At 43.9% G+C, this 108196-nt stretch overlaps 9 protein-coding genes across 18 annotated transcripts in view; 3 read left to right on the forward strand and 6 right to left on the reverse strand.

The window, feature by feature from the left end:
- Positions 1-20796, forward strand: part of LOC118790756 (pro-neuregulin-2, membrane-bound isoform-like) — a 94754-nt gene extending 73958 nt beyond the window's left edge. Inside the window, exons 5-11 of one of the 4 annotated variants that reach the window (XM_036547760.1) lie at positions 2645-2703; positions 8661-8684; positions 13267-13369; positions 13688-13805; positions 14595-14722; positions 16810-17034; positions 18582-20796. In XM_036547760.1, coding sequence (XP_036403653.1) covers positions 2645-2703; positions 8661-8684; positions 13267-13369; positions 13688-13805; positions 14595-14722; positions 16810-17034; positions 18582-19248 — 1324 coding nt within the window. In that variant the 3' untranslated portion in view covers positions 19249-20796. Of the gene's footprint in view, positions 1-2192; positions 2270-2644; positions 2704-8660; positions 8685-13266; positions 13370-13687; positions 13812-14594; positions 14723-16809; positions 17035-18581 lie in introns of all 4 variants that reach the window. The other 3 variants (XM_036547758.1, XM_036547759.1, XM_036547762.1) reach the window with 3 other exon arrangements.
- Positions 20797-32209: 11413 nt separating this feature from the next.
- LOC118790665 (ependymin-1-like) lies at positions 32210-38506 on the forward strand. Its single transcript, XM_036547657.1, has 5 exons — positions 32210-32215; positions 36055-36189; positions 37130-37331; positions 38087-38174; positions 38485-38506. The coding sequence occupies exons 1-5, from the start codon at positions 32210-32212 to the stop codon at positions 38504-38506; spliced, it is 453 nt and encodes a 150-aa protein (XP_036403550.1).
- Positions 38507-42170: 3664 nt separating this feature from the next.
- Positions 42171-44929, forward strand: LOC118790938 (ependymin-like). Its single transcript, XM_036548084.1, has 6 exons — positions 42171-42268; positions 42557-42591; positions 42765-42899; positions 43355-43541; positions 43639-43726; positions 44300-44929. The coding sequence occupies exons 1-6, from the start codon at positions 42202-42204 to the stop codon at positions 44409-44411; spliced, it is 624 nt and encodes a 207-aa protein (XP_036403977.1). The 5' UTR covers positions 42171-42201; the 3' UTR covers positions 44412-44929.
- A 568-nt stretch (positions 44930-45497) lies between these two features.
- Positions 45498-46981, reverse strand: cskmt (citrate synthase lysine methyltransferase). 2 transcript variants are annotated; one of them, XM_036548973.1, is made up of 2 exons: positions 46564-46981; positions 45498-46297 (listed from the first exon to the last, which is right to left on the reverse strand). In XM_036548973.1, exons 1-2 carry the CDS (start codon positions 46658-46660, stop codon positions 45624-45626), a joined length of 771 nt encoding a protein of 256 aa, XP_036404866.1. In that variant the 5' UTR covers positions 46661-46981; the 3' UTR covers positions 45498-45623. The 2 variants fall into 2 exon arrangements, with proteins under 2 accessions (XP_036404866.1, XP_036404865.1); XM_036548972.1 differs by having other exon boundaries at positions 45498-46300.
- A 502-nt stretch (positions 46982-47483) lies between these two features.
- otub1b (OTU deubiquitinase, ubiquitin aldehyde binding 1b) lies at positions 47484-54671 on the reverse strand. The gene is made up of 7 exons (XM_036548971.1): positions 54582-54671; positions 53258-53319; positions 50507-50605; positions 50042-50160; positions 49360-49444; positions 48270-48464; positions 47484-47878 (listed from the first exon to the last, which is right to left on the reverse strand). Exons 1-7 carry the CDS (start codon positions 54622-54624, stop codon positions 47681-47683), a joined length of 801 nt encoding a protein of 266 aa, XP_036404864.1. The 5' UTR covers positions 54625-54671; the 3' UTR covers positions 47484-47680.
- A 1445-nt stretch (positions 54672-56116) lies between these two features.
- On the reverse strand, positions 56117-69517 carry pygmb (phosphorylase, glycogen, muscle b). Its single transcript, XM_036548015.1, has 20 exons — positions 69142-69517; positions 65593-65694; positions 65228-65306; positions 64503-64606; positions 64049-64180; positions 63695-63806; positions 63054-63136; positions 62558-62701; positions 62049-62141; positions 61681-61827; positions 61143-61306; positions 60861-60975; positions 60489-60590; positions 60068-60215; positions 59652-59710; positions 59214-59355; positions 58801-59008; positions 58349-58483; positions 57732-57798; positions 56117-57410 (listed from the first exon to the last, which is right to left on the reverse strand). Exons 1-20 carry the CDS (start codon positions 69382-69384, stop codon positions 57261-57263), a joined length of 2529 nt encoding a protein of 842 aa, XP_036403908.1. The 5' UTR covers positions 69385-69517; the 3' UTR covers positions 56117-57260.
- Positions 69518-73117: 3600 nt separating this feature from the next.
- On the reverse strand, positions 73118-87152 carry sf1 (splicing factor 1). 2 transcript variants are annotated; one of them, XM_036547754.1, is made up of 12 exons: positions 86754-87152; positions 85813-85944; positions 83128-83203; positions 78993-79145; positions 78386-78475; positions 77495-77678; positions 77156-77271; positions 76595-76702; positions 75809-75989; positions 75213-75411; positions 74739-74903; positions 73118-74305 (listed from the first exon to the last, which is right to left on the reverse strand). In XM_036547754.1, exons 1-12 carry the CDS (start codon positions 86995-86997, stop codon positions 73977-73979), a joined length of 1977 nt encoding a protein of 658 aa, XP_036403647.1. In that variant the 5' UTR covers positions 86998-87152; the 3' UTR covers positions 73118-73976. The 2 variants fall into 2 exon arrangements, with proteins under 2 accessions (XP_036403647.1, XP_036403648.1); XM_036547755.1 differs by lacking the exon at positions 83128-83203 and having other exon boundaries at positions 86754-86909.
- A 6256-nt stretch (positions 87153-93408) lies between these two features.
- rbm4.1 (RNA binding motif protein 4.1) lies at positions 93409-98826 on the reverse strand. 4 transcript variants are annotated; one of them, XM_036549055.1, is made up of 4 exons: positions 98505-98826; positions 96702-97127; positions 94638-95515; positions 94274-94305 (listed from the first exon to the last, which is right to left on the reverse strand). In XM_036549055.1, exons 2-3 carry the CDS (start codon positions 97111-97113, stop codon positions 94659-94661), a joined length of 1269 nt encoding a protein of 422 aa, XP_036404948.1. In that variant the 5' UTR covers positions 97114-97127; positions 98505-98826; the 3' UTR covers positions 94274-94305; positions 94638-94658. The 4 variants fall into 4 exon arrangements, with proteins under 4 accessions (XP_036404949.1, XP_036404947.1, XP_036404950.1 ...); XM_036549056.1 differs by having other exon boundaries at positions 93409-95515; positions 96702-97122; XM_036549054.1 differs by having other exon boundaries at positions 93409-95515.
- A 1767-nt stretch (positions 98827-100593) lies between these two features.
- LOC118790976 (RNA-binding protein 4.1-like) lies at positions 100594-106547 on the reverse strand. Of its 2 annotated transcripts, none has more exons than XM_036548156.1 (4): positions 106441-106547; positions 103131-103570; positions 101824-102626; positions 100594-101527 (listed from the first exon to the last, which is right to left on the reverse strand). In XM_036548156.1, exons 2-3 carry the CDS (start codon positions 103540-103542, stop codon positions 101836-101838), a joined length of 1203 nt encoding a protein of 400 aa, XP_036404049.1. In that variant the 5' UTR covers positions 103543-103570; positions 106441-106547; the 3' UTR covers positions 100594-101527; positions 101824-101835. The 2 variants fall into 2 exon arrangements, with proteins under 2 accessions (XP_036404049.1, XP_036404048.1); XM_036548155.1 differs by lacking the exon at positions 106441-106547 and adding an exon at positions 104694-104770.
- Positions 106548-108196: the final 1649 nt, after the last annotated feature.

Here is a 108196-nt window from a genome sequence, read left to right on the forward strand (position 1 = left end):
TTCTGGTTTACGTCAATTTTATATGGCTTCACTTAATGCGATAATCCAAGCCAGGCTTATTCCATTTCGAGACACCTGTTTAAGATTAATATGATCCAGCTAACTCAGGCTTGGTTGCTTAATGGAGCTGAAATGTGCTTGCATGTCAAAACTTTAAAGACATAACAGATACACATCACTGACCGGTGACAAGGGTTTTAAAGGGGAAAGCGGCAATGGAAAGGGAGATTCTTGACCATTACAACCGGTCGACCACACATTTCAACAGGGGTGCACACGTTATTGTAACATGGCAGGAACTGCCTGGTGAAATATACAGTGCTGGTCAAACGTTTGGACACACCTGATTAAGAAAATGGGAAACATGCATTCAAAGACATTTTGATCTAGACTTAGACTTTGATCTGCTTAAATGCTTCAAATTCGTTTCTTAGACAAATTTATATTGTGAAGTTGATGCCTATGTCTGAATTTCTTTCCAAAAAAGTTTTAATTTTAAAAAGTATTTTTGGCTCTTTTGAAGAATCTAAAATATAAGATAGTTATGATTTGTTTATAACACTTTTGGTCACTGCATAATTATTATTTCATAGTTTTGATGTCTTTACTATTGTTCTAAAATGTGGAAAATAGTAAAAATAAAGACAGAAAAGTATGTCCAAACTTTTGACTGGTACTGTAGGAGACTTTAAATGTGAAAAATGTACTGTATATATGACTAATAATCACTAAGCATTTTATGAATTATGCACAGTACAGCAGTCAAAGGATTTTAAGTGTGGTGAATCTTGTCTTCACCATGGAAATGCAATATTTGCATGTCACAGTAATCTTGCCATTCATGCAACAAAATGGTACCTCTGTTCAAACATGCTCCTCAGACTGTATAATTGTGCTCTTTGAAAATTACATTGTGTGCTGATGGTTGTGGATACTTACGAAATTATCACAACAGAAAGATGGCTTGTCTAGGGTACAGCTGATGATGCACGCACATTACAATATTGTAGACATCCTGGATAATTGTTACATTGTCCTTTGATGTTAAATACAGTAAATATGGTGTATGAGTTTTTTTTTTTTCATCAATTACTTTTGTACACTGCACATTAAGTTACTGGCCCAGTTGGTTAGCAGGGTATTACAGAATTCAAAAAATATCCATCACATGACAGATTTATTTACAGTCGTAGTGTTATGTCTTTATACAAAGTGTGGAAGTTCTCCTCTCTCTGGTCCAACTTATCAAGAAAATGTCAGCTTTTTTCAGAACAGAGAATAGTAGATTTGATTGGTGGGGAAGAAGATGTAGGTTTTTGTGCTTTGCTGTGTTTACCTTACCTCAACCTGCTACCCCATCAGTTAACATGTGCATTGGGCACAATGACTTTGTCCCAAACATGCTTTGTGAAACAGAACAGCCAAGCTTCCCTCTTTCTGTTTACAAAAGTTAGCAGCTAGCTCTGTAGGCCTGGCTTCGTGAAGCTGCCCCCAGGACAGAATTCACTCAAACTGAACAGCGGGTTTTAGGATCTCCTTCTCTCAGGGACTGAAACCATAGGTTGCGTTGATGCTTTATGAATAACCATTGAAAGTCCTTTCACGCTGTTCAGTGTGGTTAAAGCTAATTGTGGGAGTAAGGTTACTCATTCAAGAGACAGGTCTGTGGTAAGTACAGATTGTCAAAGATGTTCCTAGTGTGAATGCAATGAAGTCAATTAGACTCAAGAGTTGGCACACTTTCATGAATCATTTTAGTGAAATCAGTGATTACCTTCAATTACATTGACTGGAGTCTTTAGCTGACACCTAACAGTAATATACAGAAAACAATTGTGAATATATAAATAACGATTTATCAAATACAGTATGAAATATGAACTACAAGCACTATTGTTCATGGGCCTTGCCGATAGATTTGTAAATTTATGTATAATTTTATGCATGTCTTGTAGAATATATTTCTAATATATGTCATTTCCAACATATTTTACACAGAAATACAGACAAAATGGTAAAACATACTGTCAGTAACTAATACATGTATGATTATGTGCATTATATTTTGACATGTATGTGTGACATGTGCTTGGGTCTCATGTATTAACATGTGTTTCTTTAGCGCCATGGGAGACCTGGAAGGTGTTGCTCAACTTCCTGTGTTGTGTCACTTCTTCCCTTTCCTCCCCCAGATGTCCAGCTGAGTTCTTCGGGCCACGGTGCCTTCAGACAGAGCCACTGCGGTTATACATGCCCAAACCGCATAAAAGTATGTTCACCTAACATGAGCCACCAGAAACCAGTGTCATTTTGCGGGGGTTGCCTCTGAGACCTGTTAGCTCCCTTAGGTCTGACCAAAGCCGACCGAAACGAGCTGTGATTGGCTGGTTGGCAGATGCACTGTGGTGATGTCACCAGTGGGATCCACTCTGCCTCTTTTGTCTGGGTTGTGCTCCGTTCTAATTCCATGTTTTTCTGCTCTCTCTCTCTCTCTCTCTCTCTCTCTCTCTCTCTCTCTCGTTCTCTCTCTCCCTCTTCTTTTTATCTCTTTCCCTTTCTTTTATGTTCACACGCTCTCTTTCTCTCTCTCTTTCTCTTTTCTCTCCCCTTCCTCTCTTTCTGTGGTTTTGTTTTCCTCCATCAGGTGTCCAAATAACTTTACTGGTGATCGCTGTCAAACCGACGTTATGGCCGGTTTCTACGGTATATTCATTTCTTCTTCTGTCTGTCTATCATTGGAGTTGCATGCTGGAGCTGAGATGTGGCATGCCTCCATGTCCACCTCTAATTGTTGCCCATCTGTCTGGTTGTCGACTCACTACTTATGCTACTTCGGCCCATAGACAAACCGCCCCCCCCACCCCCCCCCCCCCCAGAGAAATGAACCAGTATTTTAGATCTTCTTTCAAATTCAGATTTAAAGCCATGTAGAGTGTAAGCGTCGCTCTGCGCACGGCCATTAGAATAAACAGTGTCGGTTAAGCATGCTCTCCTGGTTCTCCTTGATGGAGATGTGTAACCGCATGTGTCCTTGCTGATAGACATGAATACTAATCCAGTGAAAGCAAAATCACGGGTGCGTCTGACAGGCTTCTTCCTTTGTGATGTCAGACATCAGTAAAAGGGCTAATTGATCACTCTGCCACAGTCAAATTGAACTGAAGTCTTCAACCTTGAATGGCAAGGGAATTATTAATGGAAATTTTTTCTTGCCAGTTAACAAATGACGCTGACTACAGATAATAATACTATTCCACAAACATTTTGATATAGTTTTATTCAAAACAAATATGTTTAGCGTGGACGAGTAGATACAAACATTTATAATTATAAATAATTATAAATCTAGTTAGAAGCCTAAATGTATGACTGACCGGGCCACATGTTCACAGGATAGCATGCAATATTTGGAGGTTTTTTGGTGCAGAGGCTGGATAGCAGTCCAGGAAAAAACCCTATCGGAGTAAAGAGTACCTTCTTTATGCAGTCCAACTCTTTCAACAGTTCTTTGTGCCAATGAGAAATCAAGCAAGAAAAATAGAATAAATAGCCTTGCTTTCAACACAGAGAGTAGGAAAGAGTGGCCCTAAGGTATAAGCATCACCTTATCTCAAGCTGCAGGTGAAATTCATTTATATGTACATTTAGTCATTTGGCAGATGCTCTTATTCTGAAGGATTTTGCGAAACTAAGGTACATAACAGCATATAACAAGGCCACTTGAATAACAGTACCAAAAAATAATGTGCTGAAACAATTATCTGTATATTCTTGTCTTTATGTACTTATAACTGTATGTAGTTATAAATGTATGCTTTCAAAATCATTTTTTTTTTGCATTTTTACAAATTAAATATGGTCTTTCTCAGAAGAAGCAGTAACTAATAATAATAATCTTGGTGATGTTAAAAAGTATGACAAAATTCAACATAATTTGTTTTAAAGTAATGGCAAACTTGTCCCTTAAAAACAGGAGAAAAAGGTGAAAGCACTGAAATAAAATCTTTGATTCTTAATCACCATCTTTAAAAAAAGCCAAATTTTGCATTACAGTACCTGAGTTGTTCAATGCTACATCAGGCCATGTAGGATGTTAGGATGTTCCGAGCATTATTATACCATATTAAAACTGATTTCACACAGCGCTAAGTACATCATAGCAGTAACATTGTGTGGTCAGCCATGCATGCCGGTTCTGAGCGACAGGATCCAGCATGCGCGCATAGCTGCGAGTGTGAAGTTAACCTCATTGCAAGCTTGAGGCATGGTGCATGACCCCGTAGCCTAGCGCCTCGATGCAGTGTGAAAGCGGCATTTGCGTCCATGGAAACCTACAGGAGATTGAATGATGAGGAACCCCCCCCCGAAGTCTCCACCCAGCATGGGGCCTAGGCATGACTAATCAAACTCAGAGAGTGTGAGTTCACAGTGTTCTCTACAGAGAATGGGGGTCCCTTGTTGTGTGTCATATCCCAGTAGATGCACACACCTGATGATCAAGATGCAGTAGCTGAATCACAGACATCTGCCTGCTCAGTGTTATTACAGCACTGATCAGTGGCCTGCTTATTTAACGAATCTGAGTCTCATCTGATGTGATACTGCACTGAGGCAGCCGGCCAATCAGTGACTTCAACACTGCAAAGCTGTTTGTCCAATTAGACGTTGTGATAATGAGAGGTTGCGTTCAACCAGTGAGTTTAACGGCGAACACCAGTCAAAAACCTAGACGTCTGTTGCATAGCCAGAGAGCAAATGTCATAGGTTTCCACACTGGTAAAACTGTAAATAGAAGCTCTATTAGGGAACTGATTTCTCTACAGCAAATCCCAGGTGGAGTTTCCAGCCTCTTGTCGCCTCTTATTCTCATGTGAGGTGTTTTATCAGGTGTCAGACCCGTGCGTGGATAGCCAGCTGGAGGATCCAGTGTCTGTCTTTTACTCTTTTTATTGAGAGGCGCTTGAGGGCAGAGGACATGAGGGCGCTCTCATAAATATCACACCTGTGTCCCATGCGAAGAGGTCTCAGGTTGACCCCGTTTCTCACTCCTGCTCTGACGTGCCATACCTCCCTCTAGAGGTGGACTGCACCACAATGCAGGGGGCGGCAGCGTAGCACAGTGGCTAAGGAGCAGGACCAAAAGGTTGCCGGTTCAATTCCCCGCTGGGGCACTGATGTTGTATCCTGGGGCATGATACTTAACCCCAAATTGCCTCAGTAAACATCCAGCTGTATAAATGGATAACATTGTAACTGGTGTAAGTCACTCTGGGTAAGAGCGTCTGCTAAAATGGCAATAATGTAATGTAAAGGGGGGGGCGGTGGTGCCCTTACGATTTTGTGGTACCAGACTCCTGGTGCTGAGCCTGAAGTAGGACCACTGGGCTGTTGTGTCCTTGACGGTTTCTCCGGCTCCTTAGAGTTGCACGCAGGCCCCCGGGGATCCCAGCTTATCCTGATTTCCGCAGCGAGCAGGGGCTTGATGGACGATTCCGCCCCCCGGACAGGATTCTGGTCCATCGCGGGGCCATTATCCCAGTCCATCTCGCTGACGCGGAGTGCCATATCGACGCACCGAAGCCTGGCCTGACAGGCCGGTTCGCCTCCGCGCACACGCTGAGCGCGTCTCCCCCGCTCCTCAGTACACAGGCAGACTGCGCCCCCTACAGGAGAGACTCATATGGTTCTTATCTGTGCCGAGGATCCCTCCTGTTCTCTACCCTCCGCTGCTGACGTAGTTAGAGGCATGTTTCTTCTCCAGAGCCAGGCCTGAGACCAGGCCCAGGAATGCTGCTGGTGCATCTCTCTGGGCCCTGACTTTGTTTCTCAGAGGCAGAAACCCCCCCTACCCTCCTTGCACACACACCCCCATACACACGCACACATAAACTCATACACACACAGACATACATAAATACATACATACACTCACATGAACACATACGCTCACACACACACCTAACACCGATGTACTAGCACATGCTCACACTGACACACACACAGAGACACACAGACACACGTGTATTCACACATGCCATGCTCACACACACACACACACACATGAATACACACATGGAGTCACACACACACACATATATATGCATATGCACGCACACACACACACACGCGCGCGCCTCTCCAGTTCCCTGATAGCTGCACCTGCGTGGCTGCAGCCCCCCCACAACCCCCGCCCCCTCCTCCCCCCCTTCACGCAAACTGCGCTGCGTGGCTGCAGTCCTCTCGGGGGACACAGTAAAAGCTGCATGTATGACGCAGACCTCTGCTGCACCGCTCCGCCCCTCCGTCAACCCAGCTGCCGGCAGCCGGCATGTTGTCATGACAACAGCGGGGATTTGCTGCATATCATGCTCGGCTCGGCTGTCAGGTGGGGGCTGTACCTGCGAGAGCGCCGGCCTAACTCGCTGCTACGCTAACCTCGCCGAGGAGGGCGCTGGAAGCTCTCGGAGCCCTGTATGTATATCAGCACGTATGTTCCCATCTGATACTTTGACACTGGCCTCTAGAGAGGGTTCTCTCTGACATAACTCTCTCTCACTGCAGCTTTGCTCTCAAGATGTCCAAACTCCTCCCTCTTTATTCATGTCAGCTTCTCATTGGTTGGTTGGATTTAGAATAACCGTTTCACCCCAGTACGGACATTGGCAAAAGCTCCACACAGTGAGAAATTGTAGATGTTTTCTGAAATCCCATAAGACCCTTTAACGGATAGGAAAGGAAATTATTATTATTATTATTATTATTAATCTCCATATAGAAATTAAATCAAATGTATTCATAGCCACTTGGCAGTGACATAAGTATGGGATGTTTGTCAACTTTAGGGGAAAAAGTTACTTCAAGTTCTTATTGCGTTCCACATTAAAAAGGTTTCTTTTCAATCCTGAGGAAGGTTGTTCCATGCACACGTCGAACATTAAGGAAAGTTCCCGAGGTAAACGGAAACTTTCTTGTTGTTGTCATTAGGTTCCCTCCATGCGCGCATCCATCAAAAACAGGGCGGTGACAGCATCGGGCTAACGACGCGCAAACACGATTGGATCTTGAGCTGAAACGGGTCCCCTCGGCGCTCTGTCTTAGCTGGGAATCCCCACGACAGCGGAGGGCGCCAGGCCCGAGAACGCGCTCTCAGATGCGCTCTGAAGCTGCGCCTTTCCGAAGCGTTTGAAGCGTTTAATCAAAGCATCGTGATTTCCCGCCACGTGACGACCACCAATCGCTACGGCGGCTGAGAGTCTGTCAGTGATGCATAGCTGCGTAGTGTCAGGGGAGGACACTTGCTGTCTGGCTGTCAGCGTCTTGCGTCCGGGTGTCTCAGCCTCACTTCATCCGTCTTCTGTTGATTTTTGTCTCAAACGCACACATCAGTGTATGATGACCCAGATATAAGCAGCAGCAAGGCGTTCAATCAAACCGCTACTGCGCTCTCCCCTCAACTTTCAGTAATGAATTACAGCAAGCGTTTCATTTGCTTTATTCTGAGTGTTTTTTCCATCAGTTTCACCAAACCACAAATCTCAAGATGATGTGCAAGAATAAAAAAAGAAATGTAATGCTTGCTAAAAATTCGTTATTAAACGTTAAGGAGAAAGTGTCATAGCCGTTAGATTGACTGCCTCGTAATGACTCTGTGGCTGTGTTACATCAAACACAGGAGATGTTACACCGTTACATCAAACAGGGTTTATGTGCACTCTCTAATTTGATTGTCACTGGTGAAATACAGTCAAATAAATATAACAAAAAGTCATTTTGAATAATAAAGTTTAAAACCATTAAAATTATTGTGAGAAGGCTTTTCTCGTTGTATGACATCAGCATGTCCTAAATGCAAAGCGCTGTAGGAAATATCCACAAAAAGTTACCCGTTAAACCAAAGAAAAAAAAAAACGCAACATAAAACCACCGGACAATAACTGATTAACCTAGGAGATGTTTACATGGCAAATCATCTAAGTAAGGTAAGCTATTTGAACCACATTTCTTTGTAAATAGATATTTTTGAAAACTTTTTCTCAGAACTATGCATAAATGTTCAGACTGTGTTGTTCAGTTTGCATATTTGAGGCATTAACACTGATTTTGTGCTCTCATTTTCCTCGTGGAATGTACCAGTAACCTGTGAAACCCCTCGGCCCAAAATTACAAAGCTCATGCACTTATACCATAAATAAATACAGATATGAATACACAGTTAAATAAATGCAAACAAAACTAACTGGTCTGTTAACCTATGTATGTGTATATTTAGTTCCAGCCCCCCATAATGTAATGCCATGGTTTTTTGTGTTTGACAATAACACAATGCTTTTTAATCTTTTTTCCTGCCCCCCCCCCCCCCCCCCCTAAAACTTTAACCCAGAAATCAGATCTAGTAGATACGTCAGTAAGTGGTGTGGCTGTCTTTGTTTTGCATGTCCCTGGTTGTCCGTCATCCTCTGTGCTGCTTGCCTGTGGAACACCGGGCTGCCTCTAAGCACATTGTCTCGTCTGATGCTGGTGCTGTCACTTGTCACTTCAATGTCTCAATGATCTCACGCTAGTCACGTGATTACACATATGTTTTTTGTATGTTGGAAGATCTCTTTCTGAAACTGTTTTCTTTTTTCTTTCTTTTTTTTGTCAACTTTCTGCATTGGCAGAGCGTCTTGGAATTGAATTTATGGGTATGGAACAATCATTCATTTCAATTAAAAAAAATAAAGTAATAATTAAAAGCATTACGAGCTGCATAAGATTTCCTTAAGTCACATCTTTCCGTTCTTTTGAGAGCTGATCTGAAACTGAAAAAAACAAAAAAAAAAATTGATGAATTTGTCAATCCCTCACTAACGCTGTTGACTTTAATAGGCTTTCCCCTCTAGCAGTGTAGCCCCCCTCCTTCAAACTTGACAAGCTGTCATATCTTAAGGCTTTTAGTGCAGCACTCATCTTTGCTTGTCCACAGAAGTGGGTGGGTGGGTGAGAAGGGTGGGTGAGTAGCGCGGGGGATGGGGGTGGGGGGGGGGGGTTGCAGTAAATTGGAGCAGAAGCAGAGACATGCCAGATTTGTGTACAAACACATTCTGCGACCCCCCCGGAGTGACTGTGTTTACACAAAGAGCCGTGTGAGTTTACGCCGAGAGGTCGGACTTGTTATCCTCCCAACCCCCGCTCTGTATCTGAGTCAACCCTTGTCCAAACTGTGCCAATGGATCACTGGGAAGAAAGAAAGAAAACACACACACACACACATACACACACACACACACAGCACCCTCCTTTGGTGGCCTCACACACCCTTCTTCTCCTTTTATTCCATTGGAGCAGTGGGCCGGTTCGGCGGGCTAGTTGGAGCAGGTTTCTGATCCCCCCCATTCCTCCGCCCACCTGCTGCACTGCCCTGCCCCTGGCCACAGCTCATCCGCCACTCAAACAAGCCTCCCCCAATCAGTGCATTTCAGCGTGGCATGTGCCCGGCAGGCCACTCCCACTGCTTATGAAACATTGCCATAGGCGTCAGATGCCGTTTAATCAGCACCCAGAATTTGTGGTCATGTTGTTCCCTCTCAGCTCGTAGCCCCTTTCACTCGCTGTCTGCACAATGTGTGTTTTAGAACATGCGAGGGAGGTCAAGGGAGGGCTATCTTGCCCATGCAGTGTGTGTGGTGTGTGTCCATGTGTGTGCGTTGGTGGGGAGAGTGTCGCTCTAATGTCACGCCATATATGTCTGCTAAGAGAGAGTGCATATGTGTGTGTGTGTGTGTGTGTGTGTGTATTTGGGAGAGAGGGGGGCTCTGCTGTGATTAAATTGAATTGACAAGGGGGTACTGGGTGAGATGTAATGGGGGATTCAGTGATATATTACCTCAGGGGAAGCAAAAAGAAAAAGAAAACAAGCAAATGAGTGCTGCTTACTTAAAAGCCCTATACCCTGTGCTTTCACAGGTCTTAAATATATAGTTTGCTTGAAGTTCTCGCCTCCTTTGCGCCCCCTACTGTTTCTCTCCTGTAATAAGCATGCGATGCCAGGCTTACAGTTGACTTCCTCCCCTCTGATCACCGCCACTGTCTCCCCCTTCCCATTCCCTCCATGGTTTGCTTTCGTCCTTCTCTTCTTTTTCCCCCATGTTCTGTTCGTTTCTCTCGTCCTTGTGGCTCACCCCGCACCCACAGGATGTTCTGTGACATTGCTGTGGTTCAAAAAAATTGGACGCAAAAACTGACACATTTGTGTTGTTTTTGATTTGTTGCCTTAGATTTAGCGTATCTTTAACGTATCTTTAACGGTCACTACTGTTATGATGCAGACATGTGAATTAGCTACATTGCACACAAATATCCGAATAGTACAATTAGAGCGAATATCATTGTTTTTTTTTATCCGAAATTTTGTTTTTTCCTGCCTTTTTCCCTTGAAATATTCTGGTGATGTTCTCTGGGCCTTGGCCATAGGCTTTTGATGATGAGGCCAATTGGAAGTCCTCACTTTGCAGTGACTCTGTAGGATCCAGACAGAACTACTGCTTTGTCCATTCAGTGAGAGTCACATGCTGGCACCGCCCCCATCAGACTCCTCCCTCACTGTGATCCACCCATTAAGCCAGCTGCAGTGAGGCCCCGCCCACTTTGCATATATTCATGAGCTCCACCCCCTTTTGGGCACTGCTCACAATTGGCACAACATCCTTCAGCCACTGCCCAGACAGCATTGCTCCTGTGTCATGTGACCATTTCCAAGGGAGAAAGGGTGAAACAAAATTTCCATTCATTTTACAACGGATTTTTGTTTTCCTCCTTATTTAACTTTTTGTTTTTAAATCGCACTTTACATGAATGCATTGAGAATTGTGACAAACCCCCCCTCCCCCCTGCCATTCACACAGTGGTACATTTTGCGCATGAATAGGACCGAGCCAACTGGGGACCTGACCCTGCGTTTTTATTTTACGGGCACCTCTGTGAAAACATCAACATCGCAGCTGGTGGCTGAGAACTCTCCGAGCCGTCAGTCCCGAGGCCCGGGAGGGTCGCGTCTGTCACTTCCCGGGGTCTCTGAATGGGTCTGGATCTTAATTAAAATGACTAATGTGGTATTAGTCATTTGGCCACAAAACCAACGGTGGCATTAAGTGCTTCTGGGCCTGTGCCAGCAAAGGACGGAGGTGTCCGTGGAATAAGAAACGCTCGTCTCAGGCCGTGGCGTCGGACTATTCATGGTTCTGAGGCTTCATCAGCTGTATACATTACTAGACTGACCCTTGCACTGCTGAGGAAAGGTTCATCTTCAGCCTAGCGCAGCTTGATCACTTTTTGAATAGATAACTTTATTTAAAAAAAAAAATAACAAGGCAGGTGAGGTGTACATGCATGCACATTCATGCTGTTGCATTTATCTGTTGAGGGTTCAAAGTCCCACAGATTGTGGATTTATTATTTTGGCCAGAGAAAAAACATTTGCAGTTAGATACAAGAGTGAGGAGTTAATAGCCTTTTATAGAATAATATCTCTATCTGTGACACAAATAGACAAGTGGATCCCCCATCTGTGTGGTGGAGGCATTTTTTTCAAACCTCAATCACATTGTCTGTGAGTGAGAAAAAGAGTAAATCTGTATTTTTCTTACCGCCTGTCTGCACTATATGTAATTAGAAGATTAATTGCACTAAGTTAACCAAAAACCAAGATTAAAAGCTGAGTAGAGACAAGATAAGGTCAGGCACAGTCAGTCAGTCCGACTCTCCAGTCAAAGCAACTTTTGTTTAAATTCAAACTTAATACTCTGTTTCTGATAGAATATTTGTAAATCAAGCTATTTAAAAGATATGCATATTTAAATGACAGAGCAAAATTATTGTCCTATAATGGACAGGACAATATCTGATAGAACAGTGGTCTCATTTTAGTTTGTGTCATATCTGTTACCATTGTTTTGAGGACTTGCCTATTCACAGCAGTGCAAAGGTTAAGGGAGACATGCTGTGGTCAGGAGGGAGGGGGGAGGGCAAGGTGGATGGCCCTGACCCCGGAAGCACACGCCACAGCCCCCCCCCCCCCCCCCCCCCCCCCCAGAACGCCGCGCAATACAAAGAGAGATGCAGTGGTGTCTAACAGGGAGGGGGGCTTAACGGCTACTGCAAACACTGTGGCATCTCAGAGTCACGAGACACCTTCAGATCAGATGCTGATAGGAGCCTCGCCGGTCCCCACTCCCACCTGTCGCACAGAACCAAGCCTCAGCGTGGCTGCTCATTGGCCGGTTTGTCAGTGGCTTGCCCCAGTTTGGGGCACAACACCCGCGCTTAAATGTCACATTTGCGTTTTGACGGGCTTAGTCTGAAAACCAGGCTCTGAAGATTGGTGTAGAGGAAGGAAACAGAACAGAAGGGGGCCTGTCCTATCTTCCTTGTGGTCTTTGTGCAGCCAAATCCAAATCTGAACCCCTCTCTGGAATTTGATCTTGTGTAATGTCCTCGCTCGCGTTTGGTGGGGGACTGAGGGAATGTTTCTGTGCGGAGGTGTGGAAGCCGGGAGTGTGCAGGTATAGAAAGCTATCAGATTGCATGTCAGATGGGGGGGTGGGGGCAGTGATCACAGTGCAGGATGGGAGGGGGGATTATGCAGGTATCACTGCACAGTTACTGCACATAGGCATCAGTATATGGCACTGAAAGGGGATGTAGTGCAGGTATCTCTGTTGGAACGGAGGAACTATAGTGTGGGTATCAGTAAGCGGGAACGGAAGGGGGTGGTTTATGTATCACTGTGTGAGATTCACGCAATGTAGGTATCTCTATGGGAATTGAAGGGGGATAGTGTAGGTATCACTGTGCCAGGGTGTAGGAGCTGTAGTACAGGTATCGCTATGTGGGGGTGGAGGAGCTAAGCAGTAGGTACCTTTATAATGGAAATATAGAAGTTATAAAGACGTTATAGAGGAGTTATAGAACAGGAATTCTATGTAGGAATGGAGACGCTATATTGCAGGTGACTATGGGGAATGCAGAAGCTACAGTGCAGGTATCACTGTGTGGGATTGGAGGGGCTATAGTGCAGGTATCACTGTGTGGGATTGGAGGGGCTGTAGTGCAGGTATCACTGTGTGGGATTGGAGGGGCTATAGTGCAGGTATCACTGTGTGGGATTGGAGGGGCTATAGAGCAGGTGTCACTGTGTGGGATTGGAGGGGCTATAGAGCAGGTGTCACTGCACAGGGGAGCATGCGAGGTGGGGACTGACACAGAGTCCTGGTGTGTTCCCGTTTGCAGAGGCCGAGGAGCTCTACAAGAAGAGAGTGCTGACAATCACTGGCATCTGTGTGGCTCTGCTGGTGGTGGGCATTGTGTGCGTGGTTGCCTACTGCAAGACCAAGTAAGTCCCCCGGGCGGGCCCAAGCCCGCCTGCCCCCCCACACCCCACAGTCCAGCACTGCAGCCTTCAGCCAAGGATCCGAGCCCTGCTCAGGCTGCTCAACTGCCTTGACTGTGCTTTATTGGCATACTGCAGAAAATGAAAGTGATGAAATACAGTATATAGATGTATGCCCTTACAGTAAACAGCACAAGGCTGGTTCTTGCAGACAGCTGGAAAAGGGGTCCTGGAGCATTTTATTAATAGAGGAATTCAGATTTGCTAGTGCCTCCTACCAAAATGTACAGAACAAGCCTGAACCGTGTGGCACCTTCACAGGAAACAGAGGAAGAAAATGCATAACCACCTCCGCCAGAACATGTGCGCCGACAACCCCAACCGCAACCTGGCCAACGGACCCAACCATCCAGGGCCGGGCCCGGAGGAGATCCCCATGGTAGATGTGAGTTTTTCATACAAGTGCATGAATGTATTTTTTCCCCGATTCTATCCCTTTTTTTAAACAGTGAGAGGTTGAAAGAGAGATGGGAAACAGACTGCTCAAGATCGACCCCTGATGTTTGCTCCAGGAGACACATACACTTCCCCCCCCCCCGCCCCCATATTGATGTTACTTCTCCCTGTGCAGTGCCATAATCCCATTTGTCCGGTCTCTGCTGGTGAAGCGCTGCCAGTCTGGATGTTTTCTATACAAGAGCGCTCTGGACACTGTCCAGCCCCATTCAAAACTCAGCCCCAATTAGCCAATGGCTCCAAGTCTGCATCTCATTAAACAGCGTTGAGTCCTGAAACTCTGCCGCAGCACCATGCCACAGTCGACCTCCGCCACATGCGTGAGAGTGTCAGATTCGCCTCCAAATCCACACCACCACCATCCATGCATAGCATGGCTCCACAGAGGAGGGATTCTTGTGTTGAATTTCATTGGATCCTTTCATGACGTCTCCTGAGGGAGGGGTGGACCCTGTCTGCTTGTGTTGTCTCGGTGTCACAATTTCCATAGTGGTTATGGAGCAGGGCTTGTAACCAAAATGTTGCCGGTTCGATTTCCCGCTGTGGCACTGCTGTTGTACCCTTGGGCAAGGTAACCCCCAACTGCCTCAGTAAATATCCAGCTGTATAAACGGATAACATGTAAAGACCTGTAACTGAAGTCGCACCAGATAAGAGCATCTCCTAAATGCCAATAATGTAATGTAATGTAATGTGGCTCTTGTCGTTGCAGTATATCTCGAAGAACGTCCCAGCCACTGAGCGAGTGATACGGCATGGGGCAGAGACCTCCTTCACCGGTAGCCGAGCGTCTTCCAGATCCCACCACTCATCAACGGCAACCCATTCTTCCAGTCACAGGTAACCCCACCCACCCCGCCCCCCGCCCCTCACACCCCTCCGTTCACTCCTCCCGCCCCTCCACTCACGGGACACTCCAGCCTACATGTCCAGTCACGTGAATCTCCACTGACACGTCCAGTCAAAGCTGACCACACCCTCTCATCAGTTATATCTCCTCCACAAAGTCATGTATCCCATGCCACTTGGCAGGCCCCTCCACAACTCCAGTCAAACTCCACCATTCATAGATAACTCCGCCCATTTAACAGGTCAAAGGTAACTCCACCTCAGTCTTGCCGCCGGCAGCAGGTGGCCATACCTACCAGTGTAGCCACACAACCTCAGGGGTGTTACCAGGATGTTCACAAAGACAGAGGCTGTGCAGGTCCCTTTCTCTGCTGCTGAAATCAACCAATTAATTATGATGCTGATGCAGGACAGACCCTGGATGTTTCCATAGCAACTTCGGGCAAGTTTAGAGTCATGATAAGGGTGGCAGAGTATGGTGCGTTTTGTCCTTTTGTTGTCTGCAGAGGAAAGCCTGCACCCATATTACCACCTACCTTGAACACGTACGTGAGTTGACAAACTCGCGTTTTTCAGTCAAGAACGATGCAGACGGTTCGCGCGAGCCTGGGACATTTGACACACAAGAGCTCTGTCCTGCAGAAGCTTGCAAGCAAAACAACAGAGTTTTCAAACTAAATTAACTAGCTGATGCACAGCTGCGATATGTGCTCCCGAATTTCATAAAGAGATCTGTAAAGGGGCGCACTGAGCGGTTTTTTTTTTGTCTCAAGTTCAAATGTAACTTCAAATGTAACTTTGTTCGGTTTTTGCCAACAAAGCACTGGACAAGCCCTTAATTAGGAGCATCTCCTCTTATATCCGTGGCTTTATGGAGAGGGAGGCTACACCTGCTGCTGTCATTCTGATGTCTTCTAATCAAAAAGCCCTCCATCTGCATTCAATTTTTACCGCCCCCCCCCCCCTCCCCCCCATACTCTGGCCTAAACTTTGGTTACGTGGGAGGAGATCTTGGCATGGAATATTACGGAGGCCGGCCACAAAACTTTGCATGACCCTGCACTGCAGAGCTGGAGGAAGGAGCAGTCCGTGCTTCCAAGCCCGAAACAGAGGAGGCTAAAAACGCAGCTTTTTGGCTGATGGGTTTCCTGGACGACTTGTTTTTGCATGATTAAGAAATGCATCAGATCAAATAAGGAAAAAAAAACAGTGCAAATCTTTTTTTCTTTTTTTTTTTTTTTTGCTTCTACTGTTGCTTTAAACTTCATAGTGTCTAATGTTGTAGTATTGATCTATGTCATGATCATGATTAGAATATAAAGATCAGTTTATGTAAATGCAAGATACCTTGACTGGGCATTTTACCAACATCACAATGACTTTATGTAACCAGATCTCACTGCAATTATAGTTGAATAGTTGAATGAGGAAAAACACAAAGGTAATATGACCACATTAGCTGAACATTAAAATAACGATGAACTGTGTATGACTGACCTTTATTTGAACTGAAACACTTCATCATGCGTGACAATCAAAAGCTGCTTCCAGAGTGTGAGCAGGTCAGCGTTAGGGCTTCACATCTCTTAGCCTCTCCTGTTTCTCGTTCTCGAGCCTTTGCTGGGAAGGAGTGACATCAGTGTCACGTGACCATGTCATGTGACCCCATCTGGACATCGTTACAGCTTGACTGTGCTGCAGCGCTTTTTGGATCCAGACTCAGAGAGGTCTCCCCTCTCCCCCAGAACACTAGGCAGACATGTGCTATTTACCAGTGGAGGACATTCATTCGTTTCACAGTGCTGCTATTATAAAACTGCAGAGATTTTTGTTTTGTTTTGTTTTTGTATGTGTATGTTATCTTGGTCTTGGTTACTATTTGCACCACAACCTCCCCTCCCCCTCCAAAGCTCCGGGGGGGGGGGTTACGTCGGGGCGTGTTTTGGAGGGGGACGGGACGTCTGTGGGGGCACGCGTCTGCGTCTGTCTGTGTGTGGAGGAGGAGGAGGCGGGGGGGGGGGGGGGGGGGGGCGGCGGGCATGAATGTCATGGCGCTCTTGCTTTCCCCCCCTGTGCAGACACGAGGACCGCACGTGGAGCTTGGACAGGACGGAGAGTGTGATTTCAGACTCCCACTCGGGCATGATGTCGTCCTCGGTGGGGACCAGTAAATGCAACAGTCCTGCGTGCATGGAGGCGCGAGCCAGGCGTGCGGCACACTGTGGCATTACTGAGCCCCACCACCCCACCATGCAGTACAGGGACTCCTTCGACTCGCTGGGGGACTCTCCGCACAGCGACAGGTGGGACGCCCCCGCGTCGGGCCGCTGTGGCACTGCGCCGCGTCGCCGGGTGTGCGCCTTAAAGACGCACGCTTCCCTCCCTCGGCCTCCCCCACCGGAGCCTGCCGGAGAGAGGGGTTCGAAAGGTTTAATAGCAAAAGAGGGGAGGCAAGTGCGGGGCAAGAGAGGAGGAGGGTCGAGGGCAACGTTCCCATGGGGCTGTGGGAGCGGGACTTCCTGATAGGCCGGTCGAGTCGAGAGCAGTCAGGCCTCTGGTGGACGGAAGGGCCGGCCAGCTGTAGTTACCATCAGGGAGGAAGCCTCTGTAGCCGTTAACGGGGGTGGGGTGGGGGTCGGAGGGGGGGGGGGGGGTGAGGGGGAGATTGCGTTCTGCGTTTGAGCAGCCGCGGATGTCAGGGTTTACTCCTGGTGGGACTCATTAAGTCAACAGGAACAGTTCAAGTGTGTCTCTTCTGAGCGTAACGAGCCCGACTCTGCATCCTCCGGGTGCGGTCGGGTTTCGCTTGCGCTTAGCTCCGAACTCCCAGGGCTAATTGAGCTGTTGTTCTCGTTAGATGTTCGGTTTCCTCCTTGTGCCCGCTGGTGGGAGGCCCGAGCAGGATCCAATTTCTGTGCGCAGAGGCGTCTGGATGTAGACGTGGCTGCAGACTCGGTCGGGACCTTGGTGATCACCAGGCCGTTGCCTCGGTCTATCACAATGAAAAGAAGCAGAGAGGTATTTCTATTCATTGGTTGCTGAGATGTCAGAGCTCAGTATTTTTTTGTGGAGTAGCAGTTAAAATTTGAGGGGTTAGGGAAAAAAGGTTAGACTTTTAGATGGCATACTTGCTGAAGAGCAGCCACACGGCAAAGTATCCAGTCTGAAACTAGCAACGTTGTGTAGGTTGTAGTGATACACAATGTAAGTGAGGAATCTGTTACAGGATAGAAGCATCCAGCATTTCTTATTTGTTAGTTAACGATTCTGAAAAGAAGCAAGGATTCTCTCTAGATTTATCTTTCTTTATTCTTGTTGTTTCAGATTTGCTATTGAACCTTTCGAATTCCATGTTTTTAATGCGCACACTCAAATTCCCGCAGTGCCATAGAACAGGTGGGGCAAAAGGGAGGGATCATGGGAACTCTGACACGAGCACACACACAGTCGGAGCACGGCAGGACACAGCAAGACACAAGCCAAAGCGGAGTCCAAGGGGAGGGGCAGAGATGGACTCCCGGCAGCGACCGTTCCCTCCCATAGTCACACACTCACACACACATACACACAACACAGCGCACCCACAGCACAAGGCCTGCCCACACACCTCACGATGTGCGCCTCAGAGAGACGCCCAGTCCCCGGCCGACTGAAGTCTGGGGCGATCAGCGTCATTCCCCGCAGGGGGTCTGGTGAGACTCAACTGTTGTTTCTTTTTTTGCGTGATTCCACCCCCCTTCCTCCCCTATCCCTCGTTTTCCTCTTCTTCCTCATCTTCCTCCCTCCTCCCCCCTGCTCCTCCTCCTCCCTCTCCTCTTCCTCCTCCTCTTCCTCCCTCCTCTGCCCGCAGGTATGTGTCGGCGCTGACGACCCCCGCCCGCCTCTCTCCCGTGGACTTCCATTACTCACTACCCCCGCAGGTGCCTACCTTCCAGATCACGTCTCCCAACGCCAGCCACGCCATGTCCCTGCCGCCCGCGGCCCACATGCCCTTCTACCTGGAGGACGACCAGCCGCTGCTCCGCCGCTACCAGGTGCCGCTGCAGGACATACAGCGGCAGGAGCCGTACCGCCAGCAGCAGCCGCTGCAGCACCGCACCTACCTGAACGACAGCACCGGCAGCCTCCCGTCCAGCCCCTACCGGCTGGCCGACGACGAGGAGTACGAGACCACGCAGGAGTACCTCTCCTCGCTGGAGCAACCAAAGAGAAGCGCGTCCGGCGGCGGGCGGCGCTGGCGGCGGTCCCGGCTCAACGGGCACGTGTCGCCGCGGGGCCAGGCGGCGCGGGACTACAGCTCCCAGAGCTGCCTGTCGGACAGCGATTCGGAGGGGGAGGAGCATGGGGAGAGCACGCCCTTTCTCAGTATGCAGAACATGAACGCGGAGCCTGCCACCATCTACAGGCCGGTGGACAGTCGGACTTACCAGCCGTCATCGGGCCGGCACGGGGCGCGCGGGAACACACAGACCAGACTGGCCCACTCGCGCTCCAAACCAGACAATGCACCCCTTTAAAAAAAACAACAAAAAACAACAAAACAAAAAAAAACCAACCTCCCGACAAACAATATGCTATAGACCTGCACCTATAAGAAATATTTTTATTTTATATAACAGACAGATATTCTAAACAAATGAAATATTTATTTTCATTTTAGCAAAAGTTGTCTACTAGCTAACAGCAAAGACTTTTTTATAGGGAATACTATTTATATGTAAACTTTGATTTACAGCATTAAAAAGAAAGATGTGCCAATTTTTTCACAACTTAAAAAAAATGAGAATAATATTGTGGTGCCTTTTGCTGTATGCCGATGCCAGAGGTCCAGTTGAGTTTTTTGTAGCCTTTCTTATATGGACTCCTCATTTTTATACACGTTTCTTCTTCCTTTTATTTTTTTTTTGTTGTTTGGGATCTCCCCCATTTGAACTGTGATATTACCCTCTCTTCATGCAATATAAACCACTTCTGCATAAGGTGTATGTTTACATAAATATGATTCTCAGACATGTTTAATGTTTTCTTTCTCTACAGGACACTGACAGATGCAAACGTGGGTCTGTCTCCTCCCTATGGAGAGAGCTCTTTATGCTGAGTCACGCCAACAAACCCATGCATTCTCTTTTTCATGTGCTACCTGTTCTTGCAAGTGGTCCCTGTAATTTTCAGAGGAGTGCAGGTGTGCAGTCAGCCTGGCACGTCTTGAAGGTACCCACACACAAACGAGTTCAGGGCGTTCGAACCAGAGGCTTCTGAGGACGGGGTGTGTGTGTGCGTGTGCGTGTGTGTGTGTGCTCGTGTGTGTGCATCCACACGTGTGTGTGTGTGTATCATAGTAGCTGTCAAGACTGGGTTTGTCACAAATGAGCTTTCCTGTGAGCGCTGGGGGGAAAGTATGAAGACTAGGTGTATAAGTGGTAAGAAAAAAAAAGCTCTGTTGCACTGTAACCCTGTTTCAGGAATAGTCAGGGGCCAGGGAGCTACCAGAGGGGACATATAATCCTGCCTGGGTCTGATTCTGGCCCGAGTGGACCACCTCCCCAAACCCACCCCCCCCAACCCAACCTCACCCTCCCCATCCCCCACCCCCTGTTCCTGCAGCTCCAGCTAAGGGCCGCATGGTGTCTCAGGACTTTCACATAATCGTTGGATCGAACCAGGAATGGCACGATTCCAGAGCACACTCTGCATCCCCCACCCTGACGCATACCTCTCCACACACTCACTCTTAGTTTCATCCCGCGTCGCCAGAGAGAACGCCAGAGAGAAAGCCAGAGAGACACGGAGGGCGAGACTGACACTAGCTGTGAAATACTAGAGAGGTTAAACAAACAAACAAAAAATGCCAAAATATGCAAAACATTGTGTGGTGTAGGAACTGTCCGATGACGTTGTTTTGTGTGAAGTGTGACGACCGTGATGGTTCAACATGTGAGGTCCCCTCACTGATGATTTGCATTGTGTTTTGAATGCTAGCCCTTTTCTTTTCAGACAAATCATCCCATGAACAGTCCAATAAACATTTATTATTATTATTATTATTATTATTATTATTATTATTATTATTGAAACAGTAAGGCAACTTTTTTCTGCATTTTTTCCATTTCATATTTGCATATTTTCTCCCTTATTTTGTTGATTAAAGCACCTGAGCTTCATTAACTGATGCATTTTAATGTATTGATATGTATTTGCCAGCCTGAGAGTGAAAAGGGATGGTCCATGTATGAGTGTATTTCAGGTGTCGACCAGATTGCTTTTTTCACTATTAATAATTTCCACGTTGACCAGTTTCCAGTGGTTATCAATTAAAAAGCATATAGAGATTAGCTGAATTAAACCATCCGTCCAATCACAAAAAAAAAGGAAAATAAAACTTCAAAGATGTTTGTTTCAGATCTATCAGAACTCTAGGACGAGCATATTTTGGCATTGCGGTTTTTTTATACAGTGCAGGTTAAGGAGATCTACGATAGCAACTACTCAAAAACACGTATCGTAACCTGTTTTCAATTCAGTCCGTTATAAAGACAGCTGTTGGTTTATTCAGAAGACTATTAAAGATTAAATTAAAACATATAGCTTTATCAAAGGCACAGTTTTATAAGTATATTAGGTAAAAAAAGAAACATTTTCTTTCACTGTTCAGAATCTGAATTCCTTTCTGTTGTTTGTTTGCTCAGGTTTTTTTTGTTTTCACCTAATTTTGTAAATGAGTCATTTGAATACTGAAAGTCAAAGGGAGTGCGCTTCTCTAGTTAGTTTAAATGTGAAATTGCCCCCATTAGAATTTCTTCCACTTTTGTCCAGCGGGTTTCTTTCTTCTGATTTTTTTTCCCTCCTTGCTTGAACTTTTGAGCACCTCCCTCCTGCATGTCCCTGAGGTCCAGATAGATGGGTGCATGGTAAAATCAAATGAAACGTATTCCACTTGGTGAAAGTGTTTTTAATTTAACATTCAGCAATAAATCCCTTTTTTTCATTTCCATACTTGGAATATGCTAGAAATTTTGCGAGTTTTGTCATAAATACTTGTAAAAAAAAAAATCAAACCACCTGTTCATATAAAAAATAAATCTTTATTCATACCATTTTAACATAATGTCGTCATCTCTGTAGATCTTTTCCCCCCCCAGAAATGCCCTCAAAGAATGTTGCGTGTCATGTGACTTCACAGAGTTGTGGTCATGTGACTGTTCTCTTGCAGACGCCTGCAGGTGTTGCTGTCACTCAAAGGAAGACCTTGAAGAAAGGAAAACGCTGCATCCAGGCTGTGGTGTGTCAAGATGTAAGGTGTGAATATTAACCTGTTGAAGGGGGAGGCCGCCCATGTTTACAGTACCCCATTCCATGTCTGTTTGTCTTGGTGGGTGGAACATTCCCTCACTGACTAGGAGAGTCATGCTTTGGATTGTGTTCAAAGTGCACCACCACTGGTTTCTCTCATGCCGGGTAGATCTGCAGGTAAAGTGGATTCCTGCTGCAAGGTGAGAGGAGAAGTGAGAAGGAGGTAGATGAGACAGAGAGAAGAGTGGGAGGGTGAGAGAGAGACAGAGAGAGAGCAGAAGAGAGGGAGAGCGAGAGAGGGGAAGGGAGTGAGAGAGAGAGACAGAGACAGAGAGAGAGAAAGTGATACACAGAGAGAGATGGAGAGAAGAGAGGGCAGAGTTTACTGGCCACAGTGCCAGCCCCAGGGCATTTGAGAGGTTAAAGCTGCTTAATGAAGGTTCAGGTACAAGGCAGATATGGATACCAGGTGATGCATTCCTGCAGGGCCTTTTTGAAAGATACTTTCCCACAACATCTTCAGTGCGCTCTCCTGCTGAGCAAACAGGTTTCACAATGTTGGAGGTATACAATAATAATTACTGAAATTTGCCCGGGATATGGACATCTCATCCATAAAACAGTGCACATATTGGGTAAATGCTAGGAATGAAACAGTTTCCCTATACCTGAAAGCTTTGCTGGAATCTGGTAGAAGCATGCTGAAATACATGCATGCCGTCAGAGGTCATTTGTACTTTTATCCACGAGTATAAGGGGATGATGGGAGTCTTTGGGAGAGTAATATGAGCAAAGTCTGCTATTAGTGTGCTATTCCCCAGCCTTTTTCACATGTGTTAGCCTCTGCAGTAGCCTGCGGTCAGATGCTGATGAGACACCCTCACGGCAGCAGTGTTGATTTTGCCTCAAGAAACATGGACAAAAGTATTCGGACGCCTGACCATTACATTGTAATGACATTGTATTCAAATACATATACTTAAATATGGAGTTGGTCCCCCTTTTGCAGCTATAACAGCTTCCACTCTTCTTGGAGGGCTTCTTGGAGTGTTTCTGTGGGATTTATGCCCATTCATTCTGAAGAGCATTTATGAGGTCAGGCACTGATGTTGGACGAGAAGGCCTGGCTCGCAATCTCCATTCCAGTTCATCCCAAAGGTGCACGATGGGGTTGAGGTCAGGGTTGTGCGGGCCAGTCAAGTTCTTCCACACCAAACTCATCAAACCATGTCTTTATAGTCCTTGCTTTGTGCACTGGGGCACAGTCATGTTGCAATATAAAAGGGCCTTCCCCAAACTGTTGCCACAAAGTTGGAAGCATAGCATTGTCCAAAATCTCGTGGTATGCTGAAGCATTAAGATTGCCCTTCACTGGAGATAAGGGACCTAGCCCAAACCCTGAAAAACAGGTGTGGCCAAATACTTTTGTCCATATAGTGTAACTGAAAGGGGCTACTTACCTGTAGAAGGATGAAAATTACTCTGAAATTGTTTAAATCCAACCTCTAGAACTGAGACATTAGATCAATTTGAACATTAGTTCAATTTTTTTGAAAGGCTGCCCTCAAAATATGATCTGTAGTATAGTGGAGTTTACAGCTTGATCAGGCTGTAGTCCAGTTTGACTAGGCTGTGGTCCTTCCTCTGGTTCAGTTATCTTCTGGGTGAAATTTTTGCGATAATCTGATGTATGGCTTATACAGACAAAGGAAGCACTGTGTCTCCACTGTTCATCTCTCTGTTTATATATTGTAAAAAAAAAACTTTGACTCTAAATGCTCTTCAAAATATTTCTGTATATTTCTAGGTCAGTGGAGGCCCACCAGCTTGAAATATTACCATTAACTTTTCCTGATTAAGAAGTTTGTCAATTTAAGAAAGAACAGCAAATGATTCCCACTTGGCTTAACTGCATCTAGAGTGGTCACATTACCAATCTTTTGCATCTGAAGAATTGTGATTATAACAAAAGAAACATGGCATTTTATGCTGATGAGAAGGTTGGAGATCGGAAGGGAAATGCTGATTTAAACATGAATGCGTATTCATTGCGAAAAACAATTAAAAAAAAACAATAATACCAGTTTTAAGGTAAGATTCTGAGCTTCATATGAGCCTTCTTTCACTGTTCCTACTTGGAAAAAGTGTCCATGGAGTGAAATGTAATAAAAACATCTCTTGCGTTTAGAAAACACTACAGAAAACAGGTCTTAGGGCCACTACTTAGAGTAAGATAACTTTAAACTGGGAAAAGTGCAATCTGGAAGTGGAGGACGGGTAAAAAGGAAAGAGAAATAACGAGCAGGAGGAGTGAGAGGTGCAGGGAGGTTCACAGGTGTCTTGCTGATCTGAGGCCTGGCCCACTGGTCACCTCATTTGACCTACGACCTAAAACCAGTGGGACAAGGAGGTCCAAAACAGATATGTCATGCAGCTCTCAAGTACCGACAAAACGGTGGGTCACGTGACCTTACATGCCCCACCCACCTGGTGTGAAGACGGCAGTAGTGTTAGTTCTGACAGAGGAAAGGGGCACACTGAGACTGTGATGAAGGACCTCGTGAATGACCTCCAAGTGAATGAGCTTTGAAAAGCAGCATCTGCTCTCCAAGCCTGGAACAGAGGAGTCACTGACATCTGCCAACTGGTCACGATATTTCTGTCTAAACAAAGTCTCTGTCAAAGGCAAATATTTATACAACTGTGTGAAAAATGTATTTCTATTCTTGTACATTTCGTACTTCCAAATGACCTGTATGCTGTTGTATTGTGTGTGTGTGTGTGTGAGTGTGAGAGAAAGATACAGAAAGATGGTGAGAGAGATTAGCTAGAATTGCTTGTGTGTGTGTGTGTGTGTGTATGTGTGGGTGTGTGCGTGTGTGTGTGAAAGAGAGAGAGAGAGAGAGAGAGAGAGAGAGAGGGAGACAGAGGTAAAGAGGTTAGCCACAGAGTAGTGTGTGTGGGGCAGTACAGCACATCAGTACAGCATGTGTGTGGGGTGGGGTGGGAGGGGCAGCATTATAATCAGAGAGAGACGGCAGTATGGTGTGTGTGGTGGTGGGTGGGGGTGGGGGTGTTTGGTGTCACCTGGACTCCATCATCCCTGACACGCTTCTTTCCCCTGGATAACCCTGATCGCTATCTGCTTCACGTTCTGCCTCGTTCTCTCTGGAGATCACACGCTCCAGTCTGAAACATGTGTTCTGCATTACTCTGTATGGATCATCTTATCAACCCGGAGTAAACCGATACATTCCGAGCACAGCTCAGAAAGAGGAGGACATTCTTACGACAATGTTCATACCCCGCTGTCTCCTCGTAACTCCGTGATGTACGGTTATGGAAATACAGCAATTTAACCCCCAATTAAATATCCACCGTATCGCTTCTGGCCGGAAGGCTCACCTGTGTTTCACTTTCAATGAATGCCCAGATAGGGAAAGAGACGAGCACATAGATCGATTGTACATGTATGCAAAGCCAAGGTGTTCCTACCCTGGTTATACAGTCCTTTACCAAACCTGATCCTGCATTAAAATGTCTTAAACATTTCAACACGTTAACTTCCGGGGTTTGTTGTCTAATCAGACACACGACAGCTGCTCTATCAGCCCGAAGTTTCAGGGGAAAAGAACTTCCTCAGTAATTGAAGTGTTGAGACCGATTTTTGCATTGTGCGGCTGCAGCTTCACCACAGCTGCTCCACGCTTATTAGCAAGGTCAAACACATTGTTAAGCGAGTCCTGGGGAATATTATTTTAAAAGCTGAGAAAGGGCCGTGCCCCTTGGCAAGTAGCATCCAGTTAAGATTACCACACTTGATGCTGACACCACAGGCATCAGCATCGAAAAAAACATAAACATCATAAATATAACATAAACATAAACGGTATGTATGGAAGAATCAATCATCTAAATATAAGCACAATGTTTTAATATAGTGCATATATTTTAAAGTGACATTTTTATGCTTTCATAGATACAGTTTTCTGTGTGTATGGAACATGTATCTGTGCCCATACAATGTTTATAGCAATGTTTTAGAGTTCCAGTATTTTTTAAACTAGAGGAATGTTTCTTTATACTTCACAGTATGTATGACACTATGAGTATATGACATTCCATAATGAAAGTGTTAGTTATATTATCTAGTATTTTAGTAAATTACAGTATATGTAACATGTATGCTGTGTGTTATAAGAGGTAAGATGTATTGTATAGGCTGTGCTTACTATCATTTCTTTTGGTCTTACAGCTTACATGTTACAACCCTTTTACTTCATAGTCTTAAATGTAAATCATTACATATACATACACTATTGTTTTATTTATTATGTATGTGTTTTAACAGTGATGAAAATCCTTGCCACAAATTGCTTTGCTACTTACATCATGGAAATGGTAGCAAATTAACCACTAAAAATGAACACAATGATCACTAGTGTCAAAACTATTACAAGGAAGAGGAAATGGAAAGGCAACTGAACAAAAAATGCTGAGACAATTATGGAATAATTGACTATTAAATTTCAGTTTCAATTCCATTCTCAGTTACAAAGAGAGTCTGTTTTCTGAAATGAATCCGACTTGCAGACTTGCCCATATGATATTAGGCGAGTCCGTTAGAAAATCAAAAACAGTTGCTTTGTTTCCACATGTACAGCCAAGTTTACCAGCTGTCAGCTTGGTTGTTCTGTATCTCCTGCTTTAGCTTTGCATTTGGTTGGTCAGTTTGAACTGAATGGGTGAATATTAGCAAAGACCATGACGCAGCCATGACTACCAGCCATCTACCTTACACAACATTTCAACTTCTCATTCTTATGTTACTCTCATTATCGTGTATTTTATTATTTATGAAAGTATCTAATATTAATCAGGGAATGAATGTGCCTGCCATTGGTTTCTGGCACAGAGAGTGATATTGCACTATAATCAGTGAGTCATATCTCTTAGAATGGAGTCAGTAGCTGAGTAGGAGGCACTGCTGAAGGCAGCACTTCAAGGTGCTTGCAGGTGATTCATACATTTGTTCGCAGACCTGGTCTCTCATGAATGCCCCCCACAAATGAGTGCTTTAAGTCTTCTGTTCATTAAAGCTTGGCTCATCCAGCGTAATCTCAGTTTCAGACGGGCGAGTGATGAGACTGCCGGAGTGTCCCTCACCTCTCCGCTAACGTAGCATAGAGCCTCTTCCCTGGTCCCATCTTAGGCCAAGTCGTTTCTCCCTGAGGCTGTCCTGACGCTTACAGTCTGTCTTCACTAAGGCTTTTCAGTTAGCCAGGGCAAGTTCGTTCACTATGCGTAAAGGAATATTGCTGCATGTATTGCCACAGACTAAGTTTAGAATGTTTACACAGTACCAAGGTCACAGTAATTACATGTAATCAATTTTGCAAAAGGAACTGCACTGAACAATTTCAAAAGAACTTTCTGAGAGATTCAAGTATCAGAGCCTAATACCCAAACATTTCTTATGGTCTAGCTTATGCATATGTGCATGTGCAAACAAGTATAAACACGTACAAGACGATGTATTCGCAGCACTGCACTGCACTAATTAGCTTTGCTGTGGTATACGACATGACTCGGCTCAGAGCTGCACCTCTGTAAATAGACACTAGAAGAAGCCTTCTCCTTGTATTGTGACTATTTATGGAGGTTCTAATATCCAGGTTATTACCACATTTCTGCTTCCTTTGATCGCCCTTCTGTGAATCCACCACATCATTAAAAAGCTTCATTTATATTCCATTGTGTGTGTGTGTGAGTGTGTATATATATATATATATATATATATATATATATATATATATAGACAGAGAGAGAGAGAGCTAACCACGTTTTGCATTTCTACAGTTTCAGAAAAGTTATGAACTTCTTTTTCTGAAGGGGAAAGTAGCTCTATGGAGTGTATATGTGATCCCTATCTTCAGACTTTGGCCGCGATACAATCCCTATCATGATACAAAGATGAACACAAACACGTTGGACCATGGAAACACAAATAATGGTCAAAAAGTTGTAAGCAGTGCAGTACTTGGAGCTTAACAGTGTGGGTGTTACCCTTTGATGTGAAGATATACCTCGACACTTCCTCTCAAAATCACAACCCACATTGTAATATCACAGTATCCTGATACACAATATCGTGATTGATTGTGGCACGCCTAAGGCGCAGAACTGGTCTTAACACCCCCCTCCCCCCACCCCGTGCCACTCCACACACCCCCTCCCCCCCGCCGTGTTCGAAATATAACAGAAACGTTCCCAGGAGATCCTCACACCAGCCTCTGAAGCGCTGTCAGCAGAGTACAATCGGTGCTGGCCTCGTTAATGAAGCCAGAGGTCAGAACCTCGTTTGTGAAGCTGGAGTCAGCTGTCACGGGTGCATGGCCAGTTCAGCATCACCGACAGATGCACCCCCCTTCTCTGCACCCCAGCTGCTCAGCTGTATCCCTCCATTTTAGTTCTCCATCCTGTGTTTGGAACTTCAGGGATACTGCACACTATCAAGCTTGTTCATAGGGGTTTTCCATACCTACAACTATATAGATAATATATATATATATATATATATGACAGAACTGCAAAAAAGAAAACTTTATATGTTTTTGGAGTTCTGTCAGGCTCAGTTAATGTATCATGATTTTGTCTTGCTGTTGATACATTCTAGCTGGCAAGTCTGATGTAGGGCTTCCTATGTCTTCTCTGACTTTTGTGTGAGCTGTTTTTGATAGATCTGATTTGGTAGATTTGAAAGATCAGCCTCATACCGTCAACTGGATCTGTTTCATGTTATTTCATATTTCCCAAAAAAAAAAAAAAAAAAAAACTCATGTCAGTGTTGTTCTCGGTGCTCTTGGTGTCGTGGGTTTTTGAGGACCATGGAACATTCATAGAACTGAACAAATGGATGCTGCCTAGCTCATTGTTTGGCCGTTGCTGGAGTCATTCCAGCTGCTCAAAAGCAAGAGCAGCTCTACGTTCTTCCACGACCTCAGCATGTTCGCTCGCTCACGCGTTCAGGAAGGGACGACTCTTCGTCCACAAGGTGACATCGTTATTCACAAACAAGGTAAGCCCTCAGCGAAACCAGCAAACACCACCTTGTGAATTGTCACCTGCTGCAGGACACAGACCGCGGGCACTCTCGTTCATCATGTTACCATGGTGACAGCTGGCTTGGGGGAAGATGCATGTAGAACATGTGACTGCAGCTCCGTAACACTCCCGGAGTTCCATGCGTGTGTCTCAGTCCTGCTCTGTCCCAGGTATGTGTCTCAGAGCTCTTATATTTCAGTTGTGTGTCCCAGTGCTATTATGTTCCAGGTGAGTGTCTGACTCTGTGCTTATGTTCCAGGTGTGTTTCTCGCCTCCTGTTGTGTTCCAGGTGCTGTTTCATTCCAGGTGACATCCCATTTTTGGTGTGTTACAGCTGTATTTAGCTATTTAGTGATTTGAATTAATAAGGTTACAGAATATCAAATATTTTGGTATGGCCATGTTTTTCAATTGCTAGTGTAAGAGCAAATTATTTTGCATGATCTTCTGTGTAAGTTCACCATAGTGTGCATTTTCAAATCCATTTCTGTGTGTCTGCACATCACATATGTACACTTTATATATTTAGCTATTTCAGAGATCAAAATGGGTACAAAACATCCTTCTGCATAGGTATATTTTGTACATTACACATGTAAGCATGTTTAATATATTTTCGGTCATTTTGAAAAAAAATCCACTGAATTTTATGCGTGTAAACAGCTTCTGAGGTTTAGTGTGATGCGGAGAAAAGAAAAGACACGATCTTGCAAGAGACGGGCTGCGATGGCTGAAACAGCGCCATCTGCAGGAATTAAGAGTTTCTCATCCTTACCACTCACTAAACTGTAAAATATTTTCCATTTAAAAATTTCACTGACACAAAAGAAAAGACCAACACCATGTCCAAATAATAATATCCAACAATGTATTTGGGTCTGATTAATTTATCATTATATTATGCAATCATAATGTATTTTATAAATTTACCTGTTCCTTTCCAGAAGTAGACAGCGCTCACCTGTTATAAATAAGTTTAGAATAGGCACTGCTGAAGGAACGCTGTTTTCTCGATGAACGCTCATTAGTAATTAATCAGGGTTGAGTAGTGTTTACTGTAGGACTGAATACCATAGAACAATTAAATAATTCTAGCAATGACACTGACATCACAAAGTGAATACTCAGACCATTAATAAATATTAATGCTCTACTAATGTTTTGTTTAATGGTGAATTAATGAAACCTTATTATGAAGTGCAATATTGTCACTCAGGACACCCAGCACAGGGTCTCCACTTGCCTCAAAACCCCATGCAAATATCTCAGTCCTAGACAGTTATGGAAAAAGGCAGTGAAATTGGACAAATGCCCCACTGCCCTTAAAAAAACTTTTCTCACTATCTCCCTAGCTTGATGTCATTCACCATCACATGTAGCATGTTCAGTGAGATGGCACTGAAAAAAACTCACTAGCTCCTCCTTTACCCATTACCAGATGTCAGGGTTGATGAGGGTTGACTGCCAGAAAACTGTAATTTCTTGGGATGAATATTTGGGTTGGCCATCTTGTGTTTTCCTGACCAGTTGCACTCTGGCATTGCCCTCTCAGGGTTCTCTGTTTCAGACCCCTTGTGACCAAACCTCCCTGAGATCACCACACAAGGTTTTGCTGCTTGTGAGAGGATGCAATCCAGTGGATTTGGGCAGGTGATCACTGATAATAGGCATAGCAACAACATAGCAAATAATGTAGCTACCATATCTACTTAAAACCAATTTGGCCACCATTAAATGAGGAACAATATTCATTCCTGATTGACATCAAATATCCAAAAACCCAGGATAGCCCTCAAAATGCATATAACACCAACAGCTGCGTACATGAGCAGTGTGAAGGTATTCATTCATTCACTGACTCGTGACCTCACTACCAAACTGCAACACTCAGATGTCCTCACTCAGCTGATTGGTTACCAATTCAGCTCAGATCTCCTCACTGTCAGCTGATTGGTTATCAATTCAACAGCTGGTACATGACTGCCCCCTGCTGTGCATTGATAGGAATTTAGCATAAAGTACACTTGTAAGGGGCCACGGAGCTCTATGCAGACAGTCGAGTGATTTGTAAATGTAGTGTGTTCAGGGCTGTTGATTCTTGCCTTGGCCTTCTCATGCATTCAGAGTTTTGGATCCTCATGTCTCACAGGTCCTTGGGGTTTTAGGGCGGTATGGGTGATCTGATTCTTGTGTCCTTGACACTGAAGACGAGTGTAGCAGGGTGTTAACATGCTGACAGAAGTATTGAAGGTGCACTTTAAAGCGTGTAGGAGAAACGCAGGCCCGGGCTGCTTAAATGAGCAGTTTGCTCCCGGGGAGGCCATAAATACCGGCCACCGGATGAGATTGTGTGGAGGAGGACGTTCTCAACGGGACTGCCGACTCTGCGCTACGCTGACCTCAGGCGAACGCGCCCCCCCCACCCTGCCGTGTGATCTCCAAATGGCTTGCGAATATCCTCCTGTCTTATTCTAATTGAGATTAACGACTCTATTGGTCAGATGCATCTGTGGAGATTTATGTTGTCTCTGCTTGCGGTTGTGGTCATTCCCTTGTGTCCATAAATTCTGCTTGAAATTCACAATCTCTCGGTAGGTTCCTTCTGTGGGACTGCCGCTTGGATCTGTGTGTGAAACACAGGGAAATATCTCGCAAAAAGTTAGTGTGTGACTGTGCGGCTGCTGTGATACTCAGCTGTGCAATGCTGCGGTACTCAGCTGTGCGATGCTGTGATAATCAGCTGTGCTGTGCTGTGCTGTCTGTGCTGTGCTGTGGTACTCAGCTGTGCTGTCTGTGCTGTGCTGTGGTACTCAGCTGTGCTGTGCTGTGCTGTGGTACTCAGCTGTGCTGTGCTGTGGTACTCAGTTGTGCTGTGCTGTGCTGTGATAATCAGCTGTGTTGTGTTGAGCTGTGCTGTGCTGTGGTACTCAGCTGTGCTGTGCTGTGGTACTCAGCTGTGCTGTGCTGTGGTACTCAACTGTGCTGTGCTGTGCTGTGGTACTCGCAGAGAACCACAGCACAGCACAGATAACAAACTTGAATGGAAAAGCAAGGAAGAAAAAACAAGACTGGCCTTTTTAGCCCATGGAGGTAAAATGCCATTATTGGGGAAAAACTCAATGGGTGAGTGAGCGTGGGAAAGCGCAGGCTCCTCTCTACGGCCCTGCCTCCTCTGGCTGCTTTCAGTAAATGGAAAATGCTGCTTGTAGCCACTAGATAGCGATGTTTTTCTCTTTTTTTCCTCTCTCTCTCTCTCTCTCTCTCTCTCTCTCTCTCTCTGAGCTCATTTCTGGCATCGGGATGGGATGCAGGTGTTACCCACAGTCATTCTTTAACTCCGCCCCCTGCTGAAGATGTTTTAATTGCCGCGCGCTGCAGGATGAGTCATGGCACAGACGGCCTTTGCTCACCTGAGCGGCCATTGCCGGGTCACATGGACAGGCCCAGTGAGACAGCAGGTGCCTTCTCTGTGTTACACACGTGCTCTGTTATGCCTCCCATCCACCAGCTGTTAGCGCTCCCACATGTGTTTCATTCTGGAATAATAATAAGTCCGTTCAGCCAAATCAGGTTCAACCGGAAAGCATCAGTGAAGCATTTCATTTAAAGAATGGCTCATAGTCATGCTCAACTTGTCTCTAGTTTTTTTTTTTCATGCAGCTATATAAAATGCTTATAATATAGAGGGCCAAATGTAACACAAAACACAATTATTTATTACACACATATTTTCTAATATGAAACTTAAACACCCTCATTTAAATGTCAAATTTAAATACGACCAGTCGCATCCCTTACTTAGCATTTTTAAGTCAAAGTTAAACGAGACCGTGTGCTCACGTGTGATGCACAATACATAACAAACACAGTACAAACACACAGCATGTACACGCATAAACAAACACACATTCCCCCACACATATGTGCAACCTCAGTGGAGGTCTGTCCTAGGCAACAGGGGTAGGAGCGTCCTCCTTAATTATTTCTAAATACATCATATCGGTTTGTAAAAAAAAAAAAAAATGCATGAATTTCACGAAACCTTAAAACAGTTACCTCAACACCCCCACCTAGTGGCATTATGAAGCAAGTACATTGAGGAGGAGTACGGGTGGCGGTCCTCCCCTGTGTTTTGCCTCGAAAAACTGTTTGCCACGAGCTGCAATGCTCATTGAGCAGCATCATATACGACATTTGTTCCTTTAATTGTTTTCATACACGTAAATCATGACCAGGTCTTTATTTAATATTGTAAAGTAGCTATGAAGTAAAGCTTGCCACTTCTCTACTCCACTCTAAAGTTAATAGAGGTTCACAATATTTTCAACCAACTGCAACACAACAGCAGTCTTTCAGACATTACTGCTAGCTCACAGGACTTTCTTTGAATGACATTACCACCATACTAATTCCCCTGGAGACAGAAAATAAGACTTGGGCGGTTTATGAAAGCCAACACAAAAGGGAAACGACACCTATGACCGACTCCTAGAACGTCAAAAGCTTAGGACAGGACTGTGATGTGAAAAAAGATGTCCCCTTTTGGCCCTTTCCATTTGCAGCATACAAGGTACATTTCAGTGAAATTTTGTGAAATACGATATAGTATAAAATATACTTAATATTTATGATGTGTGCTGTGTAAATTGTAAGATATTCTATGCACTATTTTAAACTGCAAATTACAATTTTGAGCAAACAGTGCCTGCCATTTAGAAGTAATAGTCTGTAGAGTTTGAAAGAGTCTGAAGGAATGTACTCTTGTATTTCAAACCAGGGCATAAAAGTAACACCATTAAAAACTTCAGAGATTTCCAAATATCTTAAAATGATGACAACTCCAGTAACCCTGATAGTAATTTAAGAGAAATAATTGTTCACCTCCTCATTGTCTGATGTGTCAATTTATTTCACACAAAATGCTTGTAATATCCGCACAGCCAGAGATGATGGTGTGCATGTTTCTTTTTTTTTTTTTCTTTCTGTCTTTTTTTTTTTTTGGGTGAGTGGGGGGGGGGGGGGGGGACACAGAGAGACTTTCCATCTGTTGTAGTAACCTTGCAAACATGTTTTAGGAAACTGATATCGAATCTGTGAGGTGTGTGAGAGAGGAAGCAGGTGTGTCTCTCTCTCTCTCACACACACACATACTACTATGCAAAATGTATGGTTAAAATTGTGTTTACAGTAATAAAGTATACTTGCATGTTCATGTTTTGATCATTGCTAAGCTCTAAATTTTGTTAAGAATAATGAAGTGTGCTTTTAGCAATGATGTTTTTCTTAACTGTTCTTTGCTTTCAGTTCTTTTTCAATTTGAGGTCTATTCCCTTTTTTATTCATATTTTTAGTTGTTCATGCCCCTGTGATGTTATTGAATGTATCCTGCTATTTTAGCCTTAGTTATTCTGGGTAAGAGCATCTGCCATATAAAACAATGAGATTACATATTAGCTCTTATACAAGCACCAGACACATGTGCAAATTTGAGTATTGACACATGGACAAATTTCCATTGATTGCACAAGTTATGTAAATGTCCTGGAGACAGTCTGTATACAGCAGTGAAATATTAAGAAATGGAGAGTGAGTGTATCAGTGTCAGCACTCAGTAGTCCAAGTATCTGTATTTGCCAAGTTAAAATTGTAAATATAATTTCCACAATCACAACAACACAATGATAGAGTGCTAATTCAGCACTGTGACACATGTTGATGTTTTATTGGCAGGCACAATGAGACAAACACCTTCAGCTGTGGCCAGACATCCATGAATGAAATGCTCACACACACAAACATACACACACACACGCAGACGCAAAAAATCACCTGTTAGTGAATCACATCCCAGAAAGCAGAAACAATGAAATGGGATGTGCAGAATCAATTCTGGATGGGGTAACTGAGTTGAACGTAGTCATAGCATACTTAACAAGATCTGAGGTAAACTATATTATTAGCATTCTATGTTCTAGATTTAACAGATATTTTGCATCTTTTCCTACTAATTGTGGGTCAATAAAAATAATTGAACAGGCCAACAGCTACTGCTTTATGGTAATATTGGCATGGCTTTAACAAGCAAGAACAACAAATGCTGCTTTGGGTAAGAAAGTGTTATTCTTCAAGGCCTGGGTCAAGGCCAAATATTCTTATCTTTAACAGTAAAAAAAAAAAAAAAAAAAAAAAAACTTGGGTCTTTTTCTAAAATTTTCATCAGCCCAGAGCTTCAAAGTATATAAGCACTGGTCACAACTGAAGGTCTACCACACCACTATTAGGTTCCTGAGGGGCAGTTCTGACTCTGGCTGACACCATGCAGGTTCTCTCCGTAGCTTTCGTCTGTCTGTGCCTGGCCGTGACCACCTGGGCTCAGAGACCTAAACCTTGCAGTAAGAGAGAGAGAATGGAAATGATTTTCAATGTGTTTCTTGAACAGTTGAAGTTAGTTGAAGGAATGTGCATTTCAGGATATCCACAAGCAGTGTTAAATTCGATTCTTGATCGCTAACGTAATATTTCAGTGATTTAAGTATGTCTGGGCAATTTTTTCAGCGTTTATGTGTGACTATAGAAAATATGTGTGTTGCACAAATTAGAGTTGAACTACACTGCAAGTTGTAGTTCAACTCGATATTTTATGAATATCGAAAAATGTATCACCTGTACGTAGTGAATCTTTTTTCCTAACGAAACTTTCAGTGTCACCACCGCTGCTTGTTGGGGACTTCAGTATGGTGAGTTTCTACGTGTTTTCCAACACAGTACATAAATTCACTGTGTAATATCTTTCTGTCATCAACGGCAATCTGTTTCATTATATCAGTAGAGGGCCGTCATATACTGTGAGGAAACATGTGTTTTCAGTTTTCAGTAATAGTGGTGTGCATTTGGACACGCCGGGTGATAATGTTCACTCTCTCTTGCAGGCTGGTCCTAACGGGACGGTGGCTTCGGTCGGGAAATACAGCTACGATGCTTACGGGAGGAGGATCAGATTCAGCTGGTTTGGATACGATCAAAGTGGGACGTACAGCAAGGACGTCCTGATGCTGTTTAACGAGGTAACACAAACTGCGCGGTTTATACTGAAATTCTAATATTTATCCGCTGATCATTTGTATTTCCCTTTTAAGGCAGTTGCACGGTTAAAACGCAGTAGGTCTTTTTTAATTAATCCAAACTCATTTCAATCTGTATTTTTAATATATCTTTGTAGGAGTTGCGCTGTTTGAAGTTGTTGAAGTTTGCTGTTTGAAGTTTGAAGGTGTATCGTATTAGTTGCCCTATACGCTGTAGTTGTACAAATCAGATAGTACACTACTGTGTCCTCAAACAGACCTTGCTCTCAGCTGAGAACTACTGTCTCATTGTGGAACTGTACACATCCTGTCCCCGTACTGTCGCTATACTTACTGTATGCACTTTTGTTCGTCGCTTTGGATAAAAGCGTCTGCTAAATAAATAAATAAACAGATTTTACTTATCTATCTTATAAAGATTTGTGTAACTGAACCCTCTACAAAAATATGCGCGTATAGAAATGTTTTTAAACGTAATGGAATAACCCAGGTCATACTGAACCTGTGAGGGGGCAGGGCTCGTTTGCTGGTTCGAGTCCCCGCTGCTGTAGCGTTGCTTCTTTTCCCTTGAGCAAGGTAGTTAACCCCCAATTTGCCTCAGTAAAACATCCAGCATTATAAAAGGATAACATCTAACATCTATAACCTATGTAAACCGCTCTGGATAAGAGCGTCTGCTAAATGACAACAATGTAACGTAATATATGACAATTATGACCGCACCGACACGGCTCCGCTCCTCTGCACCACACGAAAAATTATTCAGAACTGTGGCATGTACACACACACACACACACACACACACACACACACACACGCACACACACGCACACACACACACGTTAATACAGACAATGACACATACTAAATCTGTCTGTGTAATTTCAAGTTAAACACTTCTCCCTTCTTCTGTTTTCCTGAGGGTGTCTCATATGAAATCAACTGGCTTACCTTCACCTGTACCAAGAGGGCACTGAAGACTCCCTTCCACCCCATGGAAGTCCCTAAGGATGCTGCTCTGATGGGCCAGGTGGTGGTGGGAAGCTCCTCTGGGTACGGGCAGGGTGTACTGGTCAATACCTGGATTGCAGAGGACCCAGAGACACAAAGTAAGGGCGATGGGGGTGGCAGTGTAGCACAGTGGTTACGGAGCAGGACTTGTAACTGAAAGGTTGCCAGTTTAATTCCCTGCTGTGCCGCTGCTGCTGTACCCTTGAGCAAGGTATCCACAATTGCCTCAGCAATATCCAGCTGTATAAATAAATAACATTGTTTTAAAAAAAAAAAAAAACTGTAACCAATGTAAGTCAATCTGGATAAGAGTGTCTGTTAAATGCCAGTAATGTAAATGTAATGACATGGGAGTATTTATTTGAGGGTGAGGTGATGGAAATATTCCACAAACCTGCTGTCATGTCAGCTCCATGAAGCCTTTGTCCTAGGAAACATTTCAATTTTTACATAATCAAAAGCATGTGTAGGCTGACTGCAAGCATACCTGTCACGCTACCTGAGTGGGGTGCTATGAAATTGAGTCTGGTCTGACACGCCATACAAGTCCTCGTATCAGAGAGTCAATTGTAGTGTACATCATCACTCCAGGGGATAGCTATGATTTTTACTGGCAGTAATACCCAGCTTATTGTTTCCTTACTGGCGTGAGCCAAGGTGTTTATGTATAGATCTTAATTCCAAGGCTTACAAAGTCACGTACTGGTTCTATTACTGTCCCCTTCTTCTAATTGCGCTGCTTCTCTCTGTGGTGGGACTTCTCATCTGCACGCAAAGCTCCGATTCTCACGATGACTAAATTTTTGTTGTTATGGCTACAATGGAGCTGTGTTTCAGGCTTAGGTTTGTCTGTCTTCTGCTCCTGCAGCCAAGTACATGACCACCTTCACCGAGATCGCCTGTGTGCCCATGACTACCATGTACTACACCGCCGAGACAGGATGGATGGCTCTTAGGTACGTCAAGGTGTGCGTTTATGAGACAGTAGCAAGAAGCGCAGGAATGTGTGTGTGTTTGTGTGTGTCCCCCTTCACTGTAGCTGCTGATTATTTTTGATCAGTGAACCCCTTCAGCGTGTGCGTGCATGTTTTTTTTTTTTTTTTTAAAGAGCTATGACTGTGATTTTCAGGACATCTATGGTGCCTGTGTGCATTAGTACTTCACAGAAGGCTCATACACTCTCCTCTCCTCTCATCAGCATGTTCAACCATCTGATTGGGGTTGCGGACCCTCATGATTTTTTCCCCAATCCGATCTGTGACTTAGCCCAGCTGGAGGGAACGACTGATTTCTTTGGAGCCTTGCTTTGAAGAGAAAGCCAGTGGGAGAGAATCCAACCGAATCTTCACTGATAGGGTTCACGTTTGGTTTGCCATTGTTTTGTTGTTAAATATCACGAACTGCATTGGCTGCCTGTCCAAACTTACACTGGTCTTTGATTCCAATGCAAAATATAAAACTACAAAAATGGCCTCAATTCAATATAACTATAATATACTGCAGTTTGTACTTAACTTTGAGTTACAAATGTTAAGTGTTACCTAGGCAGTCCCAAAGGTAAGTATAAAATGTGCATAGAATAAAGATCTACATTACTGTAGAATAAACAAGGATTGTGATTACCTGAAGAAGTGGGGAAGGTGTATTTTCTCCTTTAGCATTTGTAGGAGAATTTCTTCAATTCTTGTACGCATACATAGCAGGAAATGTATGTTTCTCCTTTGTGAAAAAATATATATCATAAAGAAAAGCAAAGTTCTAAGTAGTCGTGAAATTCATTTAATCGTTTGAGATCCATCCTCTGGTTTTAACCAGAAATCCACTTGACTGACATGCGCACAGCATTCCACAATACACAGCAAGAGCAGGGGGTGTCTGCAGCTGCCAATCATTGGCGCAGGTGTGGCTGGAAAGGAGTCCCTCTAAAATTTGCAGAAGTCACCGTCAGACATAGCCAATGTCACAATTACAAGAGTCACGCTCGAATTGAAACCAAACAAGTCATGAGATGTCTACACACTGATTTTGGAAAACCTGGAGAGAAGTAACAGTAGAGCCAGTGTGACCAGTTGCTGTTTTCAGCTGAAGGGAAAAAAATTTCTCCACCACTGATAACTTCATGTATTGTACTAGACACACCCATTTTCTCTAGGTTGTGTGCCATTCCCTGAATTAAATATATGCTCTGTTATTTTGTGGCAGAGTGAAATCGCAGAAGAGACTTCTGTTATAAAAAGATTTGATAAGTCCTAGATAAACAAGAAGGATTATGGGTATTGTTCTTGTGTGTATACTGCATGGTAATTTGTAGAGCATTATTTTCTGCCTCTTGTGAGGTCACTGTCACATGTTCAGTTAATATTCTGCTGTAAATTGTAAACAAAGGTATGGAGTTATCACACATTGACATTGTTCACTAATCTACAGAGTACGTTTGAGCTTGGACTGTAAAAACCAAGGTCACCCCTTGAACATAACATAGCAGAAGAAATGATTCAACCTGGATGGATTCCAGCTGAGCTGGTTGAGCAAGTTCAGAGAGTAGCACCTGACACACAAGTTATGTAGAGTCCAAAAAAAATAGATTTTGACTGTCCTCCAAGGCTCAGAGCTGAAATGTATGTAAAGAATAATTATCGTATGTATTATGTTTATCTAATGTGTGGTGCATTTTTTTACAGTTGTAATTGTCACAGAGCTGCACAGAGTGCTTCTTCCAAGGGCAGTTGAAATCCTGACAAACGAGGCCAGTTGTAGAAAGTGAAAATGTTTATTCGCAAGCTGCATAAGTTCATAAGAAATTAGGTGGCTGGAGGGATGACCATCGGTGGGATATGGTGAGAAACAGATGGGATGGTTCCATCTAACAATGGGGGGGTGGGGGTTGTCATAACCAATGATTGCCCAGGCTTCACAGTAAGGTGAGTGGCAGTGCAGAATCCAAAGGTTATGCCTCTGTCAGTTGAAGACCGATTCAAGACCGTTCGCCGATGTTCACCATGGGCAATGTGGCCATCTCACCATGTGACCAAGCTAGATCTGATTCAGATATAAAAGAGATATGAGCTAGGATGATGTGGACTTTAACAGAGTGACATAAAAAAGAAGGGACCTCCAGATACCTTGCGCTTATACACACCATGGTCAGTATGGCCAGATAAAGCATGTCCCCTAATAAATGTACATTCACATACAGAAGACTTGTGGACACAATGCTAGGACGTTTGAGGGTTATGCCCATCATAGATGAGGAAAAAATGGCTTTCAGAAATATTTACATATATTTGCCTTAAATGGTATAAAAGCCAAGTCATATGAGTGAGCAGTTTAATTCATTTATAAAATAATGACACAGAATGAAACTTTTTTTAGAAAAACGTGCAAACTGATTTGAGTAACAGAGCAGGAAAAAAACATTCAACCTAATTTCCATAAATTCACCAGACAAAAATGGACACCATAGCATATGACCTAGAAACTTGCCAATACAGATTCAAAAACTAATCCTTCTTTGTCTAAGTTGTGAATGTCATATGAAAGATGTAACTATATAAATGGTTATGCACCTTATCATATATTTGCCATATACTTAATGGCTTTCAAACACAAGACTCCTGTGTCAACAAAAATGTCTATGACCCACAAGCTCTGTCTAATTTAAACAACATTGTTAAATACAGCACAAAAAATGCAAAATGAAATTTGACAACTTCTATTTTTCAGAACCATCCATTCCACACACACATGTACTCAGGCCAGAAGCCAGGCAAATCAATTTTCGGTATGACACCTTACCCTAAACGTAGTTGTCACTTCTCACAGGTAAATTCTAATAAATTCCTTGCACAGCAGGGTACAGGTATTTTTTGGGTTTTTCATTTTGGATTTTTTTCATTCTTGCCTTGCACCTGCATGGGTTAATGGATGTGTATAATGCCTCTCTCATATTGAGATGCCTTTACATTTTATCACACATATCTCACTTTTAATAAAATTAACCCCGGTATTACTTCAAATGAATAGTAATATGTGGGTCAGGGCTAGGTCAAGGATATTGATTGCATACTTTCCTTGTCATGTGAGTCAGCCATCACTTAATCATGTGATGGAAATGTTGTCATTTCACCATGTGACAGTTCATTCTTACTCCATCCCAGAATTTACCTACAGCCTCCTACACGCAGCCACGATGAACACATACCTAAATACCCACAGGATGCACGTGATTGACACCAATTGCACAAAAATACCAACAAAAGACTGACTAATATGCACACAATGTAAAAGACAGAACCATTTTGAGTTCATCAGTGTGTAAATAATTGAACATCTGTGGTTGCCGATTAAACTTATAGCATTAATTTATGCATTCACAACAACAGACCAAAGCAGTGCCACCTCATCACAGTGACACACACACTGATATTTATAGAATGAAACGCAAAAACAATTCCACGGACATCAGGTGTGAGGGTGTCAAACAATCAGTAAATCAATGCTATGATTACAAGTAATCAATAACACAATCAATATCGCACACATAATCCATTTAAACTTCCATTCTGATTTTTCAAATCCATCAGTACCAGTATGTTTCTGCCTCAAAAAAGACAAACATGCAGAAGTAAACAGTGTTTGACTTCCCCATGCTTATGCCTGTGTTTCAGTTCTCTGTATATTACCCTTTCAAACACTAAACTGTTCTGGACACTCCTTTCAGATTAGTTGGGAAATCCCTGCTTTAAAGTATGCCTCTGAAGGTTTCTCTTGACAACATAAGGATCATACACTGAACTTTTGCTCACAGGACAATAAATGAATGCTCTTACGCAATACTCAGCCCCGCAAGTGGAAAAAGAAAACGTGGATCTGGAACTTGGATCTGGATCAGTCTGAAGCTGCAAGGCATATATAAGCACAACTCAAAGGTCTACCAGAGCAGTCTTAGCTTCCTGAAGGGCAGTTCCGACTCTGCCTGAAAACATGCGGGTCCTCCTCGTCTGTCTGGTCCTGGCTGTGACCACCTGGGCTCAGAGACCTAAACATTGCAGTAAGAGAAACAGAAGGAGATACAGAGAGGGGGGAATTAAACACGGAAGTGTTTGTTGAGCAGAGTCAAAAGAAATTTGCCTTAACTACTTTATCTATAGGCAGTGTCAAACCTGATTTGAACTGCAAGCTAAAATTGTAATATGGACATAAACCTGTATTATGTATATTATATTATATATTGTATATTACGTGTATTAGTCAATGTTGTGGCTACATTGTGAAACTATTACTGTCTAATGTTTTCTTTCATACTCTTACTGAACTTTCTTTCTGGCCAAACTTTCAGCGTCGCCACCTCTGCTGGTCGGGAGCCTGAGTGTGGTAAGTGTTTGTTTATACTGCCAGAAATGCGGCGCATCAACTTGCTGCGCAATGTCCCTGCAGAGAAAACGCCTGTGGAGAAACCTGCCAAACAATGTTCTGAAATGTTCATCAGTCGCAATCTAAGGATTTGGGAATGCTGGTGAAGTGTGCGCTCTCTCTTTGTCTTTCAGTTGGGCCCTAAAAGCGACTTGGGTGCTTATGGGAAATACACCTATGATGCTTTGGGGAGGAGGGTGCGATTCTTTGAAGTTGGGAGCTACAAAAATCAGTCATTCCAAGTGGACTTACTGATGCTGTTTGCAGAGGTAACACAAAAATGACAGAAGGCAAAAAAAAAAAACATCTTCCGCATCTGCCAGTGTAAAATGCTACAAGTAATCCAGGGATCACATTACCATGTGGTTTTTTTTGTAAAACAGACAAAAATAACACTGCAATAATGCCAATATACCTAGATGTGCCTCCACCAACTCTGAAACATCACAATGCTTTAGTTTATTAGATACATAGCATATCTTAAATCTCTGAAACATCATTGTATTTTTTTCCAAATATATGTTGTTGCATTTCATTGCAGGGTAAGAACAATTTGACAGCCTCAAATCCTCACACAGACACACACTAATGTACAATTCTAACTCCTTAATGTAATTCTGGTATATTTCCTTTTATATTTTCCACAAATGTCCAGCACCAACCTTGATTTGAGCTAGCACAGTCTAATGACAAGCAATGACTGAAATGTTACTCTGTTTATAAGGGTGTATTATATGAAATCAACTGGCAAAACCACACCTGCACAAAGAAAGCACTGAAGGACCACTTCCAGCCCATGGAAGTGCCTAAGAATGCTACATTGCTGGGCCAAGTCATCTTGGGAAGCTCCTCTGGGTTTGGGCAGGGTCTGCTGGTGAACACCTGGTCTGGGGAGGTGCCGGAGACAGAGGGTGAGCAACAAGAGAGCATTTATATGAGGGCCAGACCAGCCCTTCAATCACAGCATGTGTCCATCTAAGGCTGTTCGTCTGTATTGTGCTCCCATAGCCAAGTACATGAGCACCTTCACTGAATTTGGCTGCCTGCCCGTCAGCACCCTGTACCACACTGAGGAAACCGGAGGGGTGATTGTGAGGTGAGTCTGGCCGTGCACGCTCATGCCTGTGAGCTGCCAAGCAAGACAGGCGCGTGACTGACAGCTATCAGCATCCCCATTTATCTGTTAATCACCGTGACCCAGGAGTGAGCACGAGAGGCAGTCTGAAAGAGAGAGAAAAATGGGGAAGAAAGAAGTGAGCTCATTACTGTGAATCTGACTGTGCAATCTCATGCATCAAATCCACTCGCTGGGAGTAAAGGATAGAGTTGTGTCACTTGGAATGTGTTAAGCACAGATGCCTGTAGTGTTACTGTCTACACTGTGGTGCAATGGTATAGAGCAGGGCTTGTGATCCAGAGGTAGCTGGTTTGATTCCCAGGCGTTGTGTACCTTTAATCAACAGCCTCAAGAAATATCCAGCTGTAAATTAATAAATGTTATAATAAATTCTAATTTAATATTATATGTTAAATTACATAATTTATATATCATTATAACATAATAAATTAACAATATGTACACTACAAACTGGCTAAGTTGCTCAGGATAAGGGTCTCTGAATGTAATATTTCACAGGTACTTGGTAACTTCTTTTCCTCTAATTCCCAGCTTTTTCAACATTCTGATTGGAATTGACGACCCCCAAGTCTTCTTCCCTCCTCCATTTTGTCAATCAGCTCAGCTGGTGGGGACCACTGACTTCTTCGGTGCCTTCTTTTGAAAAGAAGGTGCAGCTGTGAAGAACTTCAAGATGCGTTCAATCAGCACATAGCAACCTGATTTATTCTCCAATCAGGAGAATCATCCGAATGCCTGAAATCTTAAACACCAATGCATTCACTGGCTCATCATATACTCTTTCAGATTTTTATTTTGTATTTAATTTGACTTTGACTGGATGCAGAAAACTGCAACAGAAATTTGGCCTAATGCATCTAACAACAGTGCACTTTAGCCTTAACTGTTGTTAACTTGTAAGGTTTCTTTAGTCCCTTGCACAACTTTTTCCATTTTTAAGTGACCAATAGATCCATAACAGTTTAAAAGTTACATTTGCTCAGATTCATTGGTTAACAACAAAGTGCATTATAATGAGGTCAAATAAAGTCCTGTATTGCCTCAAAATGTGAAGCAAAATAGAGTCACTACTATAGGTATGCTGATGGAGATTACATTCCTAAGAAATGTTTAAGAGATTCTTAACTGATTGTACTTGTGCTAATTAAATAATTTAAAAAAGCAATGTGGTTTCTCCATTCTGTGACAGGTTTCATATAGATCTGGGATTCATCATACAGCATTCAATCCTGAAATCTGTAAAAAAAAAAATAAAAAATAACATTCAAACAAATTTCCAATACCCCTACAGGAACAGAAACTGAAGGTAAAGACCGCAGGTCACTTGTCATCTCCAGGAAAGTTGTGGCCATTTTGAAACTTACAAAATGTATTTATCATCAATGCTAACAAATAAATAATTAGTGATAATTTTCAATGTTGTTGCAGCATTAATATTACACCTATTATGAACAAAATGTACACCTGGAAAATGCAAACATTTTAAAAATGTGATCAAAGCTAATGGCTATGTATCCGTTACACTACCTGCACGTAAGGCAATCAACTCCACACACATTCAGCATGAAGGACTTCGAGCATCCACCACTTAGGAATTTAATGCTCTTGAGTTCAAGAGGAACTACAGCTGTTTTTTTCCACTGAGCAAAGCAGCTTCCTTCAACTTTCAGCAAGTGTTCCTTTGTTTAGTTATTTAAATACACAGATACAAGATGATCAAGAAAACAAAACATGTAGTGCTTTTTTTATTATTATTTTTGATTTAAAAAAATATGTCAGTGAGCTCTACTGGTACAAGGACTACACAGAAGTACTGTCACTGCCATGTAACACTGACAGGCTGATGGAGGTGAAGTCAATGTGCTCTCGAAGGCGGGGTTATCAAGTAACAGTAATAACAAACTCCCCTCAAAACCCCAACTTCCTGCACCCCAATCCCTGCTGCCCTTTCCCCCAGACCCCCACTCTCCCTCTCCAACCACAACATCCTGGCATCTGGGTCTTCATCAGAAAACTGGAGTAGACACCCCGACTGTTGTAACACCCCCAAGCACTCTCTCAAAATCTGGCCTGCCTTTGCTCGACCCTCCCTCGACCTCAGAAGGGCATCGGTAGTGCCCTTATCTATGATCAAGTCCAAGCTTCCGAGCTCAAACTGGGTCTGGAGTACACTACAGTCCATTTCAAGGAAAGTCAGGCTGGAAGATGGGTGCCCCGGCTGTATCGGCTTGCTTTTCGACTGTTCTTTCAAAAGGCGCACGGCAACAGGTGAGATGTCCGCGCAGGTGACGTGCACCGGCCACGGAGAGTGACGGAAAATGCCGGGTCCCAGGGCCGACGTGCCGCAGCCCAGGTCCAGAGCGCGTCCCGCGGCATCGGAGCTTTGCTGCGGCTGCAGCAAGGGCAGGATCAAGTCCCGGACGGCGTCAAAGCCGAAGAACCACTCAAAGTTCTTAAAGTTCCGCACACCGTTGTTCTCCTGGTAAAACCTGTCCCACGTTTCTTTTTTGTCCATGTTGTTGATTAGGTCTGCTGGAGAAAGAAAAGGCAGACGTGCTGACAAAGGCGGCATGCAATCGCTAGCGAAGGAACATTGGTAATAACTAGCTAGTTTGCTAGCTGCATTATTTCCATGCTGGGTAGGTAGGGATATTCGCACGGGGTAACTACTAGCTAGGCTACCTAGCTACACTTGCGAGAAAACACCTCTTGGTTGGCTAATGGTAGCATGCTAAATGTTCACTTAATACGCTTAACAAGCAGCAGATAGAAACTCACGACAGAAGCCAACATACTTGTCATACTGTTATGGTGTCGACACACCGCTGCGACAGCGGAGCGTATTCGTGTCGGCAATCTTGTGAACGCCAGTCTGTTGAAGGCCACCGCCATGTTGCATTTCTCTACGGAGAGCGAGCTGGGACTCTTCAGCCACACCGCAAGAATCTATTTGAATCGTGCTTTTCCGACTGCCATCTGAAATTTCCGCCTAACGTTCGAACCACAGGTCGGTTCTCGCTTACTTTTCGCTTTGTGGCTCAAACCTTTGGCTTTCGGACTCCCAACTAAAATTTCCCAGACCTTCCGGGACGTCACAGACTGCAGAACTGAATGTGTAGGAAACAAAATTAGTGAATTTAAGCTATCACCTAATGATGAACCACACAGTACTATCCCATCAGTTAGCGAGTTGCTTCAACTGGCAATTTTAGTTTACACTATAAATGAAAATAGTTATTTTTAGAGGCTGAAATAGTCTGAATAATATATTTTGCTGGTGCACAGTGGAGATCAAAAAATCTGTGCTAGTTACTAATGCACTTTAATTTCACAACCCAACCCATTTTGGGTCCCAGCCCACAATTTAAGAAGAAACCTTCTAGCTTGTGAGCTGTTATCCAAGACTGCTACTCTTACCCGAGTACATGACAAGCAGACGAAGAGGGAAAAGACACCAAGATGCTGAGCAGAAACATATGTGGACAAACTCAACTAACAGGACAGGACAGGACAGACATGTCCACATGGGTAGGGGACTCACATTAACAAAGAACACATTCAGCTTTGTCCAATACCATTTAAGTCCTTTTAATAAAACACATGAATCGTAGTGTAACAAAGGAAAAATAAACTAACAAAACAAAAATCAAGTCAATACCATTTACAACCACAAAAAAAACATTAACAAAAAAAACTGTACAACTCTAAACGCCTGGAGTCACTGCTATTTTTTTTTAAACATTTTTATTATTTCAGTTTTTGTGATGAGGGACAATGGGAGGCTCGAGGGGACTGTATGTCATGTTGCTTTTAAATACCATACCGCCACTTTTTTTTGTACACAGATGTATGCATCCTCATGGCTCTTTTCGTATTCAAAAGTAGTAGCAGTAGATGACAGACAGGGCGGCGCTATTTGTAAAGAATGTCGTAATGGCCCGGTCTGTAGAGAAGGAATATGCGGGGATCACTGCCTTCTGGGAAGACATGATGGTTGACTGTGCCTCCCTCGCCCCTGTCCATATACTCGACCAGTATGGAGACGTTGAGGGCCTTGGCCAGGGCGATGATGTGGATGTGATCACTCTCTTTCGACATGGGCTCCACCTCCTACAGCAGGAGGAGAAAAACTTTACTGTTTTTCTTTTTTTTTTTTTACATCACATTACTGGCATTTCGCAGACGCTCTTATCCAGAGCGACTTACATCGGTTACCAGTGTTTTTTTTTTTTTTTACAATGTTGTCCGTTTATACAGCTGGATATTTACTGAAGCAATTGTGGGTTAAGTACCACAACAGCAGTGATGTTGTGCATGCACTTGCTGGTCTTGTGCTGGAAGTCGCTCTGGATAAGAGCGTCTGCTAAATGCATGCAATGTAATGTAACGCAACTGAACTGAGCCAAAAGGAAAAATAACATCATATTCATACATTTGTACAAACTGAAAAGAGCCGAACGGAACACCCGGGTCTCCTGTGAATCCTACGATCTGCTCTTACCTGCTGGCAGAACTCTTTGATGGAGCGCCCCCCCTCAATGAAGTGCTGGAAGAAGGTGTGCTCCCGTTGGAGGTAGCCAGAGGTGAGGAGCCGCAGGTACACCACCACGTAGTCCGACACGCTCTGGTCATTAAAGGAGTTGAGCAGGTCCCCCAGGGAGGGCTGCTTTTCACACATTTCAATGAGGTCCATGAACTGGAGAGGGAGAGAAAAGAGGGAGAGAGGGGGAGGAATGGAGGATGGGGGGGAGGGGAAGGGAGGGGGAGAAAGAGATAGAGTGAGAGGGAGTGAAGGAGAAGGAGGGCAAAGAGAGGAGAGAAGGGAAATGGGAGGGGGAGGAGGAGGGAGAAAAGGAGAAAGATGGGAACAGAGGAGGCAAAAGAGAGCAAGGGAGTGAAGGAGAAGGAGGGGGAGTGGAAACAGGAACATTATTATTTTATATATTGTATTGCTTATATTATGGATGCATTTAATACAGCTAAATAGTTCCTGAGCAATTAAGGTGAGAGGCCTTAATGAAACACATGCCCCACTGCAGATTCCAGCCTGTACAATTCTCATCACAATCACACAAACCCTACCCTCTCAACCACACTGCTACACAACTGGCAATTACTACTCACAGCTACTGTCTGTCATAGTTTAAAAGAAATAGATTTCACATGTGATGTTTTACCATTTAAACCACAACCGTTTTCATGCTACTAGCATTAAGACACCCTGGCTAAGGGTATCTGTTGAATCATTATCATGACAACCATTTCAGCATGCTCTAATGGTCAATTTTTTCCAGTGCAACAGATTCACTTCCTTGAAGTTTTCAATAGGGATGATGGCAGACAATGTCAACCATCACACAGACAAAAGCCTTCCTGTCTCTATCCTCTTCCAGTGTGTAGCTATCTCCACTCTCCCCTCAGCCTCTAAAATGGAAAGCATTAAAAAAAAATGTTTGGCTGAGTTCTCACTGCGAGAAAAGCTGGCTTTGCAGTTGTGTTTGGAGATGAGTACAATCTAAACAGCAGCAGATAAAATCACTGTGTGTGTGTGTGTGTGTGCGTGTGTGTGTGTGGCAGCAGCCCGCACTCACCGTATTGTGGAAGTCTTCGATGGTGAACTCAGTGAAGCCCTGATTCACCAGATCCAGTTTGCTCTTGGCTGCCACTGCTTTGAACCTAAGGGGCCACCATACAGACAATCAAGCCAGAGAACCAGGATTTGAGCGCTAATGAAGGCTCCCAACATTTACATTCCAGTGCCATTAAGGCCAGAACATAATTTGTTTCATGGCAACAAGGCAATAAGATACCCCGGAACACTAGACAACTGTGAACACAACACAGGTTTCAACATTCACTCAAAATAACAGTTCCGCTATCTTTAAGGAAACACAGATCCACTACGGGCAACTGAATTAAAAATCTATATCCATTCAACAGAATTTGGGAGCTTGAATTTTTGAAAGCAGCCAACTTGCACGGCTGTGTGGCACAGAAAAACAACTGTCCTTGAATGGCGACCCATGCGGCATTGCCAGCCCCACTAAAGGTGTGTGCGGACTACCTGCACCTGCACCATTTTCCTCAGCTTGGTTTTCATTCAAGCATCACAGCTTGAGAAAGTCAGTGACCCAGTGAATTTTTTTTATGATTGACTTCTAACTGAAGTACTGAAGTACATACAAGCACATCTGGCGTCTGCCAAACACACTAATAATAAATGAACGATGTGAAATAAAAACACCAAACGATAATGGAATGACCAGGCCTCACTTCTGCAGCTCTTTGCTGTCGTCCAGCAGGGACTCCAGGTGGGAGAAGCCGAAGGCTCTGTAGAAGCAGTTTCCATCTGGTCGTGTCTTCCTAATATAGGAGTACTTTTTTTGCAAATCCTATGGGATACGTAGATTAAGAGGTGTTTGACTCATTAACGTGAATATTTACCCTTACTTTCATTTCATTCTTTGACAAACATACTCATGATTTTAAATAACTAATCAGTAGGTTTTATTTAATTTTAAAATATAAATCCATTTTTAATGACACAGATTTTTATGACACAGTGAATAAGATGTTGCTGGCTTTTTTCCTTTTACAACTTAAATGGCAAAACCTGAATACTCCGGCTTGCAATTCAGAGATTCGCTTTTGATAAATGACAACATCTACTCCTACACATACATCACAGTTATGTCAGAGAAATGTTGCTGGGTCGTGTGTGTTTGCAGGTGAGCTTACCTTAATCTTCATCTGATATACAGTATCTTCCTGTGCGTACTCCCCCTTCAGCACAGAGAGGTCCTGTCTGTCCGACACTAAGGGGTTACTGGTGGCTATCTGCGCTCACACACACACACACACACACACACGTATTATTGGCATGTGTCTGGTGAATGTTAAACATTGAAATCTACACCGTTCCTTCCCTTGTTGTTCCTAGAAAGCACTATGCATTTGATCTTCTCTGTTTACGTTCTGATCCAGAGCGCTGGGTAATAGTGGTTAAGGAGCAGGACTCGTAACCGAAAGGTTGCCGGTTCAATCCCCGCTGGGACACTGCTGCTGTACCCTTGGGCAAGGTACTTAACCCACAGTTGCCTCAGTAAATATCCAGCTGTATAAATGGATAGCATTGTAAAACAACTGTAACCTATGTAAGTCGCTTTGGATAAAAGCGTCTGCCAAATGAATAAATGTAAATGTAAATGTAAATGTAAATGTAACGTTACATGCCATCCATTTAGGAAGCAGGACATTTACCGAGGCAATTAGGGCTAGGTACTTTGCCAAAGAGTTCCACAGTAGCACCCTTACCAGCCCTGCTGTTTACCACTACACCACACTACTCGTTTACGCTTATATATTCGCACAATACTGCCGATGAAAGGTCTCCGATTGCTCACAACCACTAGACGTACTAGTGTAACCCTCTCAACGTGCAGACCCGCAAGAGCACGGTAAGAGAAAGTGCATTCTTTGGAACTTTAGGGGCGCTAAAGGGAGCTCTGTGGCGGTGAAAGACACTACCGCAGCATTCTGTGTGCACAGTCAGTCATTACACAACACACAGTGACTGCAACACATTTACTGATAACAATTACAGCAGTTATGTCATCTGCTGGCAACAAGGCTAAATGTCCCTCCCAGCAGTTCAGTTAGGCACCGCTCACAATAACCATGATCCATGTCCATTCGCTACGTGCTAGAAGAACGGAACTGGCCAGTGAACCACAGTCAAGCTCAAACAGTATCTGTCACAGTGTATGAAGAAAGGACTAAAACGACATGGAACTGAACATAACTAAAGCAAAACAAGAATTTGTCTAATGTGTGACAGCGCAACTTGCCATCCAGACAGAGAGATCAAACATTGAATGAGATGTCAAGAGAGGGATAACTTATTTGAGAATACAAAAAAAAAAGTGTAGACAATTTTGAATGGTATCAGAACATAAGGGGGGTGTGAATCGGAAAAGCCTCCTTCAAAACATGTGCAGCAACCACTGGCACCGGTGCTTCTGCTGAACATGTCGTTAACCCTAACGAGAAAACCGCTCTCAAATCACAAATCACAAACTGGGGGGAAATCCTCTGGTGGTGGGGTGCCCCTGCACCCACCAGCGAGGCAGAGGTTCTCACCCTTAGCACTGTACAAGAAGCAGGAAATAGCACTCATTCAAAGGTGGAAGACCCTCTTGGCACTTCTCACTGTAATGCCAGAGCACTCATGGCCTCTGACTGCAACACAATGAAACGGCAGGGTGGTTTACTGTCAGTGCCAGGGCATCTAGCCTTTGCACATCTGGTGAGCATTTGATCAGGATACTGGACAGGACCACTCCTGACAACCCTCTGTCCTATGAACCAACAGGGCACTTCCAAAGCACGGGCGTTCAAATCCCCACAGGAGGGAGGATCGTCTTTAAAGGAAGATGAATAGATGCAGAAACAGCTCTCAATATATAATGAATATTATCAAAATTATACCGCACAGCAATGCTTGTGGTTAATGTTTCTTTAATGTTTTAATGTTTCAAAAATGTTTCTTATGGATGTATCACATTTTAGGTTGTCCTCATAAACTCTTTTGTTCTTTGTCAAAACTAGAGATCTCCTGATTGGTGACACATTTACACGATTAATGCATAATTATGCACTGCTGTTGTTCACAGGGCTGCCTTCCCCCAACAATAACAAGTCATTTGACAGTGTTGGCCCTCACACCTCAAGGCAAGGTTAACACCTGGTTTTTGGATTGTTTAAAAATAGCTGCATCATTCACAGTCATTTCCTTGTTTGATGAATAAAGTGGCAACTCTTGAAAAAGCCCAGGGAGGGAATTCAAAGGACTTACAAATGGCAGTGCACCCAGTATAACCCACAACCAGCTGGAATTCCCGCTTGCTCTTAATTGGTTTGATGAATACAGCAATGACCTCCGTGGCCGTTAACAACCCTTTGTTAAACAGTTTCCCTGTCTGTCCCACAAGGTGTGCACACTGATGTAGTCTGCGACTCCAGTTCAAGTTCACAGAATTCCGGCTGATACCCTATTCATGTCAAAGTCTTCAGGCACTTGACTCACCACCAAATCCTGGACTGTGTTGTGCCTTACACCCTACTCAACACTCAAACTACAGAAGGCTGAGCGTGGGAATACAGCACAACAAAGGCTAGCGCTTAGTCTGCTAGCAAATATTACATTATTGTCATTTAGTAGGCACTCTTATCAAGAGCGACTTACACAGGTTACACTTTTTACATGTTGTGCATTTACACAGATGGGTATTTACAAAATCACTGATGGGTTAAGTACCTTGCCCAAGGGTACAGCAGCTGCGCCCCAGCAAGGGATTGAAGCGAGCAGCCTCTCATTTACAAGCCCTGCTCCTTACTGCTACGCCAGACTGTATCCAAACACTTTGCATCCGTAGCAGGCATGAAGGCAAAGCACTAGTGCTGTGAACCTGGAAGTCCTGGGTCACTCACCTCCTGCTGAATCCTATCTTGCTGTGCCATGATGGCCTCGTCATAGGCGTGGCAGTTCACCCCTGCCGGGACAGAGAGAGGAACCAGTCAGTGTGCACAATCTACTACAGAGTCTTTGATCAGTGCACAGGCTCATTACTATGTATCACTAGACAAGAGAAAATATACACAGACACAATGACAAAATGAGGTGAGAAAGTGAGATGGGTTTTCTGTTCTAACACATTCCAAAGGAGTTTACATTTTTTATATGGCCAATAATAGTTTTGATGACTCAATTCATACATTTCTAGATAATTTTGAGTATGGGAGGGACACTAATTTAAAAAAAAAAATCATGATCCTGTACTGCACTCCTAGGCCGTGGACGGTTAACCCCTAACTGACTGAAAAAAAATCACACATGACTAGCTAGCAAATAAACACATCAAAATGGCTAATAATTGCTAAAGAATACATGGCCAATAGCAGTTTATTTGACTTTGTGCAGGTAGCTATCTAAATGAAGGGGGAGTGAGCAAAACTAAGTTAGTGAGAGCATGTATGCATCTCGAGTTGATAAGTAGGTAACTAAAGAGGTAGACTACGTAGCTAAATTATTAGCCATCTTGCTAAGGTTACCTTACTTGGAGGGGCATATATCCGACTAGAGAACACATTTTCAAAGGGGGACCCGGGCTCTGTGATAAACAAAACCAACTTAGCTGGCTAGCAAACTAGCTAACTAGTTTAACTTGCTTGGGGGTTCAAAAGTACAAATGTAGCTAACGTTAGCTAGACGTTAGCTGGAAACAGAGCTATTTACATCTATAACTACTGCTTTTTAAAGTTAGTTCTACAAGGTCGTAATTCGTCCGAATGTCATTAGCTAGCGGTTAGAAATAATACTGACCGGCGCTAGCATCTTTCTTATTACGTTAGTACTGACTGCGCATCCTACGTTAGTCTATAACGTTAGATCAATCTTTGTTGACATCGAATATCGAGTGATCGGAGTACCACTAGAATGACAAAGAAAAATTGACTTAAAAATATACCAGATGTAGATAATCGATAAGGTATTTCAAGACAATGCCAAGATTTCGTTTTTTTTCCCTTTGTGTGCCTCAGTGCACCATCTTGGCCTAGCTAGATACCCCCCATTTTCCTTTCTGACTCTTCTTTCGCTGCATGTAAATAGCAGCCTCGTACCTCTAACACTGCGGTTCTTTAGGCTGCTTGACTCGTTTTTTCAGACTACACGAAACATGAATTTATGGCGGCCGAAACTGTAAAAGTCGCCCTGTTCCAACTTGCCGTTCAATGGGCCATTTTTTTCACTCACCCTCCATATCTCCCTGTGTTGTTTCCTGCTGTTCCTCCGCCATCTTGATTTCTGGTCCAGTTCCTTCTCTCCCACCTCTTCATAACGTCCACTTCCGGGTCACCAAACTTACAGATGTGTAGGGTTCGCAGCCAGGTGGGTAGTTAAAGGAGCAACTGGACTGGGCTCTGTAATGTGCATATTAGCTGTCTTGCTAAAGTACCCAGCGTTCATTGAACTTTTTTGTTTGGTAGCTTCTCTGTTTCGTAGGGCACCATCCTTCATGGAACACGTTAAGTGCAACAATATGGGGGAGACCACACTGCACCCATGAAACATACATTGTTACATACATACATTACATTACATTATTGGCGTTTAGCAGACGCTCGTATCCAGAGCGATTTACATATGTACATTTTTTTACATGTGAGCGTTTATACAGCTGCACATTTACTGAGGCAATCTAGACTACGTACCTTGCCCGAGGGTACAACAGCAGTTCCACAGCAGGGAATTGAACTGGCAACCTTTCAGTTACAAGTCCTGCTGGTTAGTATGCTATATTACCACCCACATACATTTCCAAATAAGATATTTTACAACACTTTTGTAGCACTCCAATGGGGCCATCGTAGGGTATGAACTCTAAAGATTGGGGTAGGAGATTCCAGAATTAAATAGTGGTCAGAAACAGGGGAATGCATGGTCAACAGTGCACAAGTCTATTTAATATCTTTTGTATGTGTGGTGGTAGCAAACAGATTGATGCGACGAAAATAAATCAATTAAAATATGGAATGTGGGGAAAAAAGGATTTGATACATGAAATAACATGATAAAATATAAAGAGGAAACACCACTTTAAGAAGACCCTATAGGCCACAATGCCATCCTAAACTTGGAAGAGGTAAATACGTAAAGCATATCTGTAGTATAGGCAACTGGTTTTATAAGCAGCAGGTTGCAGGCTAAAATTCAAGGCAGGGCACTCCTCCTTTAAGAAGGGAACTTAACTTGAATTGCTTCAATACAAAGGTAGCTGTGTAAATGAACACCACATAAATCATCCTGGGTGAATATGACAGCCAAGTTAATAACGCAAAAGCAGATGACTTTTGGAATGACCCCATGCACACAAAAACAACACCAAAGGAAAGGCAGCTTTCTTGAGCTTCTTTTATTGGCTTTTGTTGTTTGACATGAACATCAACAAGACAACAGTGTTAGAGCTGGCACCGAAGGTGCTTTCACAAGCCTTCTCACCAGGTAATTAGGACAGTCATTTTACACTCAGGAACAGAAAGAGAGATGGTAAAGAACCTCTCTCCTGCTACCCCCTCTTTCTCAGCTTCAAAAACAGGTACAAGCATGTTAGCCCCATCCTCCTCCCTTTAATTCTTTACAAAAACATGCAGTGTTTACGATCTTGACAAGCCCACAGCCTCCAAATACTAATTGTAACATAGCCCAGTAAAAACAGTCATGCTTCAGTACAACAAAGAGTACGGGACTAGCTGCTTTAAATGTAATCTCTCTGTCAGAGACTCGGGGGGGGCGGAGAGTAAGAGTGTATATGAACATATGTGCACAAATGGGGGGGTCTCATGTCTCTTACACACTCACACAAACACACACACACACAGACACATATACATTGTTAAGGCATTTCCTGTTAGTGGTAGGAGAGTGTTAGGCAAAGTAGGTAGAAGTAGTGGAAGGTAGGCTGTGCACAGCCTGGTTTGCTTTAAAAGAAAAAAAATACCTGGACAAAGAGGATAACTGTTTCAATGACCTGTGTTGTCATTACTAGTGCCAGAGAGCATATACATACAGATTCGCTCACAAGGTAGTACAGCTCTTTGTTGATGAAGGTAAAAGACATGGTGACAGAGTTTGTGTTTCTTAGATAGTGAGCCACCGCAAGCAAAAGCAATAATGATCTGATGGTGCAAAAACAAGATATGGTGAACTTATGCAACAGTCACATAACGCACCCGTGATTTCATGTTTCACACTCACGCCCCAAGGTTTCTCAAACACTCCACCCTGATCCAACGCTTTGTACCGATATAGACAGTGTGTTCTTTCAATGCCAGGACCTCTCTGCAGATTCACAGTGTATATTAGTTGCGTGCATATTCCGTAAGTCAGACTGCCATATGTCTTGTCATTTCAGAGTGAGAGATGTGCCTTCTGGAATGGAAGACATGGTATCGCTAGTCACCTCTTGCTGTCAATATTTGACAGCCTCCTGATATATAGATATTAGAGGGAAAATTGCCATGGAGGTGACGGTAATGGAGTTTTTCTTCTCTAGCTGTTCCGGTGCTTCTGTAGTGGATGCTTCAGATCGGGGAGGGCGTTGTTGGATGAACAACGGCACAATAACACAGGGTCAACATGGCATTGCCAGTAGGCGTAATATTGATAGAACACTTATGTTTGACCACTGAAAGATTTTTTTTTTGACAGCAAGCACTGGTAAGAGTAGATATAGCTATATATCTGTGAGTGTCAATCAGCTAGAGAGGGTACACTTATCTTACAGGAGATACAGAAATACTACATCACATCTGACACAATCATAATCTAAAGTTTTGGAGGGGTGGCGCCTGTTTTTGTCTTTTTATTCTAGCTTCACTGATTAAATATCTTGCATGGCGCTGAAGGAGGGGGGTTTTCCGGCACAGGGACGGTTTAGCGGGGGTCATCTGGGGCAGCGATCTTGGCGAGGCTGGGCTCCATTCCCCAGATCTCACGGGCATACTGGGCTATGGTGCGGTCGCTGGAAAACTTGCCACAGCCAGCGATGTTATGGATCACCTTCTTGGTCCACTCTTTAGGGTTCTGTTGAGAGTGAGAGGCAGAGAGAGTCAACTGAAAAATGATTCCAAGAACAGAGTAACTGAATTGAAAATACAAAAGTCAAAGGATCTCCATTTGAGGAGGGTGGATGGCACAAACTTTTTGCTTCAACATATTAGGTAACGCTAGAACTTTGAGGTGATTATTTTTGTTAAATATTGTATTCATTGTGTGTTTTAATTATTGTTAATGTTGAATGATTGCCCTAGAAAATGACTTAAAGCTAAAAAAATGCAGGCCTCATATAATTGTGAATTCACTCTGAGGTCATGCTCTGGCCTGGCACTGCTGCCCAGTACTGACCTTATACAGAGCACTGACTCTTTCCTGGCATTTGATGTAGTCCTCATAATCAGCAAACACCTTGAACCTGAAAGACAGACAGAGACAGGAGGACAAGTAGCCAAGAATATATGTTTAGCATTACATTACATTACAATCATTTAGCAGACACTCTTATCCAGAATGACTTCACAGCACAAAAGAACCAATGTGTATCCATTCAAGATGAATAAGCAACAGTGTCAGACCAGGCTAACTCTCCCAGACCAGACCAGCATTACACTACTCAAGCCCTATTGCAAGTTAATTTGTGCAACCTGACTAAACAGCCTAGAAACTTAGGGAAGCTAAGTACACACACTACCATACATCACAGTCACTAGATCAAAGAATCCAGAACACATTGCGATACTAGTAAAACAACTAATTCAAGTAGCAGCTGTTAGGGGCTAGGGATAAAGGTAGAACCGAGACCCATTCTGAAGAGGCAGATCTTCAGTTTAGCGTGAGGATCACTCAGTGTGAGATACATAAATGATGCATAAATGTATGTGTGTATGGTGTGTGTGTGTGTGTGTGTGTGTATGCACCCTTTATGTCTGTATGCATGCATGTGTGTTTCTGCCAGAAGTCTGTACCTGTCATGGTGCATCAGCATGTTAACGATGTCTTTGAACTGGTCAGGGGTTTTGGGAGAAAAGAATCCACCTGCTATCTGATCAATGGCCTGCTTCAGCTCAGGAATACGGTTGTAATATTCAGTGGCATGGTACCTGTCACATGGAGGGAAAGCATCATTTATATTAACCACATAAACATTACATTTGCTGGTACTTTTAAATCATATCTACAGCATTGGCTGCAGCTGCAGAATTAGGCATTGTTGTCATTACTTTCAACTGCAGAACAAAATTGATCTAATCTAGGTGAAATATGATCACCTACATTTCCATTCCTCTTTCAACCACACATCCACATTCTGCCCCCCTGATTTACTTGGGCTAGTCTGTCCTTCCTTAAGTCACTCCAAATATCTACAACCTTCACCTGGACCTGCCCTGCCCACCCTCCAAATCCATCTTCCTCCTACCCCCTCTTGTCCAGCTCCTCCACATCTTCCACCCTCATGCCGAAGATGAAGAGGTTGTCCTCTCCAGCCTCCTCCGCCATCTCCACGTTGGCCCCATCCATGGTGCCGATGGTGAGGGCGCCATTCAGCATGAACTTCATGTTGCCAGTTCCTGAGGCCTCTGTGCCGGCCGTGGAGATCTGCTCTGATAGGTCAGCCGCTGGGATCGCTGAGCAGAAATAGACAGGAATAACTCTGACATGTTGCTGCAGTCACACTCCTACATTCTCTCGGACTGGCACACATACACACTCACAAAGGCACACACATACTTAACCCAGACATGCACGCACACACACACACACATGCACACTGACACACACACACACACATACACACACACACACGCACATACACACGGGAGACACCAGTACCTTTCTCGGCCAGAGTGACCCTGTAGTTCTCCAGGAAGATGACTTTGAGGCGGTCACCCACGACAGGGTCGTTATTGACGATGTCTCCGATGGCCGTGATGAGCCTGATGATCATCTTGGCGGTGTGGTAACCCGGGGCCGCCTGGGAGGGAGGGAATCGGCACAGGGTGAAGGACATGGCAAAACAGAGTTTTCAGTGACGGATTACCACAGCACAGCTTTTAATGGCTCTGCAATGAGGCATCCCAAATTCATTCCGAACACATGCTGTAGCTTGCCTATCTACATGAGTGTAGACGTGCACTACTGATAAAAGACAAGTACAGTCTTTTAAATTGTATAAAACAATTTAAAAAAATAATGTGTGCATGCATGAACATCCTGCTGAACAACGAGACTAAAGCCCAGTATATGTGTTGACTGGTTGGAGGAACTCACCTTCCCACCAATCATGATGGTCCTGGGGGTCCAGGACTTGTTAGGTTCCTTCTTGATGCCTGCAAAAAGCAGCAAAATTGTAAGTTGCTCAAACGAAGGCAAAAATTCTGGAAAAATCAGGGGGCTACAGGAAATGATGATATAGTTATGTAGAGCGGTAGGTGTAATTCTGTGCTAAGCAGAGAGTAAAAGAGTGCCTCTCATCCTCAGTTTAACTAGTGAAATTTTGAAATTTCTCTCCACTGACATCTGACGTATGGTCGGGGCTGTGGTGCCTATCATGACTATCATGCACCACTAAGGTAGGACCTTCAAGCTGGTGGTGGCTGAAGTGAGTTACTGGCTCTCACTTTAAAGTGCTCAAAGATATTTGCAAGGGATGAATGGTGCTATGTACATGCAGTTCAAGCACTCACGGTTGTAGAAGGTGATGATGTGCAGGCAGTTCAGCAGCTGTCTCTTGTACTCGTGGATCCTCTTGACTTGCAGATCGAACATGGAGTCAGGGTTGATCTTCACCTTGTATTGCTCCTCCAGGTAAACGGCGAATTTGAGCTTGTTCTCCTTTGAGAAGCAAAAGAGAGAAGGAGATGGGGAAATGAGCGTGAGCTGGTGTCAGTGGTCACTGCCAATGTGCGGAATAATCTGTGTCATGTAGGAAGATCTCCAGAAGAGCTTTTCTACTAATTATCTGTCAGTCAGCCCTCTGGGCCAAGGAAGTCCTTATGGATCATTCTTGGCTACAGCTTAGACATCACTCTGACATTTAGACTCTTCATTCAGCTAAATGTTTCATTTCCATCAGATTTCAGAACTGAGTTCCGAAGATGCCCTCACCTGCTTGACCTTGGCAATGTCTCGGATGAAAGCGTCATCATCCTCAAACCTCAGTAGCTTCTTGAGTAGGTCCAGGTCACGGATGTAGTCCTCTCCGATTCTCTGTCACCCACACACCCATACACACAAGCATGTGTGCACATACAAACACACGTGCACAAAGACACACACAAACACAAATTAGCAAAAGGGAGTAATGTCTAATGTCTAATCCTATTGCCTGTCCTGTTTGTTCAAAAGGACAATGTCCTTGGGGTCCTTAAATTCTGACATCAATAATACTAACTAATGAAAAATTGGAACCACATAACCATAACAGAATATTACAGAGAACTGCTCAAGGCTGAATGTGATGACCAATAGTGCCCCCACCTCTGCGATGACATCAGCCAGTCCAGGGTTGCACATGACCAGCCAGCGGCGAGGGGTGATGCCGTTGGTCTTGTTCTGGAACTTTTGAGGGTCCACCTCATAGAAATCCTTAAACCTGGAAACAGAACTCACACAATCACATCCCTCCTGCAATCACATGCTCCCTCAGTCAGGCCTGCCACATTAGGTATGTGTGTAAGAGATGGCCAGAGCGAAACCAGTACAGAGAAACCACAGCAGAAACAGAGAGAGTGGAGTGTGAGACACGGGGAAGGGACATACACGGTGGCTTTGAGGATGTCGGAGTGAATGCGAGCCACTCCGTTGACGGCGTGGGCGCCCACGATGCACAGGTGCGCCATGTTGATCTTCTTCTGGCCGCCCTCTTCGATCAGGGACATGCGACGCAGACGGTCACTGTCACCCGGGAACATAGAGGAGATACGCTGGGGCAAGAAAAGAAGGGAGAGAGAAAGTGGAAAAGAGAGAGAGAGATTTAGAGACACAGAGTGAGGGACAGTGCATTCCCAGGACATAACAATACAGTATGTCAGCTAACCTGGACTAAGTTACCAGTGCATGAGGAAATACATGCCTGTGATCACTTGCTGATCATAAATTACAATGTAAAAGCACTACAAAGGTGCTACAAGCAATCAGCTGCAGCAGGCACTTAGCATGTCAGAAAGAAAGCATTTACAACTGAGGTGGGTGACCATCCTCTTGTAATGCAATATGGATGGTTTTTTTCTCAATAAAAAGAGAGATGGGGAACATTTTCTGTCATTCTGGCAGAAGAGACTGTGGGGGTCCTCCAGACCTCCAGGTGGCGATGGTTGATCTCGTAGATGATCTCCAAGTGGCGAGGCAGCAGGTTCTGGAACAGGTCGATGGGCCAGCGCTCCAGGGCCTCGGGCAGGACGGTGTGGTTGGTGTAGGCGCAGGTGCGCATGGTGATGTCCCAGGCCTGAGAGAGGGGAAAGAGTCAAACCTGAGTCAGCGCTCAGGGAGTTCACACACTGTTAATGCCACGTAACATTCACGCAAAACAGCAAAAATATAATATTATTATTTGAGTAACATACGTTTGCTACAGGGTTTTGTAAGCGAATCAGAAAGCTTTCCTTTAAAATGATAATGATCCTGCTCTTTTCCAGACAGGAGAGAGAAAGACCCTGGCGGCCTCACCTTCTCCCACGTCAGCTTCTCCTCGTCCACCAGGATCCTCATCAGCTCGGGGATGGCCAAGGCGGGGTGGGTGTCATTCAGCTGGATGGCCACCTGGGCATGAGACAAGGGGTGTCAGCAGATACGGCACAGCAGCACTGTAACATGCAGGGAACTCCCCCCAAGAGAAGGAGGGGGACACCATCAGTGCATCACTAGCCTGGAGAACCTCTGGCAGCAAACATCACAAAGATTTGCGGTAGTATACTTAACTGGGACATGTAATATCTCGTGAGCTTAGCTGGTCCTTCCAAATCATGTCTTGTCATTGGAGAGACATTAATTTCAAAAGTGCCTCATTTCTGTGTTTACTGTTACTAAAGCATGCTTATATCACGATTTTAGACATTGAGTCTTATTTGGAACATGTAGATTTTTGGCTTGAGAGTTTTTGAAATATGACAAGTTTACACCTGTGAAACTACACCTGTGACTAATCAAGGACCATGGGTGATCACCCCAGTGCTCACCTTGTCAGGTAAGGTGGTGAAGTCCGTGCGCACGACCTCGGTGGAGCCGAACTTGGAGGACTTAAAGCGTCGGATGATGTCCTGGAGAGTGGCAGCCACCACAAAGTACTCCTGCTTCAGACGCAGCTCCTTACCCTCGAAGAACTGTGAGCAGACACAGCATCAATCACACACACGCCGACTCGCAGTAGGGCTGAGACTGCCCCACACAGGGTTTAAACATGCACAGGGGCACCCTGAACTTTCTGACGGCCCGTGCCTAATGTCTCCATCTTTTCACCCCTTACCATTCAGCTTTTCAAATATGACTGACACCTACAACTGTTCGTATCAAATTTGTGTCATACATGCTCAGAAATAAATATTGTTGTATTTTTATACCAACTGCTTATGTAAAATCAATATATTCATATAAATGGCATCCATTTTCTGCAACTATATGTGTGTGTGTGTATATCCGTCAGCTACACAGGCCTCGTATCATGCTGACACTCACATTGTCGTTGGGATACAGCACACGGGATATGTTCTCTGCCAGGTTCCTGTCCAGCACAGCTTGAATGTAGCCTCCGACATTGACTAGCCAATGAGAAAGACCTCTCTTAAAGAGCAGCCACTTCCAGACAGCCATAAACCGAGCCCTTTCCCCAGGAAAGTCTCTCTACGTATTGGGTGGGTAGGGTGTAAAAATGCGGGGCGCTGTAAGCTTGGACTTGTAAGTGAAAGGCTGCCAGTTCAATTCCCCACTTGGGCACTGCTGCTGTACCCTTGGGCAAGGTACTTAACCCACAATTGCATCAGTAAATATCCAGCTGTATAAATGGATAATATTGTAAAAAACTGTAACTGATGTACGTTTCTCTGAGTAAGAGCATCTGCTAAATGCCAGTAATGTAATGTAATGTAATGGTAATCTGTACTATACAAGGACAGAAATCAATAAGTGGACCAATGGAGCTACTCCAAAATCACTCTCTCTACAGCAGTTCTGGTATGGATGCAGTTACGGTGAACAGAATGTCGCAGGAGAGTTCGTGACCGGGAGCTGTCTGTGAGAGTTTACTCTACTATGACAATCACAGAAGTGTCATTTCCCCTCCCCTTCCTTCCCTCCAGCCCACAGAGAGCACGACTCACAGTCTTTCAGGTTGAACTCGCAGGGCGCTTTGGCAGACCACAGCCTCATGGTGTTGACGATGTTGTTCTTGTATCCAGGGACGGGGGTGTCATACGGCAAGGCCAAGACTACCTGTCAAGATAACACCTTGTTTGGAGGCGGAGGAGAGCAAGTCATGAATAAAACATTTTTTGTCAGTTCTTTCCAGGTTGTTTGTCTGTTTGAGCCAATCTTAATTGAATCTTAATTTCCTCTTTCCCAATCTCTCTCTCAAATACACACACAAACACACACATCCTCATTCCCTCTGCCTCTCCCTCCCTTTAACCCCTGCCCCTCAATCTCACCCCCCCACCACTCCCCCTCTGTCTCACCTGAGTGTCCACCCACTTTGCCCCGTCAGGGTGGTGCTCCACTCGGCCGTAGAAGTGGACGGGACGCATGTACTCGGGGCGGGCCTTCTCCCATGGGTTTCCATAGCGCAGCCAATCATCTGCCTCCTCCACCTGCGAGGGAAATGTCAATCATTGAGACACGATGGCACAGACAATAACACTTATCAAAACCTAAAAAACTACTTTCATGTCCGCTAGATATTCAATTTGATAAAATTCAATCCTGGACCACATTAAAACGTTAATGTTGTTCTTCACCTGCTTGTAAAATGAAGCTAACATATACAAATACCTACATTAACACCCTCAGAGGAGAGGTGAATGCTCTCTGCTTGGTCTAAAGATAATGCCTGAAGAGAAGCCTAAAGTGCATCAAACAGACAGGCAGACCGACACAAAGACTTATGCCCAGACATCTGCACAGTTGACTGACCTGCCAGCCATCGACGATCCTCTGGTTAAAGATGCCGAACTCGTAGCGGATGCCATAGCCATATGCAGCTAGGCCCAAGGAGGCCATGGAGTCCAGGAAGCAGGCTGCGATACAGAGAACAGACAGGGCTTGAGAGACAGGCATGTCCTGTCCACTTAACCCATCATCACTCTGCAGATACTGGTGTTATCTCCTCACGACTATGTACATATCAAGACCACCTTATGATTGATCCATGTGTTTTCCATTAATATAATTATTATGAGATTCTTGTTTGGCTTTTTTGATGATTACCTTACAAGATATTTCATTCAATTACATTTTAGAGGATTCGCATCTGAAAACACATCTCATATTTCCAAAAGAAATGTACTGCTCATTGTTGGATGATGATCTTCTCATGAAATACAATAATTATTTTTCCCACTGCTCCTCATTAGCTCCTCATGTAAATATTTATCACCATATTTATTAGATATTAGATACCACATTACCATATTATTATTACCATACTATATTAGATGAGAATATAGATGCTGAGGTACAGAAGGGAAGAGAGGAAGGAAGTCAACCCTGCACAACTGCAGCGGCATCCTGACACTCCTGGACTAATACCGCTGATCCTGTCTGCATGTCTAGAGTATTAATGACACTTTCCTCAGTGCTAACAGAGTGAGCTCAGAGAGAGATGCCACGTTGTCACGTTGGCGAGGTGAGTTACTGACCAGCGAGGCGACCCAGCCCTCCATTCCCGAGGCCTGCGTCCTCCTCCATGTCCTGGAGCTCCTCCATGTCCAAGCCCAGCTGCGGGAGACAGGACAGAGTCACTGACACGGGCACATCTCAGGCATGACACTGCTGCTGCCTAAACTACTCTAGTAAAAAAAGAATTCGTCAGTGCAGTCGAGTTTGAGAATATGCTAGATGCTGAAAATGTTGAGGATATTATTGTTCATTATGCACACAGATATTGTCATGTAAAGCTGCAATGTCCTTGTAGTGCTGCTCCTCTCTGTCAGTATCTTTGGGGTGGTCATGTGACCTCATCAGTTCCTGCCCACTTCAGGCTAGCTTTGAAGTTATATTTCACCTGATAAGTGGCTTCATCACAGGCGTTCTCCAAGCCCAGGTTCACCATGGTGTTCTGTAGGGTGCGACCCATGTAGAACTCCAGTGAGAGGTAGTACACACGCTGGAGAAGGAGAGAGGGGAAAAGGGTTAGAAAGTGGGAGAGAGTGTCCTTTTAATCAAATGATCAAATGAGCATAATTTAATATAGTACCCTTCACCATGGAGATGTACAGCCAACACAGAAAGTTGATTGCTGTAACTGACACACAATTGACACACAATCTCACAGACAGTCTATGAACAGCTGTGGTTGTGATTCCCAAAGGCATATTAAAGACTTTAAAAGACGAACCAAGTGCTCCACAGCACAGCAGAGATAGACAGGAGTAATGGCCAAACTCCTTAAGATAAGCCCCTGAGCAAACCCTACTGAGCAATCCTGTCTCATGTGGAGCTTTCTCCATGACAATGCTGTTGATCTCCATGGGTCTGCTTGTCAGCCCCAGCAACCTTTCCCCTGCAGCCTCTCAAGTTTCCAACAGCAATGCCCGCTGTTGTTTGGCCATGGCAGCACAACAATATCTCCCCATGAGGACACCCTAGATAGTGTCACTGCAGCCTGACCTTGCAAACCTTCACCGGCTCCCCCTGGTGGCTGAACCCATGTAGAGCGCTGTTGTGCGACGCCAGCACAGCCGCTTTGAAACGCGAGCCAGTCTGTAACTTGACCCCCGCAGCGGCACGCTGTGTTATTCTTGCCTTCAGCACTCACTTATTCAAAGACAGCTGCCAGCGTGCGTACAGGAAGTTCAGATTCAAACCTCTACCTTGGTTACACATACAGCAAATACACATAAACACCCCGGAACGCTGGCTGTCCCTGTGTGTTTGGATTGTCATACCCACATCCAGGAGGCTAAACTGAGACCGGTGGTTTTAATGGCTGCCTTTATATGTTATTGTTTTATCTGGGTGGAGTGACTCAGGCATCATCCCCTTTATGGTCATACATTTATAAGCATCTTATCAAACCCCGTGGGTGCAAATAAGCCCTAGATCTTTTGAGAAAGCCTTGCTTTTTAGGCTTAGATGTGGTCAGAATTCTCAGCAACTGGGCAAACAGATTGAGATTTGCCCGACAGTCTCTGGCCTTGGTCTAAAGGAGGAAGTCTAAATCTAACAAGTCAACTGAATATTCTGTTCGATCTAACTGGGTCAGGAGGGTCCTCGCCGCAGAGACGGCTGCGTAAACAGGCCTGAGCAGAGCACACCACAGACAAACTGTGAAGATGATTATTATGACAGTTCTGCTTGGGGAACAATGTCTCACTTGAGGGATTGTGAGGACGTGGGCTGTCAAAGAAGGTTCCCATTGCTTTATGTGCTGAGTGACCTCTGGGGGGGGGGAGGGGTTCACACCTGAGTCTTGCTCTTGACCTCTGACCTTTCAGGGTCGGTATCTGTTCAAATGTTGCCCCGACCCAAGTCAGGACAGAGGAAAGGAGATGGGTGTGTGGTGGGGGGGAGAAATGGAGCACTGGTACATGGGGTTGCATAACACTGGCATTTCTGTCTGGGTAAGAATAGCAACATCAAGGCACTTTGAAAGGTTAGACAGTCTGTGTTGAGGCCCATCATGCCAATGCATGAGTTATACAAACACACAATGAAGGACAGACTTATTCGCACGTATATGAATGTGGATGCAGAAAAGATTTACATCAGGAAGGAGCACAAATGGATTGGACTTAGCACGGACATTAACACAACAGACAAGCTGAACACTCATTTCTGTGCCCAGATCCTGGCATGGATATTTGGGTGGGAAAATTAGAAGAGATTTTTACCAACAGAGGGCAGAGCACGGGAATCAATTTACATCCAGTCACCAAGCACCAAAGAGCATGAAGAGTAACACGAACAATTCTGTTTATGAGGAACAGATGTGAGATGTTTATAGATGAATAAAGTTTATACACTTTGCCATTTTGAAAGAGAGGAAGACTTCCTCCACAGAACTGGCAGGGACCCTTTGAGAAACATTCCGTGTCTGTTGAAAGGAATCCTCAAACACACGGAACTCCTGTGGAGGGTTCTGTGTTGAATGTTCCACAGTGGATTCCCTGTGAATGCTTCTGCTTCTGAGTGATCCCACGCCCTCCGCAAATGCCACTATCTGCAGCTGTTTGAATAGACTTTAAAGCTGAAGGTCATTACTGCCTATGGTCAGATTTCTCAGTAAGACGTGAGCCACATTAGAAGGCTTGGATTGCAGTCTCTTATTTTTCAGAGCAGAGGCAGTCACTCTATGAGCTTTCACCCCATACCCAGGCAAAGTACAGTCACACAGCCCTTCCTTCTGCATCGCACATTCTCCTGTTCTCACATTTTGTAGCACATTACGTAAATATTGAGACTTCACATGAGGAAAAGGAATCTCTCACCCTCGCGTCTTTTCTGTGTCCATGAAGTTCAGGAGATTTAAGTGGTAAATCAGAAGCAGAAAGAAGCTCATTGTCTCAAAATATGCACGTCTTGGCACATCAGAAGACATTTCACTTCAGAGCAATTGCTTTTTAAATAAAGACCTGGATTCAAAGTTACAACCCATCTCTTGCAAAGGAAGTTCCTTGTACCAGTGCAGATATGGCCTGATACTGAATTAAATTCTTTACTGCACCCAAAAAATAATAGCATAACTAGCTGAATTAACACATTGCTACTTGTGTGTGCAAATCTGACACAGCTGACACAAGTGTATGTATGGGACCAGTCAATGCAGTGAAGTTTTGATGTCTGGGGCTAAAATGCCTGTAACTCAAGATGGACATTTGATATTTTATTAATTCTATTTCATCCAAGGATAGATTTTGTTGAAAACATCCTAGTTCCCTCTCTCGATAAAATGCTTTTGTTAAAAAACTATACCAAGTTGCTCCTGGGGGCCCAGTGTAATTGTTAATGTTCCACATATTCACTTTGCATTTAACTGAATGATACCGTCAGAAAACCTGATAACCTACGCAATCACATTGTTGGTAGACTTTGCCAACATGCATGGCAATTGTTATCAACACTAACATTTCAAAGACACCTAACAATGCAAGAATCCATGTTGTTTCTTAGTAATCAATTCATTTTTACATTTAGCTGGGAGCGGGGGCATTTTCGGTAATAACTAGACCCCTGTGGTTCAAATGTTGTTTTTTCATCCTCGAAGCCATGATTTTTTGTAATATATTGTCCACCACGCGAGATAAATGCGGAAACGCGTGCATCAATTTACCCATTCACACACGCGCGCATGCACACTCACACACGGGTTATGTAATACCTGACGGAATGCTGTCTACCCATTAGACAACATAAAACTGGAGTTAATTACTTCTGTTGGCAGCTAGTCGCATATGTATTCGTTCTTTGAGCAGGCGGACCGTGTCTCCCGTTAGCAGCATCCTTACTGCGCCAGTGTTCGTGACAGCCTCCCCTCCCCTTTCTCCCTGGAATCCATCAAACAGGCGTACGTGCACGACAGAGTGTAGGAATACTGCGGCAAGCGGCTCCTTACTTTGGGGTCTTTCTCGTAGTAGTGCTGTTGCGTCCTGATCCACCGGCCCACCAGGTGATCGCGCACGGTGTGCGCCAGGGCGAAGTAATAATCCCGTTTTGTCGCAACATTTCGGTCCTTGACCAGGGTGAAGTGGAGGTGGCGATTGAAATTGGTTTTGAGGTCCGCCACATTTTCCACCCCCGCTAGCCCTCGCACAGAGATCTGCTTCCTCTTTTCTTGGTCTGACAGTGGTTTTGACATCTCCGTGTATGGGTATTTTTTAATTCACGTTACGTCTGAAACCGTTTTTCGAAAAACGGACGGTAGAAATGCTGCTCAACCACGAACCGACTGAGGCGCGTCACTGTGCCCACCTTTTATGGCTGCCGCCGAAGCACCCGACACAATCTGACAGTCCTCGCCGCTTTATAAGCTTCCATAATTTATTTTGAGAATGGGGCGGGCCTCGCCGAATCCGTGGTCCAATTGACCGTCTCTGTGACAATATGTGCTTATTATTAATGAACTATATCACCGTTACTTCATTTGATAGCATCCAAATTAAACTAATGGTGAAAGCTGGTGCTGATAATTATTTTGTTTCTGCAATCGCTAGTGTTTGATGTCTCCATGTAAGTCTGCGGAGATAAACGTCAACGTACCACGGTAGTCACGGCGACATCGCAGACGGAGGCTCCGATTGCCTCATCATGAACGACTTTCCTTACAATTCCACAAGGCACCCATTTACTTAGCTCTGAAAGTAACCGTGGAAAGGACATAAACTGTGAAAGCGGGTATCTTGACATTTTCGGAAGTCGATGTTTTGTCCCTCTAATTCAGCAATGGAGCTGGAAGCATCGGAGGGGATAAGAACAGGCACTCGTTCGTTCTTTCACGCGATTAAGGCGCGCGCACAGCTGGAGCAACAAGTTCTTAGTGTGTCGCTTTTTCGGAGAACAGGTATTGACCCACAAGCCTAACTGCGATCAGATAGTTTGTATGATGAGAATGTTTAGGATTCTTTTTGAACAGACTGACAATGAACACGCTTTTCTGTACAGAAACTACCTGCAGCTGCAACTCGAAACAGCAAGATTATGAATGACCTGTGAGCTCTCTGTATTTACTTTGATGCTAGCTAGATCAATGCTCCGGACACGATTCACAGAGCTCTCTGGGGCCGGGAATATTTCACTCCTGCTTCTAAACTGGCAGCGAAACCGCACTAGCAAAGTAGCAAAGTGGGTAAACATGTTACAGTTTGGTGCTGCTACCAGGGGTTTGGATTCATGCTCATCTGAAAGCCAGGATGAAATAGCATAGACATGCTACTTAACCTGGCGTAGGAAAGACGTTTATTTGACACTCATTTTCAACATACTGCAATGAATGTAACATTTGCAGTTGGGCCAACTAAAACAGAACACTGGCAACATTTAAAACGGACTGGACTGACACTGCTGGGCCTCTCACTAAGTTGGATATGAAACTCCCAAAGAGCTGGAGTGTATGGTGGGTTTTGTTCTTACCGACTATGTTGTCCTTGTAAATCACTTAATTAGTGACCTGTGTCTATTCACAAGATGCATCTCCTATAATAAACTGCAGCAAAAATGCAGAACATACATGCATTTTATCTGCATTGTATCATTCAACAGAAATGGCCAAACTGAGGAAATGAATTGAGCCAATTAAGGGATTAAGAACAGGCTGTTTACTCTGGTCCTTCACATCTGGAATCTTCCTGCAGATCCAGGAACAGCTGCAGGAAGCTCAATTACTAGTACTGAAAAACAAAACCAAACAAACCAATCAAAAAAACTCTAAATAAAAATTCACAACTTTAAAAAAAAAAAATTCCTGCAAATTTGTATTCGGATTGCAGCTCCATCACGCCATCTTGCCTGGCCAATAGGCCTTTGTCGTACTTGAGACTTTTGGATCCGTTTAGCAGTGAGGCGCATGGTCCTGCACGGCAAGCAAAGCTTCCAATAGCACCGTCCTGTCACCGTGCCAAAGATTATCTACAGCTGGCTCGACCCCGCCTCTTTTTAACTCACAATAATGCCACGGAGTGGGCACTGAGTCAGGGGGGTGAGATCAGGAACAAAATTTGTTCGCACCCAGTGCTGGGTTTCAGCTGATGTGCATTTGTATATTGCAGAACTAGCTGTATATCGCATGTACCAGCAGAGTATTATAGAAAAACTAAACTATAAGAAGTGACATGCAAGTTGGAGTGGAGTAAGCATAATTGTGAATGTGACAATACAGAAAAAACAGAAGGGGAATACAGTCCAGTGGAAACACCTTTGTGTTACAGCCCTACATAGTGGCATTTCATTTAGACAGCATAGTAAAGGAGGTATGAAACCAAAATGTTTCCCCACTGAAAAGTAGTTGAGAAAGCCATGTTGAGCATGACCATGGAATCCTACCACAGGATCTATTAATAGTGACTGAGATCCATGTCTGAAAGGCCAAGTGATTGGGAAGGGGATGCCTCTGTGAATGGCAGCAACAGGCCGCCTGGTATGCACCTAAAGATTCTGTGTAGTGGAAGTTCCCAAAGTCATTCAAGGTCATCCAAGTGTAATGCATTTCTTACAGCCTTTGATCTGTGCATGCAGGAACATACCCCTAATAGTGGATTCCCATGCATTATAAATGTACATTTTCACAACTTTGATAGTTAAGGATCAATGTTGAATGTTCAAAGATTACCTCTATGTCTGCAACAAATTCCCTTGAGATTATATGAAGATTAATTTCCTGGGGAAATACTATCAAAATATTTTGATTTCGTGGATGATCTTGGCAGCTATTACCAGCCACCTACCAAATGACTGTTGGTAGCTGGCATACTACATAAGCCAGCAAACAAGCCAGATTGCTAGCAATATCTGCACACACATTGCTGGGCTGGACAGTAAATAATATGCACATTTTGTGGGCTGTAAAAAATAAAATTATATAAAATGATTTTTTTAATTTGGGGAATTTTAATTTTCAATGACAGTTGGATATGTGACTACTTTACATGACAATGTGACCATTTTCCAGGATAATATATGTAATGATATTCAAGAACAATGGGATCTGTTTTTGCATGGCCCATATTTTAGAAACCCCTACAAATTAAATACAAATAATCCAAAAGACATAGTTATATTCCCCTTTATTGTTGCAAGAAGATACAGAAATAAACTGCAACAGTAAACATAACTATGCATACATACATGTATACACACCTATGCAGATGTAACATATACATATATTAATACATCATAGGGCAGTTGTACATCTGAGCAGAGTAAGCAAGACTCCTGGTGTCTAAGCAAACTGACTGTAAAGCAATGCTGGTGGTGAAGTATATGAGCAGGTAAAATGACCAGTTGCATAAAACCTTTTCAGTACAAACTGGAATGACCCAGCCCTCCCTTCAACATATAAAACTACACTTTAGTGCAAAACCTAAAGGGAAAAAAAAGAAGTTTAATGCAACCGGTCTGCATACGTTAGCACCAGGAGGGGACAAGAATCATTTTGAAAACAAAAAACAAAAAAAAAAAATGTAACATTGTTTACAGATTAAAGCATATAATTACAATCAAGCAAACAGTTTAATTACTATTCCTTTAGGCTAGGCTCAGCTCAGCTCAAACGCAAGGCAGACAAATTCAATCCAAAACAATATATATGATAAAATACGAGTTGCTGGGGCCAGTGAGGAAATTTTATTAAGCAATTAAAACAGGGCCGTGGTGTCCTGAAATTATACGCACTGGACACAAACCTACAGCTCCAGAAGTTAGAATGGGGACAAAACAGAACAGAAGCAACCAAAAACCATGGTTACAGCACAAGCAACCAGCCACACATCCAAACTTCCCGACAATTCAAGTAGTTAAGGATGCATTTCACAGTCTGGCTTTGTGAAGGACAAAAGGTGCTGCTGCCTTTCCCCCAACCCCCCCCCCCCCCCCCCCATACCCTGTACAACTGAAAAAGTGCATCCCATTTGCGGCAAAAGGGCTCCTCCTGCAGAGTAAATTCCAATAACAGACATCGTATGAAGTATGCTTACTGAAGAGCTACAACCTGCATTCTGTGTGTAACAATCATGTCAATGCCCTGAAATCTCAGACAACAGAGAAGAGCATCACACCCAACTGTAGGCCATGTCGACTTCACCTCCTCTTTAAATACAGAATAAAGCTTTCCGGATCCTTTATGTGAGAAATATACAAGTCAGACAAAAAAACAACACAAATCAGTCCTGAGCTGGTAAGTGGAATTGGAAATTGTGTTCAACTGATATGGCATAAAAAAAGGTACTTTAAAAGAATCATCACCATGGAGTTTACGCAAACATGTCGACAGATGGCAGCTATCTGCAAAAGGCTGACAAGATTAGATTAAGAAATTCAATGACCGAAGAACCCATTCATTGCTGGAGTCGTTGCCTCCATCAGGATTAAGAATGTAATTCTTTTAGCCTAAGGAGTAGATGTATAGAGTGGGGAGGTAAGCAACCCAATACCTCTAATGGTGCTGTCCTGTTTGAAGGTGTTGGGGTGATCGGTAAAGCCTATGAAGAAGCCTGAATTGGAAGCACCCGAATTGTGACCAGGACACAAAACAAAGCAGCCAGCCTCCCATTCTTAGGCAACCCACTCCAACAGCAATGTTCTAAAACACAAACCAGCTGATCGATGTCCGAAAACAGAAAAAAACGGTCAAGTTTAGGTTTAGCTCTCGATTTAAAGGTCAGTCCAGGTTTTTTCTTACGTGCTCTGTAAAAATGTGGCGAGGGCATCACCTCTAACCCTGGCATCTGTGGGAGGGGTCTAATTCTGAGGGGGTGGAGGAGGGGGCGCTGGGGGCATTCCGAAGGGGGGCATGCCCGGCACCCCCATGCCCATCATGGTGACATAGTTGGAGGGGTCCATGGGCGGGGGAGGGGGTGGAGGGGCGTACATCATGCCTGCAGATCCTGGGGGTGGGGGCGGCGGGGGAGGCGGGGCTCCAGGTGGCAGCGGAGGCTGCACCCCAGGGGGAGGAGGCACCATGGAGGGGGTGGCCATGGGGGGTGGGGGCTGAGCCGAGGCGCCCCCTGCTGACTGCTGCCAGGGTGGCAGGTTTCCAGAGCCGGGGGTGGAGCTGGTGGTGGTGGTGTCTGTAGGAGGTGGAAGAGACCGACGTTAGGAACGGCACGCACCGGATTCAACTTTACATCTTCTGGAAAATGCTGGAAGGAGAGGCTTGTCCCCCACGACAGAAGAGTTTGCCACATTCCAGATTTTTAAGGCAAAGGCTCTGAGACAAAGCCATGCTTCAGACATCTCATCCATTAAAGGCCATTCTAATGAGCTGCATGAGACACTAACTTAATCAAACCTGTTAAATAATTTCACAAAGAGAAGATGCCTTGTGACACACCACAAAAATAAGCAGCACTTAAGATGTTATGCGGCATTGTTCAGGACAAGGTGGGGGGGGGGGGGGGGGGCTGTGGGAGTGCAAAGGGAGGGGGGAGAGAGAGAGAAAGGGATCAGAGAAATTTGGCAACCAATAGTTACATAGGCAAAGAAGAAGGAAGCTAGACTTACTCTGTTGCCATGGCAGTGGCGCACTTGTCACCATGCCGCTGGTAGGAGGGGGAGGGGGGGCCTGCTGTTGCCATGGAGGCAGGGTTGCAGCTGGGGGTGGGGGTGGCTGACTGTTTGGGGGCGGTGGAGGCGGGGGCATCATGCTCATAGGGGGTGGCATTAAACCTACGGGCAGAGAGAGAGAGAGAATCGTCTCAAAAGCTCCACATGACATGCGAATGAGATAATGTTTTTTCAACGGGATAATTAACCCACTACTGCTGCAGGCAAGGTTAACCTCCCCACCACCCAAATGCTGTCCCTGAAGCTTTTCTCGGTGCCAGGAATAACCCTGTCCCACCCACCATACATGCACAGAGACACAAAGTAATAAATAAATAAATAAACAACGCCGTCTAGGGCCTGCTTAACACACAGTCCCCACTGACTGGTCCACAAACACGGGAGCAGAGATTGTCTGGTTCATTCTCTCACCCATAGGAGGACCGTGTGGTCCAGGTCCCTGGCCCATGGGCGGAGGCAGTGGCTGCATCCAGGGGGGCGGCAGGCCGTTTGGGTTGGGTGGCATGGGAGGCGGGAAGCTGTGCCCACCAGGCCCGCCTGGCCCCCCGCTGTGCATGCTGGGAAAGTTCCTGTTCTCCGACGGGCCCGAGTTCATCCAGGGTGGGCGACTCTGCAGAGAACAAGAAGGCTTGAGCAGGGTCGACACAGACAGCAGACAGTTTTATCCAGAGCAACTTACATAGGTTACAGTTTTTTGACAACAAGACAACGACATCATGTACAAGATCAGCTAGAGCGCTGACTACACTACAGTCATTCATCAGATGTTCTTATCCAGAAGGACTAACATAGTTTATCCATTTATAAAGCTGGATATTTACTGAGGCAATTTTGGGTTAAGTACCTTGCCCAAAGGCACAAGAGCAGTGCCCCAGTGGGGAACTGAACCAGCAACCTTTCGGTTACAAACCCTGCTCCTTCCCACTATGCTACACTGCTGCCCTGTGTGAACGCAGGTGTGAGGCTCCTCTGGAAGGCCTGGATTAAAGGTGAGCGTTGCGACTCACCGCAGGGGGCTGGCCGCTGTTGGGCCCGGACCCCCGAGGGCCGCTGGGGGGGTTGCTGGAGTGCCCCCCGCTGGACGGGACGGGAGCTTCGCCCAGCTCCGCCATGAGGGACAGGTACTCCTTGTCCATGCGCGCCTTGTCCTGTGCCGACTGTGGCTCCCCCGCCCTGGGGGTGAAAGAGCTGCTGGGCGGTTAGACCGGTTGAGCCGCGACCACAACCATCCACGACCACAGGCAGGTCAGCCATGACCACAGGCAACCAGCCATCCAACCACAGATAACCATGCATGACCACAAGCAACCAGTCATCCAACCACAGAAAATCATTCATGACCACAGGCAGGTCAGCCATGACCACAGACAACCAGTCATCCAACCACAGAAAATCATCCATGACCACAGGCAACCAGCCATCCAACCACAGATAACCATGCATGACCACAAGCAACCAGCCATCCAACCACAGAAAATCATCCATGACCACAGGCAACCGGCCATCCAGCCACAGATAACCATCCACAATAAATCACACAGTTAAAAAAAGTAAAGGAATGAGACCTAATAAACATGTCACAGGATGCTTTTCACTGAGGCAGCTGAGAATGTTTAAATGAATTAGATCACTTTGGGCCTCAGTGCTTGAATGACCTCAGCTGCTGCACTGCGGCAATCGAGCACCCAGCATCACTCTCAGTGGCTCCTGGAAAGGAGCGCTCACCTGGTGGACCCGCTCACCTGGGGGACCCGCTCACCTGGGGGACCCGCTCACCTGGGGGACCCGCTCACCTGGAGAACTTGCAATCGGAGGAGATGTGGCCGGCGCCGCCGCACTTGGTGCACAGGGTGGTGTTGGTGATGCTGCGGGGCTCCGAGTTCTGCCAGGGCCTCAAGATCCTGAATCACAGCAACATCAAATAACCAAACAAACACTCCAACCATTACACATCCCTCCAACACAACACCCTGAGAAAAACAGCTACACCAAATAACCCCTCCGACCATTACAGGCCCTTTGACAACACCCTGAGAGAAAAGGCTGCACCAAATAACTGAATAACTTGTCCAATCTTTACATATCCCTTTATCACAACACACTGAGAAAAACAGCTGCCTGTGGTACCTATCATTACCTCCTTCTGCCACTACACATGACCACTCTGTAGTGACTGACCATATACTACCAGATTTCTGCATTATATGTGCATACTCACTGGTGACTGACAGCTGAGGATGTGGTTGGTGGGTGGGTGGGTGTGTGAGTGAGTGAGTGAGTGAGTGAGTGAGTGAGTGAGTGAGTGAGTGAGAGTGTGAGTGAGTGAGTGAGTGCGCGCGCACGTGTACACACACCTGTTGTCGTCCTCCCTCAGGGTGCCGTTCAGCCTGGCCAGCTCCCTCAGCTGCATCTTGCGCAGGTCGTTCTGGTCCTCTGGGGTCTCTATGCCCTGCTTCAGAATGCCCCGAATCTGTGTACACACACGCACGCACGCATGCACGCAAACACACACGCGCACACAGTATTTGCATTGTGTCAGAGCTCAAGCCCAGGGTCAGGCAACAGTGTCAGAGTCCAGCATTACGCAGATGATGCTGCCTGACTCAAAAGCACACATTTTCTGGCTCCAACAGCTTGTAAAAGCATCACCCGGGTCAGGAGTGCCAGGACAGGTTCCGTGCATTCGGCCTCACCTGGTCCACGGCCTTCTTGACGTTCTCCATGGTGTTGGCGGTCACCAGGGCGTGCAGCGGCTCGTCCTCCCCCGGCAGCATCTGGCCGTCCTTGCGGCCCACCTTGCCCTCCTTCACCGAGCCCTTCCCGCGGATCATGATCTTCGCACAGCACTCCTTCTCGATGTTTTTCAGCGTATTCCCTCTGCAGGGCGAAAAGCCAACAACACTCTTCACCTATGTGCACGCGCGTGCGTGTGTGTGTGTGCGTGTGTGTGTGTGGTGTGTGTGCCTGGACGTTCTTGCACGGGCAAGTTCAGTTTGTTTGCGGCCATGACAATTGGCTGTGGTTCAAAATACTGACCCGCCAAGGGTAAATATAGAACGACCTATACAATTTATAGGACTTGGAATGAATTCAAAGCATCGGCACAGCACTGGATGGTTAAAGGTTACTCAGTTAAGAGCAACGAAGCCATGTAGCAAATCCAGGACACACCTAAGATTTCTTTCCAAACAGCAATACACACATTTTAGTTGAGTGGATTTCAAGCTCAGTATGGTAGAAAAAAAAACCTATCCTTGATAATAATAAAATCTTAACTTTCACTTCTGGTGACATAAAGACATATTCGATAAGGAACAGTAAGCTCACACACATGTCCGAAATCACATACACTCTGGTTCCTTGTAGACCTCAGAAGTTGGAGGGCATGGGAAATGGCCTCCCCCATGAGAGAAGGCAGGAAGTAAAGCCATTCCTCATAAGGACAATGCACAAAACCGAATGTTCTCAACCAGAGGAATTTATGCGTATTTATTCACAAACATGTTCTCTTAAAGTGACGATGAGCTTTACAGGAAAAGCCCTTACAAAGCGAGAAGCCTGCTTCAGATCCCAGACGGACTCACCTTGGTCCAATGAGCAAGCCCACAAAGTTGATCTCGGGGTACTCATCCTGCGGAATCATCACTTTGTCATTGACCCTGGTGGCTGGAGGCCTGCAGGGGACAGGAGGCAGAAACTTTAAGGCTAAAGAAGAATTCAGCCAGGAGGAGCCTGCCTCCAGCAGGGGCCTGTATCTTTTAAAAGACAATCCCATACATCAAGAACAACAAGAATCAAGGCTTAAACCAACAATTCCATGCCCTGAAGGGAAAGGAAGAGCTGGACATAAATTTTGTGTGTGGGGACATGGGAACTTTTTCTTTAATTATATGTATATTTTTATTTTATTTTAAACAATAATAAGTAATTATTATTTACATATACATTATATATATATATATATATATATATTACATGTACCCCCCCCCCCCCCCAAAGAACACCCCCCTAGGCACCTCTGCTAAAAGTGAGCAGTCACTCAACACAAGACTCCTTGCATTTACACACCAGCCAGGGGATTTGTGAAGTTCACTGGATGAACTAAACAAGCAAGTGAGATTCTAACGGAAGTGGGAAAGTGCAGCGTCCGTTTCTGAAGCGGTTCGGGGAAGGGCGCGGAGCAGGGCGTACTTGTAGTCGGCCGGGGGCTTGAACTCGGGGTTGAGCCCCACCATCTCGGTGATAAGGGCGTGCCGCTCCTCCTCCAGCCTCTTGCGGGTGCGGTACTCGCGGGTGTTCAGCCTCTTGCCCTCGCTGTTGTAGATGGGCTCCGGGGAGGGGGACCTGGAGGAAGGGGAGGGGGGCAAAGCATGGCGAAACGCTCGTCATCGACTCCACCAAGACGCACGGTCACATCGCTCACACTGCCAAACACTGCCCTACGACTGTCTGCACTGCAGAGGCCCCCGGGGGGACACAGGAGGTCTCTTCCTGCTTTAAAACTCTGCTGCCGAACCGGACACATACAGCTTTGATGTGGAGATGAAACCCGCTTACCTTTAATGGACATTATTAAAAACCTATCAGCATCAGCCCTGTACAGGTTAAGACTATGTCACACTGTGACACAAAGCTGACTGTTTGAAAGCAAAACCGACCTGAGCAGAACAACAAAAAAAATTCAAAATTCAATTTTAACAGAACCCTCTATGGAGAAACGAGAATTCTTACAGGTGAGAGACTGAGTCGATCAATGGTTGGAATGCCCTGCCTCTGCATCATGTGGAGCGGTGAGCAGTAACCTCCAATAACTGTGTAACCCACCAATGAAATGCATCAGAGAATGTAGCTCTGTTCTGAGCAACATGTGAGGGGTCATGTCTGAAACCCATGTGCCATACTACCACAGAACTCGAAGCACCATCGCAGCAAAGCTTAGAGTATCACTAACAACAAAACATATGGTGCCCCCCTAGAGGGGATATTCTAGTGTTGGGGAGGGGGGGGGCTGTTCAAATGCACTGGATTAAAAGCCTGGGTCTTTGTTACAGCAGGTCCATCCGGCCCCATACTGGACGCTGAACGTGTTGGATACTGTACAGCTGTGTGCTTGAAAAGGGTTAAAGTGGGGGGAATTTGGGTTAGAGAAAAATCAGTAAAATAGTAGAGGTACCCTTTATCCAGCACAACCCTCACAAAAAGACATGCTTCTTGAGGCTCAGGAGAGCCACACAGACAATGATGAAAGGTAAAAAATAAATAAAATAAAGAGGAAAATGCCTTCTTTAAGCCTTGAAAAAAATCCAACGGTGACGACCTGAAACAGCCCGTTTGGGCCTACGATGGCATATGGAGCAATCCTATCCATGGTCCTGGAACGGTCACCGGTGCTGCTGTGAAATATCCCATAAGGCTGTGCATGTTACACAGGGGACAGAAAGCTGGGTGAATGCTGCAAATCTATCTTACTGGGGTTATGTTATCGAAGCAGACTGCCCTCTGATGGAGAATCCCATCATTTCTGCACTAGTGCAAGCTACTGCCTAAAACGACAGCTGGACAATCAATTGCTACTGTCTGGTCCAGCTAAACTGGGGGTAGGGGCCAAATATGTCCTTCCAGCACAGAAATCTGGAAGGCTGGGACCCCCATGGCAAGACCTAAGGACCCTCACGACAGAAAACCATCATGGCATTGTGAAGAGATAGCCATGTCCAATTACCAAGGATTCCTAGAGTAGTCAACTTTTAAACACTAGATTAAACTCAATTTGTTCAAATCGTTTGGGGGTCAAAAAATATTGGGTCAGGGACATCAGGAATCACACACTTGCAGGAGTTGAGTTTCAAAGTCCTGATTGGAACACTTTAAGTAACATTTCTGCAGATGATTATTACAGACTACTTGACATGGACCTCCTTGCAGATGAAGGTCAAAGGTCAAGTGTGCACATCAGGAGACCTCTGAAGGTGACATACTGCTTGACCTTTCACATCTAAACATTATTAAAAACAGTCATTTGGAAATGGACAGAGAGAATGGACTGAATTTACTTCTTGAAAGAATTGTGCACCAGGTGGCATTCTTTCCAGACACCCATTACCATGTTAGATGCTGTGATCATGTGACCAACATTTGATGATGTGACCTAGAACCTCTAACTGCTGACCTTTTCCTTCTATGAATTATGTCAAACAAAAATGCCATCAACTGCACAACACATTCAAGTTCTAATCAAACTCCTCATTGTAGCAATCTGAGACAAGAGGTCAATAAAAAAGGATCACTATGAAAGCACACACTCACCTAGCTGGTTACTTGAATGAAAATGTCAAAATATGAGATGATCACTTGCTACCAATAAGACAGTAGCTTCTGATAGCTACTTATGCAACTAACACCACATTGACAGCAGTAAGCAGTTCTTAGGGTTACTCTCCACATTGTAACACATGCCCATCTCCCTCTTTACAGTGAAGTCATTCCAAAACCTTCTACAGACATCAGAAAAATGGGGAGTAAATGAATTCACAAGCCAACAATCAGAATCAATTCATCTGACATTGGGACCTAAAAGGTCAGTGTCCTCCAAACCCCTATGGGGATCATAGCTCAGAACATCAGACCGGAAGCCATTTCCCTGATGCTCTGGGTTAACGGTTTGCACCTTTCTGTGTGGAAGTGGTTTGGTTATGAATTTGGAGGTTTCAGGCAAAGGTAATCAGGCCTGATGTGTGGGATTCTGGTCATGTGAAGAGGTCACAGATCTCCAGATTCTGTTACATAACGATGGTTTTGGAATATAACCTGCCATGAGAGGGCTGAATAAGCATGTGTGAAAGCCAAAGGAATAATCTGTTCATATTATTCAAGAAAATTTGATACGGTAACATTGAGATTACACTAAACACTCAAATTTGACAAAATTACTCAAAATGCGCGTTCAATTAGAATAAAAGAAATCAGAAAGACTTTCTAAGACTTACTAACCCTGTAGGGTTGACTTTGATCCTTCGATTACCCTAAAGCACAAACCAACACTGAAAGAGACCCTTGGTGATTTGGTTAGTTTATGACTAAATCAAGAAGTTCAGTATGGCAATGGAACAAAAATAAGTTGGGAGAAACCTTTGGTTTGACTGATCAGTATAGTATGCAAAAGACCACAAGTAACTACTATGAAGTCCCACTAAGGGAAAGATGCACAGAAAGCCAAATTGCATCATTTTTAAAAATTAAGCTATCTGAGCAATTTAATGACCTCAGTTATAATCATTTACAATGTTCAACACTGACTGAAACCTCAGGTCTTCTATAAATGCTCTCCAGTACAGAACTGGGATGTCACACTATAGCCTAGTTTAATGATTCAGAGGCACTGCCTAGAACAAGATTACGAATACTTCCTACATTTGTGCAGACACAACGTTAGTATAGGATAGCTATGTATACCATGGGTCACCAACAGTGTGGTTACTGGACAGAACCTTGTGAAACCTTTGCTCTCATCCACATGAGTTTGGGGAAAAAACTGCTGTGGAGCAACATTGTGTGTCACGCAGCTGCCACTGGGCAGCAGGACAAAGTGAGCAGTTTATTAGCGATAGCAACATCAACCAATGATAGTGGGACATCCCTGTGTTGCGATAAAGGAGAAGCAAAGACCAAAGGATTCATCCGTTAATCTCAGAGGGTATTTGCTTTCGTTGGCTTAAGCTCATGAAAATTATACCAATAGTGGTTTAATCAAAATTATTATTTGTTCAAATAAAGTACAATCCAAGCGCAAGCAGTGTGTCTCAATGTTTAATATGCTTTAAATGGGTTTCTTAAGAAACAATAGAAATATATCTTAGAAATGTATTACTCCCTGGTTCTGCTTTCCTGAGACAGTGTAGGAGTTGAAAATCTGTCCATATTCTTATTCATATGAACTTATTCATTCACCTAACTACATAGACTTGCATTCATGTATATATTTGCATGTATATTAGACTTGCCAGCTTTGGCTTTTCCAGTAAAAAATGGCTGTGTTCTCATTCCAAACTGACTTATGCGACTGAGAAACCAGCTGGCTCGGACTCATTCCCAATAAAACTCATTTCAAAACTAACAGTCAAGAGCCCATTCAACCCAAAACCTACTGTCACTTACCCAGTATGCGCCTCCACCTGACAAACACCTGGCAAGCAAGGCTGCTCCTATCACTGTTGTAACGCACACTTAGCGAAACCCCTTCTTCTTTAAACAACATTTGGCTTCATCAAAAGGTCAATGAGAAGGTAAAAGAATGGTTACTGTTGGTGGGTTAAGAGCTTGTCCCGACCTTTCCTCAGGGTTAACAGGGATTCCGAGGTCTCCTGTACGCAGTTTACGAGTCAGGTCTTCGATCTGCAGTTGGACTGGAAGAAGTCAGGTTAGGAAAGAAAACAAGAAGGATGGGAAAAAATATGGTTACCAGGCAACAACATCTACAGAACACTCCATTTAAACAAAGCACTGACTTAACTGTTTTGAAGAAGAAAAGGGCAGAAATTCACAAGTGAAATAACAAATGAAAGGTTGCATAACGCACGAATGAATTCGACAGGGAGTGTAAGCGTCTACATTTCAGTGATCATTCTATGACATAAAACCCTTCTCTCCATCCCTCAGAAAAGCACACTGAAACACTCCCGAGTGGTGTCCAGACGCTCTCTCCTGCGATTTTGTTTTTTTGTTTACTTAAACTTGACATTAACGGTGCAACCCACGAAGAATTCACCATCAGCCCCCCTGCGTTTTTCCCCTGCTATCCACATCTCATTCTGCCAAATTCAGCTTCTCTGTGATAGAAGGGTTTTATCATAATAAAATATTTTGGGGGGGAAAAAAAAGAAAACAGAAGAGCAGGGTTCCATACGCCTGCTGACGCATTTCTCCCATAATGCTCTGCCTGCTTCTAAAGCACATGGCTCACCACTTGCAGACCTGCCCCTGCAATGTATTAAATACCTATAATTTGGGCATGCAGGGGACACGCGGTCTGCTGCGTGCTGCTTGGCAGTTTAATTATTTTGTCACGACTGTGCTGTGTTGTCACTGTGCATGTATAATGGTTTGATCTTCGCCAGGTCTGCAGTGTAATCTGCTGCCTTGACTAACAAAGGGAGATCACAGTCAAATCACTTGTGAATCAGTAAATCCACATTCTGGCCCCCTTTAAACAGAGAAATGTGCCAGTCAGACTGGGGAAGTACTGATTGGTATTAATGAAACTTTAGTTACAATCATGTTTTTAAAAAGGCAAAGGGATTCCTTTCCTGAATAAATGCACAAATGCATAAGTATTATCAGCAAACACCTTATGTTAGTGTAAAATGCATCTGAGAGAATTAACAATTTCACAGTTTCAGGGCAAGTCAAGGGTGAAAGCCTTGGGTAAGATGGTAAAGACATGGCCACCATCAAACAATGTGCAAAAGGCATTTCCTTGTCGTCGGTGGCTTCTACAGGCTTGCCATCCTGTTCTTTTTAAAAACTCATGAATGACCGAGGACAACAATGAGAACAGCAGCCACACAGATAAGGTCAGCACAATCAAAACGTTTACATACCAAAGGAACACCAACCATTAACAACGACTCAACAACATCAAAAACAGATGCCGTGACGACCGGGTCGTTTACACTGACTCACCTGCTTTACACACCATGAGAAGCTTTTTGGGGAAAGTCTGGCGGCTTTTAAGCCATTTTGTGCTAGTGTAACCAGGAACCAAGGGTTAACTTACAGCATTGTTCACGAATGAGATCGATGTGGGTCAGATCTCTCATATGGGCTGAACACATTCTAAACCCAACCCAGGACTTTAAATGTCAATGCTGTCATCTGGCGCATCAGATAGCCTAGAATATGACCGAGAGGCGCTTCCAGAATTGTAAAGTGCTGGGAAGGAAATCCTCTGAAAACATTTAAAGATGCCAACGTTACGCAAATGGTTAGGTTAAATTATTGCTAAAAATGTCACATGACACCGTAGGATTCCTTTTTTTGCCAACACTGTTCAGTTGCAACTCAAAATGTTAAAATGACACATGTTCACACACTCCTGTACGCCAATGAAGAGCCCCTTCTCCCTATGTACAGAGATGGAACAAGAAAGGGGACACATAACCATAGCCTGTTGACATCAACATGGCATTCAAATTATTGCGGCACGACAATTCTGCTGGGGGTTTGATTTGCTAATGGATGCCCAGTGGTATGCAAACCTCAATGCCACAAACACTGGCTCTATTGGAAAAAAAAACATGACAAACTCCTACAGGAGGAAGATGTATTTGACATTCCACATCAACAAGTTAGTATGCTTAACAAGAAATTAGAATCAGGCTGAGCTTCAGAAGTAAGAGCTATAGGGAGGAACATGTCACAATATTTGCAGCGTCTCTTCAAAGAGGATGAAGCCAAAGATTGCAAGTCTATAAATGTTCCTTCAAGCACAGTCATGGTAACGCTTAACAAGACATGCAATTACTGTGCTTTATTCAATGCACTTGAGCTTCAACCATCTGTTCAAGGCCGTCACTTTACAGCACAGATGAAAACAATCATTTCTGAACAGACTAACAGAGGCAGCATACTTTATATTTAAAAGTAACCAAATACTACAGGAAGCACCATTATGTTCCCAATATTTCCATGACTAAATAACTTGTCATTAATTTGATGTGCTGAGCGAGACATACTTCATCCTCACCGAAGCAGCTGGGAAAAAAAAGACCACCGAGTCCCCTTAAGCCCTTACTTGTGAACCTCGGCCTATGCGGCCTGTTTACCACACACCTGATATGCAATAATATAAGGAAACCAAGTTAAGGACACAAACAAAAATGAACAATAAACAGTGACAAGATGCACCCTTTCAGAAATGAAGGACGGATTCTAAGATTGACATGTGTCCCATAAAAAACATCAAGTTCATTTCGATTCTTGTTTGGCACAAGGAGGATGGAAAGGAAATATTCACCTATATAGGCTTTCTCCTGGTCGCGGGTGAGCCCGGGGGGAATGACAGTGGGCATGCCCGGAATCACTATCTTCTGATCGGGCGTCTCGCTGCTCCAACGGCTCCTCTTTCGGGCTTTTTTCTGACCAAAGTCTAACAAGGGCAGAGAGAAAGAGGTTTTTGCCCAGAACGTCTAGGAAACCCAGGCTGTGGTCATTCCACAGTACAAAACGGAATGCAATCGGTTTCTTAGGAGCAAGATCTGGGGAGGCAAAACCATCGGGTGGTCAAAACTATGCCTCAGCGTAATCGTGCGTAAAAGGTTGTAGTAGTAAGACGCATCCCTTCGAGTGTATAAGTACCTGTATCCCAGACACCACCAGCATGAACAACAATGAAACTGGATGTTGCTATTGGCACGTCTTGGTGCGCAAAGAGCAACACGCACTGTTACCAAACGCGGTGCACGTTACTTACAAAGTCCTTTATTTAGTTAAGACTCCCAATTTAATCTCACTAGTTGGCTAACTCAGAAAGTCAGCGACCCGCCAGCAATGTGACTGTACCATAATGGAGAGTATTTACGTTAGCTGGTCAAGCATCTTCCCAGGTGGGACACTAGCCAGCTAGCTGACTATGTTTGTGATTGAGCGCTGCATTAACTTGTAACGAACAACTGATTCCAAGATAAATTACAGGCTGTGTGCGATATAGTGAGCCTCACACCATTTTAATTAGCAATGTACACATGAACTTCTGTTACACACTGGTAGACTAGCTTAGCGTCGAACAATGCTTAATTTCAACATCTGATTACGTGGTATCCCCCAACCAATACAGTCAATAAATTAGCTAACGTTATAAATCAGGTGGGACAGAGGTCTCATTGCGCATCCAGCCTAGCTAGCCGGATCAATCAACCCGCTGTAGTAGGCCGCACTTGCACGCTTCTAGGTCCTTACCGCCGCCTCCGGACTGCACCACGGCTCCTTGCTGTGGCTGCGATGGGGTTCCCGTGGATGTGGGAAACTGCGGGAAAGAAGCGGACGGCATTGACGGCTGCTGGAAGCCGGAAAGCCCCGGGTAAGACACCGGAGCGCCCGGCGGGGCCATTAAACCTGCACCGGGCCCGGCGTCAAATCCCCGTTTAGCGCCGATGCTCGGATGCAGCTTCCCCAGAGGGGTTGCGTTAGCTCCCGTGGCCATTCCAGAGGATTTCAAACCTAAGATGCAGTCAGCTACTTCAAACGGATGATTGCCAAACGTTCACTCCGTCCTGAAAGGTATGGCTAAAGGGAGACACATGTAGGTATCTTCCTCTAGCTCAGGGAATCCAACATGGCGTAAACTCCTGCTCCTCCTGCTCGTCCAAGGAGTACCGTTTTTCCTTACTGGCGTCCTATTGGCGCATCGAAACTGCCAATCAAAATGTACGTACTTTCGTTGGTTCTATTATTGGGATACCCAATCACAACGCGACGACTTACATTCGTCATCATTGGCATATGAAATACATTTTGGTAATTGGCCGCACAACGTGCCCAGCAGCGTTTAATTGGAGAGAAACCTCCAACCAAAACCCAAAATTAAGCGGCTGAACTGGCGCACTAAAGTATAGTATTTTTCATTGCATCATGGTGATCATACTTCCCATATTTTCAGAACGATAGCTACTTTAGCAGATAGGCATGCCACATTTATTAGCCTTGGTTTCAGGAAAAGGTCTGACTATTTTCATGTTGATATGTTGCAACAAATGTCCTCCACTACCCGTGGTCATGGTCTTCTTGGTTATTAGTTTCATTCAGGCAATGTCTTTATTCTTGAATTATACATTCTTAATGTATGACCGATACAAGTGTTACAAAAACACATGAAAGGAAACATGCAATATGTTTTAATATTATACTAATAATTAAATATTTTGTTGTATGAATATAAAACTAAAAAAATAAAAAAATCTTCCAGAAATAAAATGTTCTCAGAGAGAAATTACAAATTAAACTGGCTTTGTCCCAGAAATAACATGAGACATTAATCCATGGACCAAGTCCCAGAAGAATTATGGTCAAAGTGCTCAAATCTGCAGTACTGCATAGCTTCAAAATTCACACATCCAGTGACTATTTTTGAACCTCAGAGACCAACAGGTTCCCTTGAGGAATAAACTAAAAGGCACTCCTTAAAGAGGGACAGGGAGAGAGTAAAATCCTGAAAGCCAGACACTGCACAGCTGTCACATTGCAGCTTCAGAATGGAATGGTGTCAGTCCTGTGCATCAACTCCATAGTTAGATTTTACTTGAACAGTTACAAAGAATCTTTTCATTAAACAGTGGGAGTTAAACAACACAAAGGTGTGAATATTTTATTATGATTTGGCATCAAATCAGAGGGTAAAAGTAGTGAGATCACTGTTTCAGAAAAAACAAAAGGAAGCTAAAAACATGTTCGCATGTCCACAGCCAAGAAAAAAAGGAGTCAATGATAAGGTCTGAGAAAACAATTCACTTTAGTGAAACTGGAATCCTCTGTGTTTGGTTTGGCTCCGCTTTAAACCTTAGACCACAGCTAGCCCAGGCCAGTGGCCAGATGCAGTCTCTCACAGATTTCCTGTTGACCCTTTAGCTGAAAAAGAAAAAAAAATATTATTATGCAGGAAACATTTGAAGCAACATTATAGCACTAATTTTTATATGCAATCCATTAGTGCGTAATAGTGCGTAGAATCACCAATTGTTCTGTTGTGAACACACAGTTTTATTCCTGTTACATTTATCAATTTCCTTGCTTGCTGCCCTTTATCTTCCAGTACTGCTTTATTTGTTTAGGCAATACCCACCTATTCTAAATTGATCATTTACATCATATGAGAAAGAAACAGACAAAAGTAATAAAACTGCTTTATTCTGAGCATGATAAATAATAGTTATGCCCACTGCCTGCATTATGTATACACATATACATTGTTCTATAACTAGGTAGGGGTAAATGTGTGGTCCATATGCAGTATTTATTGTGGTCCATGTTAAAAAGCAGTTGAAGATCCATATCTTAGACTGCCCAAACAAGGGCTAGAGTATTGTGTACATAAAATTGGTCTGTATGAGGTTGCAGACAATATCCATTTTCTTAGTACGTTATCTAAAATATATGAATTATATGAAATATGAATTCTGGAGCAAAAAAAAAAAAGAGTACCATTTAAAAAGACAGTAGTTGATTTTTTTTGTGGCAGATCCAGCACTGAAATGAATCAGGTGCAGGCGCACAGCACATATTTTGGCCCAGTATTTGCACAAATCCTTACCAAGTGGAAAGCCAACTGTGGAAACTCGGACAGAGGAATGAGGTACACGGAAAGGGGGAGGACGGACACTCGGAGGTCACAGTACGAGCGGTTCTCCAAACAGTCTGCTGGAGGGAATTTTCCACGCTCTTGCCAGGAGCTTCATGTCTGAGTAAACAAGTCAGTGATCAAAAATCACCTCAGGCCATCATAACTGTCTCTGTACCCAAACAAACACCACAGACGGTGTTGCTATTCACATGCCATTAGCTGTGCAAAGAATGGTAACATAATAATTAATGTTTGTTTAAATATAAAGATTTAAACAATTGATGATTTTTGTTTAGCAAATCCTCGAGTAGCACTCTGGCTAATCCCCTGGTAGTTGGCCCCTCCAGGTTGACTGGGAATGTTACATAGCAATTTGCCGATCTTGTACGTGATGTCATTGTCTTTGCAGTCCTCACACAGCTTCTAAAAATACGAGTGAAAAGGGATCCATCCAACATTTATGGAAAGCACTGCTGCACTTGCCATTGCTTTTAGAAATAAACCTTCAAAGAACTTAAGGAGATGTCTGAAGTTCAATAAGTATATAATTAAATGAAGGGAAAACAGTCAATTTTTTCTTCAAGGTTGAGCCTTAATTGATTAATTTAAATTATTTTGAAAAGCACCTACAAACAAGCAGCATCTAAGTCTTGTGCAAGCCACTGGCATTTTTTTATTGGATTTACTTCTGTATTTTCCTTTGACTTATATCTGCAGGGGCTACAAAGGAACAGTTTTTACAATCAGCACTTAAGAAGATAGGTATCATTTTTAACGAAACAGTTAAGAGTAAATAATTCTTTATTCTTTTAAGGGTGCACATAATTTTATGTGAAGCTTTGAAAATTAAGTGAATACTGATTTAGTTGTTGACCAGATTCTTAGTTCTTAGAATATTCTCTCCCCTTTCTTGCTGTCACAGATTTTGTTATATTGTTTGGTGATTTCCTGACCCAAATTCTCCAGCAGCAGAATTATTCCATGACCTGAACCAAGCCCCGATTCCCTGGTTGCCTACAACAAGATTCCACTCCCGTAACACATTACTGACCGTGAAATTGAAAGCCTGAATTTTATAGAGTAAAGTCTGTCACAAAATGATCGGAGAGCAATGGGGAAGGATTCGATCCTTTGTTTCAAAAAGCCAAAGGAGTCTAAAAAAGAACACTAAAACAATAAAGGTGAAACAGTGATTTTGTTTCACAAGTGTTTCCACTTTACCCAATTTCCTAAATAAATGTAACTGCTGCTAGATTGCTGCTACTGCTCTATGTCCTCTCTGGGGACATCCAGCCAGTGCTTAAGGCTAATTATAACAAATGAATGATTATCATATCCATGCTGAATTGGATTTTGCTAAGTTTGGAGTTATCCAGGCAAAAAACTATATTGCTTGACACAAAAATCTACTTGAAGTTTGACACAATAAATAAATAAATAAATAAATATTTTGTCTCAAGCCATCTACTCAAATACTCAAACAATATCTCAAATAGGGACTAGATGATTCGGTAAAAAATCCGGTAAATCAAACATCTTAAAAATAATCTTGTCCTAGCATAGTCATTAGCATTGTTTTAGGTGCATTTTATGAAATCATCTAGGTGGTTTTATTACATAAATACTTACTTAAAATGAACTCGCATAAAAGCCGATCTTTGAATGCCAATTTTCCTTTCTGGCATCTTGCTCTACTCATGAGGCCATTGGACATCAAGGACCCCATGGCTGTATGGCATATTTTGCCCAGGTTTTCTCCACCTTCCATTGATGCCAGTGACTGAATCTGTTCAAACAGAAACAAAGGTTCCAAGCATTAACTGGTGGACCCAAACTTCAGTTTTATTTAGAATGTGCCTGACGTGTGCTTTGACCACACACTGTGAACTTTGAAACAGTAAAACTTTGTTCTTACTTTTCAGTTTTTCAGGCACTTAATTAAAGCAAAAAAGCATTTCTTACAAAAAAAGTGATACTGGTGATACTGGTTCAGGAGCAGGACTCTTAACCAAAAGGTTTCCAGTTCGATTGCCTGGTGCGGAATTGCTGCTGTACCTTTGGGCAAAGTACTTAACCCACAATTGCCTCAGTAAATATCCAATGTAACTGATGTAAGTTGCTCTGGATAAGAGCGTCTGCTAAATGCCAATAATGTAATAATGTAATGTAGGCCTGTTTGTGCAAGATTCAACATGAGACCCAAGTGTACTGATATTTTACCAGTCTCCTTTTTCGTGTCTGGTCATGCAACATTTCTTCAAATATATTCAGCTCTGCCATCAGATGCAGTTTCCTGCCATGAGGTAGAAAGATCTCTAAACCATCCTCATTTCTTTTTCTTGTCAGGAGTAATTATTTTATTTCTCTCACTGAATGCTCCAGATTATCAAGTTCTGACAGGACTGGAAAAAATAACACAGCATTTATATATAGAGAGAAGTTATATAAACATAATAATAATAAAAAAAAACAAGTGTACAACGTGTGAACACCAAGGGTTAGACACTTATGACTGTGAATTGTTATACTCCAATTAACTGATTGCTCACTGACCAGAGATATGTGAGAAGAATGACTGCAAAATCTGAACGTGTTTGTAAATGAGAATGTGCATGATTTTGTGACACAAAATCAGAACACGAAAATAAAATTTCTGGGTAAATTTCTACCTTGAGCACACAGAGAACAAGGTGAGGGTGGGGATGGGGATGAATACTCTAGCAACCCCAGGGGAAGAGCAACATTTAGAATGGTAGCATCTGAACACTGTAAAGGGCAGAAATGGCCCTTTCTCAGAGCGTTATGTTTAAAGTGATGCTTAAACTACATTACATTATTGTCATGCAGCAGATGTTCGTATCCAGAGCAATTTACACAGGTTACAGTTTCATCCATTATATAGCTGGGTATGTACTGGCTCAATTGTGCGTTAAGTACCTTTCCCAAGGGTACAGCAACAGTGCCCCAGAGAGGAATTTTCGGTTATGAACCCTGCTCCTTACCACTTTGGTACACTGGCGCTGCACTGGTACACTCGGTAAGTATACCACAAAAAACAGTATCAGAAAATACGGAATTGCTAACCTGTATATGGTACTGCTAGGGGGAGTCCATTTTCTGTGGAGAGTGATCCTGTACTTCTAAAAAGAAAAAAAAAGCTTCCATGTAACTGTGCTCATTCCCTTCAAGACATAACTTAAAATGATTCATAAAGGAAACCACACAAAATGTGTGTTCACAATCTGTGAATCGTGTTAAGTAGAATAACTAATGTAAAATGGTTTTTAAAAAAGTTTGGAATTTCGGGTGGGTAAGCTTGGAATTTTTTGTTCTTTGAAAGCTTGATCAACAATATCATTTGGGATGAGAACACACCTGATATTTATGTTACTCTGAAGCTGATGTCACACATTAATGTTAATTTGGATTAAACATGAATACAAATATCTAGTGAATTCCACCAACATTCTAGAATGCTGAAGGAAAACCTGATGAATGAACCTTCAGAACTGGAAAATAAAATGTATGGAATCCACACTACAGAAATGAGACTACTCTTTGACTTGACCTTTTGATGTACTTACCTGCATTGCAGTTGTTTTCATATTACTGACTACAATAATTTAAGCATAATTTAAGTCTTTTGGGATGCAGAGCTAAGGGTTTCATAGGTTCCACAGCAGAGAGAATAGCTTATGCTTCTAACTGGAAGCCAAAACCTGGCTCTGTGCATGTTTTTGGTATTGCAGATAGTATTGTGACAGCATAACGAAACTGGTGCAGCATTTGAACCATGGACAGTTTTCTTCTTGTAAACATTGTGTGAATTATAGTCATGTTCATGTTTTCATATACCTGAAGATGTTTTCATATACCTCATATATCTGAAGAATGACACCTTTCAGTTTTAAATGTCTGCATACCTAACGTCTATTTGTAAGCTGTCCAAACTGTTGTGTATGAATGTGCAAACAGTATTAATTACATAAAAACAGAGCACACAATACCAACAACTTTAGACAATGGTTTTATTGAAAAGAGAAAGACTTACAGAAATACTACTCATGATATCTGTACACCAATGCCTCCCTAAAACGTCCGCCTGGCCAAATACCAGAGGCAATATTCTTTTTAAAAGCAGTCAAATTTTATATAGCTCTCAATGTCATGGGTAAGATTCTCACTTTAAAACTTAAATCCTTTACAACGCACAGCCTTTGATTTCAACTTGTTCACTTTTTTAATGTCTGTTTTCTTCCTCCAAGCTGTGATGACTGTCAGCTTGAATGTATCCAGTAACACCGGGGGAAATTCAAAACAAACTGCTATTCATTTGACTTTCAGACTCTTTCAAACAAAACAGCAGTTTGCTCAAGCAACATATTTACTTGGGACTTCTTTAACCAGGCCTTCTGCATGCAAAACGCACCTTTCTGCCACACCGAATGCGTGTGTTGTTAGCTAAAATGGCACCTAGGCAAGCTCAGTGACAGCAAAAAAAAACCTAGAAAGTTTTTGGGTGGACTGACCAAGTACTTATAAATACACATGAAAATATGGCAAAAGTCTTCAAATTCTGGTGCTGAGTGTGCACTTGCTGTGCTAAATTCTTTCCAAAAGCCATGTGCCTGTATGTGGATACGTCTGTAACTTAAGCTGAAAACGATCAGCTCTTGAAAAGAACACTGCAAACACTACAACTGAGAACATTGCACTGTATATCCAGAAAAAGGGTCGTTTTAACAGCATGAACAAGAAACTCCTATCTGGAACGACAAGAGAAGAAACATGATGTACGGGAGCAAAATGGTTAGGAAAAGTTTAACACTGAAAATAAAGCTGTCGTCACCAAAACCCGACTTGTAGTACTGTAGTGATACTAAACAAACATCCGCACTCACATTATGGGTAAAGGATCTATGATAAGCATCAGGAGTCTCCTAAAAAACACAGCAAAAAAAAACTGAGGAATTCATGCACCCTTTGCCACATCATGGAGGATTAAGACAAAACTTAAGTTGGTCATCAGTTGACACACGTTGAGACACGATGCTGTTCTAACACAGCGTCCGCGACACCGCCATCCCCCCCGCCTGCGGCAAAGCCGGACCGCGCGGTGAGCCAAAACGTGACCTCCACCGAGCGCGCGTTAGTGGAAGTGTGGCGTGGAAACACCTGCGAAGAAAGCAGATCACACAACACCACCGTCAGCCTCCAGAACAAAAACCCGCTCAGGAAGGGCCAAGCATGCACCTATTATACCTGTCAGTCGCAGGAGGCCAGGAGCAATGCTGCTGTGCGTCTACGTGCTTTTTATTACTGTGAGGCCTATCTGATCTCTGAGGCCTCACTACAGGGCCGTCTGTAAGCAGCTTTACTGTCGGAACACTACCTAATTCCACTGACAGGGGTCTAACATCAATGAATGGAGTCACTTCTGTTTATCTCAGTATAGTGTAAGGACTAACCACTGGAGAAGTGGGGTCCCCTCGACACGCTGGTCTCACCTGACGGAGAAGGGGGGGACGTTAGTAAGCGTAGCGCGTTCGCTCGGCGTAAGGGTCCCTGGCGCGCGGCACGTCGTACGTGGAGCTCCTGGAGAGGGAGGATACCGGGGAGAGACGCGAACGCTCGTACGAGTAGCCCTCCCCCTCGGGCGGGATACGGCGGATGGGGCTTCGGTCTCGTGAGTAGTACGAGGTGCCGGGGGCCGGCGGAGGGGGGAGGGGACGGCGTTCGTAGGGGTCGAGGGTGGCGGAGGACAGACGGTCCCTCATGATCGCAGAGGACGAGGGAGGAGGCGGGGGAGGCAGGGGGACGGCGCGCCGATCCTCGAAATAACTGGCACCGTACGGACGGGCCCGGTACTTCTCATAGAAGTCCACGACGCCATATGGGTCCCGCTCGTCATAGGCTGCACGCCGCGCTGGGTAGGCCGGCACCGCACCGTAGGTCGCGCCGCCGGTCCCGTAAGTACCATCACCGCCGTACATGCGGGCCATGCTATGCTCGGCGCCCATGCCGTAGCCCGGAGGTGCCCCGTACGCCATCGCGCTCTCGTATCCCGCGCCCCTGCCGTACCCGGGTCCACCGTAGCCGGCGCCCCTGCCGAAGCCGTGCGCCGGGGCGTAGCCGCTACCGAAGCCTGGGTCCCCGCCGAAGCCCCGGGGGAACCCCCCGCCGCGACCGCCCCGGCCGAACCTGGAAGGACCGAATCCATTGGCACCGGGGCCCATGGGACCCTCTCCGTAGGAGCCGTTCTGGTCCAGCGGGCATTCTTTGGACCAGTGGCCTTCCTGCCCGCACCGATAACACCCCGTTCTCTCTCCCATCCCCGGCGCTGTACGCAGGCGGCTAGTTGAAAGCTTCACGCTCATCAGCTTGCCTTGAAAGAGAGAGACGCAAGACAGTTTGCTATTGGCTGCACCACTGCTGACAATAACGAGTGAACCATTTCCACAGGGCACAGCCGCACCTAAAAAGTGGTTTGTTGCAGGCAATTTGATATCCATGTCCCCGTTTCTGATAATACGGAAAACAAAGTGCAGCCAAGAGATACATACAAGGTACCTGAAAATTCCCAAATATTTGTAGGATTTCAATTACTTCAGATTTTTAAATGCCCGCAAAAATGTTTTAACTTCTTATAAGATGCCAGAAACTGAACCGGAGGTAAGAGGCATCGCCATGATCACTCTCGTTATTGGAAAACGCTACAGAAAAATGTACAGTTTGTGATTATTTTGGTAACGGACATGGATGGAAGTCACTTTGAGAAACACACGACCACTGTTGAGGTGTTTGAACATACTGTTTGCATTCTCATGGCAGTTTTTTTTTCCACATCAGGTTCATTACACCCTCTTAATATAATTCTCTTTTTTATAAACTCTAATGCCACCTCGTACTGCAATTCCGGTAGTTACAAGACATAAAAATCAGGTGTTCAATGAATTTTAGTTCGGTAATGTTGATACCAATTTAATTACCTGGTACTTCTTGTAGGATACTTTCAAAAACAAACGTGTGGAAAATATAAAAAAACTTTTTTGCCTTTTAATTTCAACCAGGATCTAAACTTTAAGAGAAGACTGGTTTTATTCCCCGTGATTTTTTTAATTAAAAACCGAGATAGTGTTACACTGCTAATGTAACAAATGTGAGCCTTGGGTGTCAGTACGGGATTTCCACTGTCCATCTCAACAACCGCAACCAAGATGACACCATGACTATAACCATAAAACCCATGTTTAGACATACAAGTTGACTAAACTGAGGAAAGAATATTGGGGAAAGAAGCAGGTTAATAATCCAGCCATTAATGGTATAAATTATGGTCTGCTGTATACTATTGGGTGTCTGCCTTTTTACAAAGATAAGTCACTGACACCCAGTTAGCTTTCGAAACCTTTGGACATGGTGAACTCCCTGCTAGCCTCCCTGCCATCTCGTGGGCAAGATATCTCTGCTTGCCCTGGGCTGGGGAACTGTCTCTCCTAGTCTGTGGAGCATACTCTGGTTGCCAGGACGACCTATATCAGGCCACCAAAGCACCCTGTGTGAGGATTCACCTTGGAAGGCCGTGTTGTCCAGCCCACTGATGGCCTCCATAGCGTCTTCCACCCTCTCCATGTGCACGAAGGCGTAGTCCTTGACGATGTCGCACTCCACCACGGGGCCGTACTCCTCGAACTTGGCGCGCAGCTCCTGGTTGGTGCAGCTGCTGTTGATGTTGCCCACGTGCAGCTTGGTGGAGGCCTTGGACTTGCTGCGGCTCATCTCCACGTTCATGGCCAGGCCGTTCAGCTCGTAGTGGTGTAGGTTGCGGATGGCCTCCTCCGCCTCCGCCTTGTCGTCCATGTGCACAAAGCCAAAGTTCTTCACGATGTCACACTCCGAGATCTTACCATACTGGGAGAAGAGGGCGCGGAGCTCCTCCGCCGTGGTGTCCTGGGACAGGTTGCCGATGAATATCTTCACCATGGTGTTGCTCTATACTGCGTTAAAAAAAAAAAAAAAAAGTGGCAGACAAGGGTGTAGAAGTTTTAATCACAGACATACCACCCAGGAGTCTAAAACAAATAATCTGAACGGTCTAAGAGAAGCAAAGACTGGAACCAATTTGGATAAATTCCTTTGGATTTACATTCATTCCTAACAAGGGATAAAACAAAGAGGATGCTTTCTGTCCACAGTAGCTGGGCATCTCTGGTCCATTCGCCCTTCACACCTGTGAAATGCCTTCTTCTAGAGAACATGTGATGACCTTAATACTGATTTGGTCACAAGTTCAAAAATATTCCTTGTAATGACACTTTCAGTTTAAACGGGGTAACTAAACAGCCTTCTATTTGCTTGATCTATTTAAAGAATTCATGTCACAAAGCTATTACTCTCACGAGTAAAATTGTAACACTAGGAACATTATATGGACTAGGCAGCTAATTACATTTAGGCAGTCTACAACCTAATCACAATACAACACATTCCTTTCAAAGAAACAGGGCAACACTTTAAAGTTATCAACACCAATCTTGATTTTCATCCACTGGACACTGACAGTCTTGGTATCTCAACCATTTGCAGCAAGCTCAAAATTAAGTCACATGAACGGCTACATCCACTTCCAAGCCAAAACCCCGTGTTAGATTGACCAGATAAATCTAAAAGTTAGGTAGCTAGCCAACAAGCGAAGTCATCTCACACGGTAACATAAACGTTAGCTATGGGATTTGCTAGTGATCTAAAATGAAGTTAGCTAGCCACTTTACTAAGTATTCTACCTTCACTGTACTGCTTTGGTGACACAAGAAATTACTGATTGAATCGCTAGAAGTAAAATGAATTTTAGTCGGTTTCAGCAATTTATCGATTTGAGAGTTGGGTAACTGTGGCCAGCAACATAAAAGAGAGAGATACTGTTTCTAGGCGAGTATTGTTAAACCTTTCCAGTTACAAAATGCCAACCCGTTAGCTATCAATCTAGAGACAAAGAAACGATGGCCGCTTTGAGCACACATGCACAATCGTGACAATGCACAGAACCAACACAATTAGCCGGTTAGCTAGCTGGCGTGGTGAGCTAATTAAAAGCAATCAGTTTCTAATAATCATGAAATACTCAATATGTACAGAAAGGCATTAGCGTAAGGCAGCTACCCACATCTCCTTATGAAGAGCCATCTACCCATTTACTGTAACGCTGGCTGGTTAGCTAATTGCTACCGAGCTAACAATGTCTCTTTAATTCTCTTAGTGAGACAAGCATTGTGCCCACACCCCTATTTTGTATTTGTTGCGGTTGCACCTAAAACATGTCATCCAAAACGTCATATAACGGGGTTATATTACGTTTTAATTTATCGGTCCCATACCTTTCACTCCGTTGCAGGCACACATCCACAGCGCCAAGTTGTGAAATGGCGTCAGTGTAGGCTAGGCTAACATGCTGGCGGAGGTTTGCGGGAGCGCACTTAGCTGCCCGTCCCCTCGCTTGGGCCGAGGAGATTGGAGAAAATCCAGCAGTGTGTGCTCCGTCGATAAGTTGATTGGTTGAAATTGCTGGGAAATGGCAGCGTGACAAGTGTCGAATGCCGGTAATCGCCATCGTTCTTTACTTAACGTCTTTTTTTATTCCCCTTCAACATAATACCGTTTAGGACATCGTTATACAGGATACTGCTATGACAGAGCATCGCTTTGTTGACGGGATAATCAAATGACCAGACAAATGCAACTCTGATGAAATGACAACCCATTAACCAAACTGATTTTCACCAAAAATCTTTTGGTTTATTAGAAAAATATAACAATCATAAAAATACACACGCTTTGACCAGTTTATAAACTATTGCAAAACCTAGAAAGAGAATGACAAAGTAGACAAAGGCACCCATCAAGCGAGAGGTCATTTTCTACCCCCTTATCTCCAAACTGGAGAACAGCCCTGAGTTAAATTTGATTGTTATAATGCATATACATACATACACTAGTGCACACAACATTATGGTAGATACATTTATAATTTCAGGAATATTCAATATTTGAATTTTAAATACATTTTCTTTGCTTGTGCTGTTCATATGTTGCAATGTCAGTGCTAAGGCCAGTAATTCCACTACATCAGGCTTAAATAAAATTAAAAGGAACAATTCCATAAACTCAACAATCAAATTAATCACCAGCGTTGGTGTTTCACCAAAGTAGCTGCAGAATAAATTAGCTGCACTAGTGTTTGAAGAGTATGTATGTTGATTCATCCACTGCTATGCTTATATATCAAAGGGTCAAAGTTCACCTGCCAAGAGAAACAGGCTGTTTGGGGGTCAGAAACTGCTTGGGACCATTGGTATCTGGCCTACCAAAATCACAGTATAGACCAGAATATTTGGCAACATTTGTGGCAGTCTGGAGGTTCAATTAATAGATTACATATAAGCCTTAAACATGTACCAAAATAAACACATTTGAGACGTGGAATTTCCGTCTGCATACAGGTTGACACTTTCAAATGGGAATGGTAGCTCCACGCCACAGCACAGAAATTTTAGTATATCATTCCAATTTTAGTATATGTGCTGCCAAAGCATCCACAGCACAAAAAAATTTAGCACTAGAATCGCCTCGTTTTGTGGAAATGGCAATACAATGTCCTCCATATTTATTCATACTCCTGATAAAAGAGGAACAAAAATGTTACAAAAGAAAACATGAATGCTGGATCACTCTCCAGCTCAATTTTAACCTCATGACTGCATAGAGCAACTCATTAATTTTACTCCAGAAAACATAAGCTTCACATTTATTCACACCTTAAAGTAATCTTTTATATAAAATTCAACAAAAATCTATGTCGTCATGCATGTTGGATATTCAATGAGAGCTGCTGAAACCATACAGAGCCATCCAAAGGCTTCCTGTTTCATTGGGGGGTATAATAGGAAGCAACACAGAGTAGAAATTCATTAGTAGCCTCCACTGTCAACGTTAGGGTCAGAAAACTCTCCAAAAATTCAAACAAATGGTCACTGACTGGTGGAGAATCAAATATGCCATGAGGTCTATTACGTTTAGAGGTCATTTGGTATATATGGTTTCTAGGCCTCTGGTTATGACAAAGGGAGTCACTAACCCCAACAGGTACGAGGACATTTGTGCCAGAAAGATTTCCTTGTGCTAAGAAGCTCACGCTTGGCTGAATGTGAACATTCCAGCATGACAACAGCCTAAAGTACTCTTCCAAATCCTCAAACAAATTGTTAACTGAGCACAAATGCAATGTTCACAACCAACAATCTAAATTTCCAGAAATTGATGTAATATACTGAAGAAAGCAGTTCACAAATGAAAACCAAATGATCTGAGGAACCTAAGTGGCAGAACCTCAAAACTCTACAGGAACAATCTCTACAAGTGCAATCCTGTCAGAGGAGGATTTGCAAAATGCTAACTACAAGGGTGTAAATAAATGTGACCACAGTATAAAGTATGAAGTATAATATTTTTAAAAATAAGCAGGGAAATCACCCAACTTGTATTTTTTCATTTATGTTTTTGTTGCTATTTAATCAGTGGCATGAACAGATATGGAGGGCACGGTATGTTCATTCAAATCAGTCCTCATTCAGAACAAGGAAAAAAAAAAAAAAAATCACACAACTTTATGTAATTCTATGGCTTTATCAACAAGTGCATCTGCCGTCATGGTTCAAAGTTTTGAACACAATAAAGTACCATTTCAAGTTCTCTTTTATGCTCAATATTATGGAGTTACTGCATTTAAGTGGTTGAGAATGACCTCCTATATTCAACAGAATTAGGCTAAATGAAATGGTTATGGCTTTTAAAGTCACACATGTGAGAAAATATTGTGTTGCACATAATATAATAACAAAAAGTAAATTAAAAAGTTAAGTGCTCCTCACCCAAGTTATGATGCCACACAAAATGGGCTGATCAAACAGCCAATCAGAATGCGTGTGATGACAAACGTCATTCCTACAGATGTACAAAGTCTGGAATATGATCAAAACATCGACCCACTCAAATTACCATCTGCATGTCAACAATTGATAGCAGCTGTTTTTACATCTTAGAAACGTAGACACTATCCCAAAACAAACCTCTATTTGCACTGAGTCTGTAGAAAGCAAGCAATCCCTGAAGGCAGCATCTCTAAGTAAACATATTCATATAACGTGTGTATTATGCAGGGTGTATTTGGTTGAGAGGTGAGCGAAGGTGCCGGGATAGAAGTGCAAAGGTGGATGGCTCGGTGCCTCCCTCTTACATCACTCTCTCGATTCGGTTCGAGTCAAACGCGAATGTTTTTGTTTGTGACACACCACGCAAGCTCAGAGGAATGGTCCCAAAAGCAACTCTCGCAGTGCACAAAAACCTGGAAAGAAAGCAGACCACACTCGCATGAGAAGAGATTTAGACTTTTTTTTGCCTTTATATTGAGTCCTCTCCTCACGGACTTCACCATATTTAAGTTCTAACACCTCTGACACACTTCTGTTGCTGTGCTTTCAAAATGGTGCCTATTCCCAAACATTCAGCGGACTGCTGTAAGAGCTACTGAAGGCATTATCCACCATTACTGTCCCTTGCTCACTACAACGTGAAGTAGCCTGGCTGAGCCAAGAGCTCAAACTACACCAGCTGGGACAGTCACTACTCCCTCGCTCTCACCTGGCAGAGAGGTTAGTAAGCGTAGCGCGTTCGCTCGGCGTAGGGGTCCTTGGCCCGCGGCACGTCGTACGTGGAGCTCCTGGAGAGGGAGGACACGGGGGAGAGCCGCGAACGCTCATACGAGTAGCCCTCCCCCGTCTGTGACGATCGTCGTATGGGACTCCGGTCTCGCGAGTAGTAAGAAGAACCGGAGGCAGTGGGAGGGGGAAGGGGCCGGCGCTCATAAGAACTGAGAGTGGAGGAGGGCAGGTACTCCCTTGAGAAAGTGGTGGAGGAGGGCAGGGAAGGGGCCGGCAAGGAGAGGTGGCGCTCCTCGCCATAGCCGGAGGCAAACGGACGGGCCCGGAACTTCTCGTAGAAGTCCACCCCACCGCATCGCTCGCGCTCGAACGCGGACACCCTCTCAGCATAGGGGCCCGCCGCTCTATTGTAGCGCTGCTCCATCTCGCTGCCGTATTCCCTCGAAGGCCCATAGACTGGAGAAGGCACCCCTCCAAAGTAACCTGCCGCCGGCCCATACGCTGGCCCTCCTGCAAAATCAGACCCCGGCCCCCTTGACATTCCCCGGACACCAGGGAATCCTGACCCACCCCTGCCAAAACCGGGACCACCCAGAGGGAACCCCCTGCTGCCACGGAAACCCCCTGTGAAGCTGCCCCCAGAACCATAGCTGCCATTCTGACTGAGGTGGCAGTCTTTGGACCAGTGGCCTTGTTTCCCACAGACGTAACAGCCTGTTTGGTCTCCCATTCCAGGCACAGTTCGCAGGCGGCTGGTGGACAGTTGCACGCTCATCAGTTTGCCTTGAAGAGGAAAAAAGACACGCAAAACAAAGTTGGCTCTCTTTTTTTCTTGCTTTCCTTCCCCCTCAATCCTTTCAAACACCAACATCACCTGATGCCGTTATGGGAATGCAGTTGCAGACTATAACCACTTACAACAGTGTTGGATGTGGCTAAGTGCCAGAGATAAAAAAAGAAACCATTAAGAACACAATTCCAGAATTTCAAGTTAAGTGAAACTCATTACACTTATGGTCTGTTCATATACTTTTGTTACAAAGTGTAGCAAAAACACCAAACTTAAATTCACTTTCAAGTGTGAATTTTAAAAATGTCCATGAAGCAAGATTCAAGATATTCTAGATGTAAGAAAAAATGCTTTCGACCCTGACACCCTTATTGTGATTCAGAGCAAGTTAGCTTTTTCAGAGCATGGTGAGTACAACCGAAATGTCATCATGTCACCACGACAGCTTATCAGACATTTTTTGCCACAGCTGTGAACCCGTGGATTTGAGGATTCACCTTGGAAGGCTGTGTTGTCCAGCCCACTGATGGCCTCCATAGCATCATCCGCCCGTTCCATGTGCACGAAGGCGTAGTCCTTAACGATGTCACACTCCACCACGGGGCCGTACTCCTCGAACTTGGAGCGCAGCTCCTGGTTGGTGCAGTTTGGGTTGATGTTGCTCACATGCAGCTTGGTGGAGGCCTTGGGTTTTCCCCTGCTCAGCTCCACGTTCATGGCCAGCCCGTTCAGGACGTGGTGGTGCAGGCTGCGGATGGCTTCGTCCGCCTCCGTCTTGTTGTCCATGTGCACAAAGCCGTACCTCTTCAAAACATCGCACTCTGAGACTTTGCCGTACTGAGAGAAGAGCGAGCGCAGCTCCTCCGCCGTCGTGTCCTGGGACAAGTTGCCGATGAATATCTTCACCATGGTGACTTGTCTTCAAAACTCTTCTATCCTATAACGCGAATTAGAAAATAAGTTCATTCAAATCCACTCGTGGGGTGAAGGTTACTGTACTATGTATCAACCACAGTGGATTCACTGCGCTGGCACGGCTCGGAACCGATTTATTTACGAAGTGTTAGCTACATTTCAGTACTGTTAGCTAAATGAAACAACTTTGATTACAACTATCCGGACACGAGCTAGCATGCCCACTTTCCTACTAAGCAAGGTCCCTGTAACGAACCAGCTACAACGCTAACATAAAATCTCACTTCAAGTCTGCTAGCTATGACAGAGATGAGGAAAAGGTACAAGTTTATAGTGCAAAATGGAAAAATGCCATCCTTTAAATTTCTTTAAGCAATCCTTTAAACATCTGCCTTGGTACCTTCAAAACATGATTAATTACTTTCACGAATTACATCTTGTTGCTGGCTACGTAGTTAGTCAACGTTAGGTATGAAATGTCACTCTAAAGATGGAGCTAACGTTAGCAACTCGGCTTGCCTATTTCAGCGGTTCAATTCGTTGAAGTTTTAAGTTTCCTTTAAACCGAATGCCAAAGTGAATGACTTGCATTTCAAACACCAACGAACTATGACGGGCACACATTAGGTATAAGAGATTAGCTTACTAACATACCTAATAAAGCTAGACAACCAGTTCATTTTCGTAGCTAGCTAGCTAGCTGGTAATAGCTAGGAGCTAGGCCTGATATAACGTAAGCCATCTAAGGTTAGCTAAATCTCACTTCCGCAGATCGCTACGTCGAAAAGCGTACTCTGCTAGCATAGTTACTATTTGAGTAGAGTGTTCGGAGTTGTCGACCGATTGTGTTCGCAACAGCTAACTAGTCTAATTAACCCCACCAATGTACAAGAGACCAGATGCTGTACAAATCAATGTGACAAGCTAACTAGCTCAGTGTCAAACTAACGTTAGGTAGCCTGCCTTGATGCTGCTACCTGGCTAAAGTTATTTCACAGTGTTTTTCAGTAACCACATAGCTACCTTACCAACTACTTGGCTAATATTCCTGACTGTAGCAACCCACCTATATTAGTAAGTCCACTCAAATGGTATATAGCATAACATGTTATATTCACAACTTGCTATATTCACAAATCGCTTACCAGTGTTACCAGATCCACCACCAAATGAATGAATTGCCTACGAAATGGCGCCGCTGTCAAGGCAGGGAGAACATTATCCGACTCTTCACAGCAACTTCCGGACTAATGTGTTACCAACTGCGATTCTTTCAGAAGAGTCTGCTTCAGAAGATTCTAATTCCCCGATCCCGATCCTGTAATGCACGCTGTACTGCCTTTAGTTCAATTTTATCTCGTTTAAGTGGGTTTGCCTGAATATTTATATGTAACCCGAATAAACTGCAGCTCCGCAGGATCTCTGTTATTGGAGGTGTATATGTGATGTTGAAAAATATAAAAGTATGTTCCTATATATGTAGATTCATACATAGGCCTTTAACATTTACTGAGCAAAATAATCTTCAGCGCTTAAAAATGTTTTAATTTGTCATATTAAGAGGTGTAAAATTCTGGACCATTTTCATTTTCCAACAAATATACTGGTCAGTTTATAAACCTCATCGGTCAGAGGAAACACTCTAACCAAGCACGTTCCCTCCACGAGACCTAAAACAGATGTCATGAGGTGGCGAATCCAGATTTGTATTAAATAATCGAGTTCATTTGAAATGAAAAATAAATAAATAATCGAGTTCATCTGAAATAAAAAATGCGCTCGGAGTATGCAACGGATTTCTGTTTCTGAAGTATCTGGGTATGTTGGTTTAACAAATACATAGATATACTTTCAGGTTATTTAGTTAAAAAATACCTGTTCTCGCGGTTTAGTTACCAAAAGAGACCACTTGTTCTTTTCTAATTAAATATTGTCGGTTGATGCCTTTACTCAGTTAAATAAATGCTGTCTGAATTATTTTACTGCCACCTCCTGGATGCTGAAATAGACTGTTTTAAATGTGAACGGCACATCTTGGTGATTATTTTGGTTAAATTCACGAAAAATAATTAAATATCCAGTAGGTGTATGATATCAGATTCATATAATGTACCCAACTTTTAATGGCAGGAATCAGTTAGCTAGAATTCCCATTTCCGACTAAATTTAGGTTAAATTGAACCGAATTAGGGTTGGATTTGAAAATAACTGTGTTGGAAAATGTTTTGAAATGACTGCATCCATTCAGTTAATACTAACTCACATTTGGAAATACACCATCTAAATGCTTATAAATACAATCTACTGTACATTCAAATGCAGCCCTCAATGGAAGTTAAATTTACATTGAACATTGACAACCTATGAAGTTATCACTTGCTGCAGAAGTTGTGGTTTAACCTAGTAGTGCTTGAAATTTACTCTACATGTATTACACATGTTGTGCACAGAGCTAATTTTGGCCAAGCTGGGACAGCTCCGAATATGTGTTCCACTTTGTCCATGGTGCATTCTTGACAAGAGCGTCTTCCGTTTTCTGTGTTCATGTAGTCAGCCAGCTTGGCAAGTTCGAGTAAATAAAAAAAAAAAAACCTCTGTATTCCTGTGCCCCCATTTTCCACCCAGGAGCTCCCCACCACTGGCTTTCGCTCTTTCCTTAAGAGTTGTCCAGACAGTTACTTTAATTTGCATGCTCTTTACTAGATTTCACTTGGTGCATTCAATAGATGGGTGTTTCACCTTGCAATCTGCCATGGCATCTGAAATAGTTCTGCCACATTAACATCTTCAAAGTCATAATTTCAACCACTGTAATATTGAATTCAAATTCTCCAGAGCATGGCATTTTCTTATATCAAGATGTGACATGGTATGTAATGTCTGTATAATTACCTTCATTTATTATGCAGACTTGCCGCGTTCTCTAAATGTCCAACACGCTAAATGTTTCACCTTGGAGCACCTACAAAAGACGAAATCATAACATGGAAGACAGCATGACAGATGTCATATCCCAGTACCGAATTGGCAAATAACCAACCTAACAGAACACTGAAAATACAAAATTTCCCACATCAAAAGTTCATACCCAGGTATTTTAAAATTCAAAGTAGTACTTCTAATAGATGTACAATGTGCTGACAGCAGTATTGCAGAAAAATTAAGACAAATTAAATACACATACATTCCCCCTCCTCCCTTTAATTCCTCAGAATCCACATCTGAAAACGGCCTCCCTGTCCTGTATTTAAGTGTTAAATAAAAGCAGAACTGACAGCTTTGCAGGTTTTGATAATTTTATTATGTTGGCAGAACATATTCACAAAACAAAATAAATAAAACTTAATGGGGTTCCAAAACTTGGCCTAAATATTGAGGCCAGCAATAATCCATAACCATCACCAAAGCTTTTAGCCTTTCAGGCCCTCAATATTTCGTGGGGTTGGACCCACAGAGAAACATCCTTTCCAGACGGATTTCAAAGTAAGCATTAAAATACAAATGTCTCCTGAAATCAAATGTTGCTGGTGAATACCAACTTAAATCATGCATTCACAAGTGCTTTAACACACAGTATTACAGCTTAAAGCCTGAGTATCCTTTAGCACTCTCTCCACAGAATAGTCCAGAAGTGGGAGAGAGATTCCTTCAACTGTCTCAAATAGTTCTCAAGGTGGATGAATGAAGACTTATACCTCAACATCATCCTTGCATAAAATGACTGCATTTCACTTCCTCTGTGGAATAATCAAATCAAAATCTTGAACCTGAGCTTCATTCCATCTGTTTCTTCAAAAGCACTGATCATCAACTGCATACAAATACTCCACATTTTACACACATCCTGAACCTACTTCAATGGTATTTTCAAAACCTGGTAATTCATCATTAATGTCAGTGTGGGTTGAACTGAAAATATCTAAACCAACATTGACTAAATAAGGGAAACTAAAAAGTACAATTCCTTAATCTTCACCATTTTTCAACTTATCTGAGCTCCTGCAGCAGGAACACCACTTACCTGCCCAAAGCCCCCCTCATTACCCCTGCAAGACTCAGGAGAGAAAGCCTTTCAAAGATGCACAGTATTCAGATAAATGTCACAAAACAGAGGGGAAAAAACATCATTCAGAATGGCCAGCTGGGGGATTGTCAGAGCACAGCGATGTCTTAATTCCGGTCAACCATCAAATCGAAAGTGGCTCTGCAAATTTAAAAGCAGAACAACTCCATCCCAGGAGGGGCGGGGGATGGGACGGGTGCAGTGTAGGCCAAACAGCTGGCCAAGGTACGGGCAGCACGCAAGCCTACAAACCACAGCACACGAGAGTAGGGAACTCATTTTGACACCAAACTCCGGAAACAGTGAATGAACTTAATCACGCCGCAAACTGGAAGTTTTTCCACATCTAAATGGTTTGAGCATTTCAATTACGTGATAAGCTAAAGTCATCGAATCAGTTTGAGCTACACAGTATAAACGAGTAAATGGAACCAACAAAACTGTCACCTAAGACAAGGAAAGTGACCACATTTAAACTAAATCCATGCAAGCGTGAAGAAATTAAACCCAACCCATGTGCATAGCTCGCTTTTGACAATCAGAAAGGTTTAATATTAAATACACACTACGATGAAACAGCCGTTT

The sequence above is a fragment of the Megalops cyprinoides genome, chromosome 16, assembly GCF_013368585.1.
Source record: "Megalops cyprinoides isolate fMegCyp1 chromosome 16, fMegCyp1.pri, whole genome shotgun sequence".
NCBI classification, from domain to species: domain Eukaryota; kingdom Metazoa; phylum Chordata; class Actinopteri; order Elopiformes; family Megalopidae; genus Megalops; species Megalops cyprinoides.

What these genes read in the sequence shown, in the direction of transcription:
- otub1b (XM_036548971.1), bottom strand. Translation starts at nt 54,624, where the DNA reads ATGGCGGAGGAACAGCAGGAAACAACACAGGGAGATATGGAGG. An exon ending in TATATCAGATGAAGATTAAG is followed by an intron (nt 50,161 to 50,506) that starts GTAAGCTCACCT and finishes CGTATCCCATAG; the next exon opens with GATTTGCAAAAAAAGTACTC. An exon ending in TCGAAGACTTCCACAATACG is followed by an intron (nt 48,465 to 49,359) that starts GTGAGTGCGGGC and finishes CTCCCTCTCCAG; the next exon opens with TTCATGGACCTCATTGAAAT.
- LOC118790976 (XM_036548156.1), bottom strand. Translation starts at nt 103,542, where the DNA reads ATGGTGAAGATATTCATCGGCAACTTGTCCCAGGACACGACGGCGGAG. An exon ending in GGACAACACAGCCTTCCAAG is followed by an intron (nt 102,627 to 103,130) that starts GTGAATCCTCAA and finishes TTCCTCTTCAAG; the next exon opens with GCAAACTGATGAGCGTGCAA.
- LOC118790665 (XM_036547657.1), top strand. An exon ending in TCCTGATGCTGTTTAACGAG is followed by an intron (nt 36,190 to 37,129) that starts GTAACACAAACT and finishes TGTTTTCCTGAG; the next exon opens with GGTGTCTCATATGAAATCAA. An exon ending in ACAAAGTAAGGGCGATGGGG is followed by an intron (nt 37,332 to 38,086) that starts GTGGCAGTGTAG and finishes CTGCTCCTGCAG; the next exon opens with CCAAGTACATGACCACCTTC.
- pygmb (XM_036548015.1), bottom strand. Translation starts at nt 69,384, where the DNA reads ATGTCAAAACCACTGTCAGACCAAGAAAAGAGGAAGCAGATCTCTGTG. An exon ending in CCATCATGATTGGTGGGAAG is followed by an intron (nt 59,356 to 59,651) that starts GTGAGTTCCTCC and finishes CCTCCCTCCCAG; the next exon opens with GCGGCCCCGGGTTACCACAC. An exon ending in GAGTCAGTGCTCTGTATAAG is followed by an intron (nt 57,411 to 57,731) that starts GTCAGTACTGGG and finishes CACTCTCAACAG; the next exon opens with AACCCTAAAGAGTGGACCAA.
- LOC118790938 (XM_036548084.1), top strand. Translation starts at nt 42,202, where the DNA reads ATGCGGGTCCTCCTCGTCTGTCTGGTCCTGGCTGTGACCACCTGGGCT. An exon ending in TCAGAGACCTAAACATTGCA is followed by an intron (nt 42,269 to 42,556) that starts GTAAGAGAAACA and finishes CCAAACTTTCAG; the next exon opens with CGTCGCCACCTCTGCTGGTC. An exon ending in GGAGGTGCCGGAGACAGAGG is followed by an intron (nt 43,542 to 43,638) that starts GTGAGCAACAAG and finishes GTGCTCCCATAG; the next exon opens with CCAAGTACATGAGCACCTTC.
- rbm4.1 (XM_036549056.1), bottom strand. Translation starts at nt 97,113, where the DNA reads ATGGTGAAGATATTCATCGGCAACCTGTCCCAGGACACCACGGCGGAG. An exon ending in GGACAACACGGCCTTCCAAG is followed by an intron (nt 95,516 to 96,701) that starts GTGAATCCTCAC and finishes CTCTCTTTCAAG; the next exon opens with GCAAGCTGATGAGCGTGAAG.
- sf1 (XM_036547754.1), bottom strand. Translation starts at nt 86,997, where the DNA reads ATGGCCACGGGAGCTAACGCAACCCCTCTGGGGAAGCTGCATCCGAGC. An exon ending in CCAGGAGAAAGCCTATATAG is followed by an intron (nt 83,204 to 85,812) that starts GTGAATATTTCC and finishes GACTTCTTCCAG; the next exon opens with TCCAACTGCAGATCGAAGAC. An exon ending in TCAAGAAGGCCGTGGACCAG is followed by an intron (nt 77,272 to 77,494) that starts GTGAGGCCGAAT and finishes GTGTGTACACAG; the next exon opens with ATTCGGGGCATTCTGAAGCA.
- cskmt (XM_036548972.1), bottom strand. Translation starts at nt 46,660, where the DNA reads ATGGCGGTGGCCTTCAACAGACTGGCGTTCACAAGATTGCCGACACGA. An exon ending in ACACCATAACAGTATGACAA is followed by an intron (nt 46,301 to 46,563) that starts GTATGTTGGCTT and finishes TTCTTTCTCCAG; the next exon opens with CAGACCTAATCAACAACATG.